This window comes from Serinus canaria, chromosome 1A (assembly GCF_022539315.1).
Source record: "Serinus canaria isolate serCan28SL12 chromosome 1A, serCan2020, whole genome shotgun sequence".
NCBI lineage: Eukaryota > Metazoa > Chordata > Aves > Passeriformes > Fringillidae > Serinus > Serinus canaria.
Window position 1 is genome coordinate 70,577,517 of NC_066314.1, and position 120,486 is coordinate 70,698,002.

At 42.1% G+C, this 120,486-nt stretch overlaps 6 protein-coding genes across 9 annotated transcripts; 1 reads left to right on the top strand and 5 right to left on the bottom strand.

Annotated features, from left to right (window-relative positions):
• Positions 1 to 9,069: 9,069 nt before the first annotated feature.
• LOC103820493 (solute carrier organic anion transporter family member 1C1-like) lies at positions 9,070 to 30,485 on the bottom strand. 3 transcript variants are annotated; one of them, XM_018919858.3, is made up of 15 exons: positions 30,148 to 30,485; positions 26,419 to 26,564; positions 25,052 to 25,193; positions 24,824 to 24,956; positions 23,745 to 23,872; positions 23,396 to 23,542; positions 21,122 to 21,220; positions 19,893 to 20,129; positions 18,614 to 18,778; positions 17,110 to 17,305; positions 14,909 to 15,074; positions 13,992 to 14,173; positions 12,583 to 12,647; positions 11,112 to 11,229; positions 9,070 to 10,018 (listed from the first exon to the last, which is right to left on the bottom strand). In XM_018919858.3, the coding sequence occupies exons 2-15, from the start codon at positions 26,527 to 26,529 to the stop codon at positions 9,796 to 9,798; spliced, it is 2,112 nt and encodes a 703-aa protein (XP_018775403.2). In that variant the 5' UTR covers positions 26,530 to 26,564; positions 30,148 to 30,485; the 3' UTR covers positions 9,070 to 9,795. The 3 variants fall into 3 exon arrangements, with proteins under 3 accessions (XP_018775403.2, XP_018775401.2, XP_030094399.2); XM_018919856.3 differs by lacking the exon at positions 30,148 to 30,485 and adding an exon at positions 28,281 to 28,848; XM_030238539.2 differs by lacking the exon at positions 30,148 to 30,485 and having other exon boundaries at positions 25,052 to 25,153; positions 26,419 to 26,536.
• An 11,896-nt stretch (positions 30,486 to 42,381) lies between these two features.
• Positions 42,382 to 62,415, bottom strand: LOC103820494 (solute carrier organic anion transporter family member 1A2). Of its 2 annotated transcripts, XM_018919860.3 has the most exons (15): positions 62,369 to 62,415; positions 58,785 to 58,883; positions 57,550 to 57,691; positions 56,056 to 56,188; positions 55,023 to 55,129; positions 52,547 to 52,693; positions 51,834 to 51,932; positions 51,165 to 51,398; positions 48,613 to 48,777; positions 47,588 to 47,783; positions 46,607 to 46,772; positions 45,793 to 45,977; positions 45,171 to 45,235; positions 43,912 to 44,029; positions 42,382 to 43,063 (listed from the first exon to the last, which is right to left on the bottom strand). In XM_018919860.3, the coding sequence occupies exons 2-15, from the start codon at positions 58,842 to 58,844 to the stop codon at positions 42,904 to 42,906; spliced, it is 1,977 nt and encodes a 658-aa protein (XP_018775405.1). In that variant the 5' UTR covers positions 58,845 to 58,883; positions 62,369 to 62,415; the 3' UTR covers positions 42,382 to 42,903. The 2 variants fall into 2 exon arrangements, with proteins under 2 accessions (XP_018775405.1, XP_050826044.1); XM_050970087.1 differs by lacking the exons at positions 56,056 to 56,188; positions 57,550 to 57,691; positions 62,369 to 62,415 and having other exon boundaries at positions 58,785 to 58,882.
• Positions 62,416 to 72,863: 10,448 nt separating this feature from the next.
• Positions 72,864 to 78,068, top strand: IAPP (islet amyloid polypeptide). Its single transcript, XM_018919713.3, has 3 exons — positions 72,864 to 72,943; positions 73,082 to 73,216; positions 77,888 to 78,068. Exons 1-3 carry the CDS (start codon positions 72,864 to 72,866, stop codon positions 78,066 to 78,068), a joined length of 396 nt encoding a protein of 131 aa, XP_018775258.1.
• A 23,546-nt stretch (positions 78,069 to 101,614) lies between these two features.
• On the bottom strand, positions 101,615 to 103,018 carry LOC103820495 (DNA/RNA-binding protein KIN17-like). The gene has a single exon (XM_050988023.1). It carries the CDS (start codon positions 102,773 to 102,775, stop codon positions 101,615 to 101,617), a length of 1,161 nt encoding a protein of 386 aa, XP_050843980.1. The 5' UTR covers positions 102,776 to 103,018.
• Positions 103,019 to 107,179: 4,161 nt separating this feature from the next.
• LOC103820496 (peptidyl-prolyl cis-trans isomerase-like 4) lies at positions 107,180 to 108,523 on the bottom strand. Its single transcript, XM_050969931.1, has one exon. It carries the CDS (start codon positions 108,521 to 108,523, stop codon positions 107,180 to 107,182), a length of 1,344 nt encoding a protein of 447 aa, XP_050825888.1.
• A 7,172-nt stretch (positions 108,524 to 115,695) lies between these two features.
• On the bottom strand, positions 115,696 to 116,652 carry LOC103820533 (E3 ubiquitin-protein ligase RNF113A-like). Its single transcript, XM_009095213.4, has one exon. It carries the CDS (start codon positions 116,650 to 116,652, stop codon positions 115,696 to 115,698), a length of 957 nt encoding a protein of 318 aa, XP_009093461.3.
• Between the last annotated feature and the right edge of the window lie 3,834 nt (positions 116,653 to 120,486).

Below are 120,486 nucleotides of genomic sequence, written 5' to 3' on the forward strand. Positions count from 1 at the left end.
TTAAGATGTACCTGGTGTCCAAAATCAATACAGAAATACTTTTTAGCAAAGCATGCTTTGCTTCTGTCAGCTTTGTTTGGGTGACAAGGGCCTCTACTGATGCAAACCCATCAGGTGTGAATAATTTCACTTTGTCCAAACTGGGAGGTGAACCATGAGTTGTCATCTAAAGCAGTGTTAAATGCTATCCTTAGTCTGGTTTTAAATTTCAAAATTTATCAAAGGAATTTTTTGGCAAAATGCCCATCTGACAAACGTTTTATATTTATGTCTATATCTATATCTATATCTATCATCTATATCTATATCTGTATCTATATCTATCTATATCATCTATATCTATCTATATCTTTATATCTATATATCCATATATCTATACCTATATCTATATATATATAGATATAGGTATAGATATATGGATATATAAGATATAAAGATATAGATAGATATATAAAGATATAAAGATATATATAGATATGTATATCTATACCTATATATATATAGGTATAGATATATATCCATATATTTATACCTATATCTATATATCCATATATCTATCTATATCTATATATAGATATATCTATATATAGATATATCTATATATATAGATATATATAGATATATATAGATATATCTATATATCTATATATAGATATATATATAGACAGATAGATATAGATATAGATTAGATATAAATACATAGATAGATATAAATGTATATATAGATATAAAGATTATAAAGATGATTTAGATATAGATATAGATATAGATATAGATATAGATATAGATATAGATAGATGATATAGATATAGATAGATGATATAGTAGATATAGATAGATATAGATATAGATATAGATTGATATATAGATATAGATATAGATATAGATATAGATATAGATATAGATATAGATTAGATATAGATATAGATATAGATATCTCCAGTGCAGCAGAACAGAATTGGCTTTGGTTTCAAACAAACATCTGCCTTTTCCTTTCTAACAAAACTCTTGGAATTTGAAAGAAAACCTCGATTCAATGCATCAGTGTGAAATATGGCAACGTGAGAGACAGCCTGGAGTTCTGTGCAGGCCCACCCTGAGTGGGATTAGGGTCACAGCCTGACCAGGGATGGATCCTGTGTTCAACTCCCTTCCAGGATAAATGTCCCACATGCAGTCAGATCTCTCAAGGCTCTCAAAATGTCCAATTGTTTGCTGCATTCACCTGAAATCCTAGCAGTTATCAATTATTTTTAAAAGGTACCTGCAGTAACAGCACTGATTTGTTTTCTTGGTGCTCCTTCCCGTGCATGCTTTCTGGAATTCCTTACTTACACTAAGTAGCTGCAAGTATTTACTTGCAAAAGCTCCTTAGTTTCCAATTATTCATACCAGTCTCTTTTTTTTTCTCCTTTCTTGAAAACAGATTTTTGAAGGAGAATTCAATAGCTGACTCACTTCTGAATCATCATTAATTTCAGCCCACCAGTCTTTTTTTAATCCTCATTTTAATACACAGGATTTAAAGTTGTTGTTTTCCTTGACTCCAGGAATGCATTGAGGTGGTTAAAAAGAAGCATTATGGAGAGCAAGAAATGCTTTTGCCATGCAGGTCTCACAAATGCCCTCATTCCTGCCCTGTTTGACAAATCCTCCAGGGATATAGGAATTCAACAGCTACTTCTGAAGGTCACCCAAGCTTTAGGAGGGCTGGAAAACCTGGGTTTGGCTCAGTTGCCATTATCTCTGTATTGATGACACCATTTGAACCTGCAAAAAATGTCAATATTGGCATGGAAAGAAAGAGCAGGCAATTTATTGAACAAACATGCTGCTGCTGATCCTTAAAAGGTTTGGGATTGGGAGGACTGAACATTTCAGCAAATGCAGAACTGCAGAAAACTGACGTGGCAGCACCCACTTAAGGAGGTATGGACGGGCCAAAAATCAAAATCCAAAAGTGTCAAGTTGATGCATTACCTAAATTATTCTGCCTCCTCAAAGAGATGAAATGGTGGGAACTGTTATCAAAACACAGTGCAGAGAGCACACGTGGCAGTCTCTGCAAGCCATCAGCTCTCAGGTGTTATTGTGAAAGGCAAATTAAGAGAGCAAAGAAAAAGGACTGGAAATACAAGGGACAGAACGGCCCTCGGCAGGGACAGCTCAGACAGCAGCAGGGACTGTTCGAGCTCTTGGAATTTGAAAGAAATTATTGAAAGAAATTCTGAAAGAAATGATTTGAAAGAAATTCTGCTCCTCAGTTTTTATCTGAGATCTCCTCTGGGAATTCTAGGAAATAAAAATTGAAATCATGGCATTTCCACCCAACTTTCCGTTTGTATCTTCAGCCCTTAGTCCCCATCAACGCTGTGGAGTCAGAGAAGAGAGAAAATCTGAGCTGGAAATAATAATTCAGAATTACATAAACATTTCTATACTACACAGACAATTGTATGTGTATATAACAATTATAAAACACATAACAATTTAACAATATAGAAATATAAGCATTATATATGATAATACAGATATCTATAAAGGAATATGGATAAAAAATCATAATATATTATAACAAAGTATTTATATATAATAATTTATAATATATAATATTATAACAATATATAAAACATAACAATTAACATATATATATAAAATATTTAACAACTATATATTACATAAACATTTACATTTTACATAAGCAATTATTGTATATATAACAATTATAAAACATATAACAATTATAATATATATAAAATTTTAAATATATAATTTATCTACTATTATACCAAAGTATTTCTAACAATTTATAATATATAATAATTGAAAAACATATAGCAATATATAAATGATTACATATATAATTTATATAATATTATAACAAAGTATTTCTCTATATAACAATTTTAAAATATAATAATATAACAATATATAACAATGCAACAATTTATAAAATATATAACAATCATCTGTTACATACCCATTTATATTTTACATAAGTAATTATGTGTATATATAAACATGATAAAACAAATAACAATTATAACAAAATATATACATTTTTAATGTAATTTCTATATTATTACAACAAAGTATTTTGTATATATAATTTCTTATATATAGTGTTATAACAACATATAAATATATAACAATGTATAACATACATGACAATTATATATATTACATAAACAGTTGTATTTTTCATAAGCAAGTATATGTATATATAACAATTATAAACTATATAACAATTAAATTAATATATAGACATTTCTCTATATAATTTATAATATATAATATTATAACACTATATAAAGATGCAATAATATAAAAATATAAATTATAGGAACAACTAGATATTACATTAACAATTGTACATAAGCAATTATATCTAACAATGATAAAACCTATAGCAATTATAACAATATATATTTATATATAACATTATACCAAAGTATTTTTAACTAAGATTTTATAGTATATACTATTATACCAATATATAAATATATAACAATATCACAAGATATAATATATATAACAATTATATAATACATAAACATTTCTACATTATAAAAACAATTACATGTATATATAACAATTAAAAAACATTTAAAAACTATAACAATATATAAATATTTGTATGTATAAAATTGATAATCGATGATATTATAACACTTTATAAATATAGAATGATAATATTATATATAATATTATATACTGCTATATACCATCCTATATATATGTTGTATATTATATATTATATATATCTTAGTAGTAGAGTTTTACTGTTTATAATAAATATATATTATTACATGATAGTACCGTACATTAAGATTATATTAATAATTTAAATATATAGTAAATGAAAAAGAAATATTTGTATTGTTATAATATTATTAATTTAGAAATAATTACTTCATATTTAAGCAGTAATTATAATAAATAATATATATAAGATAGAATTATATATTATATAAGAAATTTATAATAATTAAATAATTATAATAAATATAATATATAAGATAGTATACATTATATAAGAATTTTTATAACAATTGGAACATAAAAATATATAATAATATATAATATATAATCGACAATTTATTTTTATTTTTAATATTATATAATATATCATACTATAATATCGAACAGAATGGAATGGAATGGAATGGAATGGAATGGAATGGAATAGAACAGAACAAAACGGAATGGAATGGAATGGAATGGAATGGAATGGAATGGAATGGAATGGAATGGAATGGAATGGAATGGAATGGAATGGAAAAATAGGATAGGATAGGATAGAATAGAATAGAATAGAATAGAATAGAATAGAATAGAATAGAATAGAATAGAATAGAATAGAATAGAACAGAATGAAACAGAATGGAACGGAACATAATAGACTAGACTAGACTAGACTAGACTAGACTAGAATAGAATAGAATAGAATAGAATAGAATAGAATAGAACGAAACGGAATGGAATGGAATGGAATGGAATGGAATGGAATGAATGGAATGGAATGGAATGGAATGGAAAAAAAAAATAGAATAGAACAAAATGGAATGGAATGGAATGGAAAAATTAGAATAGAATAGAATAGAATAGAATAGAATAGAATAGAATAGAATAGAATAGAATAGAATAGAATAGAATAGATAGAATAGAATAGAATGGAAAAAAAATAGAATAGAACAAAATGGAATGGAATGGAATGGAAAAATTAGGATAGGATAGAATAGAATAGAATAGAATAGAATAGAATAGAATAGAATAGAATAGAATAGAATAGAATAGAATAGAATAGAAAAAAATGGAATGGAATGGAATGGAAAATAGAATAGAATAGAATAGAATAGATAGAATAGAATAGAATAGAATAGAATAGAATAGAATAGAATAGAATAGAATAGAATAGAATAGAAAAATGGAAGGAATGGAATGGAATGGAAAAATAGAATAGAATAGAATAGAATAGAATAGAATAGAATAGAATAGAATAGAATAGAATAGAATAGAATAGAATAGAATAGAATAGAATAGAATAGAACAAAATGGAATGGAATGGAAAAAATAGAATAGAATAGAATAGAATAGAATAGAATAGAATAGAATAGAATAGAATAGAATAGAATAGAATAGAATAGAATAGAATAGAAAGAATGGAATGGAATGGAATGGAAAAATAGAATAGAATAGAATAGAATAGAATAGAATAGAATAGAATAGAATAGAATAGAATAGAATAGAATAGAATAGAGCGGAACGGAACTTAACTGAACAGAACGGAACGAAACATAACACAAGAATAGAATAGAATAGAATAGAATAGAATAGAATAGAATAGAATAGAATAGAATAGAACGAAACAGAATGGAACGGAACACGAATAGAATAGAATAGAATAGAATAGAATAGAATAGAATAGAATAGAATAGAATAGAATAGAATAGAATAGAATAGAATAGAATAGAATAGAATAGAATAGAATAGAAAAAAAATGGAATGGAATGGAAAAATAGAATAGAATAGAATAGAATAGAATAGAATAGAATAGAATAGAATAGAATAGAATAGAATAGATAGAATAGAATAGAATGGAAAGAACAAATGCAATGGAATGGAAAAATAGAATAGAATGGAATAGAATAGAATAGAATAGAATAGAATAGAATAGAATAGAATAGAATAGAATAGAATAGAATAGAATAGATAGAATAGAAAAAAATGGAATGGAATGAATGAAAAATAGAATAGAATAGACTAGAATAGAATAGAATAGAATAGAATAGAATAGAATAGAATAGAATAGAATAGAATAGAATAGAATGAAAAGAACAAAATGGAATGGAATGGAAAAATAGAATAGAATAGAATAGAATAGAATAGAATAGAATAGAATAGAATAGAATAGAATAGAATAGATAGAATAGAATAGAATAGAATAGAATAGAATAGAATAGAAAAAAATGGAATGGAATGGAATGGAAAAAATAGAATAGAATAGAATAGAATAGAATAGAATAGAATAGAATAGACTAGAATAGAATAGAATAGAATAGAATAGAATAGAATAGAATAGAATAGAATAGAAAGAAAATGGAATGGAATGGAAAATAGAATAGATAGAATAGAATAGAATAGAATAGAATAGAATAGAATAGAATAGAATAGCATAGAATAGAATAGAATAGAATAGAATAGAATAGAAAAATGGAATGGAAGAAAATGAATAGAATAGAATAGAATAGAATAGAATAGAATAGAATAGAATAGAATAGATAGAATAGAATAGAATAGAATAGAATAGAATAGAATAGAACAAAATGGAATGAAATGGAAAGAATAGAATAGAATAGAATAGAATAGAATAGAATAGAATAGAATAGAATAGAATAGAGCGGAACGGAACTAACTGAACAGAACAGAACGAAACATACAATAGAATAGAATAGAATAGAATAGAATAGAATAGAATAGAATAGAATAGAATAGAACGAACAGAATGAACGGAATCGAACGGAAACGAACGGAACGAACGGAATAGAATAGAATAGAATAGAATAGAATAGAATAGAATAGAATAGAATAGAATAGAATAGAATAGAATAGAATAGAATAGAATAGAACAGAAAAAATGGAATGGAATGGAATGGAAAAATAGAATAGAATAGAATAGAATAGAATAGAATAGAATAGAATAGAATAGAATAGAATAGAATAGAATGGAAAAATAGAATAGAAAATAGAATAGAATAGAATAGAATAGAATAGAATAGAATAGAATAGAATAGAATAGAATAGAATAGAATAGAATAGATAGAATAGAATGGAAAGAACAAAATGGAATGGAATGGAAAAAAAATAGAATAGAATAGAATAGAATAGAATAGAATAGAAATAGAATAGAATAGAATAGAATAGAATAGAATAGAATAGAATATAATAGAATAGAATAGAATAGAACAGAATGGAAAAGAACAAATGGAATGGAATTGAAAAATAGAATAGAATAGAATTAGAATAGAATAGAATAGAATAGAATAGAATAGAATAGAATAGAATAGAATAGAATAGATAGAATAGAAAAAATGGAATGGAATGAATGGAAAAATAGAATAGAATAGAATAGAATAGAATAGAATAGAATAGAATAGAATAGAATAGAATAGAATAGAATAGAATGAAGAATAATAGAATAGAATAGAAAAAAATGGAATGGAATGGAATGGAAAAATAGAATAGAATAGAATAGAATAGAATAGAATAGAATAGAATAGAATAGAATAGAGCGGAACGGAACTAACTGAACAGAACGGAACGAAACATAACAAGAGAATAGAATAGAATAGAATAGAATAGAATAGAATAGAATAGAATAGAATAGAATAGAATAGAATAGAATAGAATAGAACGAAACAGAATGGAACGGAACCGAACGAACAGAATAGAATAGAATAGAATAGAATAGAATAGAATAGAATAGAATAGAATAGAATAGAATAGAATAGAATAGAATAGAATAGAATAGAATAGAATAGAATAGAAGGGATCAGAACAGAATGGAACAGAATGGAATGGAATGGAATGGAATGGAATAGAATAGAATAGAATAGAATAGAATAGAATAGAATAGAATAGAATAGAATAGAATAGAATAGAATAGAATAGAATAGAGCGGAACGGAACTTAACTGAACAGAACCGAACGAAATATAGCACAACAGAATAGAATAGAATAGAATAGAATAGAATAGAATAGAATAGAATAGAATAGAATAGAATAGAATAGAATAGAATTTAAATTTCCTGCCTTGTGCTACTGTCAATTCAGGACTGGAGTGAAGAATAGTGATAATTCTTATTTGTTTGAAAAACCTCACTTTACTAAGTTTCATCTGGGGTAAATATCTGGGCATGAATCATCACATCTGACCAGAATTTCATTCCCAGTCTGACATCAGTAATCAAAGCACCTTTGATAAAATATTACCTCCTGGGAAAATCAAGATGCTCCCATCACAAAGCACCCTATAACTTAAAAAAACCCCAAAACTCAGGGTACAGAAATAAATACCCAAAGAACAGAAGTAGAAGGGAAATGATGTTAGCATGAGTCACCTGACTGATTCTGTGTCTGGCGTAGATCAGGAGTGTTTCTAGAGCTGCCTGGGCATTTATTCAATGTTAAAATTCTCTTTACAAAAGGAGAATGACACACCATTATTTTCCCTGTGTACACTGCCTGAGGTTTCTGGAACCTGGATTTTTCTTCAATAATTTCCAGACCCAGATGCACTACTGATATCTTCTGTATTAGAGAAGTTTATAATCAGAGTTTATAATCAGAGCTGTGAATGGAAAACACAATGTCTACATGTGCTGCTCATTGTCTTCAGGCAATAAACTGCAATCAACTCCATCCCCAAAGGCCAGATGTGAGGAACTTCCTTTCCCTGAGTATCCAACCCTGTTCCCATCCCATCTGGGGCAGATGGTCGAAGAAAGGCCAGAAAAATCATTTAATACAGAGAATTTCTCTCTTTAGCCCTCTGAGCTGCTCCTTTCTCAGGTAAAGTGGGGTAGATTTTCTTTATGTCCATTATCTCTATTCCATAGCCTAAGGAAGTTTAAAATTAGGAAAGGAATTTTGTTCCCCAGTTTTAGGTTTCTGGACAGCACTGCTAGAAGAAGAAAATAAAGCAAAATTGTCAGCACCACCACAAAATGTGAGTGGTGATGGAGACAAAATCTGCTGTGATCTTCCTAAGTAGGTTTGGTCCTATTGCAAAGGTGCTTCCTGAGAGCTGTCAACAAAATATCACCCTTATAATATTTTTAGAGATTTCTTTCCCTTTTGAATCCCTGTTGGGATCTTCCTTTAATAAAGCTTTAATCTGGACAAGGCTGCCTGTGGAAAGCTGTGAATTTCCAAGTACTCAGTACTGTGTTTCATGGTTGACTGAAGGTTCCTTAAACAAGGAAGGAAATTTAGATATATGTGGTACAAATACAGTGGTCCTTTGGATGAAAATGCCCTCCCTTCCCTCCACACAAACAGCAAAAAGAATTAATCAAAGAAACTTAAACACCTCTCACTTTATTGCATCAGTTCAGAGTCATCTTTCTCAAACCCATTACTGAGATGTGCTGCAAAAATTAACACACCATTTCTTCATTTGCTTTCCACTTTGCCTGTTGAACACACTTTGCTTCAAAACTCCCTTTGCAAACTTCATTTGCCCTGCACTGTGACAGTTTTTCAAGCCAAACCCCAGAGTTGTGGGGCAGTTTGAGTTCTGAGGGTGCTCAGTGACAGCCCTGGGGTCTCACCTGGCCATGAACAAGGAGCTCAGCTCATCAAAGGCCTTCAGAGAAGCCAGGTGAGATTTGATTGTCCATGTAGAGCTGCAGGACTAAATACAGAGCAAGAGGACTTGAAATAAAGTCAGTGAAAAATGTCAAAGCAGCTTATTGAGGATTTCCTCTTCTTAATTTTTCAATCATAATCAAATTTATGGCAAAATTGCAAAATTTTGGCTTGTCCTACTGTTGGTCTAGAAAGAGAGCAAGAGGATGGGAGAGTTCCCCAAAATATTGAACACCTTTTCCCCTCCTTGTTGTTTCTGGTGAGGAAAGGAAGAAGAGAGGGTAAAGCAAATAAAAAGCCAATGTTCAAAGATACTTTTTGAACTCCCAAAATGCAAACAAGTTGTTAAAGTCTGTAATTAGACCCCTTTTGTGCTCAGAAAAACTGGAGCACAGGCAAAGTTACAAAAGACCTTGGGTTGTTTTTTTACATAAAGGTTTCCTCGTTTTCCTCTGAGGTTCTTGAACCAGGAAGAATTTCTCTTTTGTTGGCAGTTTCTGGTTCTTTGCTGGTTGATCTTTCTGCATTTTTAACATCTTTCATCTCTTTGCCATCAGGCTTGAAGCGTTTGATAATTAAAGCAGAGAGCACAATGTACAGCAGACAGCATCCTGCCCGTAGTCCTGCAATGAGGCCAAGATAGACATTCCTAGGGGGGAAAAAGGGACAAAATGCATTTATATTAATAAAACTTTCCAATTCTGTATGGAACCAAGCAGGATATAAAGAGCAGCTTGACAAAACCATCTATTCTCAGCCAGGTATTGCTTCACATTTGAAAATAAGAAATAGCAGGCAGAAAGCAAATGACCTGGTGATATTTAGCCCCAGACAGGCTCGAATCAGGTCTTAGGAGTGTGCTGCCATCCAGCAGACTCTGGCTTAGGGCTGACAAAAGAGGAGCTGCACCAGCTGGGCCTTTTTGCCTGCTGTCCCTGTCCCTCCCTGGCACACTCAGTGCTCCTGGGCACAGCTCCAGCCACTCGTGTCCTCCCTCCAAGGGGAGTTTGGGAGATTTCTTATACAACAGGAAGCAAATAAATGAGAGATGAGGGGGAGAATCTGCAGAGCTACACGTGCTCCACAGTTTTTCAGCACCCCTCAAAGCCAAAGTGTCACTCAGTGCATTCATTTCATTATTTAATGCAAACTACAACCAAAGAACTGATTCTCATGAGTTCAGGCAGTACCCTGCAATTTTAGATGTCAGACTGAATAAAAGTTATTTGGTTTATTTACATATTAAGGTCCAGTAAGGAAGAGTGGTATTGTTAGACCCCAATCAGAGAGCTGGCATGAGGAGAGCCCCCCTTGGTCCCTGCTCCCAGAGCCCAAACCCCAGTGAGGATTTGTGGTATTGTCTACAAGGGTCCCAGGATGAGGGAAGAGATGAAAAAGTTGACTCTATGTATCAGAAAGCTTGATTTGTTATTTTATGATATATAATATATTAAAACTATACTAAAAGAATAGAAGAAAGGATTTCAGCAGAAGGAAGCTAAGAATAGCAAAGGAATGAATAACAAAGGCTTGTCTCTGACCCAGACAGTCTGGACAGCTGGGCTGGGATTGGCCCTTAATTGGAAACAACCAGATGAGACCAATCCCAGATTCCCCCCGTTGCATCCCACAGCAGCAGATAAGAATTGTTTACAGTTTGTTCCTGAGGCCTCTCAGTTTCTCAAGAGGGAAAAATCCTAAAGAAAGAATTTTTCATAAAACATGTCAGTGACAAGGATTACCTGAACTCTTCTGTGTCGTACACTCTGCAGGACCCTGATCCCCCACAGCTTTTTGTCCCCCATTTCAAGCAGGTCTCATCTATCAAGGCACCAAAATAAATAGGGGCTGGGAGTCCTCCTGCAAAGAAAAATCTCATTACATGATCTCAGACACGGAGATCTCATCATTTCATGTCATGTAGAGAAATGGGGAAGTCAGTCTCCAGGTTTTTGAATTATGCCTGCATAGAATGGGACTAAACATCCAGTTCCAGCTTTGAGATGACAAGATTTCCTTCAGTCAAAGCACTTAAAGGGAGTTGAAACAATGGACTTAAAACAATAGCTTAATAATATCCAGCAAGGTAAATATTATCAAATATTTAATACAGAGAATCCCTCTGTATTAATAATATCCAGCAAGGTAAATATTATCAAAATATTTAATACAGAGAATCCCTCTGTATTAATAATATCCAGCAAGGTAAATGTTAGCAATTCCCTTTAATGGTATTTTTATTAGAAGTTTTACTTCCTTTGTTTAAAGAAATAATATAACCCACATTTCTTTTGCAATCCCTGATGTGGAATCACATGCCATGACATATGAATATTCATGTATATTGATGTATATATTAATAGGTATATTGATGTATATATATTGCCATTAAAAGGTGATTAGTGCAGTGCAAAGGGATGAAATTAAGCACTTGCTCCACAGAAACTGGGTAATAAATTCACTATTTATGTAGTACTGAAAGACCTTATTTTAGACAGACAATAATGTTTTAACATGATCAGTATGGGGAGAGTGTGCAGTTTTCTGAAGTGAACTGTCCTATCAAAGTAGAAAATTGATTCTCTGCAATCTTCAGCTAAAATGTGGAGATTGGGAAAGAGATCCAAATGATCACTTGGGCTTTTCTGCAAGGCAGAGATTGCAAAATCAGCAAACAAGGGAAGATGAGGCAAGGTTTGTTTGAGGCAGGGCAGACTATGTGTCTGAGTAATTAAATGATTGTTTATTGCAGATAAACTCAAGAAACAGAATAATAGGCAAAGTACACGGGAGCTTTAAGTGAATTATGGTCAGCAAAAGGGAGGATGGGTGTTAGGGATATGCAGACTGATCAATCTCAGCTAGTTGTGCCCACAATTAAAAAAAAAGAGAAACTCAGAATTAAAATGAAATTTCCTTCCTTTGCCTCATTTATGTTCAGTGTAGAGGAAAAATCTGAAGAGATAATCATAATATGCAAACACGTAACAATAATAATATATAAAGACCAGGTAATCATAATATGTAAATACCAGGAAACATGAAGAAAGCTCTTCCAAACATTTTGAAATGTATAGTCTCCTTACAAAGAACAATTTTGGGAAATTTCTTTTGTTCTTCTCTGGAGCAAGGGCATTGCAATGGCTACCTCTCCTCTACCTCTTTGGCTTCTTTGATTACCCACTTGAAAACCCCAAAGAAATCCAATCTTACCTAGCACTCTACCACCCAGAGCTTCTATCCCAACAGCAAAGGATTTCAGGTCTGGTGAAACAGATCTGGAAAGGAAACAAGGAGAGGGTTGAGGAGCAGAGGAAGGGATCTGCAGCCGTGCTGAGAGCACCTGCCCACTCCCCACTGCAGGAGAGCTGTGCCTTGCCCAGCACAGCCCCCTGGCCCCCTGACTGCATCCCCCACCAGGTTAAAGCTCAGGTGCAGAGCCTCCTTCCACAGAACAACACCCACTGAAATGAGCACCAGAATCCACAGGAACTCATCTTGAACCAAAGGAAAACAGGTTGTGAGTACTTCTGGGAGATGAGGCACAGGGACAGGAAAGTGAACCCCCCAGGGAAGGCAGGCCAGGCCCATAAGTTAAGCTCAAGCCTGGCTTAATGAAGCTGCACTGTGCAGTGATGACCAGAGGGAAGGAGGCTGTGCAGCCCTTGCTGATTTAACCAGCTCTGCCTCCAGCATTTTACAGAGGGACAGTGAATGGGAGTGACCTGGCTGCAAAAACACCTCATTGCTACCAGTGGAAAGCAGCCTGTGTCCACCAGGTGAGCTGGAGAGTTGACAACACCCAGAGGGGAGCACTGAGCTGGGGCAGAGGGAGCCTGGCTGTGCCCAGCCTGCCCTGCCCTGCAGTTTATACACCACCATGCTGCCTCTTCAGCATCACCCCCAAAGGCTCCTCATCACACCATCTAGGGCTCTGAAAACTGGCCCCAACCCAGTGTGCTCTGCACTTGGAAATCCTGCAGGAAAGCAGCAGCTTAGCCAAGTTATTTAGTCATGTACAGTGACCACTGTGCTTCACCCATGAGCAGGAGGATAAAGACAATTCCACGTGCCAGGCACAAAACATTGTCTTTTCCTCTGAATGTAAAATAGCGGTGCTGCTTTCCAACTGAAGGAATGAAAATTTAAAAAAATATTCCTGCTATAATTCTGTGCCTATCAGCTGACCAAAAAATGGGAGTATCAGACTTCTCCCAACACAGAGGATATTGTGAGGCCACAAGGCTTGACAAAGGTACCTGTTTTTCTCTGAATAATGTGAACAGCACTGGCTGTGGCTTAGCAATGCATCTCATTTCAAGTCCAATGCTCTGGTAAAAACATCCCTGTCATTGGAACTGAAACCCAGCCTTCAGGATCAGCATTATGCCCTCCCTTTCATCACCAAAGTATCCACTCAGCATCAAATTAGAATTAAATTTCTGGACAGATATTTTGCCCTGCCTCTGAAAAGAGCTGGATTTCACAGTACAGGCAAATCAATCCTCAGGGGCAGGATTTGACCCACATGCCATTCCTCACAGCAGGAATGAAACAGTGGATATAATTTTCTGTTTCTCTTTCCCCAAGCTCTATGGTCAAGGTAAGGTAAAGTGTTTCACCTAAACATAATCATGTATGTAGGAGTGCCTCCTAAGGCTAAAAGAAATGCACATGCAGTCTGTAGGGCTAAAAAATAAGGAAAGGCTTTGGCACAGCTTTCTCTTTGGCATTGTCCCAAAACTGCAGAGGAATTGCCAAGCCCGAGCCCTTGTCCTTCCACACAGCTGCAGTTGTGAAACACCTGAAAGGAGAAGGTGAAAAAGAGAATTTATTTCTTCAGAATTCAGCATCAATAAACAACCATTTCATCAGCTAGATTTTTCACTCCCCATAGCAGCCAGGCTGTGGTTGATGCTGAAAAGCCCTCTGTAATCATCTCTGCAGACTGATCTGCTCCAGCCTCTCTGAGCTGCTCCAGGGACACAGGGCAGCTGGAGTTCTAGTTTCAGCCATGCCACTGCAAGAACACGAGGTGCTCTCTGTGCGTTTAAAGAGGGTCAAAGCTAAAACAATCAGGTGTGAACTGCTCTCCAGCCATCCCATGAAGAAGATGTGCAACAACAACAGCAAGAAAAAACAGAAGTGTGGACCAAATATGCATCATGCATACAGGTCATGAAGTGCTTAAACAGCATTTGGATTGGTCATGGGCTTTGAAGTTAGCAGGACACATGGGTTTGGAGGCAAATTTTCCTGAAGTGAAGCCAGACAACATTTATGGGATGTTTAAACACAAGCCTGATAACAAAGCTTGTCTTTTCCAGCATTGTCAGTGAAGACAATTCTGCTCCTGCCAGAAGAGCTGAGCATTCGCCCACTCTTCTGCAAACACAGAGTTTTTAACAGTCTTGCTCAGGCAAGATTATTTGAAATTCCAGAAATGGCTTTGTTGCTGATAAAAATATCTTCCCTGGTTTTAACCTAAAACCATTGCTCCCTGTCCTATTGCAGAGTCATCCATGCCCTGGATAGTTACCATATTTTTCCCTGTCCCAGCTGATGATTTGCAGCCTGCAAAGCAGGCTGTCATGTATGTGATGCCATTGTCCCCACAGACAGGGTCCCACTGGTCCAGCTTGCAGCTGCACTCAGCATTGCAGCTGGCTGTGTAGGTGTGCTTGCTGGAGGAGAGGGGCTTCACTCTGGAGGACAACAGGGAGAAATTCAGGAATTATTTAGCAGAATTTTATATTAAAATATATTCTTATATAATATATATTAAAATATATTAAAAATTAAAATTATTATTTTTAATTATATTAAAAATATATTATTATACATAATATATTATATATATTAAGGAGTAGGCAGGAAAAGCATGGAGAAAGTGAAGTAACCAAAATGGACAGATATCTGCACTGTGATATTGTCATATGGACACTGAGATGATTTCAGCTGAAACAAAGTTCTCTTGGGATTTTAACCAAGCAATAACATTTCTATGGATTGCCACTGAAAAGGCATGGAAATGAAAAGGCTGGGTGGGAATGTGTGGGATTAATTTTGCATTTGAAAGCTCACCCCAAGAAAAAGAAAATCCTACCTAGAACAGAGATTCTGCATGGCCCAAGGAAAAACCATAATTTCCTCCTACCATACCCAGGTGATAGAGGCAGGGTGTGAAAGTAAAAAAAGTACATAAAACCAAAAGAGCAATTGACATTTTTCCCATTGGACCCAGGTCACTGTGCCAGGACACTGAAAGTGTCAGGAGCCCAGCAGCTACAAATCATCCTCGCTGTGAGGTCAAAAGTCAGGTAAAAATGTTCAAAATTTGCCTTTTCTTCCTCCTTCTCCCTTCCCTCAGCCAAAAGCACACATTGTGGGGGCTACATTTCCCCTAACTCTCCTAGAAGAGAGGTAAGTGAGGGATTTAGCCCTCATTAGGCTGTTGTTGTCTTCAAAATATAAATTGTTAAATAGGTAAAACACTAAATGGGTCACTTAACCAGAAACAGCCCTGGCACGTGCCAAATTCTCCACTCAGTTCTCCTGGAGAAACTGTAAATGCTCTTTGTATATATTCTCTCATGCTGTAGATGCTCATATATATATATATATAATATTTTATATAATATTTAATATATTTATATATAAATGTAAACAATGAACAACTTCTACTTATTCATATGAGTCAGTTATACAAGAGTCCTACATTTCCCACAATACCTTAAATTAAAGCTTTGAAAGAGAATGTAGCAATTCAATTTGCCTGTAATAAATGCCATTTTTTTTTAGCAAATTGCCAGCATATATAGGTGTGTTGTCAGAAACAGAATTTAGGAAAAAGAAAATTTAGCAAAAAGAGAATTTAGGAAAAAGAAATGCCCAGCTTAAACAAATTTGGAAAATAAAATTGATGTATTTTCCCCATCCCCAGCTTTAGGCACGACTTCAGGCTGACAATTCTGTCTCAAAACTTGGATTTTTTTCTGTGCAACACCCCAAAACAGCAGCTGTGAGAAATGACTCTGGCACCCTGTAGAAATGTGTCTGAAGAGCTCAGGCCTCAGAGTGCACCAGCTGTACCACTTGTTACTGTTCTTATCAGAGTTTTCTCAGGGCACCATAGATTCCATCCAAGTTACTAAAATATAAACTATGCTAAAATAAAAATGAAGAAGCTGAGAAACCAAATATCAAAATCACAAGACCCAAATAACAGAAAACTATGAAACACCTAGACTGTAACCAATCACAAATGCTGAGAAATGGAAACAAAAAGAATGAAAAAATAATCAAAAAGTATATACTTAATAGTCTATAAATTCTATAAAATATAAATTATGTAAAGAATAAATGACTTCTACCTAATCACATTAGTCAATTATGCAAGAGTCCTACATTTCCCACAATACCTTAAATTAAAGCTTTGAAAGAGAATGTAGACATTCAATTTGCCTGTAATAAATGCTATTTTTTTAGCAATTTGCCAGCATGTATAGGTATGTTGTCAGAAACAGAATTTAGGAAAAAAGAAATAGAGATTTTAGAAAAAAAGAAATGTCCAGTTTAAACAAATTGGGAAAATAAAATGGATATATTTTCCCCATCCCCAGCTTTAGGCATGACTTCAGGCTGCCAGTTGTGTCTCAAGCCTTGGATTTTTTTCTGTGCATGCCCCCCAAGCAGCAGCTGTGCCAAGTGGCCCTGGCAGCCCGGGGTGAGGGTACAAACCCAGAGTAGGGCACTGTCAGCCCAGCCACCTGCAGCACCTCACAGCTGCAGGTGAAGTACAGCAGGTTCACCACGAACGCCAGCAGGAAGGTGATGCAGGCAAACTTGGCCATCTCAGTTATCTGCAGCTTGAATTTCTTGATCAGGAAACCTCCCAGAAACATGCCCAGGATTGTGACAGGCAGCAGTATCACACCTGCAAAGAGACATAAAAAAAAAGTCAACTGCTCTCGCTCTAAAAGTCACATTGACTCTTTTAGAATAAATTTCTAAAACAAACAGATATATTTAATTAGAATAAATAGGTATCAGATACCTATTTTTGGACTGATTCTTTGAGGTTCTAAGTATTACCTTCTATTAATCTCACATCCCCATTTTCTTTTCTAAACCATGCCTTTAGAAAGCTCAACTCCTCAATATTCATTTTTACTGTATTGTGGTTTGTATGTAGATACAACAAAACCTGTACAGGTGCCTGTAAGGAACTGGAGTAAATGATGATGCCTTAGCTCATACACACTTTGTATAAAATAAAACTGAAAACTTTGTGAAAGCTCCAAAGTGGAAGAGAAAAGGAAGCTGCATCTGGTTCTGCACTGGATTCCATTTTGACCTGAGAGTGAATAATGAGATTATTTCCATTCAGATTTCATCTGTTCAGTGTTTCACAAACACCAGCCCTTGCTAAACAGAGAGGTTTGACAAGGTGTTCCTGGCAGGGGTTGGCCTTTCTCTGCTTTTACTCTTGGTTGGTTTGCTTGGTCGTTTCTGTAAAATTTTCTCAGCATTCAAGAAAAAAAGACAGGAAAAGGAAAGTTCTTCCCACACTTGTAGCTGACTAAGGCATTGTGTCTTCAGATTAAAGTAATTCAGTATCAGTTCTGCAATGACCTCACAGAGCCTGGTTTTCCTTCCAGATCATGAGACCATCTCAATCACAAGATTAATGTAATTTCAGCATTCCTTTTTTGCAGAACACTATAAAGTGCTTATTTCTGAAGGAACTGGTAAATAGAAAAACAGCTTTGAAATTAATGAAATTCCTCATACTTTTATATTTTGGTTTCTTATTGCTTATAAAATTTGGATTTGTAATCAAAAGGAAAAAAGACTTATACCAATATGTTACTCTGAAAAGAAAAAAAATAATGACACATTTCATTAAACATTTTAAAATTCCTTTTCTATTGGTTTTTACTTAGCTGCAGCTGATGTCTGATGTGTGGTTTTTACTCATGAAAACAAACACAGCCCAAATCTCACCACCAAAACTCATACCCAGTTTTAATAATCCTCTAGCTCAGTGAATTAGGAGCACTAGGAGAATTAACACTGAAATGAACATCCATTTTCAAAATACAGTAAGAAAATTAGGAAACCACAACATGCTTTCTTTTTAACCAAAAAAAGTTCACATAAGCTCCTTCTAAAACAGAAGGCAAGATAACAAATAAAAGCTCCCTTTTTGACCCTGGAATTGGAAGAGAAGTCAGGTACCTACCAATTAAAAAGATGGCTTTTGCCACTGACACATTAAACTGCTGCTCCATAAACTTTGTCTCGTAGGTTATTATCCCAACAAGGGAATTGTACTGCAGAACAGTGAGGAAGATGAACACCACATAAATTGGATTTCCAAACAGCTTCCTGAGTGCTGGCAAGAAATCTGCAACAGAGAGGAAACACTGAACAGCCTGCTAAGCACAGAGAGGAGCTGCTTTGGCATCCTTTAGACAGTGAAATGAGCTTGGATTTAATTGCTGGCTGCCTTGCAGGTTATAATTGTGTGCTCATCACAGCACCTGATTGCTCAGGTGAGAGCTCTCATTGCCAACACATTCCTGGTGTGAAAGGAGGAGCAGCACAGAGGATGCTGAGCTGGGAATCAGGATCCTGGATTGTTCTGTGTGGGGCACAGGGCTCCTCACTCACAGCACCTCCTCAATGCCTGCACAGAGCATCAGCACCCTCCACCAAGAGGGGTTCCTAAAGCAGGAGCCCTCTCCAACCACACAAGGAGCCCACAAGAGGGTGATGGTTAGAGAACAGAAGCACCTGGCCCCAAAAAGGGCTGGAATCACTGCTGGGACCCTTGGTTAGAAAATTAAAAACCTTTAAAATAAAGTGGACATCAACACCTGCACCTAGACTGCAGTCTGGCTCTTGGCACGGCTGCCTAAAAGGTGAGAGTTCAAAACACATCTACTGCAGGTGTGCACATATTTGCAAACAAAACCTTGGCTCTAATAATAAAAATATAAAAATAAAAGCAAAGGCTGGTTGGATCTGGTGTTTCCTATACGAGATGGATTCAGCATCCCTGAGATGAAACACAGGAGCTACAAACCCAGGGAGTCTCCAACATCTAAGGCAGCCTTAATGAGCTCCACGTTTCCTTCCCAAACATTTGCCTCAGTTTCTTTGCCAAACCCTGCCCATCTTGCCTGGCCTGCCCACCATGGATTGGTCATCAGCGAGGGATGGATGTTCTCCCCACATAACCATGGGATTGCAGCTGTAATGCATCACCTCACAACTCCCAGCTGAGCATCTCTGGGGCTCAGAGAAACAGCACAGGTATTTCCCAGCTGTCTGACATCAGGAGAGGACTGAAACTCGCCCTTAGCATGTAATTATAATAGCACAAATTAAGGACATTTTTGTCCATAGTTTACACTGCAGAAATGTGCATTTTGCTGAAGGTTGTGTGAGTCCATGCTCAGCTCACAGTGAATCCATGACAGAATTCATATGCAAATATCTGGGCAATAATCATTCACCTTTTACTGCCTCTGAGAACTGTAACTGTGGCTGAGCTGGGGGTTCTATTTTACAGGGATCTCCTTGAACAGACAAGTGACTGATCTTCAAGTCTTCATTCTCTCCTTCCTTTGGTAAGGAATAGGGCAAAAACCAGAAAGGCAAGGAAGCAATGAAGTTGACAGCTCCACAGATAAGCAATCCAAGCCACCAGGCACCAACCCAACGAGTGTCCTTGGGGTTTATGCTGATGGCATCTATAAAATACAGAAAGACAGGAAAATAGGGTAACTATTGTGCAGAGCAATTATAATAGATTATTATACATTACTGTATATCCTCATATATACAATTTAAAAAATAGAGCAGAGGTCATCTGTGTCCCATAAGAAGAATTTAAATGCATTTTGTTTCAAATCACAGCATCATGGAATAGTTTATATTGGAAGGGACCTTTAAGATCATCTTGTCCCACCCCCTGCCTTGGGCAGGGACACCTTCCACTGTCCCAGGTGGCTCAGAGCCCCATCCAGCCTGGCCTTGGGCACTGCCAGGGATCCAGGGGCAGCCACAGCTGCTCTGGGTAAATTGTGAATGACCCATCCCCAGAAGGGAATCAGCTCCATGCAGGCAAAAATAGCTGTGTCCCTTCAGGCCCATGGTGGCATTTTCTGGCCACAATCGTCCAATACTCTCTGGGGGAATGAGCAAAAGGATCTTTACCACATAAAAAAAAAAGCCCTTCCCATTCTCAATATCCCAGAGTGCCCTCCTTCTCCATCCCCAAACTCTACAGTTTTTCCTCAAATTTCCTCAGTTTTTCCCTGGGATTAGAGACTTTTAAGTGATTTGAACCACAGCATGAATTTTGAGATGAATCTTTGCTGCGTGCTTTTTAGAGAACATACTTTTTTGCTGGGTGTTGAAAGTGTCCTTGAGCCTTTCCCTGTTCCCTCAACATGGGGATGGGCCTTTTATTCAATCAATTTGTTCTCAGCTGCACAGCAAGGGTGCAACAAGTGTGTGTGCAAGCATTAAAAAAAAAACAGTGAGGGTTTTTCAAGGGCTGTTCCAACCGCGCTACGACGCCTGATTTTAAAACCTCAATTTTTGAGCAGGAAAATCTCCCCAAAAAAACCCTGGTTTTGGGGCAGTGAGCTGGGAAGGTGCTTCTTGGTGAGGAGGCTCCTACACCCAGACACCTTCTGGCTTGATGTGCCACCCCACGGTGGTGGCCACGGTCCCTCACCGATGTCCACGACGCCGACGTCAACCCAGAGGCTGGCACAGAAGGAGCCCAGCAGGAAGCCCAGCGTTGGCCCAAACATGCCTGAGGATCTCACCAGGCCTGCAGGAGAAGGGAGACAGCAAAAAACCGCATGGGCAAGGCAAGCCTTCCTCTCTGAGGGCAGGGAGATGAGAGAGGAAGGAGCAGGCCATTGTGGAACGTCCCGAGGTGCCCTGACCGCAGCTGGGGTGGAGATCAGAAGCTGGGATGCCCCCAGGAGCAAATGAAGGCTGCCAGAAACCCACACTGCCTTTTGCTGACCTGATGTGTAAATAAAGCACAGTTTGATTTTGGCTGCCACTAGTGGCAATCAATATAAAATAAAATAAAAGATCTTCTCAATAAGTCAAGCATAGGTTCTCACACTCCCTCGCCGCTTTGTGTGTTCTGTTGAAATTTAGTTGTGAGCAGGTAACGGGACCAAACCACAGCTCAGTAATTTGGATTCCTGAATTCCAGTGCAGAACTGACACCTTGAATTTGCAGAAGGTTTCATTCCATTGGAAAAGAAGGAATTCTTTACCAAACACCTGTAAGTTCTTGCCCACATCCAGCACTGTGCTCTGTAAATCCTTTTGTGTCCTACTGCAGAGATTTTCCTCCTGAGAGAGGGCTGGTTTTGCCAACTCTCTTCTGACTGTAGTGATTGTTCAGTTTATCACCCAGAACTTCTGTAATAAATTGTTACATCTTAACAAATATGCTAAATGTTCTGCTCCTTCCCATGGCAAGTGTTATTGCTGTCACCAAAACTCTACCAAAATTATTTTAGTTCATTCTGGTAGGAAAATGCTGTCTCTGCCTCAAAATAATTTATGTTCTTACTCAAGAAAACATTAAAGGACAAAGGAAAGAAGAGAGACAAAGCTGAGACTTCTTGTTCAGGGTAAAACAATGAGATTAGTGCTCAAAATTCACCAGCAAGGCTTGACTGACCTTTTTATTATAGGACGGGGTTTTTTTATGTTTGTGCTTTAAAAGAACACTGATTATAAATTGATTCAGCCTTTCAGATGATGAAAAAGAAGATACAGAAAATAATTAAAGTTAGCCAAGAAAATAAAGTCTTGTTCTATAGAAAAGACTGTTTTAACTTCCACTTTTTTTACAAAGTGGTTCAGTCCACCAAAATGGAAAAAGTGACTGAAAACTGCTATTCTGAATGTAAAAATGAAATATTTTAATAAACTGTTAGCTAAATACTTTATTTCTCTGGCATAAATGAATTTCCATTTTGGTGAATCCATGTTTACTTTATTTTTTTGATCCCACTTGCCCAGTAGTCCCCAACCTGTCTCAATCTTTCCCACATTAAATTCTGACAAGAAAAAAATTCAGCTAAACTTTTTAAGATACCTTTAATCAGAAGCTCAGAGGTGATTACAGATGTCTTGGATAACTGCTGAGTGCAATGCTTGTTTTTTGGACACAATACTTCCATTTCCTTCAGCCTGCAGGTTTCCTCATTCCCACATGAAGACATTGGCCTTACCCTGAACATCACATGCTGAGCTCTTCCTGAAACTGTGTCTCACTGTCCTTCTGAGCAGCTCAGTTTCACCCAACTGACTTCAGGCCACACAAACACCCCGTGCTGCCAAATCAGTTTGCCAAGAAATTAATTAGCTGGGGTGTAGGTCTCTGTCTTGGGCAATAGGATACGCGCCGTCAAAACAAGATCAAAACCCCAATTAGACAGGATTTGTTACAACACCCTGGCAAGGTGGTGTTTTCCTTCAGCAGAGAGTGACTTTGAAATGCTTTCACCTGGAAGTGTGCTGAATGTGAAATTCAAGAAGTCAGGTAAGAGCTCCTGAAGCACACTCACGTTGCTGTAATTAATTGGGACTTCATTAGAGATCCTCAATTAAGGATCATTCCCTGCTCTGTGAAAGAGTGGTTAGGGAGAATTTGGTTCTCTGAAGATGTGGTACTGAAGTGGATATGCCAGATAAGACAGATATGACTTTGCACTTTGGGGAAATGAGTATTTGGTTTTGCTTCTCTTCACCACAGCAGCTCCTCTGAGAAAGCAAAAATGCCATCCTGGAGTTATCCCTAGAAAATAAATATGACACCCCTTTTGCACTGCTTGGGGTGGTTTTTTTTGTCTCTGTTTTTGTACAGCTCAAAGTTACCCAGATAATTTCTTTTGTTGAGTTTTTTTTGTTGCTTGACTATAGATATGTTAAAGAACAGAATGTCTAGCATAAAAATGGCTCATTTGTACATTACCTATGTAAAATGCTGAGTTTTCTTCTTTAGAAAAATCATCAATATATGAAACTCCCAGAGGCATAACTGGTGCTTCCCCAATTCCACGTAGAAGGTTCCCCACCAGCACAAAGAGCCACAGATAGGAATTTGTTGTTTTCTCACATCCTGCAGGCCATAAACATTTATACTTCTGTGAACATAATTCTGTCAGTGCTCTACAGCAGCAGTAAAATAAGATAAAATATGGGGATTACCAATCATTATAGGGTGGGTTTGTATAGGTCATGGTTTCTAGCAGGGGTTTTAAAACAAAGGGTGTCCAACAGGGACAGGCAGAAGAGAATCCAGCATCAGAGCTGTATCTTACCAGCATTTATCACCGTGCTGAGAGTTTCTGGAGCATCTGTGGCTGGAGGGCCCTCAGCCCCCGGGGAGCAAGCTGACACACTCGAGGAGGAGTTGTCCACACTAACAGTTATCCTTTCATAATTGTAACTGGAAAACAACTGTGTGAAATACAGCTGGCACATGGGGGACCTTGCTCTGCAGGAGGCAGCTCTGAGCCCTGTTCAAATGTTCAATCCTGTCTCACACACACAGAGGGCAGGGGAGGCCCATTCCCAGGGCTTTGCTTAAAAAAAAATGGGTATCTCCATACCATTTCCAAATGCTGGGATGATTCTAACCCCAATATTTTCCTGAGATAAAGAGCAACAAATCTGCTCCCAGAGATCATTCTTTAGACTGCAGGACAGAGGCAGAGCTCATCCACATCTGTGTTTTTCCATAATGGCACCTCTTGCTTACCTTTGTGGCAGATGCAAGCATCCCAAAGGATTGGAAAGGTAGGACCTGCATCTGACAACTATAGCTTAAATGTGAATGGGGTATTTAGATATTTAACTCTCCCCAAGTTTAGATTAAAACCTTCAGCATTTTAAAGAGCTTATCATGAGTAGCCACCATGGAGATAGAAACCTTTTCCATCAAGATCTAATTACAGTTAACTTGAACATTAAAAAGGAAACATTTTTTAAAATTATATTTATATTAGTTTCATTATTTATATTATTTCTATTGTGTATATTTCTATTCTATTCTATTTCTATTATTTATATTTATATTTATATTATATTTATATTTATATTTATATTTATATTTATATTTATATTTATATTATATCCATCCCAGGGGAAAATTCAACCCACTTTATCTCAGTTATGCATAAGTTCTGTAGAAATCTGAGGTTTCTCTCCTGCTGATCTGTAGCAACAGGTAAGCTTTCAGAGAGGAAATCAGCCAATATTTAAAAATCCACCCATTTTCCTGTTGGAATAGCTGTAGGAAACTAGTACTGTCAAGCTTTTAACTCAGCTGTGTGCTTTAAAAACCACTTTGTATGATCCAGTTCCATTGGTGCACAAGAGGAAAAGTCTCCATATTTACCGTCCCATTAGGAACTGAGGCATCACTGACAAAAAGGCTCCCACAGACATGATGAGACACCCAACAGCAATGATCTTTGGCCTATGAACTCTTGGTCCAAGGTAGCTCACCAACACCATCACCATCAGGTTACCTGCATCAACAGGAGAGAGAGCAAGCACCAAAAATCGGTTTTTTGGGAGTGAAAGGGTGCTAAGAAGCACGGATCCACTTTGGGAGTACATGTACCTATCTCAAAGCTGCCATCAATAATGCCAACAATCGATGATGAGATCTCAAATCTCCTTTCAATTTGACTGGACATGCTCTTCATGTAGCTCCCAGAAAATCCTTTGGCAAAAAAGGAAAAAGCTAGAGCTCCAAGAAATATCTGAAGAGAGAAAATAATTGAGTTTGCAAAGTGACAGTTTTTGCTTTTCGCCTGGATGCCTGAGCAAGCCACTCAAGAAACACAAAAATCCCATGCTTTGCTTTCTAGTTCTCTGTGAGGAGAATCTTCCTATTGTTAACATTAAAACAGATTTTACTTTCTCTTTTAGGGGGGCCTCCAAAACCTCTGCTACTTCAAAGAGAAGGAAAATTGACATTGATGGTATGCACCTTCTAACTTTCTAGAACATATTGGTCCAGGAAAAACTTGCAGTTTTTCCATAGGAAAAACTTCTTCCTTAGGAAAAACTTGTTCTTTATTTCTGGTACTTATATCATGTACTCATATCTGGCACTTATATCTTATTACCCTCCTTCTCCTGTTCTAAAATCAGGAATAAAAAGATATATCTGCAACTACCACTGTGACTACAGCACACCTCTAAATGAATTGTTAGGAAAACATGACCTCATTTTCCAACTTCTGAGCACATTTATTGACTTCTGTGTGCTTGGAATCACAACCACAGAACAAGAATGGTTTGGCTTGGAAGGGACATTAAAGATCATCTTTAGATCATCTTTAGATCATCTTTAAGATCATCTTTAGATCATCTTTAGACCTTTAGATCACCTTAAAGATCACCCCCTGCCCTGGGCAGGGACACCTTCCACCAGACCAGGTAGCTCAGAGCCCCATCCAACCTGGCCTTGGACTCTTCCAGGGATTCAGGGGCACCCCCAGATTCTGTGGGCAGCCTGTGCCAGGGCATCACCACCCTCACAGGGAAGGATTTCTCCCTAATATCTCATCCAAACCCACTCTCTATCAGTTTGAAGTCATTCTCCCTTGTCAATATTCTGTTTTCATTTTTCTTGTTAGCTCCTTCAGGTACAAGGATGTCACCCCTGAGCCTCCTCTTCTCCAGCCCCCATTCTCCCAGCAGAGCTGCTCCATCCCTCTGGATCCCTGCAGCTCCATGTCCTGTGCTGGGACCCCAGGGCTGGAGGCAGCTCTGCAGGTGGAGTTTCAGCAGAGCAGGGCAGAATCCTCTCCCTCCCCTGCTGCCCAAATCCCTTCCATCCCCCTGTGGATGCAGCCCAGATCATTTTTCCCAACACACAGAGCACCCATCAGTGCCATTCATAACTGACTGAACTTTGACAGGACTTCAAATGAAAATTCAGTGTTCCAGAGAAATTGTGTGGTGGGGGCTCTTCCATACCTTTAGCTTTGAGCAATTATGGCACAGAGTCCTGGCAGGAGCTGCACTGCCACCACTGTCCTGGAACAGGGATTTTTCTTTAAGCTGGCCAGCAGTGGTTGGTCTGTCCATGGTGTTCCTTCTCCAGGTCTGAAATGGAGGTCTTCCTGTTTGAAAAACATTGCTGTGTTTAACTTTTATTGGGAGAAGAATGGCATGTTCCAATGCTTTTCAGACATACTCAGTGGTGAGACATTGCTGGAGATTTCTGCACATGGAATCTTTTCTCATCTTTGGAAAAAACCCATTAAAGAGTGCTCAAAGTAACTACTGCAGCTAATTAAGGACTGGTGCACCTGATCTGTGACATCTGCTTTCTAAAAGGCTCCAGGACTTTCTTGGACAGATGGAAAAGTTATAGATAACTCACTGAAGATCTGTAGAAATCTCTGTGGAAAAGGAAAGTCCCCAGGCAGCTGGAGGCTGGGACAGTTTGTCAGAAAAACATCTTCACCACCCTTGAGCCAATTCTTTCTGAGATATCCATTTTTGATCAGGGTTCCAGAATAAATGGATCTTTGGTGTGATCCAGTAGGCTTCTGCTATTATATTTCTGAGGAATTTCTTAGTGAACACTACAATTCTGTCAGCATTTGAATGAGTAACGTTTTTAGTTGGATAAATCTTTGTAGATCAGACCACAAATGACAGAGGAGAAAATAGGCTGAGCATTATGGCAGGTAAAGATGTATTAAGGGGAAACAGAGCACTGATCAAAAGAAACAAATAATGACTATCTGTAAGCCCACAAGCCTTCAGAAGTTCCTGCAGGACAGATGATAAATGCAGATATTTTAATAAGATTGATAAAGTTTTAAGCAAGATGCCCAGGGCTACCTGGGTTTCCTGGGAAATGCCCACCTATGCCAGAAAGGACAACACACTTAGAAACCCAACAATCCCCCAGAACCTACTCCTAACCACTGAAAACAGGCACTAATGTCTCATAGAGAGATATAAAGCCTCATTAGGACTCTAACTTTATTTTTGTTTTAGTTTCAAATCTTAGGTCCAAATTTTAGTTCCAAATCCTACTCCAGTAGGAGGGGACTGTGAAAAGCAAGCATGTATATTTCAGAGTAAGCCCCATATGAAATTTCCAAAGGGGCTTAATCTCCCTTAGACCATCTTCAGCAGCTTCTAAATCAAAAAACTTTCAAAAGTAAGCTATAGATAATTAAATTATGGTGAAGTCACACTTCCCCCAGTCTTTATAGGATAGGAGCTGAAAGACAGAGTTCTCTAAAGCAAATACATTCTTTATTGGTTTGTATTTTGCTGGTGATTAACTTTGTGAAACAACTGACTCTGGTAAATAAGCAGTATCTAAATCAGTGACGTGGTTTTCTTTTCAATATATCAAATTTGAAATATAAAATTTTATTTGTGGTGCCAGACTGATAATCTACCTGAAACTCATAGAAAATGTTAAATTGTAGACCAATCGAATTGTACCTAATTGAGCAATCACATTTTCCATAACCACTCTATGAGAATCTGAACTTTGGCAAACCAGTGAATCATTGACACCAGTGGCATTTAAAATTAAATGAAGCAACAAAAATGATAAAAGATTTCATTATTGAATTAGGGTAATGGATAGTTTTGCCACAGAGGGATAAAACACTCTGCTCCCGACGGGAGTGACAGCACTTATCCTTTAAAAAACAAAAAATTGAATTGGCAGAATTGTACCTTAAAGCCTTTCAAGTTTAGTGACAAGGAGATGTGCAGAAAGGCTGCGCTGGGAGCTCAGACTGAACAAACAAACGGGGTCACCAGGGAAGGAAGGGAGCAGGAGGAGGGACAGAGCAGTCACTTACTTCGTGTCACAGCGGTGCCAGGCTGGTTCTCTCCCGTGCCCGGGCTCCAGGCTCGGAGCCAGCGCAGCGTCACGGCCAAAGCTGGGACACAGCCTGCTCCCACAAGTGCAGCACCTCACCACATGGCTCTTAAACCTTGGATTTCCTTCTTATGGTGATTGCAAAACTTTCCGCCGGCCAGCCGTGCGGGAGCTGTGCAGGAGGAGGCAGGTCTGCTGCTGCCACTGCTCTGGCAGCCTACCTGCAGCAGTGCCAGCCTCTCCCGCCTGGAACAACTTGTTTCCTTCACTCTTGCTTTCTTTTTTTTTTTTTTTTCCTTTTCTTTTTTTTTTTTTTTTCTTCCCTGATGCCCAAACATTGGAGCTGCATCAAGCACCTCTCAAAGGGAGCTCCCTGCCATCCACCCAAGGAGCACAGAGTGGTTCAGCTCGGGCACAGCAGCCCTGGGAGGGCAGGCTCAGCTTCTCCAAGCACCTGGAGCCTCCCAGCTCTCACTCCTTGGTGCCTTGGAGGAGGGTCACAGAAACACCAAGGGATGGTTGAGCTCCTGGAAGGGCAGGAGCAGCTCATGGCCATCTGCCAGTTTTGGTGTGAGCCCTCTGTGTCACGACCCCAATGCAGTGACACGCAATTCACCCCAGTCCAGTGGTTGGCATGCAGAGCCTTGCTTATCTTCTTCTGTACAAAATTACACTAAGGGATTTGCTAAAGACTGAATGAACTCAATTATTGATGAGTTATGGAATCATGGAATCAGAACCTTTAGTCAGAACTAAAAAATAACAATTATGAAAGCTAAAAGAAGTTATAAACTTGCTGAGTACATAAATATGCAAGCTCTCTCTCATTGCCCCCTGAAGCTGGCAGGTTAACTGCAGACATTTTATCTGCCATGTTTGCTCTTGTTATTGGATTTTGCTTGATAGAACTTCACACATTTTACTGTGATCACTATATGTGCATCAATTTATTATGGGTCTTAATTTCAAGTTTCAATTTTTCTGTTTCACCAGCACACCTATATGCCCTCTATATTTGCCCTCAATGAGCAAATGAAAACACAGCTCATTTCTACCATTTCATATTTGCAAGAGAACAAAGTGCTATTTTCTATGACCCCTTTAATGTAGTGTTCCTGCATTCCTATTTAATGCTGATTTCTTGTTTAATTAGTTCAGTTTTAATGCAAGGGAACAATGTACATGTTGAAACAGCTCTCTTAAAAGAGTTCAGAATATGGGAAATCCATCAAACCCATTCTTCAGATAAATTGATTTTCATTTGCATACTTTTACTCAGGTGAAGAACACTTGTCTTTGCCTACTTCTTAATGCCTTAATTGTTTTAACTTTTTTCAGTGTTTTAAAAGCTTAGATTCATTTAACAGAATATCATAAGAATGAATCAGATTTTGCATCATCTGGTAATGTCAAATTTATACACACTGCAATCTGTATTGGGACTGCTTTTAACTATTACAATATTGCAAAGCTAGCAGGAAAAAATGTGTGAACATTAGCAATGGATTCTCTATTTATTCTTGTCAGTCTGCAAGCAGGTGGGAAAAGTGAAGCGTGTTGGAAAGGCCCCTGCAAGCCCACTGTCTGTCAGGAGAGCAGGCTCTGAAGCACAGAGATGAGACAGCCACAAGAAAAGTGTTTTAAAGCTGAGCACACAGAAGTTTGTCTGTAGGGGACATGGCTCCTGTGACCTGGCATACAGATGGCCATGTCCACTCACAGGGCAGCCCCTCATGGATTCAGTGCAGACACCTCCAGATGAGCCACCCAGCCAGGCTCGCCTCACGGAGGAGGGAAAAGAAGCATTCCCAAAGAAATGGGTCCTTTGATCTATTCTGGATACTTACTTTGGGTAGGAGATGGGATGAGCTCCAGATATGGCTGTGGAAGGCTGGTCAGCCAAGATCAGATCAGCTTTTGGCAAGAGAAAGTCAGGAGAGATGAATCCCACTGCAAAAGCCTTCACAGAAACAGTCTTGTGCAGCTTTTGCAGGCTGAGCTGCAGTGCCTGGGGCAGCGTTTGCCATCGTGCCTTGTCCAGATCAGGTGTGATGCAGCAGCTGCTGGCAGGTGAGGAACTTCCTTCCTTGCTATGGAAGAGCAGTCCTGGAGGGACAAGGACACCTGCAGGTGCTGGCCAGCCCAGGGGAGCGTGCTGGAGGAGCACAGCACCAGAGCCAACAATTAAATTAAAAAAAAAAAAAAGAATAGCAGAAAGGAAATTATATCTGAGCATGCCACACCGTGGGCTGCTGTGTCAGCCAGCAGCCTGACAAGTGGCTGTACTGGGAACCTGTTCTGCAAGGCCCATGGCAGCCCAGAAACCCAAAATCAGGGGAGCAGGTTAGCAATGAGGAAGTGTTTGCTGCTGCTCCCAGCATGGCCAGGGCTGGCTGTGACAGGCTGTGTGTCCAGGGGGGCTGCAAGAGCCCCAGGAGCTGCCTCCTGCCAGCCTGGCTGGGCAGCACCACCTTCCTCCTTCCCAGAGCAGGGATGTGCCTGGCTGGCTGCAGGCAGCACCGAGTGCTGTGAACCACATCTAAAGGGGACAGGATGCTCTGCAGCCAGGGACACCCAGAGACAGTGCTCAGCCTCCTCCCAGAGGTTATTTTGTGTGGCAGACACCTCAGAAACGCGGAATTTCTAGCCCTGGCCTCCTGCCATGCTGAGGTGAAGCAGATGCAGCTTCCACTCTGGAGCTGCCTCTTGTTCATCAGTGGAAGAAGCTCTGCACGAGGGCACCCCCTTGTCACTGCTTTAGCTTGGCTGCACTAATGGAGCTTTCTCCTTCCTCCCAGAGGTTATTTTGTGTGGCAGACATCTCAGAAATGCAGAATTTCTAGAACATCTGCTGAGGTGAAGCAGATGCAGCTTCCACTCTGCCCCTTGTTGCTCAGCCGAGAAAGCTCTGCACGAGGGGACCCCCTTGTCACTGCTTTAGCTTGGCTGCACTGATGGAGCTTTCTCCTTCCTCCCAGAGGTTATTTTGTGTGGCAGACACCTCAGAAACACAGAATTTCTAGCCCTGGCCTCCTGCCATGCTGAGGTGAAGCAGTTGCAGCTTCCACTCTGCCCCTTGTTGCTCAGCAGAGAAAGCTCTGCACCCCCTTGTCACTGCTTGAGCTGTGCTTGGCTGCACTGATGGAGCTTTGCTGCCAAACACAGCCCCAGGCTGGAGCTGCACAAGCCCAAGGGCCAGGCTGGCAGCCAGAACACCCTGTGTGCTGATGGGGCTGCAAGGGCCAGGCTCAGGGAGCTCGCTCTGCAGGGCACACCACGAGCTCTCAGTCAGGCAGGGAGGAGGAACAGGAATTCTGACAGACTGTACCCTGCTCCTGCTGAAACACTGAAGGACAACACGTGCAAACAGAGGGGGTAAAACCAGTGAATCCTGTGCTTCAATACAAAAAGAGTTCTTAGAGGAATGGTTTGCACGTCAGTTGTTCAGACTTTTTCCTGACAGCAATTTTTCACCTCTGGAAAAGTGCATAGAGGATTTGGGGTTGCTAAGCCAAGCAATCATTTGATCTTATTTCACTAATTCCAGCCTCTTTAGGTCCCAAAGAAAACTCACAGAAGACAAAGACACAAGTGGCAAAAATAATTTCAAAGTGCTCTTCTATGAGAATATTTGCGAAACTTAATTTGGCAACTCTCCACAGGCATCCTGAAAAATTGATGCCATCTAACTTTGCACTGAGGGAATTTCTCCCCAAGGACAGGACCCTACTGAGTATTCCTGTGTAAAAACCTCCAGCAATAACAGCAGTAGATGAGAAGAGTTATGATCTCTTCAAACTGTAAGACAGCTATTACATGCATGCTTATATGGGAAAAAGTACTACAAACCTTGGAGAAATAGACATGAAAAATTATTCCAACCCATTCCATTTCTTACAAAGTTGTGCCTTTGCATTTAGGTATAATTTGAGCTTGAATGAATTAGGCTTCTGAAAAAGAAAAGGATAACTGGGAAAAAAAATCAATTTTTTGTCAGAATTAATGGAAAAATTCCAGTCTGAATGTCCAGCACATGCTGGAGCAATAAATAAAGGAATTGTTAACCTTTATAACTTTAACCTGAATAAAGGAATTATTGTAGAAAGCAGCCCAAAGAGGGGATGCTTTCAAAGCTGAAAAGGAGAAGTTAAACTGCCACTGACAACCTTTGGAAAAGGGATGCCCACTTTGATGTATGCCTTTGGAAATCAACTTTTTTTACAAGCCTTATGTGCAAGCTGAATTAAAAATGAAACTTATGAGTTGATGGAGAAATTTGGCTTCTAAAACTCACAGCTCTTTTTTGCCACAGAAAGTTTGTATCCAAAGAAAATAAAGCTGTGGTTCATCAAGGTGCTGGATGTGTAAGGGCTGGCCAGCTCTTGTATTCAAAAGTGCAATTATTCAATAATTCTCAAAAGGTTTTCATCATGTCCTTGGTGGGAAACATAGAAAGAACATCTCAATACCAATTTGTTTGTAAGTTTGGATATTATAGACTTATCTGACTTACCTTTGCTTTATTTTTTAAATATGAAGAAATCTTAAAGTACTTTTATATGTAAGACTATTATTACCTGTGCAACTCAGAGCTGTTTTTGTACCAAATGGTGTTTCAAAAGTCATTAAAGAAAACTTCAAACTTTGTGCTTTCACTTAAAAGGAGATGGATGTGAGAAGTTTCAAGAAAACATTTCCTAAATTATTCTCAGATCAGAACTTCCCTTTGCAGTCCCAAAGAAGGCTGCTTTTCTTACAGTCACTCTTAAAAAAACAAAAAAACTACTTAGAGTTTTGTTTTTCAATAAAACTATGCATTAGGAATTTTTTAAGCATTAGTTTCAGTAATTGGCTTTGAGCAAGCTGGGGTTTTACATGAGAAATATCTGAAACAAACATATTAGAGCTATCATTAACATTGCTGAGCAGCATAAACTTGGGCAAACACCCCATGAGAATGTTTTTCTCCGGCTGAGGAATGGAAACAGATCACCCTCTATGATCTGGAAGAAAAGTCAGAGGTATCACTGATCCAGCTGAGCTGTTCCACTCATGGGGAAGGAAGCAGCATGGCTCTTTTCCCCTCATGTCTCCCTGTTACAGAGGTTCTGCAAAGCAAAGAAAACTCCCTGAGACAAGTTTCTGACACTCTGCCACACAGGAGCAGTGACAACCCAATTTGCTAAAAATACTTCTTTTCTTTTTGTTTTGGTAATGCCCCAAATTCTTGAAAAATAATCAATAAAATAATCAATAAAAATGATCACAAAGGTAAAAAATGCACACAGTATCAAAATGTTAAAGCAATATACAGTGTATACAGACATCTTTCCAGGAAGCAAAACAAAATGCCACCAAGAGCATTTTCAGAGCAATAGGATGCTGAGCATGACACAAATTTCAATCATTCCTGAGATAAATCATAAGGGAAGGCACAACCTTACTTTAGGGAGATTCCCACCAGCAAATACCTGAAGAATGTAAAAATATCAAAGAGAAAAAATAATGTTAAATTGGATGAGAAACTTTGCATTAAAATTTAAAAAAATGAACTCAACAGGGTGCCTGTGACACACTGGGAAAGGTTCCAAGAGAGCAAAATTAACAGAGTATAAAACCATCTCCAGAGAAGCAACAGAAGCCATGCCACCTATATTTTTAAATTTGACTTGGCAAACATCAATAAAGATGCCAAGAAATAATCCTTTCCTGATGGTAAGGAATGGAATTTATTTACTGTGCTGTAATTAATAAAGTCAAAAGTGTTAAACCAACTCAGTCAGGACTAGAATTAGAGGCCTGGGACATGGAATTGTTCCCATCTGCTCACCACCATCCCTGCCTGCATTCTCCTGCACGAGCTCCATATAAAGGGACTTTTAAAGGGATTTTTGAATCCCCTCTGGCAGTCCCTGAGCTCCCATTTGCAGCTCTCAGTGCAATTGCTGGACCCCAGGTGTTTTTCCTGCTGCTGTGGTGCCAGTGCCAGGGGTGTCAGGCACAGCACCCTCTGCTATTGCCCTCCCAGGCACCACAGGCACCATCTCTTACCCCAGAGCATTTCCTGCCAGCCTCTGGTTGTGCTGGGTCCCCAGGACGAGGTGAGAGATGAGAGTTTGACTCCATATTCTTAGAAGGCTGAATTATTATTTTATGATACTATATTAAAAGAAAATGATGCACTAAAACTATACTAAACTGTAGAGAAAGGATACAGACAGAAGGCTAGACAAGAATGACAATAAACACCTGTGACAGACTCAGAGAGTCCAACCAAACTGGCTGGGATTGGCCATTAAATTAAACAGTTCACATCTGGGTAAACAAGTGATTGGTCATTAAATTAAAACAATTCACATGCTGGGTAAACAATTCTCCAAATCACATTCCAAAGCAGCAGAACAGGGAGAAGCTGAAGCTTCCCAGGAGAGGAAGTCCTGGTAAAGGGATTTTTCTTAAAATACCACAGTGACACCAGCCCAAACTCTGGGGGAACAGTTTTTCCTGCCTGTGCATCTGGGAGTTATCCAGATCCCTTTCCATGCAAACACAAGCCAATGATCCTCTTGCTACCTCTTCTCCCACCTGATTACCTTTGTTTTGCACTAAAGGCATAGCAGACTAACCTCAGCCTTGGTGTACTCTCTTCCTGTCTCTTTATTGAAATCTGTTCTTGTGAGTTTGTGATGAAATGATGCAAATGAGCACTGAGAGCTCTGCTCAGCTATTTAGGGCTGAGGGAATTTCACAGAGGGATTCCCTGGAAGACTGAACTGCAGCCCTGTCCTGGCTCCTCTCATCAGGAAAGGGGGGCAGGTACCAATTACACCTACACTGACAGAGGGCAATGGCTCACCCTCAGAACCAGAAAGGTTTCTGTGTGAAATGGGTTTCTTTGGGATTTATCAGCCTGCAGTACTGAAGGAAAGCAGCTTTCCCACACCCACCACTCTTTATGTCTCCAGGTGTTTACTGAAGTCATAATTCTCTTTTTTAACAATACCACTGGCTGACTCTGTGTGTGTATAATGACAAGTTCATTGTGTTCATACAGAAATAAGATTTGGAGAAATACCAGCTCTTCTCTTCTCTTCTCTTCTCTTCTCTTCTCTTCTCTTCTCTTCTCTTCTCTTCTCTTCTCTTCTCTTCTCTTCTCTTCTCTTCTCTTCTCTATCTATTCTCTCTTCTCTCGTCTCTCTTCTCTCTTCTCTCTTCTCTTCTCTCTTCTCTCTTCTCTCTTCTCTCTTCTCTCTTCTCTCTTCTCTCTTCTCTCTTCTCTCTTCTCTCTTCTCCCTTCTCCCTTCTCCCTTCTCCCTTCTCCTTCTCCTTCTCTCACAAGAAAATCCCTGAGTGCTCTTAAGATCTCTGAGAACAGTGAATAAGTGAATCCAGCCTCTGCTGCTCAGGCCTCCTCACCTGAAAACCCAGCAGGATAAATTACAGAGGGACTTGGAAACAATGAATAGCTTTGTCTTTTCTGTATTTGAACTTAGAAATAACTCCTCCAGCACCCAGGATGGGATTTCAGATGCCAGGCTTCTAAAAAAGCTTCTGATTCCTTCAGGAAAGGAATCCAAATGAAAAGGGAAGTCCTTAAGTCCTTTAGTCCATCTGTTAAATGGAAGTGCAGGAAAACTGACAGAGTGCATAAAAAAGCTGTGTCTGAAACAAGTTGTCTGTTTGCACATACATATATAAATATATATATAAATAAATATATATTATATAATAAATGTAATATATTTATATTATACATGTAATGTCATGCAGGAATATTCTTTTCAAATATGTATGTGTGTAAATATATATATTTTTATATAAAAATAGATATATTTTATATATACATATATAAATATATATTTTATATCTAAATATATATAATATATATTTAGATATAATATTCATATATATGCTATATAAATATAAATAAATATATACATATAATATATATTATTTTATATGTTTAATGTATCTTTATATAAAATATATATAAATAATATAGATTTTGATATATTATTCATATATTATATGAATAATATATCAAAATATCTATTTTGATAGATATTTTGATATATTATTCTCTATTCTATATCTATAGAATAGAAAATAATGTATCAATTATCTATTCTATTCTATATATATATTTTCTATTCTATATCTATTTGTATAGGAATATATACAAATAATATATAATTTTATATGTATATCTACATATATCTATTTTTAAATATAAATATTTATACGCCCATACATATCTGAAAGGAATATTCCTGCAAGGTCCTGGTCATGGAAGAAGAACTCACAAAGCAGCAGCAGCAGCATTGCAAATGCTGTGTCCTATTATACAGACTGACCAGGGAGAACATTCACAGGTACCATGGAACTAAATCACCACCACCACCAGAAGTAAAGCAAAACAAACCAAAAATCCAACAAACAAAAAGAATAACAAAAAACCCCAACAAGTCTTGTGCTCTCCAGGGACTTTTTAAAACCCTGGAGATTCCTGCAGCACCTGCAGCTGGTTTTCCCCGAGAGTTTATGTCAGGAAGTTTCCTGGGGCAGAAGGAGCAGCCCTGGCGTGCCAGCAGCCTGCAGCTGTGCCATGCCCAGAGCTGGAACAATGGCACAGCCAAGGTACAGCATGAGCTGCCCCCTCTGGCTCTCATTAACCTCACCTGAGGAGTTGGTGTTCTCAGAGCTGCTTTGGAACCCCTTGGCCTCACAAAGCCAGGCAGCCTTTCCAAAAAACACAGGGGGGCAAGGCCTTTTTAAAAACAAAATGAATGAAGTCCCTCTTTAAAACCCCCATTTCCCAGCTGGAATGGGCAAGGCCTTTTAAAAATCAAAACCTCTGGAATGAACTGCTTCCTTAAAACCCCCATTTCCCAGCTGGAATGGGCAAGGCCTTTTAAAATCAAACCTGGAATGACTGCTTCCTTAAACCCTTCCCGCTGGGCAAGGCCTTAAATCAAACCTCGGATGAACTGCTTCCTTAAAACCCCCATTTCCCAGCTGGAATGGGCAAGGCTTTAAAACAAACTCTGGAATTCCTCCTTACCCCTGCGGGGGTTCTGCCCTTCTTGTCTCCTTTAAGGACCCAGCAAGGATCTGCCACCCAAGGTCACACACCTGGGCAAAAGCCCTGAGCACCTCTCCTGGAAATTATTAGGCACAAATGTGGTTTGCTAATTGGAGAATTTTTTGGTTAATGTACTAATGGGTGTGGTGGGGTTAGTGTTGGCTAATTACCAGTGCAATTATTGGAATGTATTTACTTATTTTTTTTGTTGTGATATAGGATTAGGAGAAAGGTTTAAAACTTTAAAAGGGTATGAAGAAAAAATTATTAACAGTAACTAAGAGAGTAATAAGAATTAGAATAAAATTTTTAGGATAGTTCTCTTTTTCTTACCATTTTTTCTTTCTTAATGATAATGAAAAGAAACAAAACAAAATTTTAGTTAGTTTACTGCTTTAAGAATAGTCACACTTCTGGCCTGGAGCTACAGCATGGCATTGCAATACCTTAAATTTCATCTTCCAAAGGGATCCTGTGGTTTTAGCCTGCAGTGATTTAAGAAATGTATGCCCTTGATTCCCTGGACAAAGCAGGAGAGGAGCAATTACCAGGTAATTTTCTACATTCTTAGAGAAAGCTCTAAACAAAGAAAGTTCAAAATCCCAAGCATCATAACTGGGAACACTTCATGCCTTGTTAAGAAAAGAAAAAAAGACTAAAACAAATTCTGTGTGGAAAAAAAAAAAAAAGAGCAGCAGTATCCAGCCAAGAAGTGATTGCTGGATCGATCCAGTTTTTGTCACATGACCAGATTTACATAAACTAAAAGGTGATTTGGCTTCTTTGCATGCCAGATCCCATCCCAGGTATTCCCAGGGCTCCTCCCCACAGCCACAGGCTGAGCCAGCTCCTGCTGCCATGGTTTGCTGGGAAGAGTCAGCTGAAACTCCACTTGACACAGAAAGGTTACAAACCCTGAAAAACACTGTTCTCCACAGATGAAATTACAGAAAAAGGAAGTAAACTTAAGCTGCCAGAAATGCTTACCCAAAACTGTTAATGTTAATTGGAGAGGTTTGTATCACAAACACAAAGCCAGCATCACATCACAACCAGACATGACCTCAACCAAATTACAGGGCAAGGATGCAGCTTTGGTCATCACACCTCCCTTCTGCCCACCAATTCAAATCAGCCTGTCAGGTAACATAGTTGCCTCCCAAATGAGTCATTTTTTCTCAAGAAAAAAAACAAACCAACATGATCATAGCTTGGGCAATGTGCATAATCAGAAATGTTTATCACGTGCATCAAGAAGAGGTTTCAATTCTTTAAAGTTGGAAGCAGCAGGGAGACAATGAAGTTTATAACAGACACAGGATTTTTTAGGATACAGATAAGACTGTAAAATAATGAGAGACCTGGCAATTAAGTAGCTGATGAAATTAAAAATTAATGAACAAACAAAAAAACCACATACCCTGGTCATGCACAGAGATTTGCATTTTACAAAGCAGTGACATCTTTCAGTAGATTTGGTATTTGAAAATGAGGGCTCAACAGGTGGTCATAGTCAAAAAATGCCCAGTGGAACATCAAAAATCATTACCAAAGACCTTGAGTACAGAATGTTAGATGAATACATCTCAGAAATGCTAGATAAACCCTTGTGTGCACAGTTTGTGTATTGCACACAGTTTGTGTGCACAGTTTGTGTGCACTGCCTTTAAAATACCTCCAAGTTCATCACATTGCCTGAAAAGCTTCAAGTGTTTGTTTCTTGGTGTTTGATAGCACCCACATCCAGGCACCAACACCCAGCCCTCAGCCTGGGGGGCTCAAGGATCAAAATTCAGCTCCTGGGCACTCCTCCCTGGGTTGAAACTCCAGTGGCAGAGAGGTTGGTGGTGAAAGCCACCTGCTGGGCTCTCAGGCACTCAGAAAATAAACCCACCACCCATTCTGATAATGCAGTATTGGGCTTTATCAGCTCAGGCACTCATCTGCTGCTGCTTTATAAACCTTACCCTCTGTTACTCCTGCTGCCATTGCTGCCCTCTGTGCTGCCCACAGTGCTGGCACAGGTCTTGGTGCTTGAAACATCAGAGCAGGACCAGGGCAAACATTCAAGCACAATGAAAGCCCTTCTGCACCCCAAACCTCTGTTCAGATGGGGCTCACAACAGTGTCAGCTTGGGGTCACTCTGGCAATGTCCAGTGTCACCTATAAACAATAAACATCAGCAAGGCTGCTCATTTTTAGCACATGTTTAAAAGGTTTGCCATGTCCAGTGTCACCTATAAACAATAAACATCAATAAGGCTGCTCATTTTTAGCACATGTTTAAAGGGTTTGCAATGTCCAGTGTCACCTATAAACAATAAATACCAATAAGGCTGCTCATTTTAGCACATGTTTAAAAGGTTTGCAATGTCCAGTGTCACCTAGTTAAACAATAAACATCAACAAGGCCACTCATTTTTAAGCCTGTGTTTAAATGGTTTGCAATGTCCAGCGTCACCTATAAACAATAAACACCAATAAGGCCACTTTTAGCACATGTTTAAAAGGTTTGCAATGTTCAGTGTCACCTATTTAAACAATAAACATCAACAAGGCCACTCGTTTTTAAGCCTGTGTTTAAATGGTTTGCAATGTCCAGTGTCATCTATAAACAATAAATATTGATAAGGCCACTTTTTGCACATGTTTAAAAGGTTTGCAATGTCCAGTGTCACCTATAAACAATAAACATCAATAAGGCTGCTCATTTTTAGCACATATTTAAAGGGTTTGCAATGTCCAGTGTCACCTATAAACAATAAACATCAATAAGGCTGCTCATTTTTAGCACATGTTTAAATGGTTTGCCATGTCCAGTGTCACCTATAAACAATAAACATCAACAAGGCCACTCATTTTTAAGCCTGTGTTTAAATGGTTTGCAATGTCCAGTGTCACCTATAGACAATAAATATCAGTAAGGCTGCTCATTTTTAAGCCTGTGTTTAAATGGTTTGTTAAATCAAGGTCAGCATGCTAAACCTTGAATTAATCCAGTCCAAAGCCTGGCTTTACATTTGAAGGACTGGCTTTAGGAGCAATTTTTAAGCTCCCAAGCCAGCCCTAGGAATGCCTGTGGTACCAGGATTCCTGAGGATCACCTTGGCACAACCAGCACTCTGTTTCCTGGATTTGCTCTGGACAAGCCACGTTCCCACCACAGGTTTGTGCCCAGGATCTTTCTAAGGAGGCATTCCCCACCCAGCCTGCCCACCTGGGGCTTTTTCACTGCTCCCTTCTCAGGCAGGTGAAGCAGAACAATTAAACACAACATTAAAATACCCACTGAAATGCTAAATTTAAGACTTTCCTGCAGAAATGCTAATTTTAACACTTGGAAACGTTCCTATCTGCTTCCTTGCACTTCAGCCCACAGGGAGTTACCCAGGCCTGACCCTTTGGCAGGGCTCCCTGGAAGTGGCACAGATTTGCCTCCTTAACAAAGCCCTTTTGTTTCTCCCAGCTGTGAAATCCTGCTGCTCTGTAACTTCTCCAGTTTCCCAGGTTACCCTGGCACCAGGCTGTGACCAAATGTTTCTAACTCCAGCTTTGGAGGAGTATGACCAGCAGGAAGAAGGATGGCTCCCAGGGAGTGCCCCATGCTAGCAAGAACAACCCTCAAAAATCAACTTTCACAAAGCTTCTGGGATATCTGTGTGTTGCTTTGATTTTTTAAAAGTTTTTTAAAGTTTTTTGTTGTTTACATTTCTGTGACAAACTTTCTCACACACTTTATGTAAATCACTTATTGCTTTGCATATTTTTATGGAGGAAGAGAAATTTGATGGACTGTTGGGTTTGTCCAGTGTCATTGGAGGGGTGGCACTGTCACCCTCCAATCCACTGTCACTTTTGGAAATCTAGAAATGTTAGAGTCAGAATTAAACTTCCCTCTTTTTTACCTTAAAAAATCCAGTGTCCACATCTTTCTGTTTCATGTCCTAGAGTGACAATCTGTGGTTTAACAGGGAGCTGAATTCTCTGCTCTGCTTCTGGCTACATCATATTTGTATTTCTTCCATTCCCCTTCCTCATGTTCAGCTCCATCATCCAATACAAAAGGAGACAGGGGCTAGGACAGATCTTTTCAAAAGAATCAGCTTCAAGGAGCACTTGTATTTGAAGAAATTTTAAATTTCTGGGCTGATTTCCTGCTCTGGGGGAGGAAATGGATCTTTTCTCACTGGCCCCACAAGGACAAGAAGCAATCCCAAGCACACACACTCATGATGTCAATAAGACACCTTAAAGAAATCAGATTATAACTGAGCTAATGAACTTCTGTGGCAAAATATCCTTCCCACTTCTTGGTGGCTGCAGAAGGTCCCAGATGGTTTAAATGGGAGCAGGTCTGTGCCAGGTAGAATAAATTAGTAGGAAATATTTGCAGGTCTGTGGTAGCTCCACAAACTCCCTCCATGCCTTATGCAGTAGGGAATAATAACCAGGACCTAAAATAAAATAAAATAAATAAAATAAAATAAAATAAAATAAAATAAAATAAATAAAATAAAATAAAATAAAATAAAATAAATAAAATAAAATAAAATAAAATAAAATAAAATAAAATAAAATAAAATAAAATAAAATAAAATAAAATAAAATAATAAAATAAAATATAAAATAACCAGGACCTGTAATAAAAAGCCTCAAGAAGTTATTGCATGGGCACTGGCAGACAGAGCTAAGGGTGCTCTGCACTGGGGCCAAACATGAGGCAGGGCCAGATTAGAAGCTAAGCATGGATGCATTAAACCACAGAGACACCTTGTATGACTCATATCAGCAGGGTTTTCTTTAATTGTTGTTACCTGAGACATTTAGGGTTTTATTTCCCTAGACATTTAAGATGTCCTGGGGCAGCAGGTAACTGAAGCAATCATTCCTGATGACCTTTCCTTGTCAATCTCAATTCAAATCTTAAAACATCACCATTACACAGCATTTTTTAAAAATGGATTTTTTAAAATTTATTGTTATTACCACAACACCCAGACCATGTCATAAACCACTATATTGACCCCCTATACTCTGCAGAATAACAAATAATCCCTGCCTGAAAGGACTAATAATGTCATTAAATACATTTATGGAAAACTGGGGCCTGAAGAAGCCACAAATGCTGTCTACAGTCAGTGACACTCTGACAGAAACCATGTGAGAAATCCTAGGTGAAATCTGGCATCACTTGGAGTCAAATGCAAAATTCTCCCTATTTTCAGTGGAACAGGACTGCACACATATTATCCTCCTTCAGAGCCCTTTGCTCAGACCACTCACACCTGGCATTTCTTCAGTTTCCTTATTTCTAGTCCTTGTTCTTTTGCACCAAATGTGTTTTTCCCTTGCCTTGTGTTTATACACTGATACTTTTATAATGTGAGTAGGATACAACTATGTGTAATTCTATTGATCTCTGTCCAAGTGCTCCTCATTTAAAGTACAAAATTTTTACAGGGATATATCCAATATTTACACTGCAATGGTTTTTTTCCCAACATGTCCTTCTGTGAAATGCTATTTCACTGCTTCTTGTCCTTTATCCTGCATTTCTATTGGCTCATTTAATAAGACTGGCTTTTCAGATTTCAGTTTCTTCTTTAAAATGAGGAGAACAAGTGTGCTTGGGATGTAGGACACTCCCCGTAACACTGCTGGCAGGCCAAGGTAGAGCCACCTGAAACAAACAATGAGTTCCATTAAAGAGATGCATTTGTAAAAAAAGGGCAAATCTGTTCAGCAAGCATTGTTTTGGGAAGGTCACACAGCCACCCTGATGCTTTTGGGTCTCACAGAAGATGGGACTGTGAGAACAGAGAATAGGAAAAGGTAAATTGGCCTTTTACCTCTCCCAGTGTCAGGGAAATGATTTAGCCAGTCAAGGCAGGCACCTGGTACTGGCTTTATCCACAGGGAAAAGAGAGTCCTGAAAGGGCTCAGCCTACCTGGTTAACATTTCTTATTCACAAGAATATCCTTCCAAACCAACCTCAGCACAGTACTACAAGGAATTGGTATGAGGCCACAAATTCAACAAGATTTTTCTTTAAAATCACACATTGATCCTTGAAGGACTCCAAAAACATGGAGTGCAGTATTCTGGAAATAAGAATTCTGCAAATTTCCAACTTAAGAAGCTGTATCATCTTCTCCATGAAATTCTTCTCTTTTAAACCCAAGTACTGTTTCAATCATTTCCTGGTCAAAGATATTGCAGTCACCCATTGAACCTTTTTCCCACATAAGCTGTTTCTCAGTATTTTTATGATAATTCAGTGTTTTCAAAGCTTGTTCTCATGAAAGGTTATTGGTGAATATTCTGGCACCAGAACATTTTTGCCCAAAGGTTTTCCCAGTGTCTGTGTCAAAGGTTGCACTTTGCCAATAAAGGCAAATAAAATTGTGTCATATCTCTAACCCAGGAGCAGTTTGTCTGCTAGGGAGACATAAAGTGCATAAAATTACATCTCTGTGCATGCAATAATAGAGCAAGAAGGAGAAATTAAAATAAAGTAGAAGACATACCTGTAGGTGACAATATCATACATCCTACACGCTCCTTCTCCACCACAAGTCATGGTGCCCCACTTCAGGCAAGTGGTGTCTATCAAAGCTCCAAAATAAATGGGAGATGGAATTCCAGCTAAAAAGAACATGAGGAACATTTCTGTGATTTCCTTCTGGTTATCAGATCCTCCACAGAGCCTCAGCTGTTTGTCACCTGCTCCATCTGTCCTGTCCCCTTGCAGCTCATGGCCTCATTCTCTATTTACCTTGTGTTCCCTCTTATTCCTGCCCTCAGCCAAACATTTTCTCCCCTGCTGCCTGTTAAACAACACCCAAATGCAGCAGCATGGACAGTGTCTCCTACTCAGAACTCAAGGTTTTCTCTCATCAGTGAGAGGCAATGCTGCCTTCAATAAACAAAACCAATAAGAGTGAAGAAATGCCAAATGCCTTTCCAGATGCAGTCCTGTCTCCTGCTTTCTGCAATACACAGTTAATACAGGTAGTTTTCTCCTGAGCAGCTGGAACAGTGCTGTGGTTTGGATTTAATATCAGAATAATGCTGTTATTCTGATATTTAATTGAACTGATGTTTCAGTTGCTGCTAAGGAGAGCTGACATCCAGGAGTTCTCTGTGCCTCATGCTCTGTTTGTGAGGAGCTGCACAGGAAACCAGGGGGAGCATGGCCAGGGCAGCTGGCCCAAACTGGCCCAAATTCCACAGCCTGCAGTGTCATGCTTAGTGCACAGAGGGGAGAGAAGTGGCAGGGAGGGACCAAGTGCTGCTTGGGGGTGGGATGGGTGTTGGGCAACAGCTCACAGACAATTTTATTCTGCATCACTTTTCTTTCTTTTGTTTTATTCCTCTATTTTTCCTACTATTATTATTATTATTATTATTATTATTATTATTATTATTATTATTATTATTATTTTACTTTCTTTCATTGCTAAACTATTCTTCACTCAACCTGCACGCTCTGCTTTTCCAGCTCTCCTCCCTATTCCACGTGGGAGGAGAATAAGTGGATGCATGGTACTTAGATCCTGACTGGGGTTGAACCAAGCCTATTACCAGTACAAAAAAAGATGCAAACTGCAAGCAGCTCCACTTTGCCATGCTCTGAGAGCTGTAAAAAGAATCCTAAATGCTTCCTGACCAAAGGCACTGCTCAGAAGCAGTGACTCCTGTGCCATGCCCATAGCCCTGAGGGATCCTTCTCTAGCTCCAGGTCAGCCCTAACTGCTCTTCTGAAGTGTGTGAGATGTTTTCTTACCAAATACTCTTGAAGCCAGCCCATGGATGCCCACTCCAAAGGACTTCTCTTCAGGCTTCAGAGACCTGGAGGATAATTGCAATGTACACTTATTGGCAGAGGTGACATTAATAAGAGATGTTTAACCTTTTTTTTTAATTAAGTTCTTCATCACATTAGGGCCAAACCATTCTAATAATGGTTTATTATGCTCATTAGGTGATGTTTGCTAAAAATTTCCTTATCCAGGACTGCCAAATCACCAAAGGAAAAGCTGCTGACAGGGTATGGTATCAGGGCCAACACAAAGTGCAGGGTAGTTGTGCCTTAATCAAGATCTTAAATTATGATTTGATTAAAATGATTGGTAAATTCACAGGTGTCACACACCACTCAATATCCAAGTGCCCTGACTCAGGGCTCCTGCATTCACTCAGGACAAAGCTGAAGCTTTATCTGGATTACATCAGATTACAAAGGTGATTTGACACACACTGAACCTTAACAGCACAGAAATGACATCAGATTTTTCTGCTCTTCCTCCTTCCATATGCAAACTAAACACCTTTTAATTCCCTGGAGAATTAAAATCTCAGAATAAAAAGTCTGGTAGGTTTCAGAAGACAAGGAAATTTTCCTGTACCTTATCAAGACCATGTATCCAGGCATGGCTGCTAAGGAAAAAATGAAGCTGCAGACTAATGTCAGGATTAAAAAATAATGGAGCATCTTGTCACAGCTTTCATGCCCATCACAGTGGCCCAGAGTTGCAGAGAAGTTTTGAGACGAAAACCCTGAGGCTGCAACACAGGTGCAGTTTTCAAAGACCTATCAAAAGAGTATTTCAATCACACAGATTGTCCAAACTCACACTCTGATGGCAAAGCCACACTGCTGGCACCCATCTCGCTGTGTCCTGCACTCATGAGCAGCACTGCACTCAGCCTCCCTCCCAGTCTGCCAGGCACAGGCCCAGCCACCCCCTGAATTTGGGGATAAAAGTTCTGTAATGCCTGGTTACCTGTTTAAATCTACAGGGTAAAAGAGATTGTTAAGTCCATGCTATAGACTTTTCATTTTGGCTGAAATGTTCTTGGGCACTCAGGTTTCCAATTGGCACCACTTTCAGAATAACTTTTCACTCTGTGTCAAGCACTTGAGATTCCTTAGTTCTCAGTAGAGAACAATTCTTCTTCATTCTACTTTATAATTTAAACTGATTTTCATTATGCAGTTTGAAATTTCTGGTGCTACTCAGTGAATTTGTTCAAATCTTTTACCTTATATATTCAATTTACGTGCATATGTAAGATATAAGGTAAAAATATATTAATATATATTAAAGGCACATGAATTATGTACATTATTCCCCACCCTATATTGGTATAAATCTTTGTCACCTACTATATTTCATAGTTATAAATTTGGTATAAAATAAAATAAAATGCATGCCTTACCAAACTCCTTCCAGTTCCTCTTGAGGATTTACAGCCAGCAAGACAAGGTGACACATAAGTGATCCCATTGCTCCCACAAACTGGGTCCCAGATTTTAAGTGGGCAATCACAATCCATGTTGCAGCCAGCCAGCAGGGTATTTTCTGCATATGAAACTTGCTCTATTCTGAAACACATTGAGAAGATGAATAAATACTTCAGTCATGAGATCCCCACAGTGACCCTGTGCAATGCTTAAATTCTGTTCTAGCTCAAGTGTTGAATCAGGACCCAATCCTACATGCTCCTGCCCTGAACTCATGCCTTTCTATCTCTCTACAGGACACTAAATTGGATTATATGGCATTCATAATGTGAATTAGGTATGAATACCCCACAGCTTTTTTCTCATCTATGGCATGTACGTTCTTGATTGTCCTTGGGTGTTGAATCTACACCTCCATGTCCATTTACAGACACACAGCACAACCTGGCCCAGTGGAAGTGCCCCTGCCCATGGCAGGGAGGTTGGAAATAGAGGCTCCCAAAGATCCCTTCAACCCAAACCATTCTGTGATTCCCAATGATCAACGGCAGGCTTCAAATCAAGAAACTGCAGATAAAATATCCTCTGATAACTTGACAGTCGTCAAATTTGAGTAAACCAGTGTAAGATCAAGAAGGGGATGTTTTCCTCTCTCATTCTGAAATTGCACTCAGCTATGCCTGATTTGAGCAACAATTTTTATTTTCACCTGCAGTTACATCACTTTAGTAATTGTATTAGTGAAAGAATTAATATGGACATGCAACTGCATGGATATCTGTTTAAATACACTTTTGTTGTTTGAAACAGGCATAACAGACCTAATGTCTAATGCAAGCAAAAAGCTTTGAGCATTTAGAACAGGGAACTGCAATGGAGCTCCTGGCTGATTCCTGACAAGAAAAATCATCCTGGTGTCTTAAGGCTGAAGTCCTCCTGAGTCCCAAAGAACATACCCTTGATAGGAAACTGTTAGACCAGCAACTGGTGAGGTATCACAGACAGTCCAATAGGCAGCAAAGTAGAGAAGGTATTCCAGTAAAGATACCCAAAATGCTATGTTCGCAGCCTGATAGAGATTTATCTTGAATTTCTTCATGAACAAGCCGCCAGAAAAATACCCAACGCATAGAACTGGCAAGTTGTAAACACCTAGTTAAACAAGTGAAACTTCCATGTTAAAACAAAGGAGACCAGCAGAGCTACTCTACTACAGGGCAGCTAGAGAGGGAGCTACTGGAGCTGCTGTGAGGGTAAAGACTCAGAGAGTGCCTGGGGCTGAATCGTTTAGCTACAATCAGAAATGGGTCCCTGCTAATTTCCTTTCAAAACCTCTGCCAAAGTCAACAGCAGGTGAGAACTGCTTGGGGAGGGAGCTACAGGGTAGGGTTAAAATTAATTCTTGGAATAATTATTAATTGGAAAATGGCAATCTAGAGTTGCACTCTAGGTCCAACTCAACGACAACAACAAAAAGAGGAAGAAAAAAAATGATATGGTTTCAATCCAGCCTCTCCAGCTGACTGAGAAACTCAACAGAAAGATCTGTGCACGTCTTAATTAAGTGCACATCTCAATTAAGGTACATCTTAATGCACTCTAAGCATGACAGAAAGGAGGAACAGGCTTTTCAGTTTTGAGAAGGTGCTCTCACATCATTCTTTGATGATTGATGCTTAAAAAGCAAATTCTGACTGAAAGACACGTTGGAAGTGGTTTTACACAAACATCACAGGGCTTGGTTTCATATCAGCTGAGTTTTCTGAGCCAGTTGAAAAGATGGGAATTAGATTAGAAAATTGTGCACAAAAAATTAGATGTTTAGCAGAAAATGCATTGGCATTGAGAAATGCTTTGTAATGTGATATCCCTCACCTGTAGAAGCATTTAACCTCAGTATGTAGATATAAATACAGATTAACATATGTATATATGTGAAAATATGGATTATTTGAATAAAGACATCAAAATGCAAACATACCAATCAAAAAGATGGCATCTGATGCAGATTTCCCAAACTGCTGTTCCAGATACTTGGGCATGAAGGATATCATGCCATCAAAGGCACTGAACTGGAGCACAGTGATGCATATAAATAACATATACACAGGGTTGTGAAACAGAGCCTTGAGGAAGGGGATGAAATCTGCAAGGAAAAAATGCCTTGAGTTAGTGTGGTGCTTTAGGAAAAGACTGACCCATTGCTCAGCATGTCTGTAGGGAAAAGGGGGGAACAGAAATGGTCCTGAACTGGATCAGGATAAACCTGGTGCTTTGCCAGACACCACAGACCAAAGATTTCCTGCTTAGCCCAGGGTCTCCTCTCCCCAGAGATACCTCACACACACACATGCACACCAGTGCTGCTGCTCCTATTCAAAAATAATAAATCACAGCAGCAGCAGCAGCAGCTGGTGCCCCATCTTCCCTCCCTTTTCTCTCACCTCATGCCCCCAGAGCACTCAGCAAAGCCCTGTCCTGCATCATCCAGAGGGTGCAGAAAAAGAGCTGTGACAAGCTGCCCCAGAGAGCTGAGCTCTGATCCTGGGGTTTGCTGCTGGGCAGAAGAGGCCTGAAGAGAGCTCTGAGCACAGTTACTCCCTCCATCCTCTCAAAATCTGCACCAGCCAGTTTTCAGCCAAGTAAGCATCTGAGAAACTGATTTACACAGGTCTTTCCTCTGAGTAATGCCCATTAAGTCAGGATTTGGACCATAAAAAAAGCCCCACAATTCCCCTTTGTCTAATGTTCTCTGTTAATCAAAGTGCTGAGCTATTGTCAAGAAACTCTGCAGATAAATTTAAGCATCTACAAAACAATAAAAGTGGGCACCCCTTAGGATGGGTGTATATCTTCCAGAGCTAAGGAAGTACCTTATTAGAAGTGGATCTGTATGCAAATCTTTCAAAAATCAGTCAAATATTAGAAACACTATAAATAAGCTGCATTATTTACACATGCAGTGGTATTTTGAATCAGAGCTTCTTAAGGAAATTTTATTGTTATTAAAGTAATTTTATTTTAGGTTATTTTTAACTATAAAAACATCAACTTTTGACTTGAAATCCCTTAAAAAGTTGTCTGAGTATGCCCTGGTCAATAGGCTGTGAGTGGTTGAACAGGGGTTGGGCCAGGTGAGCTCCACAAGTCCCTCACAACCACAACTATGTTGTGGAAGGAAATGCTTCTGCATTCAGGACATTCAGGGACAGTGAAGATTCCCACCAACACAGGCAGGGAATGACCACAAAAACATCAGCTCTGAAGGGACCCTGGGAAACTGGAGTTTCCTTGAGCTCTTGGAGATCTATTTCACACCCCAGATAGCTCAGCTACCTCAGAAGGCATCAAATCAGCAGGATGGCTTCTGTGGCATTGCTGGAAACAAAAAGGTTTTAATAAAAGCAAAATAACAAAGCTCTTTACAGAGAAAAACTGATCTAGGTGCAAGAGGCCCTCCTGCCCCTGGTAAATTGACTAAGCAAGACTTTTTAGCTCTCAGCCAATTACCTCTCTTTAAGTTTGAAGTCTTCTAAGTCCTAGGAGATGCCTTTTTTACTTGATTGAGAAACTTCTAGACTTATTTCCTTTTTAAGGAGGCAAAAGATAGTTTTGTCACTTTGTCAGCAAAGAGCACATTCCTGTAGCCCTGGAGCACAAAGGAGCCACAGCTGAGCTGGGAGAGCAGTATTTCAGTCATGGATTCATTTCAGGCTAGGTGACAGCAGAAAGAGAGGCTCTGCTTATCAAAATGAAGCTGCAAGATCAGCCAGGACCTAAGGACTCACTCTGGCTGGGGTCAATCTGCAGGACCCAGCTGGAAACAGCACAGAGAGGCAGCTGCCACTTGGAATTTACTTGCTGAAAATTTCTGAGCTCCTGTCAGAGGGCCCTGAGCAGGACAGGGCTCTTCTGCTCTGAAAATCCTAGCTTTTGACATAGTTTATTCACTTACATTCCCAGGAAGTGTAGGAAGGATGTTTCCTTCAAATAAAGAAGGAAAAAACCATCCTCCTGCAGATACATGGGTTTGAAAGCCCATGGATGTGAAAGCTGCCAGTGGTGACATGGATGAATGTGAATCAAATACATCTGTTGAGCAGTAATTAAATGTTTATGAGACACTTAAGGACCTGTCAATTCCCTTTTGGGGCTTTCAGCTGGACTCAAGAAGTGCACAAGATTTATGTTGGGTTTCTGCCTTTCTGCCCAGTGAATGTGGGGTACAAGCAATCAATATCTGCACCTCATGCCCAGATTCCTACCCAAATTTCAGAGCTTCAGCCCTCTCTTGGGAAGAGAAGATTTACATACACCTGAATTGCAGGAGAGAAAAGGAAGGATCCAGATCCCAGATCTATGAAATCAGCTTTCCTCCTCTGCAAGGAGCCATTCTAAACTCCTCACAAATCCCTTGAGCTGCAGAGACATCACAACAGAGCAGGCACTGCACATCTTGGACCCACCTTTAATTACACAGAGTTCCCACCTTGGTTCTAAATTCAGAAGGAAATAAAATGCAACACAACTTGCCTTTAGCAATCTCATACATGGTCTGTTTGCTCTCATTCTTATCGTTTTCTTGCAGTGGGGTTGCACTTTTTTCACTTGTCTCCTCAGGCTCATTGGCTTCACCTTCCTTCACCAGGGACTTGGGCAAGAACCAGAAGGGAATTGCCACCAGGAGATTGAGCAGTGCACAGATCAGAATGCCCAGCCACCATGCCCCAACCCAGCGGGCATCAGTGGCTGCTATGGTTATCTCATCTGCAAGAAAACACAAAAGCAGACCCCTTGATCACTTCAGGAACATTCTTTGGAAAGCCCAATCTTGGGCTTTCCCAGTCATCTCTGGCACAGAAGCATTTTCATGATTCTTAAAATGAGGCTCATGAGGGAGAATATTCTCCAGTTTTCTTTGCTACTGTTGCTAATTTTCTGGCAAATTTCAGTGGCTTGCATTCAATTAATTCTAATCCTTTCCTCTGTTAAGCCAGATGACACAATTTTTCATCAAATAGTTTACAAGCACATTGATTAGTGCATATATGAGTTTAATATTATAGCCAGATCTTCCATTCTAAAATGATCACCAATGAACTCAGGTAGAGCTAACTGACATTACCAAGGAAACATCTTTTAGCTCTGAAAAATACACCAACTGCAGACTTTAAAATAAGGTTTTATGTGTTCACCCATTACCTGCACCTACTGATCCAATGTCAACAAACAGCTCTGCACAGAACGAAGCCAACAACAATCCAAGGAAGGGGCCAATGACAGTTGCTGTATGTAGACATGCTAGAGTAGGAAAAAGAGAAAATATTCTGAATTAGAACCCAGTCACAATTATCTTGGAATTGTTACATGTGGCTAGGACAGCTCTAGTGGAAAAGCATTTACACCTAAAAATGGCCTCATTCCAACAGGTTTCTCTCTGGTTAAATTACAAGTTCTAAAATATTATTGTTTTGATAATTACTGTTTTCTGCCTTCCTGTATTGGGCTGAAGGACATCACAATAATCCTTTCTTTTGCTTTTGTTTGTGTGAGTGTGTTTGGAGAAGGGGAATCATCCCAACAGGGTGGATTTACCCAGGTAGAAAGGGGAATTAACCCAACAGGGTGGATTTACCCAGGTAGAAAGGGGAATCATCCCAACAGGGTGGATTTACCCAGGTAGAAAGGGGAATCATCCCAACAGGGTGGATTTACCCAGGTAGAAAGGAGAATTATCCCAATAGGGTGGATTTACCCAGGTAGAAAGGGGAATTACCCCAACAGGGTGGATTTACCCAGGTAGAAAAGTGAATTAACCCAACAGGGTGGATTTACCCAGGTAGAAAGGGGAATTATCCCAACAGGGTGGATTTACCCAGGTAGAAAGGGGAATTATCCCAACAGGGTGGATTTACCCAGGTAGAAAGGTGAATTCTCTGCTTTGGCAAAATCCTCCAAATAGGAAATGCCTAAAGGCATGATGGGAGTTTCCCCCATCCCTCTCACGATGTTTCCAACCATCACAAAAATCCACAGCAGGGACCCAGGCTCTTGTTCGCATTCTGAGGATGAAACAAAAAGTCAGAATGAATGTTTTAGTTCCAAATATTAATGCAAATCTGGAGACAAAGAACTGACCAATAGCTTAAGCTTTGGTGGGTAAGCCTGTCCTATAAAAAGAAAAGATGAATAACAGGTCACAATAATTTTTCCTTCCTCTCTCTCTCCTTGAACTGAGATTTCTTCATCCCACAGTCTGCTTCAGATTCCACTGCTCTTTGTCATGCTGAGATTTCTCGGTGCAAATCCATTAACCAAAAAGAACCAGCTCTGTTAGCAGCAGCTGCTGCCTTTCTGGGTGCCTGGCCACAGATGAAACCCAGATCTCCTGTTCCAATGGTAAAGGTGAAGCAATCCACCTGCAGGTGTGGTCACATTCAGTCCAGTTTTCCCTTCACAGAGGAAATGGACTCAGATATGTGAATATCACAGCCTGGCTGGTCCATAAACCAATACAGAAACAATCATCCTACCCAAGTGTAGTCATAGGCAGGAGAATTTTTGGGTTCTATGTGCATATTGAGTGGCTGTACATCATTTAAATGAAAATTATTTCATAAACAATGATCTTACCCAAGTATGTTAATAGGCATGAGGATTTTTGGGTTCTATGTGCATATTGAGTGGCTGTACATAATTTAAATGAAAATTATTTCATAAAGAAACAATCATGTTACCCAAGTATATTCAAAGACATGAGGATCTGTGGGATCTATGTGCATACTGAGTGGTTGTACATCATTTAGAAGAAAATTATTTCATAAAAAAAATCACCATTATTTATTAAACAATCACCTTACCCAAGTATATCCATAGGCATGAGGATCTAAGTGCATATTGAGTAGCTGTACATAATTTAGATGAAAATTATTTAATAAACAATCACCTTACCCAAATACATTCACAGGCATAAGGATCTATGGGATCTATGTGCAAATTGAGTAGCTGTACATCATTTAGATGAAATTATTTAATTAACAAATTATTTAATAATTATTTAATAAATTATTTAATAAACAATCACCTTACCTAAGTAAATTCATAGGCATGAGGAACTATGTGCATATTGAGTGGATGTGCATCATTTAGAGGAAAATTATTTGCCTTTCTATGCCTTTATTTTTGCATTTATAAAATGGGAAAAAGATCAGAAAGTATCTAAAATCTTCAACTGAAAGGTTAATGCCAAGTGCTGTTAGATGTGCAGATTTCACTTCCTTTTGCAAAGATGCAAAAATTACCATCTGGACTGATGTGTGGGGCCTTGGAGAGCTTGGCAGCTGCCCTCATCACTGAGAGGAGAGCCAGGGAAGCCCAGCATGAGGCCAGGGTTGGATGCCCCCATCACTGAGTGGAGAGCCAGGGAAGCCCATCAGGAGGCCAGGTTGGATGCCCCCACATCCAGGTGTTACAGCAGTGGGACCCAGCTCAGCACACCCTGATGGAGCTGAGCTCTGGGGCTCAGCTCACCTCTCTTCTCCCATCCAGCAATCACCAAAGTTCCAGCAGCCAGAGCCCACCCAAGAGGCCACCTGGTCCATCCTGAGTACAGAGCATGTCTGTCTGTCTGTCCTGGGGGGCTTTATGATGCTGCTGCCCCCTTTGTCAGCTCTCTTGCCCCTTACAGCAAGCTCTGCAGGAGCCCTGTGGTCTCCTTGCCCAGCAGCCAAGGGGGTCTGAAGGATGGCTCAGGCTGAGAGCTTTCCCTGGGCTAGCTAAAGCCCAGGAGGTTAATGCCACCCTCAGCATGAGGATTTTGTGTGTGCTCATGGAATGCTTTCCTCTGAGCCCTCTGACTTCCCAGCAGTTCCTTCACAGGCACATTCCTAGTGCACATCCATGTTTCAGTCTCACAGATGAGTTTTAGCCTAGTTTTATCTATTTTCTCTAAAGGGAAATGAGATCTATATTTTAGTTCTAGCTCTGTTTCTTTCTTTTATTTCCCACATGGTACAACAATAAAAACATCCTTATGCCTCTTACCCATTGCTGAAATATGCTTCCCACCTCCTCCTGCTATCATAGAATTTCAAGTTAAAAAGAGGAATATTTGTGAGAACAGCCTGGTGCTCTACTATCCCAAAGTGGACTGCCAGGGATGTTAACTGAACTGCCTGGATCAGGTGAAAACTGCATGAAAGAAATGTTTTAGCTCTGGAGTCACAGACCAAAGAAACACAGGAAATTTCCTGACCTCTAGTTTCTAGGCCTTCAAAAAGCACTGATCAAAAGCAGAACCCTGAAGGGATTGCCAATAAAAGCAAAAATCCATTTATTTAGACACCATAGACACAGAAAAAACCCCGTTAACAGACATAGGAAAAGTCAGACCTGTTGATGGCTCCTCTGTAGGCAAAGAGGACAAGTTTGGATTCACAAGGCACAGAGGCATCACTGAAACATTCTCCCATTGTGAAATGCTGCTTTCAATGTGATACCTGGTGGAAAGAAAGGAAAGGAGGCACGTACAGGTCCAGAAGATATTCATGAGAACCCTCTCATTTGTCTGTGCTGGAGTCAGGGAGTTACCTATAAGAGTAGGCAGCCAGAGCCTTTCCACTCTGGACACAAGACTGAAGGATCAAAAACACCTTGCTGATTCAAGCCTACCCAAACTTACATTACTATTTATTTTAAAGCCAAGCAAAAACTAATTTCAAAGGAGTTGAAGGATCATTATGTATAAAATGGTCAGTACTAAATTTGCTTTTAGCTTTCCTTTTAGTCAGATCAGGTAGACAGCATCTCTGCACTGTGGATACACCAAATTAATTTGGCAGTGCAAATAGCTTGAGAAACATCTACTCCTTATCATCTGGGAGGTCTCTTTCTCTGAATAAATTCCTAGAAGTGTGGAGAAGACAAAGTCCCAGTTTTCACTCTGCATTGTTCAGGTTAAAAGAGATTTACATAACACTGTCATTTTGTTGTGCCAGTTTGTGATGACTGATAATACACAATTTAGATAATTTCATTCTTGCCAGCACAGTGACCAGGTTTGATCTCTCATCCAGCTTCCAGACCAAGAGATCTTCAAACACCCCAGTTTCCATTGCCCATCCAAGCAGGTAAGAGCTAAAAGTGAGAGTATCACAGCTGTCACCTGGGAGAGCCCATGCAAGGGGGAGCAAAAGGAGGAAGGCAAAGGCAAAGGCAGGTGCCCAGCAGAGGGGTGACTGCCCTCAGGAGGTGGTGACTGACTTTGGGAGCCATCTCAGCAGCAAACCCAAAGAATCTGCCATGATCAGGCTGAATCCATGCTCAGCAATGTCTCTCCCCAAGAGCAGCACCCTCAGTGGAAGCATGAAAGGGTTAATGCCAGCAAGCACCCCAGAAGCTGCTGTGGGTGAAGCACCACACTCACCTCCCAAACAGAAAATGAGGAAGGGATATCAAAAGACATCCAAAGGACAGAACTGTGCAGCCCAAAGCAATTATTCTGGGTCTGTGAAGCTTTGCTCCAAAGTAGCTCACAAATGCTATCAGCAGCAAGTTACCTGCAAAGAGAACCTGGGTCACCATCTGCCAGCCAAGGCATCCCATAATAGTTACAAACTTGAGCATGTCTTGTGAGCTCAGCTTCTGCTTCTTTTTCTGTCTTTAGAAAGTGCCACTAGACAGGAACTGCCTACACGGTGCAGTAATTCCCTGCTGGGCTCTTTTTTGGGAGAGTTACATCACATGAAGAGAACATGAGAATTAAAGGCAGGATGGAAAAGAGATCACAGTGAGAGAGATTTCTGAGTGCACCTTTATAGAGGAGAAATCTCCCACTAATGGCACAGAGATCAGGCCCAGGGACTGCAGAAGGACATAGGAATGTTATTAGGAATATTCCCCTAGGATACTTTATTTGGTAACATGTAGGGAAATACAGAAGTGTATATCATAGTATTTTTGTACTGGAAATAATTAACACCAGAGGACCATCTTACAAAAAAAAAAAAAAAAAAAAAAGGAATAATAATTTAATATTAATTTTATTAATTGCTTAATAATAAAAAACCCACAGGTTTTTATACCTAGTACCATTTAAAAACAAAAATGGACTAAAAATCTTCATTTTCCTCTCCTCCACTTTCACTCAGAAGCAGTTGATTTTCTCCATTTATTGCTATGCAACTAAGAAAAGAATCAAGCTTCATGTTATGAATCAGGCCCTATAAAAATAGCAATTTAATCATTTTACACCTACTAATTTTATGATCTTTTTGTCAGAAGAACAAAATCCTGTCTCTGAGTGACGAGCTCTGAAAGAAAACAATGCCTTTTTTATGCAGCATTTCTAAACAGGCTGTGCTGAATCAGTGCCTTGAATGACACTTAAATATGCACATTTAAGTTTATCCCTGGACAATAAAACTTACTGACAGGCCAGGTAAGGGACACTACAAGTAGAACTGGAAACTCTTTGCAAGGACAGTTGTACAGGTAAAAAAATTTAAAATATTATTGAGTTTAGGAAAGGATTCACAGTGCACTCCCACCAAGTTCAATTAAAGGAACTGCAAAATGCTAAATATGATCTTCAATTCAGACAAAGTTTACACAGTTGGGGGTTTTTTGTGTATTGAATATTTCTGAAGAAAACATCTCATAAACTAGTTCTGTTTTTTTAGTTGCTCTGTCATATCCTATGAGAGTGCAGAAATCAGCTGAAGCAGTTTTTAAACCTCAGTTTGCCCATTCACGTGGTCCTACTCATTTCCAAGACATGAAATGATACCAGCTCAGAAGAATGACAGAGTTGGCCACTCTTGTCACACAGAGTGACTGAGAGCAGATGAGAGTCACTAAGACATGCTCAGACCACAAATTACATTTTCAAAGAAGCAGAAATATCAAAAGGAGAGATTACCAATTTCAAAGCTTCCATTGATGATGCCCACTAGAGAAGCTGGGATGTTAAATTGTTTCTCTATCTGGGTGTACATGCTGTTCATGTAAGCACCAGACATGGTTTTCCCCAGGAAGGCAAGTGACAGTGCCAGCAGAAATACCTAGGAACGGGAAGAATGCATAAAAAATTACATATTTATGAATATTCTTTGGTTGTTTCCTCCAGTGAAGGTGTGCTTCCAGTTAGAAAAGTGAGCAGTTCTGTTCCACTGGGGTGTGTGTGTAAATCCCATCACCTATTCCTGTCTAGAGTTATGGCTTGGCTGAACAAAAAAAAACAATAAAAAAACAAAACAAAACACACACACACAAAAAAAAAAAAAAAAACCAAAACCAAACAAACAAACAGAAAAACCATCTTCTCTAACTTCTTGGGCAGCTAGAGAAGATGTTCTTCATCTTCTCTAAGGGCCCAAGACTGCCTCCAGAAACCCCAGCCAAGGCAGCAGTGCAAGGTTGCCACCTGCAGGACCTTCCCTGTTCACCCAAGTGACAAATGGCTTGCAGACCTGAGATCCTCTCCTCCAGAGGAATTGCTCCTCCCAGGATCTGCTCTCCCACCTCAGCAGAGCTCACGAGGCCAGAACAAGGAATTTCAACCAAAAGGAGAAATAACATGTCATTTTTACAAGACAGGTAGTTGCAAATGACAGCTGAAAAGTTAAAATTAGTGAGGGCAGCAGTATCCAAACCCTTTTAACTTCAGGCTTCTTTATAAACAGCATTTATGAAAGGAAATCAATATTATTTTTACACACATCTGCTACAAAAGCTAAAAAGCAAAATAAATGCATTTGGGCTTTTAATTACTATTTTTTAAAGTTATTTTACAAGATTTTCCAGCATTCATTAACAACTTGAATTACCAGTCAAGATCAACAGGCAGTTTTTCCTGCCACATCCCAGCTCATTTCAGAGCTCTAAGGAAGGGTAAATGTGTTGGAGTGGAGGGATTGTACAAAGGCAGTGGTGGAGCTTCAAAGCAGCAATCAAACCTCCAACATATCCCAGAGTGGAAGGTTCAGGGAGAGCAAAAACCAGCAGAGCTGTTTCCAAACTTTTGTAAGGGCATTAAGGGTAAAAAAGAACAGCTTACCCATTCCTTTCATCTAGGCTGTAACTTCTACCAAAATACTGTAAATGCAAGTAATTACAGTTGTGTGCTCCTTCCAAATCACCAAAATATTTCTGTACCTTCAGCTTGGAAATGCAGCAGAATTTGTCCTCTGCATGTGGCTTCTCAGGCTCCTTCATGTTGCCTTTTTTAATTGACACTGGTGTCTGTTTCTGAGTCTGCCAGCCATCCCATTACAGTGTTGGAAAAAAAAAATGAGAGAAAAGAAAAATTGGTTTTGTCCCATGTTTGCAGAGAGATGATATTCCTTCTAAGAGATTTGATATTTTAGCATTTTTAATAATAAATAATAATTGCTAACTGGATTGCAACGAAGCCTACCAGCTGATGGATTTTATTCTAAATGAAATAACTTGGTTAGAGTAGAGACATTAATCTCTTGGCATTAAAATTAGAGGAAAACAAAATAAAACCAAAAGCACCAAGCTCTAAATGGAAACAAAACAGACTCCTTTCTCCTTCCCCTCCCAAGATTGTCAAAAACATTCCTCTTTATTCATCTGCCTGCTTTTGCTTATCTCCATCTCAACTTGGAGTGTCTCCCAGATTCTAGGCTGCAAGCTTCTTAACATTTTACATAAATTCCAAAAGTGTGTTCAAAGAAGGAGAAGGGATTGGATATAGGGACCTGTAAAAGCCCCAACACATCTGAGGGTTTGCACAATGAATCCAAATTTGGTTCTGTTCATTCCAAGGGCTCCTACAGAGACTCCATTAAATTAAAGTATGCAATACAGTTCCCTGAGGCCTGATGGAGCAAGCTGCTGAAGAAAACCAGGGCAAGGCAGAGCCCTACCTGATAGGCAGGATGGGTCCAGGTGAATTCCCTCTTTGGTCTGGGCTACACTTCCCAAGGGATCCTGCAGCACCTGCTCTGCCCTGAGCTTTCCACCTCATGGGTCCAGGGATGGGGAGAAGCTTGACCAGCCCACCAGCAGGACTCAGCTGCCTTTGAAATTCTTCACCTCAGCACCCTCCTGGCCAATCTCTCCAAACATTCATTTCTACAACAATGTTAATCCTCTCAAATGTGTTTCCTAACTAACTTGATTCCTAGCAGCCCACAGGCGTTAACTCCTTCTCACTTGCAGTTTTTAAAAGCATAATTACAGCCTTCCTGGAAATACCTTCCAATTAACTGGAGGTGCTCAGCACTCAGACAATGAGTGTGATAGATACAGAGATTTTATCTCTGCTTTGCTCACAGATACTTCTACAAACTGTGTACAATGAGTGTGATAGATACAGAGATTTTATCTCTGCTTTGCTCACAGATACTTCTACAAACTGTGTACAATGAGTGTGACAGATACAGAGATTTTATCTCTGCTTTGCTCACAGATACTTCTACAAACTGTGTTCAATGAGTGTGACAGATACAGAGATTTTATCTCTGCTTTGCTCACAGATACTTCTACAAACTGTGTTCAATCACAGGACTAAACTGTGCTAGTACAGCTATTTTTTTTTTAATTTGAAATAAAATTTATATCTCAGGGAACCATTTATGCTCTATCTAAATACTGCTTTTCTCTGAAGCCCACCAGCAATACCAAAACATGACAGTGCTCTATATCTGTCCTCTTCCAGGAGCTGGCAAAGGGGTTCTTTCCCTTTCTGTACAGTTTCACTGCATTTCCCTGCATTTCACTATCACACACATCATCTGGCCAATTGCAAGTTTTCCCCCCTGGTGCTACAGGATACCAGACAGCAAGCTGTTACCTGGCTGGGGGAGTCAGACACATCACACTGCTCCTCATGCAATTACAGCAGTCAAAGCAGCTTTGTTTGCCTTTAATTATTCATACCTTTCCTCAGAGCATAAATTATGATCCAGGAAAAAAAGCATTTCGACCAATTTCTTTACTGGGAAGATTATTAAGATTATTAATTGCATAACCAAGTAGACAGAATCATTATTTCCAGCTCTGTTTCTGAAATTGCTTTCCCCAGCTTTATATAATTTTGGGGTCACACTTCATCAAATGCTACTGATGCCAACGCAGACTAACAGCCTGAATTATCAGAAAGACACAGGTGCATAACTCACTCAGCTCAGGTGCACTCACACCCCATTTAAGTCCAGGTTAGAATTTAAATTACCATTTCTGTGCCTATGAACACACATTTCTTGGTCCCATGAACCAGGTGTGCTCCCACTCCCTTCTCCATCTACCTGCTCTCCATTGTGCATTCCTCTTGGGTGCCTTGGTTACACTCTTGGGCTCTTCAGACTCACCTGCAAACCTCTGTAGCTCATTAAACAGCCCAAAATATAGCTCTGTTAAAATGCTGTTATATTAAAATGGGTATGCAAAGTTTGCTCTCGGGTTGTTACTGACCTACCAGCTGTCACGTGAGCACCTGCACCTGAATCCCTCTCCTCAGCCTGCAATGCCACTGAAATTTCAGGGAACAGGGCAGTAAAAATCCTCCCTCCACTTCTGCACTGAGCTGGTGACAAATCTGTGGCAGGCCAGGAAGCTGGCAATGGCCCAGGACTGCCTCTTGCAGTCCTCTGCACTGAGTGAACCTGCAGGGACAGCCAGAAGGACAGACAGGGGATCAGAAGACACCCACCCTGCACAGGCACAGAGATTTCTCACTGTGGGGCAGCTCAGAGCACCTGGGGTGACCTGGGCTGAACAAGGCTGGCTTAAAACCAAAGCTGAGCCTTCCAGTGAGCACCAAGAGAGGCTGGTTTGGGGCAGCTGACAGCAGCAGGCAGGCAAGCTCTGAGACATCACTTTGGACCCACTTGTCCCACACAAACCATCCCATTAAATCACATTTACTGATGCCTCAGGCTTAGCTTTGATATTTTTCAGGTTCTGTGCTGCTTTGGTGTGCAGGTCTGAGCTTCACATCAGGGGATGGTGAGCTCTGTGCACAGAGCAGGGAGACAAAACAATTCCTGCTCCAGCTGGGCACCAAGGACAAATGATCCCAATCCCAGCCCAGGAGCACAAACCCCGTGGGCTGGAGAGAGAAAAACAAGCAGGGTGGGAGTGCCTGGGCTAAAGCTGGGCTGGGACAATGAACTGCAAGGTGGGAATGGAGCAGAGCTGATCCCAGGGAGAGACCCCGTGCCCGGCCGGGCATTTTGGGGCCATTTTGGGTCATCTTGGGGGCAGCCCTGGCTGGGCTCTGGTGCTGCCCAAGGTGGGTCCATGGAGGAGATCCTTGGAATCAATCCCTGCTTTATTCTGGGACTCTGCCCAGCCTCTGCTCCAGCTCAGCCTGCACAAGGCATCATCACTCTAGCTAACTATTAAAAAGGAAGAAACCACCCCAATATCTGGATTTAAAGTCGATGATGCAATGTTTTGCAAGTTGCCTAAATCCCAAGAGGATTTGCTACTTTCAAAGTAAAATTCATCTTCCATTTAGCTCAGCTTAGTCATACAGACAAACTGCCACATCTTTGTTTTGTTTACAGGGTTAAAAATCACAAAACATAACGATTCAGAAAGCAATTATGGTGGCAGAATTTTTAACTAATTTATTTTTCTGGTTGCAAAAAGCTTTTTGAAATCTTGTTTTACTAAGTACAGTTCAAACTGTTACTCAAATGCAATTACACTAATGCTAGACTGAGACAAAGGAAAATATCCTCATGGCAAAACAGTGAGGTACTTACAGTTTTGAAAAGTTTTCTGCAAGAAATCACTGATATGGGGCACTTGAACTTTGACTTTAAATCTACATTGTTGAAAATTAACCAAGTATGGGGCAACTTGTGGTTTTGCCAAATTGTGTCAGCTGTGCATTTTGGAGTGCTCAGATGTGACAGACATGCACTGAGTTCTCAGAAGGAAAATTAAGCCCATCTCATTCTCTTCCCTGGAAAATAAAAAAGGCCAAGGGCTACATCTCTGTCAGATCTCTGAGAGTGAGGTGCTGACACTCCTGCCCACTGAAGGCATCCAGAGAGCACCCACAAGCAAGAGAAGAGCTTTAGGAGTGCACCTATGTGTGCAAATTTCCAGGCTGGGTGGACTTTAGGAAAGGGTGGCACAGGGTCAGAAAGGGAGAGGGGAATGACATTAGCTTGCTGATTACTGAACACTGCAAAACTTGACCAAGCACAAATAGTTCTGGTTAAAACAACAAGAGGAGACCATTTGAATTCAATTAAGGCCATTAGACAGCTCATCTCAGAATCAGTAGATACTCCTTCAAGTCCTCAGTGAAAAATGCAGAGAACAATCCATTATTGGTCTTGTATCAATGTTATGTGTCATGATGATTTACCTGCCAAAAAAGGACAATTCTGACCTCACTCCAAACACAACACCTTATTTTGAAACCTCTAGGGTCCAATAGCCCTTTGCAGCTGTAAGCAGCCACTTCCAATCCATGAAAAGCTGGGAATGTGAGCTGCATCTGCACAGAGCCACAGCTGGGAATGTGAGCTGCATCTGCACAGAACCACAGCTGGGAATGTGAGCTGCATCTGCACAGAGCCACAGCTGGGAATGTGAGCTGCACAGAACCACAGCTGGGAATGTGAGCTGCATCTGCACAGAGCCACAGCTGGGAATGTGAGCTGCACAGAACCACAGCTGGGAATGTGAGCTGCACAGAACCACAGCTGGGAATGTGAGCTGCATCTGTACAGAACCACAGCTGGGAATGTGAGCTGCACAGAGCCACAGCTGGGAATGTGAGCTGCATCTGCACAGAACCACAGCTGGGAATGTGAGCTGCATCTGCACAGAGCCACAGCTGGGAATGTGAGCTGCATCTGCACAGAACCACAGCTGGGAATGGGAGCTGCATCTGCACAGAGCCACAGCTGGGAATGTGAGCTGCACAGAGCCACAGCTGGGAATGTGAGCTGCATCTGCACAGAACCACAGCTGGGAATGTGAGCTGCATCTGCACAGAGCCACAGCTGGGAATGTGAGCTGCATCTGCACAGAACCACAGCTGGGAATGTGAGCTGCATCTGCACAGAGCCACAGCTGGGAATGTGAGCTGCACAGAGCCACAGCTGGGAATGTGAGCTGCATCTGTACAGAACCACAGCTGGGAATGTGAGCTGCACAGAGCCACAGCTGGGAATGTGAGCTGCATCTGCACAGAACCCCAGCTGGGAATGTGAGCTGCATCTGCACAGAACCACAGCTGGGAATGTGAGCTGCATCTGCACAGAGCCACAGCTGGGAATGTGAGCTGCACAGAACCACAGCTGGGAATGTGAGCTGCATCTGCACAGAGCCACAGCTGGGAATGGATACTGGATACTGCCATAACAATTTCTGCCTTAAGGAAGCAGTTTAGTACATTGATTTGCACTGGCACAGATTTGGGGGCTTTGCTTTTGTTTTGGCAAAGCATATTCATGCCCTCTAGACTCAAAACCAAATTTATGGGACATAAAATTCCTTGTTCTTCATAAAATTTGTTGCAAGTCTGGAAGATATTCTGTTGTACAAACCTCTGGTTTTAAATGTTAGGAAACATAAATTCTTCAATTGTCAAAACAGCTTTTCAGAACACTGAAAACCCAATTATATCCTTTTGGGCAGTGCTTCCTAGTTGAAGAACAAAGGGATTTGTTGGGTGATCAGCTCAGAGGCAAATTGTCTCAGGAACATGCTCAGAAAAGCTGAAGGAACAAACTGCAGGTTGACTGGCATTTCAAAGCCTCAAAGTCTCTCTGGAGCCTTTTCCTCTGGAAAAAATGACATTACCTGTGATTCATCCATCCATCCATCAGTGGTTTATGTAACCTGATGGCATTTCACTTCACTCTCCATCCCTCCAGGAGGATCTGGGGTGTGACAAGGAGCTTTGTGGGCAGAGATGCCACCAGGCTGAGGCTAAAGGTGACACTCCTGGCCTTTCTGGGCACTCTGGACTCAGCTCAGTCCTAAGGGGTGTGAAACATCTGAGAGGAAGATCCAGGATCTTTTGGGAATCAGGCACCTGTGAGCACGGCTTTGCTACAAACATCTCATTTTTAAAGCATGGGAAGTTTTCCTAGGATCCCCTGGAACAGTTACTCTTTAAGGTTAAAGTGGCATGGAATAGACATCCTCTTCTGGCAGGGAAAATTCAAGTGCTGCCTTCAATAACAGTGCAGCTTTAAGAGTTTCTGATAAAAAACACCTCACCTCTATGGAGATAATTTCTACAGTTCCTTCAACAGTGGCTTTTTTAACTTCCACAAATTGTTATGAGCATGACAAAAGGCAGCAGGATGAGGTATGACTTGAAGCAGTGGGCTGTAGTGATCCACAGCACCATGAAGATTATGCCTGCTTATGACAACATCCTAAAAAAGGTTTAAGAATGTGTTAACCCCTCGTCTACATGAAGCATGAAATGTACTGTTGACATGAAATTATATATGACATTACTCATTTTTATCTATTATTATTATTTTTATATATGTCTTTGCTCAATTTTAAACAAAGTATCCTAAGCATGAACACAAGTCCAGTAAGCATGTGGGGATGTGAAAGCTCTCTAAAATGAAAAGAGCCATTTGCAGCCCACAGGAACTCTGTGAAAACTAAAAATAAAAAAAGCCTACAGTCACTAGAATCACGGCCACTAGCCAGAGTGGAAATGTGTAGGAATCCTGCAAATCAAGAAAAATAATAATAATAAAATGATAAAAAAGACTACCTGTGCAGGCAGTAGTTGATGGGACAGAAAATCCTCAGAAATGAAAAGCAGAATTCAAGATAGCCACTCTAAATGCAGGGTAGGAATCCAACACCTGTGGATTTTACAGACACTTCTCCTGAGGTTTGTGCCTCTCTGCTGCCCTGCACAAGGCTCTTTTCTCAATCAAATGCTTTCCTAAGGTGACTTTTCAGCTTCTTTCCCATTGAAATGTGATCACTCATTGGCACCATTGTGTCAATATGAAATTATTTCAACATCTTAATGGCTGAAAGGTGCCAGAGCCTCATTGTCACCCTCCCCACAATAATGCCATGCTTTCAATTTTCCACTGGCTGTTTGGCTCATTAACCATTTACTGCAAAAAAAACCCCACCACCTTTTGGCCTGGCCATGCCACTTGCAGCTCCTAAATCATTTGTGAGGACTTTCAGGACTGACTTTTAGGAATCAGGACTGACTTTTCACACCATGCCTGAATTCTGTTATCAGGGATGAGCTCAGCCAAAAGTGGATTTGCTGCTAAATGGAAGGAAACAGCAATGTGTGGTGTAAAAAGAAATTCCCAAAACAGACCCAAAATCCACTGCATGCTTTCAGATGCACGTGCTAAACTTCTAATGAATTTTTAGGGACTTCTTACAGTGGAAAGACAGTTCCATGTTCCTTTGCTTATCAAAGGCTTTCCTCATCTCCAGCAGAAAGAAAAGGTCAGGTCACAATGATTCAGGCATGCTGTACCTCCAGCCCTGCTGCACTTCTTGAGGAAGGGCTGTGTTATTTTGCAGCTAGGTGTGCTGAGTGCCATAAATAATTTCATTAATGTTTCATGGTATTGGCAACGTAAATTCTCCTACGTCAGCTCACAGACTGCATCCACCCTTGGTGAAAGATTATTCTGAACATGACTGATTCCCAGTTCAGCACCAGCCTCCTTTTTAAACAGCAGGGAGGAAAATGCCACTATTAATAGCAGAGCTGTCAAGACAGCATCATCTAAAAGACTCAGAGTGTTTCAAGACAAAGCCAGATTGTCATTCTCTTGCAGCAGTTTGCAGAGAAGAAAAAAAAAAATCGGATTTTTTTAAAAGTGGGATAGTTTAAAAGAAAACTTAGGTAAAAACTTAGGCACTGCCTCAGGTGTGGAGGGCTGGCAGGAATCTGTGTGGAATTCTTTTGGAAACCAGCAGTTTCTCTAAGAGGTGACTGATTTCCTTTGCTTTGCACTTCCCAGTGATTCACCTGCAGTGGGATCAATCTGGGCAGCACAGAGGGTGGCTCCTGGGCCCTCTGCACCTTCTGCAGATGTCTGTGCTCCTTACCCAGGAGGCTGGGCTGGGGAGGAAGGGGTGGAGAGCTCTCACAGTTACTAAATCAGAAGCAGCACTTCCACACATGCCTAATCCCTCTCTTTTTTCCCCTAACAGGAGCATTTAGGGAGACTTCATGCTGTCATTCAATAGCTATGGGGTGGCCTAATTGAGGCCTTCCAGGACCTGAAGGGAACTCACAAGAAAGATGGAGAGAGACTAGTGACAAAAGGATGGAATGACAGGACATGGGGGAATGGCTTCACACTGACAGAGAGTGGGTTTAGGTGGGATACTGGGGAGAAATTCTTCCCTGGGAGGGTGGTGATGCCCTGGCACAGGCTGCCCAGAGAAATCATGGATGCTCCATCCCTGGAAGTGTCCAAAACCTGGTTGGATGGGGCTCTGAGCACCCTGGGATAGTGGAAGATGCTCCTGCCCATGGTAGGGGGTTGGAATTGGATGATTTTTATTGTCTCTTCCAACCCAGGCCATTCTATGATTCTATAATCCAATATACTCCCCCTGCCCCTCCTTTCAGCAGGGCTTTTTGCTCTGCTTTGAAAAACACGTGAATCCAGCAGGTTGGAGAGCTCCCTGTACTATGGCAGAAGTGGCAGGTGCACATTGCAGCAAGATCCTGGACACCTGAACACCTTCTCCTGCATTAATTGCTACAGAAAGGGACTGAGGAGAATTAGCAGAGCAGGAAGCAATGGGTGACATGGTTTACCAGAAAGGAAGAAGAGTATTTCCATTCCATATTCATATTTACCATCAGCACTGTTTAGAGCCCTCAGGAGTGACACTGGTAACCAAAGGGGAGTCCTGCTTTTGCTTTTAACTTCAGAAGAGACGGGGGAAATGAAAATCCAAAAGTTAAACCCTTTGTTGTATTCAAGTGGAAATTGTTGGAAGCAATTAAAGCTCTATAAACTGTAAGAATGGCATAGGAACTACAGCTCCCCAAGCACTGGGCTCTCATTCTGCCTTTTCTGATCCAAACATGGGGTTCATCTCCCCTGTTTGAGGGATTCCCAGCTGCAGGCACTGATTCAGCACAGGCTGCTGAGCTCATTCCCACAGCAATCATCAGCCAGAGCCTTGCAGGCTCCGTCATTGCCCTGTCACTGGCGTGAGCTGAGTAACAAAAGACATCACAAAAGCTGGTTTAAAATGCTCCTGACTCCCCAAATTACTCTTTTGCATTTGCTCATCAATCCCATGGATGGACACTGTTTATTTCTGAATCATCTTTTTTTCCTCTGGGGGAGAAATGAGTAACTTTCCACCTCTTACCTCTCAGCTGCTTCTTACATGTTTCTTCCTCAGGTTTAACATCACTTTTGGGATCAACAGGAACAGCTCTTTGTATTTTTATCAGCACTGGAATGGGCCACGTGCAACAGGGGTAACAAAGAAAGTTGTGCTAAAAGCATATTTAATAAAACACTATTTGCACAAAGCAGTTACACACAGCTTAAGTGCTAACAGCAGAAAATTACAGCTCCACACACACCAGAAAGTGCAAACATTGTGGTGTTCAACAACACAGCACCAAGCAAGAGACACTGGGAAGAGAGCATTATGGCCAGAATGTTCAGACTTTGCCATCCAAATGTAGAAATTTGGGAGCAACCAAGGTTCCTATCATTATCACTTGCCTGGGGTGATTTTACACTCCCTCTGATGTTCCACTTAGTTTTTAGTTCATAGAATTCACAGTGACTAGGTTGGAAGAGACCAACCAGTTACAATAGTGCTGCAGCAGTGTCCTGATAGCCAGGACAGTCCTGGATATTTTAGGACATATGACAGCAGAAAACCTGATTTACTCTTCCAGTTTCAGATTTGGCCATAAAGGGTACTTTGACTTTTTCAGAGGTGCTGACACTGTCAATGAAACCTCCTTTTCATGCTTTACTTTGGGTTTGGTTCTTTTTTCCCCTTTACTTTTGCAGCTTAATTAAAAAAGATTGAAAGGCTGCTGAAATTGCTATGAACAGTTGCATTAACCATTGTGCCCAGCTCACGTAGCAGCTCCAAGCTGTGACACAGGCACAGCTCTGTGTCACTCCTGGGAGTGTTTACACTGATGGATGGCAATGCTGCTGCTGCTCTGACTGCTGGTTTATTCCAAAAACTCCAATAAGTATTGAAATCATGGAAACTGAAATTGCAAGTGAATGACTAAACCTTTCCTTTTGCCATTCTGGTCCAACAGGCCAACTAATCCACGAGTTATTCCCACACTTCCAGCTCCTGGTAACTGAGCAGCAGGGTGATTTCCTGGAGACATCTGCCTCACACAGCTGTGCAGCAGCTGGGGAAGTGCCTGCACCAGGGAGGGTGGCTCTGACACCCCAAATGGGGGAGACACACCCACTACCAACAGTCTTAATGTGGCTTATTAATGTCACTAAGGAAATGTGGGACTCAGCCATGGAAAGTGGGAACCAGGTGCCCAGCAGGTGCCAAGAGCAGCCTGAGAAAAAGGGAAATGGGAGAAAGAGGGAGACAGCCTTCAATCTCTGTCAATAAGAGAGTTGAATTAATTCCTGGTGGAATTCATTTCATCTGTATTTAGGCACCCACAGTGCAAACACCTGCACCTGAGGAGTCACCCCAGGCTGCTTTGTAGGCAGGAGGGACAAACAGGCACAGACCATCCAGGCTGGCTTCGACTCCTGCATGGAAACAGGCACTGGGATGGTCTCTGCTCACCTGGCACTGGGTGACACAGGTGCCACATGTCCTGGGGGGACATGAGAGCAGCAGACCCTTGGGACAAGGCTGCTCCTCTGCTGGCACTGGGGGACACAGGTGCCACATGTCCTGGGGGACATGAGAGCAGCAGACCCTTGGGACAAGGCTGCTCCCAGCATGGGCAGCAGTTTGCAGTTCCAGACACTGTGTAGGCAGCTTCCAGAAGGAATCAGGGGACTGGGAAAACATGCCTGAACCTCAGCTCTGGTGTCACCTAACCCTCTTATAGGCACAATTCTTTAGACAAATCTTTGCATAAAGACTTAAACACTTCACTATTTACACTAAAATCTCTAAAATTACCATTGCTACTCAGAATAGAAGTGATCCCAGATTTCTTTCATAAGAACACCTGATTTTCTTTTTCCTTAGGCTGATACCACACATGTCAGAGAGCTCTATGCTGTCAACAGGTGAATGTTGTCATGCACAGGGATAAAGGGTTTTTTTCTAAGATGAAGGTTAAGGAACTTTGTCAGTGGTTAAAATAGTTTTCCAAAGCACTCATTGAATGGCACTGACTGTAAATTATTTTGTGCCAGCATCTTGAAATTTGAGTCATGAACTGTTCTGCTGTCAAAGAGATTCCACAATCTAATATTCCCTTCCTGTTTGTGCAGGAAAACACTACTCCTGCTTAAGACAACTTGCAGCAGGAGCTGCAAAACCTCGCTCTGGTTAACTTTACATGTGACTGATTGCTGGAGAGACTTCTTGCTGACCCTGCCAAGATGCTGTGCAGCCCAGGAGGCTGGCAATGCTCCTGGGACATCATGAGCCCACTTTCACTTCCACAATGCACTCAAGAAGCAGCCCTTCTGTTCTTCTCTCAAAGCACTGGTGGCTCCCCCCCAGACTACTTTGCAGGACAGCTGCAAGTAGAATTTGGGATCAATATCTATTTGAAAATTGGTGTTTCATTTTATTTCTCTCAAGCCATAGCTTGATTCAAGTTTGATACAGAAACCATTCCCTTAGATGCCTTAAAACAGAAGGGATTCTGAGGATTGAGTGAAGTCTTTTAAAATCTTTAACACAAACTTATCTATCCATTGTTTTTCAGGATCTGAAACAACATCTCTCACATGGGCTAAGCATAAAGGCCTCTGCTGAGTGTCAGTGGCACACAGATCTCTTTCCACCCAGGAAAAAGCACAATAAGGCATTTTCAAGTTCAACATCCAAGCAGGGAAGATTGGCTGATGTCAATCCCCAGGCAGAGTACCTGGATCATTGTTTTTCAGCACAATTCAATCTCTGTAAAAGGGGTTTAATCATGCCTTCATTTCAGAGGAGTGAAACTGCCTCAGTGAAATTAACACCAGATTGTTATTTCATCATAGTCAAATTCTACAGTGAGTCTTTGGAGAGATAAACTTGTTTCAGATGTTGCACAGAACTTACTGTCTTGGTGAAGATAAAATACTGCACTTACTTCTCTTACACTGGGACTGTCCATCCAGAGAGGGAATATCAGGAACCTGGTGAAAAGAAGTACATGATCACATAAAAACAGAGAAAAAATAGAAAAAAATATCCAGCAGTGGCACCCTTTAAAAAAAAAAAAAAAAAAAAAAAAAAAAGAAAAAAAACCAACCACAACACACACACAAAAAAAAAAAAAAACCCAAAGCAACATCTACAAAAATCAACAAAATATTTTGTCACTTTCTAGAGCCTCTTTTGCAGACTGTTGGAATCAAGTGGAGAAGTGACTATCCCAGCTAAATATTCCTTCTGTATTCACCTCGGGTAGCCTGAAGGGAGCCAGCCCTGGACCTTGAGCCATGGCAAGGAAAAGCTGCTACTACAGACTAAACCAAAAAAGAAGGGGGTTCCCAGCTCAGACAGGGCTCCTGGCACTGAAGCACTTCTGAACTCTGAATTTGTGTTCCTGGGGGTAGGAAAGATGCACGTGGTAACTTCTCATCACACAGAACTTTTGATCTGCTTTTGTGCCAGAACCTTATAAATAATTCAAAGATTGTTCTCCAAAGGCATTGGGGTACCTAGCAGAAACTAAAGAGACAGAGGGGGAAAAAAATTGATTTGTCTAATTTCCACTGAAATCAGAAGGAAATGGTTCTAATCTGTATCCTTGGAAATCTGCAATTAGGAAATCCATTGGCACTGGATTTAGTCTGTTAAAAGCTGTACATGTTTCCCTGAGCCACACTCAATACATACTAGAGAAATGAATTTCCACAGGTAGTTTTATTCTGACATTTCCTGGCTTTTCAATCCTAGTCTTTGCCTTCTGAAAAGTAGTAATTGACTCAATTTTCACTCACGACAAAGAACCCACCTGTGCTAGTAAAACATGAGATTTTACATTCATAGTGACAGAATTTTCATTCACATTTAGACTTGACTGTAAAATGTACATGATTTCTACCATCTTACCCTGAATGAGAACTCCAGCTGTCAATTTAAACAACTTTCACTCTTTCCTAATTCGTCACACAGCTTTTCTCCCTTCAGACACCTTTTCCTCCTGATCTATATTCCACAGCAAACCTCCACACTTTTACCTCTTCCACCTTTCCTGAGCTATGTTTTCCTGCATTTCAATCACCAGTGGCCTGGAGTTTCGTTTGCTCTGTAACTTTTGTTCCCTTATTTAGCCCTTACACCCACAGGGAATATTACCTCAGCAGCTGCTCAGAGCTGTAAAAGTGAGGCTGCACTCCTGATGTGCAGGATGCTGCTGCAGCACCTTCAGCAGGGCACTCTGCACAGCCCAGCTGAATATTTCCTGCTGCACGAGTGCAAGAATGACCCACCTGCCTCTGCTCCTCTCTGGGCCACTCTCTGTCTATAGGCACTAACGACAGGCTCTCTGTGCTGCCTGATGTCAGAGCTGAGAAAGGTGGCAAGGATATATAAGAGCCAGAAGGGAAGAGGGAAAAGGATCCTCCAGAGCTAGGTGCAAGCCTGGAATTGTTGCATGCACACCTCTTGCTAACCCAGAGGGCTGGCTGGCTCCTCCAGTTGGATCTGTGGCCACAAAAAGGTAAATCATTTCCCTTTTCCTTGTTTCACCTGCAGTGCAACAGATGTGCTTTAAAAAGCACAATATTCTTAATCAAGAGCGTTTTTCAGGAAAAGGCTAAGACAACTTTAAAGTAAACTGCACTGGGGACCAGGATTTGAGACTGGGATGGGTCAGGAAATGCAAACCAGAGGTAAGGGATAGGATTGAAACTATGGGATGGAAAATGAGCATTTATTCCTGTATTTCTGAAACTGAGCTGTGTCACTAAACTGGAGGGGATCATTTTTCTCACTCCAGCCCGTGAAAGAGACTGGCTGCTCTTGATTTAGGACAGAATGGGCATCGAGACCAGGACATGCTGAGGAGTATTTGGGTCAGCTTTCAGTTTTGAATCATTGTTCTTTGCAGAAAGTTTGGCAGGAAAGATGTGCAACCTGAAGCTGTCAGTTTTCTTCATTGCACTTTCTGTCACTCTGAGCTGTTTGGAAGCTACACCTATTGAGAGGTGAGTAACAAATACTCAAGTTTATTTCTCTTTAGAAAAAAGGCTGCTCACATCATTGCATCAGCTGCTTTTGCTTTCATGTCTCAAATATTACAAAAATAGAGTTACTCAAGCTCACTGTTTTGTTGTTGCTCACAGATTACTGTCTGTGGCTGATGATCTGTCTGATGGCACTTCCAAGAGACAAGGATGGATGTTGCCTGTAATGTCACAGAAAACACTCCCAGGACTCAGTGAGGAGATGCCAGAACAGCCAGCAGCAAAGACAAAAAGGTAATTGATTTTCCCTTGTTTCTTCCAGCCAAATCAGATTGATGGAGCAAACTTTGTCCCAGTGATACCCTGTTGCTTGAGAGACCTCAGCTGGTTTTATTTAAAATATATTTTTATTATAAATATGTTATTATTATCTATTTTATGTATTATTATTTATTGGTTTTATTTCATTTACTATTATTTATTTAATATTATTTATTATTTTTTAATTTAAAAACTAAATATTTCTAATCATATAGATTTTACTAATACTAAAATACTTCTACTTGTCCCAGTGATACCCTGCTGCTTGAGAGACTTCAGCTGGTTTTATTTGAAATATATTTTTATTATAAATATGTTATTATTATCTATTTTATGTATTATTATTTATTGGTTTTATTTAATTTACTATTATTTATTTAATATTATTTATTATTTTTAATTTAAAAACTAAATATTTCTAATCATTTAGATTTTACTAAAACTAAAATACTTCTACTAAGTAGAGGTTGCCTGCCAGCATAAAAATCAGCTTTTCTGTAAGATAAAGATCAAAGCATTCAGGGTAGAAAGTGAAATCCAGGGAAAAAGTTACAAATCATCTAACCACTTTGCAATTATAACATTTTCATAAATTACAAAGGCTGTAAATACTACATTACCTTGAGAAGAAGGGGATATTTTGCAAGTGCCTTCCTTTTTAAGAAATTTGTCTGATTTCCAAGCCTGAAGAGGAAAAAAACAAAGAAAACATTCCCTTCTTAATAATACTACTGCTCTGCTAGAATGGAATGATTTTATAGTATAAAAGCTTTCAGTAATTTTTAAATCACAGAATTAAATATTAATTTAAACACAGGAAGAAGGAAAAAAAGAAATTGGTTCTGATAGAATTTCACTGGTCTGAAACACATTTAAAAATTCATAAATTCAATTTCAGGCAACTTTTTAACAAAAAAAAAAAAAAACATTTTAAGGTTTATTTGCAATTTGTGCCAAAAGATAAGCAGCCCTGAACTATTCCACTTTTCACAGAACCATCAGGGTGGGAAGAGAGCTTTAAGCTGATCTGGTTTTGTCAGGGTTTTGGGTGAATTTCTTTCAATGCCAATTATAGATGAATTCAGTAAATACATATGTGTACATAGTTTCCTGTTCCTCTCTCCTTGAATATATATTTACAAAATACTATTAGATGACAAATTTTATCCCTTCAGAAGTATTTTTATAAGAGAGATGAAGTCCTCACATTTTTATGGCTATCACTTAAAAAACAAATACTCAGCCCCACAATAAGTGTAATATTCAAACACAAGGAGTGTGGTGTCCCCCAGCTGCTCTCCTGGGGCCCAGAACCACCTCCCCCTGGGTGAAATGGCTCCTGGCAGCAAATATTCAATTTAAAGCTAAAGAGGTGATGGGTTCAGCCAGGCTGGACCTGAGATGGAAACCCAGCAGCTCCAGGAAGGGCTGGAGTTTCCAGCTGGATTTTGTAGCTTTAGTAGAAAAGAGAATTGTGCCTCCCCAAAGAAAGCAGGATTTCTGGGAGAACCAGCTGCAGTTTGTATGAAGCCCTGTCCAACAGTTTTCTTTTAATGCAATTACACACTTAAAACATTAATTGCTTAAAAATTGCTGCATGTCTGCTAAGGAAGAACCAGTACAACACAGACATTCCTTTCACAGCTGCTATTCCACTTGGATTCTCAGACCAACACAAAACTTCAAAGGTTATATGACATTTTAGATGATAGATTTAATAATCAGTAAGCTAAGGAACATATTGGTAACTGCTCACAGTTTGAAACTGGGATATTGTTGCTCTGCACAGTAAATTTGAGCCACAAACTGGTGTCCAACTGGTGCCACATCAGCATGAAGAAACCCAAGAAAATAAGCAATAGCTCAGGAGGCAATCTCAGCAAGCAAGTATTTCTGTCTGGAGGAGCAACACAGCAGTCTAAGGAACACATTTCAAAACCCAAGCTCTCTCAAGATAACAATTTTATCACAATTTTTAAAAAAAACCCCTCATGGTACATAAATGTCACATGGAGTTCTGTAAATGGTCTGTTGGTTCAGATCATAAAATGTCATTTTTAGATACAGATTCCTCCTTGGACACTCTTTTAAAGGATCATTCAGCAAAGGATTCTCTCTCACCTCAACAGAATTCCAAGTTGCTTTTTTGTTCCAAAAAAGATGTGGCAGTTTAGTCAGAGACAGTGCTAGAGACAGAGACCATCCTAAGTGGTACTGTGCCTGTCACCATGACCTTTTCTGAAAAATCCCTTCACCAGGATTCCTTCTCCTGGGAAGCTTCAGCTTCTCCCTGTTCTGCTGCTTTGGAATGTGATTTGGAGGTTGTTTATCCAGCACCTGAATTGCTTTAATTTAATGACCAATCCTGGTCCAGCTGTGTTGAGGCTCTGAGGAGTCACAGGTTTTTATTATTCATTCCTGTGAAGCCTTCTGATGTGTCCTCTCTCTTTCTTTAGTACACTTTTAGTATAGCATTCTTTAATATAATATAATATATTATAAATATATAAATATTCTAAAAATATTCTAAATATTCTAAAATATTCTAAAATAATAAATCAGCCTTCTAAGAACTTGGAGTCAGATCCTCATCTCTCACCTCGTCCTGGGGACCCTCACAAACCCCACAGCTCCCTCTCATGAGATGTGGTGCAGAGGGGAGAAAACCTTTGGGTTCAGCCCACTGGTGTGGACTGGAACATTCCCAGTCCCTTCAGAGAGAGCAGGATGTGATTCTGTGGAAACAAGAGCCAGGTGAATGTCAGTGATCACCATGATGTTAGTAATGCTCACGATGCCAGCAAGAGCTCTAAATAGCTGTAGAAGTTCAGCTGCAAGTTAAACATTTAGTCATTGCTGTCACTTGGTGGCTTACCTATACTATCATTACAGGTTTTCTGGGTGTCACAAGCTGCTCTGCAGGATGTCAATAAAAACCACAGATGACTGTTCAGGTCTCTGCATTTGAATAACCCCCACCATTAACACTGATAATAGCACCCAGCACAAGGATTTTTTTTCAGGCACAAAGTAGGTGGTGGGAAGATTCTACTGTTCTGTATTTGTGCACACATTAAAAGAACTCCCACATTAGCAGAGCTGAAGTGGCTGTGAGAAGCAGCACACTTGATTGTCACATTCAAATCTTCTGAAAAATCCTTTAATCCAGGATTTTCTCATGGAAAGCTGAGAAGCCTCAGAAAAAAAGGAAAACAAATTCTTTTCTCATTTGCTTCTCCTGTGTTGTGCTCACATGTGGAATGTTTTTGGAGATTGTTTACCCACAGGTGATTGTTCCATTGGTTTCGTGTGAGTTGTTTTGGCTCTTTGGCCAGTCAGGGCCAGGCTGTGTCAGGGCTCTAGAAAGAGTCAGGAGTTTTCATTATTATCTTTTTAGCCTTCTGTAAGTATCCTTCCTGTATTCTTTAGTATAGTTTAGTATAGCATTCTTTAATATAATATAGTATCATAAAATAATAAATTAGCCTTCTGAGAGCATGGAGTCATGTGGGAATCCATAAAATCAGAGGGTTTGGGGAGCTGCAGAAGGCCTCAGAGACAGCAGAACTGTGATCAAATCTTAGCAGTAGCCATGAGATTGGTCAGCAGAAAAATTATGTAAAATGTAGAAAAGTAAAGACAAATAGAACAATGGTCTGTGTATTAATGCTTGTCTAGAATAACTCCCTAAGCTGCAGAAAAGTTTATCTAGTGAGATATTGGAAAGTTCTAAGCTCAATAATGGAGCTCTGTGCACTGTGTTTAAGGCTCACAAGCAGGTGTTGGATTTGAAATCAGCATTGTTTAACCAAAGGTACCTGTGCTTAGAGTGGTTGGATGGAACCACTGTCAATGTGCTTTGGCTTTGTGTGATTGGTCAAAACACTTATAAAGTGAGTTGTAAATAAAGGAATTGTAACATTAACAACATGTTCTGCTGCCTGGGATGTGAGCTGCTGGCACCTTCCCATTGCCATAGCCAGGGAATGAGGCTGATGCTGGACAATGAAACAGCTCAGGGTGCTGCCCCTATCCAAAGAGAGTGAAACACAAAACAACAAAGTTGTTTTATGCGGTGCTTTATTGAGGGCCCTGGGGGTCTCTGCAGACTAGCGTCCCAAAATCAGAGTCCCGAGCTCCAGAGAGAATTACAAGATTTATATACTTTTTGTTTATGCGATTACTTCATCTTTTGATCTTTTTGCTTTATTTGTTCTAGGTGACATCTCTAAGGTTTCCTTGACTAACGGTTACATTGTATCTCTAACAGAACATTCTTTATGGACATACATCATGTAGATGACAATTTCTTCCTCTACTGCACATTCTTTAGATAATCATGCTCTACTGATTTCTAGCAACACTGCTCTTTTGTTCTCATATATCGTGCTAAGAGCTTACTTAGGTTACAATTTTTAGCATAACTACGTCTAATACATAATTTTGCTATTCTTATTTGAATATTAGAATAACTCACTGCAACAAGGGCACGTTCCCAGCAGTCCCATCCCATTTGTGATTGGCACACGGCCCTGGCTGGCCATAGAGATTCATCATTCCTCCCTTCATCTGGGGGGCAACAGAAATCCAACCCTCCACTGCTCATGGCTGGCCTAACCTTGGCTCTCTGTGCCCCCTTGGCAGCCACCAGCTGGAGAAGAGGAAGTGCAACACGGCCACCTGTGTGACCCAGCGCCTGGCTGATTTCCTGGTGCGCTCCAGCGGCAGCGTGGGCGCCCTGTACCCCCCCACCAACGTGGGCTCCCACACCTACGGCAAGAGGGACACGCCAGGCACGCAGCCCCACAGCCACCCACTGCTCTGAAGGGTTCACTTTTTAATGTGGCAGCGACCTCCTGGTGGTTTGTTACTTGTACAGTCTGGGCAGTGCCTTGTTTCCTCTGTGTGTGTGTGATTTTTGTTCACCTTTCTGCTGTGCAGGTGCCATGACGTGCATAGGCTGCTCTTCCAACTCCATTAGAGCTCCAGAAATCTGCTTGGGAAATCCCTTTGTAAAGATCCACCATGATAATAAATGGAAAAGTAATTGCAACGAGGTTTTTTTAAATCATTATTGTTATTATTATTATTATTATTAAAAGGATGAAAAAATAAACCGTGATGTGTACGTCTTTATAAAGTTCCTAATTAAAGAACGACAAATGCTCTTAATTAAACAAGAACAAAATAATCAACAAGAACAAATATCTTCTTAATAAAGACCAACAAGTATCAGAATGCTGGCAAAAGTGATGAACTAATGAAGGTAAAACAGAGGAATCTTCTGGTTCTGAAACATCTACAGCATCCTGTGTGGTACAGCTGCAGGAACAGCTGGGTGAGAAAAGATGCTGCATTGTGCACCAAGATCATGCAATTAAGCAGTTCCCTGAGTGCTCTGTGCTCACTAAAACAAACAAGCAAAGGAACTGATCTTGCAGCACAGCCTGCTTTAAGGATCTGCAGTCCTTAAGAAAAGATGGTGTCAGTAAAATGTAAGCATATCAGGTGCTTTTAAATATGACTAAGATAAAGCTCTGATAACAATCTAGCAGAAATTCCAGTCCCTGGGTATTCCTTTCCTTGAACCAGAGTAACAAAGGGAAGAGAAAAAAAACAATGAGTAGCTCAAGAACCAAAATGCTTCATAGAAACTCAGCAATTTTTTCCACTGGCATACTTACATTGCTACCAAAATCCAGGAAAATATTTCACAGATGGGCAGACCTTAACGAGAATCTGACAGTGTTTTTTTCTCCTATCTCAGCCCAGCAGCACTGCAGGCTCAAAAACATTTAAAATCCTTTAAATTGTTAAGCAAATTTTCTTAGAGGTGACATCCTATATCCCAAAAATGCCTGGTTTGCCCACACTTTTTCATTGTCATCTGAAAAAACATTATTGTCCAAGTATGAAAAACATTCAGCAGAACCTTAGTTCTGGAGAGGCAAACTAAAGCTTAATTGCTGCCTTCAGCTGGTTTGTTTCTGTTATAAAGTATAGCTCCAAATGGAAACAGTTTTGCTAAATTTAATGTTAAATGGCATATTCACTTCATTTCGCAAAAAAAAACACATGAGAAAAAAAATTACTGCACAGGATTCCTACTGTAAAAGTATTACTAATTACTCCCTTTATTGAGGAAAGTTTCAACCTTCATTAATGTTCTAATTAATGATATCAATCCTGAATTTTATTGAGAAAACCATTCATGTGGTATTAAAGTTGTCTCATATTTCTGCCAGCTTGAAGTGCTTTCCATGCCAGTTACTTCTGAGTTATGTTGCACACACTGTGTGCTTCATTTGTGCTTCAGTCAGAACATTTATGTTTCAGAGCACAAACCAAGGGAGAGCAGGGCTCTGAAGTGTCACTGTGACACTGTTTGTGCAGAGGAGCCACCAAGTGGAGCCTTCCCTGGGCGTGGATGCTGATCCCAGCCTGGAATATTTGCAAAGCTTTTGTATTTTCAGCCCCCATTTGTCAAACCCAGCAAAGCTCAGGCTGCCCATGCACAGGGCCAGTGCACCTGGGGACATCAATTTCTGCCTTCTGCACCCCTGAATCTGCTGGGTTTGAGAGCAGCATCTGTTTCACATGGCCAAACTCTTCCAGAGACACAGAGATGGAACTCCATTCCAAATTGAGTGAAAGCACAGAGAGAGAAGAGGGGATCTCACCTGTCCCCAGCTCCTGTGTCTAACCTGCTCTCAGTGCTCCCCAGTTCATCCCAGGAGCTTCCTCCAGTTCACCCCAGCTTAGACATCTATTTTAGGATGGGATTACTCACTCCTGAATAGGATAGAGAGTGTCTTGGTGATAGAGAGTGTCTAGACAATTAGCTGAGAACGAGCCCTTAACTTTCAGAGGGCTGGGGTTAGGTGACAGCAATCTCGTCTGCATTTGGCATCAACTGCTCAAACTAAAATCAAAGAGAAAAAACGTGGTAAAAACAACCCACAGCACCAGCACCTCAGACTCCAAATCACCTTTTACTCTGAGCTAAGTTAGTTAATTCAGCAGCCAGAGCAGCTTGAGAGACTCCCCCAAATTCCCTGGAGAACTCAGCTCTGCTCCCTCTCCTCAGAGAAGAAGGATCTAGCCAAACAAGCCTGGATACAAGCACAATCCTGAGCAAATGAGCCAGGAAAAGAATGGATTGAAAAGGGGGAAAAAAATAAATTAATAATGAATTAATAGTAAATACTCAAATATTGCTTCATCAGCTCTGCAAACAGCAGAACCAGAATATTCAGAATATCTAAGTAAAAAAATAAGTGTCTCTGTGCATTTCTTTCAATCTCAGCATGTATTTCTCAGCTTCTTCAGCAATGTAAATATTACCTGAGAATCCAGCCTTACACAGCTTGGGTTCTTTTCCAATTCATCTTTCAGAGAACATTCAAGCAAACAAAAAATGCAAAAGAGGAAAATTAAGAATACAGACAATGTGATAAACGTGGCTATATTCCCTTCAAAAAACACAAAACCTCTTCTTTTAGTATGTTCTACTAAGCTGTGTTGAAAAAAAAACAGGATAAGGACATAATATTGAGTTTCATTAAATGAGAAGGGGAAGAGTAAAAGTCATCAAACAAGCAAAAGGATTGTTAAAAAAAAACCAGATTGTAGGAAGGGTTGAAGAATGTTTTAAATGGAGTGGTGGGCCCTAGGGTCTAATATTTCTTAGGAACTCTGACAGCTTCACAAAAGACAGGATTTATATTTTCTCATGATGAATAGAACTGAGGAAAGAAATTGATTTCACTTGTGAAAGCTTAGGCTAAAACTGAGAAAGCACACAATATTCATGGAACATAAAATGTATTTTCCTGAACAGCAAATTTGGAATTAATAGTTTCAATTGCTCTTAAAGAACTTGGCTATTTTTCAAATAAATAAGTCTCTTGATGAGAGTTTTAAACACCAGGCTGACAAAGCTTGCATTTACTGGGAAGTTTTAATTTAATGGGATTAGTTATTAGAAAGTCTGGATTTTGCTGAATGGCTTTCCCTATTTGAAAGGCAATCTATTGATACCCTGAAAAAAATCCTTCTCCTGTACTGAATATCTTCAGCCTCCAGATTTATGCTGGCTTTGAGCCAAGGAGCTCATTTACAAATCCAGTCTGGCAGGTGGGGTGGACTCCTTGATCCCAGTTACAAGGGGGTTTTTACAATTTTACAATTTTTACCATTTTACATTTACAATTTTTACAGTTTTACAATTTGAACTGTTACAGTTTTGTAGTCTGAGTTGGCTATGCCACAGCAAAGGGACAGCTCTGCATCCTCCTGCAGTGCAAAGAGCAAAGAGCAGGCTCAGGAATGGCACATCTCCCTGCCCTGCACAGAATAAGGGCTGAGGTCACCCCAAACTGAATCTCTCTTGGGGATGTGACAGCTCTGTCCCAATCACACTGCTCTGTTTTTCTGTTATCTCTGTTTTCCCACACTCAGAAAAAAATCCCACACTGAAAAACAAAATATTTTCGTGGAGCTGTGTCAGGCTCCAGAGCCAGACCCAAGCTCAGAGCTGAAATCCACCTTTTAAACTCAGCCTCAGTGTAGGAACACAAATCTGGATCCTCTAGTTCTCCTGAAAACTTCAGACAAATTGGTTTCCAGCTGCAATTGCCATGAAAACTATTTATCCTTTACTAGATTCTGTTAAGAGTTCTTTCTCTAACTAAAATCTATCTTAAAATCTTAACAACAACAAAAAATATCCTCAAATGTTAACAAAAAAGTCTCCAAGTAGGAATCATGCATGCCATGAATGTTAAAAGTCATGTCATCAAGAGCTCACTAAAGAACAAGACAGTGATGATAAAACAATAGTTAAAATTGCTCTTCATTGTGCAAAAAATTGTCTCCTTGAATGCTAAAACATCTGAATAAAAAGAAAAAAACTCAACTGCATTTTACTCCTAACAATAGGGCTGACTTGAGTAACAATCATGCCATGAAGTCACTATTTCCTAGAAATGCTTTTAAAAATACAAAATAGGTTTAATTATTCAAATTAAGAATCTTAGATCTTCCCCTACTATAGTAACTTTTTTCCTCTCCACCTTAAAATGCTCTTTTTGATCCTGCATTAGAGACAATTAAACTGTTTCTTGTAGGCTCTTTAACAATATCCTTAATAAAATAATTATAGCACAGGTCTGAGATCTGCTGCAGAACAGCTTGGGACATTTATTATGTTGCTTTTCAAAAGGGATTAATATACTGGAATGCATCAAAATAATTGGAGTTTTAATAAATAAATCATTACCCAGGTGAATTTAAATAGCTGGAATCAATTTAAATGAAGTGTTCCCCAACTGGATAACAACAGCATTAAACCCAGAACGTGTTTATTGTTATTTACACTCCCAACAGAGGCAGATCAGGTTTTTTCAACAGAATCAGTCCTTTTTCACTGAGCAGCCCCTTTGGAAGGAGCCAAAGTGGGATTTGCTTCCCCTGGGGGAACAGTGCTGAAATTTCAGCAGCCTGTGACTGTCAGTGCAGCCCTGAGGAGGAGCTGAGCTGGCAGCTCTCAGAATAGGGGGCATTTTTAGACATCATTCCTTTTAAATAGCATTCTGCTCTGCATGTCAAACCAGCCATATGACAGAGAAAAGGAATTTTGGTAAATTGTGCATTTGTTTGTTTTACAGAAGGAAGAAAGGGGTCATAAAACTGGAGGGGGGGATAAACAATGCTGAAGTTGCACCACACATAAATTCTTTGTCCATGATCAGTAGGCAACTGGCAGAAATTTTCTTATTTCTAAATTGCCTGCTGTGCTGTGGTACAGGAAGGAGAGAGGGAAAACCAAGATTTGGGGCAGAGTGTTCTTTGTCTCAGAGAAAATACAAATCTCAAGAGGCCTGAGACAGCAGGGGATGGCCAGGAGGACCTTCAGAGGAAAGATTTTTTCCTTTTTTTCCTCTCCCCTTCTTGTTTTGGGAAAGTTTGAAGGGAGGAGAGAATCAGTGAGCTAAACATTGCTGTGAAAAGAGCAGAGCACAGAGAGGAAAAGATAACAGAATGTTTTCCAAAGCTGCACACAGAGCCAGGCTCACACAGACTCAGTCACAAAAACAGCCTGAGCTGGGTGTACAGCTCAGCACCCACAAACAACACGGATTCATCTCCTGAGCACGAGGCAACGTGGCACAAAATTCCATTTTCCAACACTGAGCCCAGAACCAAACTTTTGAAAAAGAGGGTGGACACAATTTTGTTGCTTAAAAACCTTTTTTGGCCAAAAGTCACAAAGACTCTCAGGCTTGTATCAGTTCTCAGCCTCCAGGAATTTGTGCTCTCATTCAAAAGCATTCTACCACACGTTCAGGCAGGGATTTCATCATTCCTTTAGCAAACTGGAGGGCAGATGATTCTGGTGTGATTTCTCAGAAAAGTAATAATTCTGTTAGGATCACTCTCAAGCCATGCAGCACAAATCAGAACCATGGGCTGCCCTGAGCTGGAAGGGACCCACAAGGATCACTGGAGTCCCACCATGTGCCCCAGAGCATTTTCCAAATGCTTCTCTCTCCAAAACCTGGCTAGAATAAAACATTTGTAAACCAGGAAAGAACTTGAGTCCCTTTAACACCCCAAAGCAGTTATTTCAGCTCTCTTGCATCACTAATAAAAGCAAAGCTGCCATTTGTGGGAGCTCTGCAGCAGAAGGGCCCTGGCACTCAGGCATTTCAGCCCCCCTGTGTCCATCTGTGTGCACAGGGTTAAACCCTGCAGCTTCAGGCAAACAGGAATTCCCTCTTTGCCTTTCCTTCGTGGGAAAACACACTCAAGTTCCCAGGTTCTGCTGGGCCTCAGCTGGCTAACCCAACCTTTTATTATTTATAATTGCCCTGCCAGAACTAACTTTAACATTTATTTTTATCTCTTTGACAAATTCTTTTTGTCGGATGTCTCTGTGATGAGTGCCAATAAAATAAGAATATCAAAAGAGTTTTCAACCAGGACACATGTCCTTTCCTGCTTTGGGAGATGGGGAAGAGTGAGAAAAGAACCATAATTTTATTAATATAGGGATCCCTGGCCTTGCAGGTAAAGTAGGAAAAAATGGAGCTCAGGAGGCACCTGATCAGCAGCCTGGGAAATATGCCAGAGATGTAAGTGAAAACAAAGAAGAGCCAAGGTAAAGGGATGTCTATAGGTGGTAGAGCTAACTTCTGCATTTTTGAGACCAAAATGCCTCTCAGGGACTCACCAGGCCAAGCAATAACCCTTGGGTCTGACTCTCAGGACTCAAAGAAGATCACATGCTTTGCACAGGAACTGGCTTCATTCTGGAGGTGGAAATCTCACTTTCTTCATTTAATCATCAAATTGGGGAACAAGTCTGAGTGAAGGCTGCAGGATTTAGCCCACTGCTGCTAAACAGTTGCAGAAAGAATCAAGGCTGTGCATGTTTAAAGAAATTGTTTTCTTCACCCTCAATTCAGCATGGCAAGAAAGAGACACGAGTGACATCAGCCAATGGCCATAAATGTCACTGCTTTATATCAGACCAGATGGATTTCCCTGTCCTGGAAGGGACTGGAGATTGGGTGGGTGACTAATGCTGAGGGCATCAATTGCTGAGAGGAGAAAACTGACCATAACTGTGAACTTGCTCCTCATACAAACACATCTGTCACATTCTGATAACTTGAACTGCAGTTCTAATCAAAACTGAGCTGAACAATGCTTTTTAATCCAGATATCTGCACTTGAGCTGCAGTTCTAATCAAAACTGAGCTGAACAATGCTTTTCAATCCAGATATCTGCACCCAATGCTTACTCACTCACCAAGGAAGGCTCCTGAGTTTGCTGGGTTGTATTTCCACAGAATTTAAGAACTAGCATAAATCTCCATGGCATCAGCTTTTCTTGTGTCTTCCAGATCCCACAAAATCTCTTTTTTCCCCCCTCAAAGTTTACATAATATCTGATCACTGGAATCAAACTATCCATCAAAGGAGTTGCCACAGAACTTGGTGTTTTACGTGCTGGGTGCCACTCTGTGCCTCCCAATCTCTCTCTGAAATATCTGCTTGAAAAAGGCCTGGTGCTTCAAACTGATAAAAGATAAACTGGAGAAAAGAGCTGAAGAAATTGTGTACCTGCCCCGTTGTTTTCCATGGTGTTTCATTCTCAAACCTATTAAACACTGCTAAACAAACACTGCTAATAAATAGTAAATAATAAAGAAGCAAACCCTGTTAACTATTTCCCTGTGGCTGTAAGCAGGCAAGGATGCAGGCATGAAGGTCACAATGCTGCTGTGACTGTGCTTATGAAGCCATTTGCTTTGGCTAACAGGTTTTGGTATCCAGCTTGGATTTTTAGAGCACTGTGGAATTCTTCTCTGCAAAACAGCAACTTGGACAGAGAAATTCACATCAATCTCCAGACTCCTCAAGGCAAAGCTGAGTACCAAAGTCCCACACACCACAAATCACATACTGAAAACAAAGCCAGTCCCAGCAAAGCCTGAGTGCACCAGCAAAAGATAAAGCAGGATTGTTTTCTCTAAGGATTTATCACTGAATATCCCCCACCATCATTCTCTGTTTAACCCTTTATTGCATCTGCTTGTGTCAGTCACTTAAACACTCTTTAAACCTCTGTTGTTTCCCCCAATTTCTTTCATAATATAATGAATATAATAAATATAATATAATAAATATAATATAATTAATATAATTAATAAAATATAATGAATATGATATAATATAATTAATATAATATCATATAATAGGAGAACTTTCACTTATATGCATTATATAAGTAAAATGCTTTTACTTTTTAATGCATTATTATTCTGCACTTTTCAATGCTACTGCTGCAGCCACAGAACATTCCCATTGCACTTAACTGTGCTGTGCCAAACATGCAATAAATAGATGTAAGAGAGCTTTTCCTGCTGGGATGTTCCCTGCTCTCCTGGCCTGATGGGTTCTTTTGGAGCTCTTCTCACACCCCAGACAGCCCAGCTACTCTGAATGGCATCAAATCAGTAGGATGGTTTTTGAGGCAGTGTAGGAAACAGAAAAAGATTTAATAAAAGGTAAAACAATAAAGTTCTTATGGAGAAAAACTGAGTTAGGGGCAAGAGGTTTTTGCTCCTGCTAAAACACACCACAAAATTATTTCTTTTTCTTTTCTCTTTCTAGTGAATTACCTAGGTGAGACTTCCTGGCCTCTGTCTAATTGGTCTGAGGAGAAGTCTAAAAGGTCCCATGAGGTGTTTTTGCACTGAATTTGGAGAGAAACTTTTGTTCTTTTTGCCTTTTTAAGCAGACATAGAATAATTCAGTTACTCTATTAACAGAGAGCACATTCCCACACTGACCCTGCAGCCTCTTGCCCCAAACCCTTCTGGAGAGCCACTGTCCTGCTCTGCTGCATCCCAGCACAACCCTGTCACCTGAAATCCATAAATCAGGATAAAACCTGATTAAAAAATAAACCTGGGACAGCATCCTGCAGCTGCTGCTGCCCAGGGGATCACAGAGCTGGCCAGGCTGGCTGCACACCTGAATACAGTCCCACAGCTGGGTTCCCACTCCAGGGAAACACAACCAGAGGAAAGGGAAAAGTGCAGGTTCCCAGTGGAGCCCAGAGCAGTGCTGATTTCCACATGAGCCTGAGCTGCCCAGGGGACGACTGCCCTGAGCCTGTGCTGTGACAGAACAGCAAAGTCCCTTCTGCTGGGGACCCAGTGCCCTCCTCAGCTCCCCCCCCACCCAAACTGACCCTTCCCCCTTCCCCTGCACCTGCACACTCCTCAGTGCAGCCATGGTCACCCACACTCACCCTCGCTGCAGCTGGCCCAGAACTGGCTGAGGCAGAGCTGCAGCCCCTCACTGCCCCAGTCCCTCCCTCCCTCCCTCCACACCCAGGTCCCCTCTCTCCAGCAGAGCAGCTCAGTGCTCCAGCTGCTCATCTCTCTTTCAAAGAAAACTTAGGAATAAAAGCAGCTGGGAGGCAGGAAGACAGCCAAGTTTGTTTGCCCTTGAAAGGAGGTGGTCACACACAGAGAAAGGCAAAATGCACAGAGAGCTCCTGAGGAAATGAATCCACCCTGAGATCTCCTAATGAATCCACCCTGAGATCATCTCCTAATGAATCCACCCTGAGATCTCCTAATGAATCCACCCTGCTATCATCTCCTAATGAATCCACCCTGAGATCTCCTAATGAACCCACCCTGAGATCTCCTATGAATCCACCCTGAGATCTCCTAATGAATCCACCCTGAGATCATCTCCTAATGAATCCACCCTGAGATCATCTCCTAATGAATCCACCCTGCTATCATCTCCTAATGAATCCACCCTGAGATCTCCTAATGAATCCACCCTGAGATCTCCTCTGCATCAGTCATGAGCTGGGCAGCAAGAGACCACGGTGACAATCCTGAGGTCCATGGCGACAGTCCTGAGGTGCCATCCTCAGCCCCATGGTGACAATCCTGAGGTGCCATCCTGAGGCCCATGGTGGCAATCCTGAGGTCCATGGTGACAGTCCTGAGGTGCCATCCTCAGCCCCATGGTGACAATTCTGAGGTGCCATCCTCAGCCCCATGGTGACAATTCTGAGGTGCCATCCTGAGGCCCATGGTGGCAATCCTGAGGTGCCATCCTGAGGCCCATGGTGGCAATCCTGAGGCCCATGGTGGCAATCCTGAGGTGCCATCCTGAGGCCCATGGTGGCAATCCTGAGGTGCCATCCTGAGGTCCATGGTGACAATTCTGAGGTGCCATCCTCAGCCCCATGGTGACAGTCCTGAGGTCCATGGTGACAATTCTGAGGTGCCATCCTCAGCCCCATGGTGACAGTCCTGAGGTGCCATCCTGAGGTCCATGGTGACAGTCCTGAGGTGCCATCCTCAGCCCCATGGTGACAATTCTGAGGTGCCATCCTGAGGCCCATGGTGGCAATCCTGAGGCCCATGGTGACAATCCTGAGGTGCCATCCTCAGCCCCATGGTGACAGTCCTGAGGTGCCATCCTGAGGCCCATGGTGACAATTCTGAGGTGCCATCCTGAGGTCCATGGTGACAATCCTGAGGTACCATCCTCAGCCCCATGGTGACAGTCCTGAGGTGCCATCCTGAGGCCCATGGTGACAATCCTGAGGTGCCATCCTGAGGCCCATGGTGACAATCCTGAGGTGCCATCCTCAGCCCCATGGTGACAATCCTGAGGTGCCATCCTCAGCCCCATGGTGACAACCCTGAGGTGCCATCCTGAGGCCCATGGTGACAATCCTGAGGTCCATGGTGACAATCCTGAGGTGCCATCCTGAGGTCCATGGTGACAATCCTGAGGCCCATGGTGACAATCCTGAGGTGCCATCCTGAGGTCCATGGTGACAATCCTGAGGTGCCATCCTCAGCCCCATGGTGACAATCCTGAGGCCCATGGTGACAATCCTGAGGTGCCACCTGAGGCCCATGGTGACAATCCTGAGGTGCCATCCTGAGGTCCATGGTGACAATCCTGAGGCCCATGGTGACAATCCTGAGGTGCCATCCTGAGGCCCATGGTGACAATCCTGAGGCCCATGGTGACAATCCTGAGGTGCCACCCTGGGGTCCATGGAAAAGAAGAAAGAAGGGAAAAGAAATGAAGAGAGAAGGGAAAAGAAGGGAAGACAAAGAAAAAATTTTACAAAAGAAGAAAAAAACTAAAAAAAGAAAAATGAAAAATTTAAGAAAAAATAAAATATCAAAAGAAAAGAAAAGACAGCAGCTACTCAGCCCAGCAAGGATCTCCTGAAGTGCCTTTGAGATCAAACAGGAGGAAGGGCTGAAGGGTTCTCAGTACTGTGATGTGCAGCATTTCTGGGGCATGTGAAGAATTAAAATACCTCCTAATATTATTTAGAAGTTCAGAGCTTACATTAGGCATAGGAAAAGAAGGCAAAGAAGAAGAAAAATCACAGGGCAATGAAATGTTAACAGAAGTCATATATAGCTCCTAATAAAAAGAAAACAATCATATGAAAAGTAGGTGAGCTAGAGAAAGGAGAAATCAATGTAGGGAGAAAAAAAAGAAAAAGGAGAGGACAGCAATTTAATTCTTCAGCACACGATGTGGAGCACAGAAAGATACCCCAGAGGCTGTTTTTGTACCCTGAATACTCACAGGAAGGGCAAGAAATTTAACCTGGACAAGAATAAAATGGATGAAGAAAGTGCTAATCAGAAAACTCATGAGCAATTAACTAAGGCAAAAAAAAAAAATAATCCATTCCCACTGAGCTCTGGAAACAAACAAAGAAATGGTGCAGGCAGCACTCCAGTGAGTCAGGGCTTGGAAATAATTCCCACCAAGGCCCAGCAAAGACATTCCTCTGCCTTTCCTCACAGGAGCATCCATCCCTGATTCCCCTGGTGCCTCCTCTGGACCTGCTCCTGCTTCAGCAGGTGCTGCTTCCTCTCTCTACCCCAAAACCATGAAAAATCCACATGATGCACCAGCACTCCTGCAACCCATCACTGACAGCCTGCAGCCCCTTGCTGCAACAAATACTGCAGCCCCTTGCTGCAACAAATACTGCAGCCCCTTGCTGCAACAAATACTGCAGCCCCTTGCTGCAAATAATCAATAAATAAACAAACTCTTTCCAAATTATAAATAAATAAACTCTTTCCTGCCTGAGATTTGGAGCAGGATTCAGGCACCAAATGGGCTGCAGGACAATAAGAAAAATTTTATCACTGAATTTATTATAATAATAATATCCTTTATTGTTTATTAGATGTTTGATCTTCAGTTCCCTCTGTGTAACCTTTTTTCACCAGAGGCACACCTGGAACTGTAAGCCTCCAATCCATACAGTCAAAAATAAACAATCATTTGATATATATATATATATTTTTTTAATACATTTCAAATGTTCAGAAACAGTATCAGCATATTTCATTTATCAGCAGTACTCTGGCTATACACCTTACTGCTATACAATATGCTATATGCTTATTTTCTAACACAAACTAATTCAAAAATACTGCTATGGATGTATGCTGTGGTAAATCACATTTCTAAACTGACCTGTGCTTAAACTGTGATGAAACTTTTATAAAATGTGAATACTTCCTCCTCTGAAAAATGTGATTATTAAGCAAGGGCCTTAGGGTGCCCAACAAAGTCAACAAGTGTTTTGCTTTTGCTTTAAGCCACACAATTCTCTTATTATTCTCTGCACTGAAAAGAACACTGTTTGCTGTGTCAACACAGCAAATGTCCAACAGTAAACACTGGAGCATATGAAATAGCACATTTATTTGTCAAAACACTTTTGAGGAGAAAGGCTTGTTTGTGGATGGGAGAAGACCAAGGGAGCCTTCCCAGCTTCTGCTTTTTGGTGTTAATTTTGAAGAGTGATTACCTAAATGAGGCAAGCACTCTTAGAATCAGGTTGCAAAAGATGTGCTATTGAACACCCTTGTATTTTTTTAATCATATATTGAAAAGAAAGGAAAATTACAGAGCATTTCAAAGCAGAAATCTGCTCCTTGACTGTGCAAAGGTGGCTTGCAGCCAGCAGAGCTGTGATGCTGACATTCCTGACTCACTCCCTCTTTTTGCCACCAGTAAATCCACAGGCATTCCGTGTTTGCTTTAGAATATTTCCCAAAAATGAGAAAAAACAAATGCAAAAGTTGTCTGTAACTTGAAAGAGGTTTTCTAAATGTGGATTTTTCAAAGTTGATGCCCATATTGTTCATACTTACGTAAGCCCCATTTCCAGATCCCAACAAGGGGATTGTTAAGGTCATGTTTTTTTCTGTCAAACAAGATTTTAACTTTAAAACTAGAAGAACATATTTATAATTTCATGAATTCTGCCCAGAAGACAGGGCCATGCTGACCTTTTCAGAGAAATTATATGACAATGGAGAAAGTGATCCTGAGAGCATCGTGCTGCTAGAAAAAAAAATCATGTTCCAAAAACTTCATCAAGTTCAACCTCTGATGCACCAGCAGAGTTAAATGATAGGAAAATGAATCATCAAAAGGGACTGATAAAAAACATTGCAGAAGAGTTTTTCCCTCTGCAAATGGGAGAGGAAGAGAAGAGAAGAGAAGAGAAGAGAAGAGAAGAGAAGAGAAGAGAAGAGAAGAGAAGAGAAGAGAAGCAGAAGAGAAGAGAAGAAAGACGAGAAGAGAAGAAGAAAGAGAAGAAGTCCGCCGCGACTCTCCTCGCCGAGACGAGACTCGCATCCCTCGCAGCTCCGCTCCTCTACGCGTCCTCGCACGCGACGAGCAACCGCAGTACTCGCACAGAAGCGCACGAGTGCTTTTCTTTACATGCAGCATTTTGATGGGTAGATGTACACTAGCCACACTTCCTCAGAAAAGGAAAATTTGTTGACTTTGTTGGTTATTGCAATGCTTTACGATAAATTCATTTAATTGGCAACATTCTTTCTTCCACTTCAATTCTGTTTACAGATCAGCCTAAGCAGAACTCATCTTAAAATGCCTCACCTCAAAATGTGTTTCCTACAAACATCCTGTAAATTCATTTCCTACAAACACCAGAGAAACATTTGCCATTTTGCTGTACATCAGGCTGGTCAGAGGCTCAAGGCAGGCAGGTCTCAGCCCTCACTGTGTCAGAATTACAGTCCCTGTCCCTCTGCTGATATTGACATGGGAATTGGTAAGGCACTCCTACAAGAGCAGGTTTAGATGAGATAAAAGCAGGAAATTCTTTTCTGTGAGGGGGTGAGGCCCTGGCACAGGCTGCCCAGAGCAGCTGTGGCTGCCCCTGGATCCCTGGCAGTGCCCAAGGCCAGGTGGGATGGGGCTCTGAGATGTGGTCTAGCAAAAAGGTGACCCTGACCATGGCAGGGGGTTGGAACAAGATTAATTCTAAGGTCCCTTCTAACCCAAATTATTTTATCACTCTAAATTTTTTTATGAAGCTGCTAAGTGCAAATTTCCTTCCAGCCTGTCCTGTGCTATTGGAATTATGATTTGTCAGATATTCAATTTATTTTTTTTTTAATAAGAGCCTTAAAATGTTGTGGAGGTTTTGTGTCTGTTTCATTCTGTGAGTGGGAGCACACAGTTTTTCTAATGGGATGTCTATGCCAGAGACAGAGATGCCACAGGTGATTTCAAGCCCATCCATGTAAATAAGTCACCAGGTATTTCCAATAAATAAGAGTTAAATCACTAGGTTTTCTAAGCCCCTTGCTCTGACAAGTCATGGTGGTACCTGAATTCACCCCCAGCTCTCTTGGTCAGCATTCCTCCTGAGCAAACTCTGGGTCTGCATGTGTTAAAAACCACCAATCATTAGACCTTTTACTCAGTTTTTATCCACAAGGGAAAAAAACTCTCTCTGGGGCTATTCTGTTCTGCCAGAATCAGAGCTGAGTTGCACAGGACACTTGCAGAAGTCTCATATCCATGATATTTCTCCATTAAGTAGTATTCAAACTGTTATTGCTGTAAGAAATCAAGGTCAGGGGAGAAGGATCAACCTCCAGGTAGGAAGAACAAATAATTGAAGTTTTGGATTTTAGAATAAATTTCTGTGTATCTCCTTAGCAGTGGAGCAGCACTTTCCCCTTGCTAGCAGCCTTTGTTCAGCTTGCTCTGAATTCCACAGTGCTGCTTTTTCAGGTGCAAGCATTCTGTTTATGCAGAGACACATGTTGGCAAACAGGGATGTTTGCTGGGAAAACATGCAGAACCATCAACCCATGCAAAACTTGGGAGCATTCCAGGAAAAATTTTCTTTTGTGGAGTGCAAGAGATGACCCCACAAAGGAAAGAATAAATTTGTCAAAAATTTTATTTGTCAAAAGGAAAGAAGAATGTGGCCTACAAAGATCTTGAAAAAATACTGCAGTCACAATATATCCTTATGATCTCTGCAAATAATAGCATTTGCACTAATTTCATTAGTTGGAGCAACCTGAGATGGGCTCACCACTTCTGTGCAGTTAAAATAAAGTCACACAGAAAAACAGAGGATTATCTTGGTGCCATTCCTCACTCAGAATGATCAAGCTCCATTTCCAGAGCTACAAATCACAGCCTTTCTGCCATCACTTGCTTACCTGTGAAACATGGAAAGCATTTGGAGATCCTGAGATGAAAGTGGTCTTAGCACACCATAAAAAAACCCCAAAAAACAAAACTAACATTCAAAAAACAAAAAAAAAAACACAGAAAAATAAATCATTTAAGCAAATGCGTTTAAAGTAAATCTAGTTTATAGTCACAATTCTACTAAATCCCCTGGTTTAGAATACAACTTCTTACTTATGGAAAAGCTACAGCCAGAGTTTTAGAAGTGTCCATACATAGAATTATCTGTGTAATTCCCATGGTGTGTCACATCACAGATCCCACCACAGAGCATGGTGTTCTCTGCTGCAGCAAGAAGCTACATAAAATAACACCATGAGGAGTTTTAAAACACTGCATAGAAACCAGGTACTGAATGAAATTCTCAATGGCAAGGCACCTGGGGCAGAAAAGCAGGAAATCACCCAGTGTACAATGAGCACGACAATTGTTCTGTCATTTCTTCAGGGGCTTGGGATGAAAGATAAATCAGTTCACAGGAGAAGTCTCTGTCTCACTTCTGAGAGTTTTATTTATCAACAAACAAGTTGAGCTCTGTGACAAGACTACATTAAGGGAGCTATCAAGCTAAATGTGCCCAAATGTTATTTGTTTTACCTATCAAAAGTTATTAGTGTCAGAACCACTGCCAACAGGCAGGCTTGGAAAGACAGACACAAAAGCTGGTTGGTTTAGGCTGTTCTTTTAAAGCACAGTTAAGACTCTGCATGGATAGGAGCTTTTTCCCTAAAAGCTAACACAGCAAGTCAGGAGACAGCACAAAACCTCAAAAAACTAAAGGTTAAATGTTTATCTTAGATGAAAATCACCCTGGGGAGAATTACATGTTTATACCTAAATAACCAGTGAACATTACACATATATATATATATAAAATATGTGGATACCCTGGGCTGCCTGGCCACGCCAAGACAGGGACATTGCTGGACCCAGCTGGCCAGAATGGATACCCAAAAATGTTCTTGCAGACACAAGGTGTTTGAAGCACCTGCTTTAGAATTATCCACAATATCAACTTACATGTTATTCCTTCCAGAGGTAGATGATTCAAACCTTGGCCCACAAGCAGAGGAACAAGGGGCATCTCTGACCACATCCAAACCACCAGCTCCCTCCTGCTCTGATGGGGTGTTGAAACTTTGCAGTGAGAGGCAGCAAAACCATTTGAAGGGTGGCTCCTACCAACTTCTGGCAGCAGCCCCCCTGAATCAAAACACACCCAGCACTGCACAGGGATTGACCTCAGCTGGAACTTGTTGCCCAAATCCAAGAGGCAGCCCCGGGGCAATCTTATACACAATGAGCATGAGCACAGCACCAGGAGGTGGAGAAGAGGTGCGAAGAACTGGTGATGTACAAAACCTGTAGATAAGGACATTTCTGACAGGCTGGAATTCCCTGGCAGTCCCTCCCTCACCTGGGAGCTCCAATGCTGTCAGCCTGGGAGCCCTGGCTGTCCCTGTCCCTGTCCCTGTGGGTCTGTGCCCTTCCCTGGAGCTATGGGAGCCCTGGCTGTCCCTGTCCCTGTGGGTCTGTGCCCTTCCCTGGAGCTCTGGCTGTCCCTGTGGGTCTGTGCCCTTCCCTGGAGCTGTGGGAGCTCTGCCTGTCCCTGTCCCTGTCCCTGTCCCTGTGGGTCTGTGCCCTTCCCTGGAGCTGTGGGAGCTCTGGCTGTCCCTGTCCCTGTGGGTCTGTGCCCTTCCCTGGAGCTGTGCCTCCTGGTGAGATTCCCTGGATGCACCTGGCTCACCAGGAGCAGTACCTGGGGCTGCTGACCAGCCCCTTAGCCAGGACCCACAGGAGAGGCACAGACTGCAGGGGGGTCACCCCAGCTCCAGGCTTGTTCCCCCCCCGAGGGCAGCTCTGCTTCCACGGCCCCCTCAAGCAAGACTGCTCTCCTCACTTGCTCCTGCTCTGCCAAAAAAGTGTTGCTATCACCTTAGAAAATCCAGACCCTTTTATTAATAGTGCAGAGGAAGCACTGCTCTGGGAACAGCATCTGTGAGTGGTCAGGGCAGCAGGAAACAAGCAGATGAAGTGACACTGGTGTCACAAGGACAGAGGAGAGGAGAGGAGGGAGGGGAGAACACACAAATATAAAGCTACATGGGGAAAAACAAATGTTCTATCCTGAAAGCTCATCACTTCCCAAAGCTGAGTCACCAGCCAGATGCTGTGCTGGACCTACTGGAGCCAGGCTTCTCTTCAGTGTGCCCATCTGTCCAGGGGCAGTGCAGGTGACAAGGGAAGAGGGTGCTGCAAAGGGAGCAGTGCCATGACCCCTCATACTGTAAATGTCCCTGGCAGAACTAATCCAGGCAGTGACAATTAATGGGAAGTGGCACAAATGAGGTCTGAAAATGAGGCAGCAGAATAGAAGTGTCACTGTGCTTCCCAGGGCAATGACAAATGATGTCACCTCTGCTTCAGGGTGTTCAGGGTGAGAAGCAAGCTTTAGCCACGCAAATTAGAGAGGGAGAATGAAAAGGTATTACACCCAAGAATAAAATGATTGGGTTGCTGTGATATTGCTGGCATTCTTGCTGTGCACACTGAGGATCTCTGTTCTCCTCTCCCCACGCAAACAGGCCTTGCTCCACATCTAAGGACATATCCATGCCAGCTATTATTTTGCTCTCCACATGGCTGGCTCACAATGGGTGGGCTTCAGAATCCTTAAATGTTATTCATAGGATTTTCCATTTCTGGGGAAACTATATTGGCTTCCCTCAGCAGTCCAGTTATACTTTTCATGTGTCTTTTATCTTCTCTCTAAATTCTGAGCTTGTTTAGGTATTTGCTTTTGTCCAGACAATCTTAAAGAAATGGGGAGCTCTCCAGATTTCATTTTGAAAAGCTAGCACTAACACAAGCCACACAAAGGGTGTTACATTAATATTTTATTTGGCAAATCCACCCATCCCAGAACAAACCATACTGTTCATAAAGTAAAATAGTCTCCATGCAGATTAGCAGTCCCTTCACACCAGGAGGTTAAAAAATGAGTACATTGTCTGCTTCCAAGGAAAAAGGCCTGCAAAATGGTGTGAGAATTGAAACATGCAAAATTTGCATTTTCCTCCCAGTCAGTTACTCACATACAGGTGCCTTACAAAAAACAATTAGAATGGCTTCAGAGGGCATGCACAGGTGTGCACAGGACAATACTGATTTCTCCTGTTTTAACAGAAGCACTTTCTGGCTGTGAATTAACTAAAGAGACCATCAGAATCACAGGTCATCTCAGACACGTGAAGTCTCATGAAAAGGGCTGATGAATGAGGTGCTCTTTAGAGCCTCACATCTTTTCTGCTTTCCCCTAACAAAGGCAAGCTTAAAGAATAATGTTCCAGTAAGAGCCAAAGCAAAATAAACTTCTCACAGATCCATGGTAATAATGTTTACTCACACTCACAGAAATGAAAGCAGAACCCACTCAACATATTTTCACTGGCAAACTCCTGAAAGTTTTTGCTAACTGCTGTAGTTTCAACTAACAAAAATATTATGACAGCACAAATCATTCATTTAGCTGGTATTTAACTAGGCATTAATTTATTTTCAAGTCCAATGTGTCAAAATTACAATGCTTGGCACACAAATGTTTCTGGAGGGAAAAGCCTAGTAATCATTGCAGAAATAAAGAAAACATAATAATCTCTGGACATCAGTGCATTCAAAAGCAGCTAAACTCTGCTTTTGAATGCACTGAAATGACAATAGAATGCACAAGCACATTGTAGGGGCATTTCCAAGCAGCCTAGTGAACATTTAGGAGTCAGCATTGCACAGAGCAGCTGTCCTGGCTCGGCAGGTTCAGGAGTGTGCTGCAGAGTGGGTACAGCCTGGTCTTCTCCATCCTGCACACATCCCTTGGCCTCGGGATGAATTGTAGCTCGAAAATGTAGAAAATGCGGTGAGGAGTCTGTGGTGAGCTCCCACTCAGCACAGGCGATTACACCACCTGCACGGCCTTGCCTTTATCTCACCCTGCAGCCAGTTCCCATGAGAACATCTCTTTGTTTGGCAGTAGAAATGATTAACAGAAATGTTTTCAGCTAGGAGAGCCCTATAAGAGCCCCAAAGGCCGCGGCGCCGGGTAACCCTTGCACCGAGCAGAGCAGCACAGCCCAGCATGCTGCGCCCCGGCGGGACGGCACCGGCACCGGCACCGTGCCCGCTCCGCCCGGCGCTCCCAGCTCCGCAGAGCCGTACGATCGATCACCCGTAAGATGAACCTGCTGGCTCTGCCCGTGGGGGTTTGCTCGGCGCTGCAGCTCCTGGGGGGGGCCAGGGCTCCAGGCATCCCTCCCGGCCCGCTGCAGGCTGGGTTCCCTGGGGACAGCGCTCCGGAGCGGGACAGGGAGGGATCCTCTGGGAACAGCGCTCCGGAGCAGGACAGGGCACAGGGATCCCCTGGGAACAGCGCTCCGGAGCGGGACAGGGAGGGATCCTCTGGGAACAGCGCTCCGGAGCGGGACAGAGCACAGGGATCCCCTGGGACAGCGCTCCGGAGCGGGACAGGGCACAGGGATCCCCTGGGAACAGCGCTCCGGAGCGGGACAGGGCACAGGGATCCCCTGGGAACAGCGCTCCGGAGCGGGACAGGGCACAGGGATCCCCTGGGAACAGCGCTCCGGAGCGGGACAGGGCACAGGGATCCCCTGGGAACAGCGCTCCGGAGCGGGATAGAGAGGGATCCTCTGGGAACAGCGCTCTGGAGCGGGCACAGGGAGGGATCCCCTGGGGACAGCGCTCCGGAGCGGGACAGGGCACAGGGATCCCCTGGGAACAGCGCTCCGGAGCGGGATAGAGAGGGATCCTCTGGGAACAGCGCTCCGGAGCGGGACAGGGCACAGGGATCCCCTGGGAACAGCGCTCCGGAGCGGGACAGGGCACAGGGATTCCCTGGAAAGAGCGCTCCGGAGCAGGCACGGGGAGGGATCCCCCCTCAATCGCCCCTCCGGAGCGGGCACGGGGCCCCGGGCGGGCCGGGACTTTGGTGCGGAGCTGTCCTCGGGCTGTCCCCGTGGTTGGGGACAGTGGCACTGCAGCCCCGGCTCAGCGCAGCCCTGGCGGCCGGGGCCAGCGGCGCTGACCCGAACTGGGCCCGGCTTCATCCCCCCCGGCCAGGAGCCGCTCCCGTGGCCGGGGAAGCCCCGGGCCCGCCGGTGTCCCCCCTCCATGGGGGCTGCCGGGGGGAGCGGGCGGGACGCGCCCATCGCCCCGGGCCGCTCGCAGAGGCGCTGCTGGGGGACTGGGGGGATGCGCCAGCGGGAAGGACACGGCGGTCCTTCGGGAAAGGGATGGGGAAAGGGGGTGGGTTGGGGTGTGGGGAGGTGCCTCTTTAGCCGCCCGGCTTCTCCCGGCTGCGCGCAGTGGGAAGGGGATGAGCGGCCCCTTCCCGGGATGGCTGGGGCTGGAATATCGGCAGCGGGCTGTGCCTCTCCTGCAGCTCCTGTCTCGAGTGTATCCAGACCCTGAGGGATGGAAATACGTGGCTATTGCACCAAGAATGAACGGATGAATATTAACCTGCGGGGGACGGGGGCAGCAGAAAAATCGGATTAAGTAGTTTCTCGCAGCCTAAAGGCTGCCCAATTTACCGTGGGTGATGATCACCGCTGGTGAGAAATGCCTGATTTAGTGCTTAATAGTATTTAACTAGGCCTAGGAAAATAGCCCTTCAAGGTGTCAGGAAAAATCAGGAAAATCCACAAACTCCAGAGATTTATGTCCAAAAAAGGGACAGAGCAGTCCTGCAACTTTATTTGAATAAGGGAGCGAGGTTTTGGAGGGCACAGCCTCCTTTAATCCCAAAGTCCCGGCTGCATGTTGCCCTCTTCCTTTTCTCACTGGCTGAGGTGTAAGGGAGGTACAGCCTAACACAAACCCCCTGCCACATATCCCCCCTTGAACCTGTCATTTCACCCCAAAATTTGTAAATTGAGGCTTGTGCACACCCTCATCTGCTTCAGGAGCCAAGCTGTGCCACAAACCTGCTGCAGCAGAGACATTCAGACCCATTTCAAAGCTGTTAACACCCACACCTTCCCCCATGGAATTGTTTGTAAAGACATTAGCTTTCCTCTCAAGGGCATCTCCCACTCCACCCCAGTGCTGGCTGTGGGAGACATGAGGGTGCTAAATTGGAAAATCCCAGCTCTACAGAGACTGAGAGGCATTTTAAAAGATTTTATTCCACTATCAGTCTTGTAGAAGGGTGAGATATAAGAGATGTAAAACTCATCACCATTCTATTAGAAGCCACACTATTGTTGTCTTAGCTAGCACAAGTTCTAATGTCATTATAGTGCAAGGATTTCATATCACCAGAGCTCCATACCTCCTCAATGTTTCTCTAAGCACTGACTGTTCCTGGTCCTTGCAGCAGCCATCTGACTCTAGATCCCACCAATCCACTCTTTTATACAACTTGTTCTTATCGGCCTGTTGAGATCAGGCCTGCTTCTAATCTTTAGGAATTGGTCCAGCTGCACCTGGGGATAAGATTACCTTCTACACCACCTTCATTGACCCATACTGTATCCCCCTACACCCTATTTCCTGAAAACATTTATAAATGTTTTTCAGCCTATTCACTTTTGCCACACAATGCTGCTAATACTCCTTACACCAATCACCTATTATTTTACACCTATTATTTTACCCCACGTGGTCCTGCTACAATGCATCGTTCACAGTCCTAATTCTCCAAAATATCTGGTGTTTTTGCAAGGCCATCTTTTGAAGGTGGTTTCTAGTTCAATCTCTCCCTCAGCAATGTCATCTCTATTCCATGGCACAGCCCTGCTAGGCCTGTGAGAAATGGGGTGGGCTGTGGCATGCCAGAGAGTAAAGTCTGGGAGTGAACCTGCAGCAGGACAGGGGCTGGCAGCTGAAGCAAAACTTTTAAACAGTTTAAAACAAAAATGTAAAAAGTCTGTCAGCCTGCCAGGCCATGCCCAGGCTGCAGATGAGCAGCACCTGGTGTTGGGGATGTGTACAAGCTCCCTGTGATGGCTAATGCAGGAGTGTACATGTGTCCTGAGCTGGGTGTGACTGCTGCTTCCTCCTGACAGGTGTCCTTCATGTCTGTTTCATCAGGGCACATTTTATCACGTGCAATTAACCCTAATTAATTGTGAGAACAAAGCTCTCTCTTTGAAACTTGTAGAAGTTGAATAAGGGATAGAAGGTATAATATCCAGTGCTGGGGTGCTGCCAAAAGCACACTGGTAGCTCAAAACAATTTTCTTATATACTTTTCATTGCATGGGTTAAATGCATATGAATGAGGTCTGTAGGTATTCAAACATTCCTGTGTTTTACATATTCTGGGAATGCTGCTGCTTGGTTTTAACTTTGACTTGTCTGCAGGCCATCCTCTGGACTAAATCAATGTATTTTATTTCTTCTTGAGGATCCATTGTGTTGTTCTGAAAGTTCCTGATAACTGGAGAGTCAGTAATGAATCTTCTCTTGGTGTCCTGATTCTTGTCACTGTTATCTCCTCCTTCAGATAAGATATTCCACAAATCCATCGCATCAACATAGCCATTCACACCTATTTCACAACTTTGAGTTAGTTACACAAATAAAAGTATTTAACAGTTCAGAGTTTCTATTTTCATATTATGCAAAGGTCTAAGCTATAATATATTTATCACAGTACTATTCATAAACAACACATGGCAAAAGCTGACAGAAAAAACTGTCAAAAACTGCTTTTTATACCATGTTAAAGCAGTAAAAATGGGTTACAGATAGTATTGTATTAAATAATTTGGATCAATAATAACTTGCAAAAACAAATACATAAATGTGAAAGCCAATACTTATATTGCCATTTATAACATTAATCCTTTGCAAGGTTCACTCTGCTATTTATTAGATGAAGGCACACCAAGGAAAAGCAAGAAACAAAAATGCAGAGTCCATCAATCCAAACCAAAATGAACTAAAATCTATTTACATGCAGGTAGGGTTTGTGGGGGGTGTGACAAGAGGAGAAAGGGGTAAGGATAAAAAGGAGTCTGACCTAAAGGTTCAATAACACTTTGCACCACTTAAACTTAACAGCACCTCAAACTTAACAGCATTTAGCTTAACTTTTAACTTAAATGTAACAATTTAGCAAAGGACTCATTTAGGATTTACTGTACCACAGAGTCTTGTGTCTGCCTGAAAGATGTCAGGGAGAAGGTTTTGAGAGCTCAAATGTTCTCTGATGCATGATTTAGCACCTCAGGCGAGTTTGGAAACGTCTTCATACAGGATATCTTCCACTCTGCGCCCTTTAAAAGGTCCTGAGTTGATGGTTATTGTCACTGAAAACCTCTTCTCGTTGATGGACTCCAAAATGCCTTCATTTCCCCTGTACCCACCATTTAATACCAGGACTTTCTTGCCTGGTGCTGGTATTACAGTTTCTAGATGTGTCTGATCAAGCTTCAGTTTGTCCCCAGAGTCAATCACCCTCACAATTGCTGTGTATTTGTCGATCACTTCCTTAACTACTGCCTTCCTCTTGTGGTACTTCTCTTCAAGCTTTTTTGTCACAATCCTTACAATGATGTCAGGCTGTAGCCAGTAGTCATTTCGAGATGTTCTTCTCTTCTCCTCTTCAAGCTCCATGATCTCATCAAGTGCAGATTTCTTCTTTTTCTTTTTGGGCTGACCAGAGCAATGAGCTGCTCCTGATCTTTTAACTGCACCCTCCACCATCTTCAGTGCAAGGACACTTGTTTTGGAAGATGCTGCACCTGAAGTGCTTGCTCCTCTGTTTAATTTAAATGTAACTTTTTCTTCTTTGTTTTCTCTGTTCAATTCAGTATAGACTGGCATTTCCAGTTCTCTTCCCTCCAAACCTCTCCTAACTTGTTGTTCAATTAATTTAGCAGCTCTTTCTTCATCGTCCAGGTCCTGTTTCTTCTTCCTCTCTTGTTCCTGCTGCCTGCGAATGGTCTCGGGGTCCCTGTCAATGTACTGGATGTACCAGCCCTTGGGGGTCTCATCAACCCTGCAAAGCCCCTCTCTGCCCAGCCACTTGGTGAAGTCACTCAGGGTCTCCCACCGGGTGGCATTCATGTGGACGTGCCCCCGATGGCTGACGTACTCATTGTACACCACGTTATTGTGCACCCTCCTGGTCCCAAACCGCCTCCTCAGCAATTCCAGGAAATCCCTTCGGAACTCCTCAGAGAAGTAATCCATGAATTGCTGAGGGTTCTCAGCAGCCAGCAGCAGCTGCCTCTGGTGGGACTGGGACATGCAGTGACACTTGAAGCCGTTCTCGTCGCGGCACTGCTTCTGGCACATCTGGCAGTACCAGCGCAGCTTCTGCAGCCCCTTGCTCTTGATGCGGGTGGAGATGGCCTTGGGGCTGAGGAAATCTGACTTCCCCATGGCACCAGTCCTTTCCTGATCCTGCTCCCAACCCTGGGCCTGTCTGGATTACTCAATAATGATTTACCTACAGCCCAGTCTCACTTCAGAATATTGAAGTGCCTAAGAATGCTGGAACCACAACTGCAGGAAAAACAAAAAACCCTCTGTGCTGGTTTGAAATCAAACCAGTAGGAGATCCCAAGTCAGAACTACAATTTAACAGGAAAATTAAAACAAAATGCAGTAGTACAGAAAGACTGACAGAGTCAGAATACAACCTGGCACGCTGTGGGTCAGGGTGGTGGCAGGAGTCCCGTTCAGTGGTGGCTCAGCCCTCCTGCAGTGCCAGCTGTGGTTCTGGTGGAGCAGGGATCCTGTAGAAAGGTGGAGATTCACTCTGGAAGTCCAGTGGTGCTGTAGATGGGCCTGGTCTTCCTCTGGAAATTCAGCAGAGAAGAAAGCTGCTCCTCTGGGAATCCAGTGGAAAAGGCTGCCCCTGGAGCTCCACAGCTCAGGTTATATCCAGTTTGGAATGCTGGGCTCCTCCCTCTGGGTGGAGCATCTCACAATGGGATTGATGGAATTTGATAAGCCATGCAGGGAGGCTCAATGGCCCATTAGCAGCAGATAACCCCCCAGAGGGAGGATGAGTTATAGAAGAGATAAAGAACACTGCCCCACCCGGTTTTCACAGATGGTAACAGCACACATGCTTTTGGCACCCTTCAACAACATTTTTTAAGGTAGAGAGTCAAGGCATCATTTTATCATCTGGCCAGCATGTTGTTCTGGCCAGGATGTACCACAGAAAGCATCTCATCCACACACATAGCCCAGGTGTGCAGAGAGAATCAATCCATCACACACTGCTTTTACGAGATTTTTCAGATGTTTTATATAGTCAAAAGTCATAGAAATTAATTCAGTCACCATTCTTTGGTCCCAGGTTGCAAAGTTCTTATATTCGGTGTCCTATTGGATCTGGATTTCTTTGCTTCTGATGTTAATTAGATTTTCATTTTTTGATTTTCTTATCAGGCTTTTCAGGAGGTGTCTCCAGCTGTGCCAGAGGCGAGTCTGGGGTAGCTGTTCCTAAATGGCTGCTGATGTTCTGTCGATGGCCTTTATCTCTTTGGGGTATTCCCAGTCTGCTGATTTGCTAGGTTCAGCCTCACATGGATAAACAGTGCCCTGGAAAGAAGCTTCAATTCTCTTCCCCCAGGGCAAAGGTGAACAACCCTGGCTGAAGTTATATAAAACAATTTTAAACTGAGATATTTTCCAGCAGGAGAACCTATCATTGCCTCACCTGGGGGCTTGTTTACAAACTAGGCTAGCCAAACAGGGCTTCTGTTATGGCCAAATTTACCTGTGCAGCTTCTTCAGAGCAGCTGTGGCTGTGACAGGCATTTCTCCCACACTTACTGTGGCATAGGCACACTTGCATGCACACAGACATAAAGAGTCTGTACAAGGTACCTGCAAATAATTCCCCTCAAAGGCAGTGAAATACTCACCTCAGATGCCTTGGCATCCTCTCCACAAGCCAAAGGTTGAGCCTTTAGGAGTGGGGGTCTCAGCCAAGGATTCATCGTTGTTCAGGAATTCTCTGAGTGAAGTCAACTTGAGAGTTCACTCGCTGGGAGGCCCCACTCGGAGGGAGGTTGGTGGTCACAACCTCTGCAGTCCAGAAGGGCTCAAAAGGTCCCATTTTGGATCACTGTTTAGAGGACAACAAGACAGTGGACATATACGCGTGCATATGTCACAGCTGAGACAGCCACAACACACAGAGTGTCACTTTCAGAAGGTTCAACCCACTCAGAGTAACATCATCCCACCTCAGAAGGTTCAACCCACACACAGTAACACCATCCCACCTCAGAAGGTTCAACCCACACAGAGTAACACCATCCCACCTCAGAAGGTTCAACCCACACACAGTAACACCATCCCACCTCAGAAGGTTCAACCCACTCACAGTAACACCATCCCACCTCAGAAGGTTCAACCCACACACAGTAACACCATCCCACCTCAGAAGGTTCAACCCACAAGAGTAACACCATCCCACCTCAGAAGGTTCAACCCACACACAGTAACACCATCCCACCTCAGAAGGTTCAACCCACACACAGTAACACCATCCCACCTCAGAAGGCTTCAAGCACCTGCCTTTCTTGTTCTTTAGCCCAACCTTTTATACCCCTCATGTTTGTGCATTGCACCTGTGTGCCCTCTGTTCCCTTCGGTGGCTGGTCAGTGCACCTGGGCACAACTGTATCTTGTACATGTATTTTAGTTATGCCTAGATACACTTTATATTTACTTTTTTTTTTAATAGAAAAATTGCTTAAGGCAATTTACCCTTGTTCTGTCAGTACATGCCCTGACAAAAAATCCTTCTCCAGCCTCCTTGTTGGTTCCCTTAACGCACTGGAAGGCTGCTGCAAGCTCTCCCCAGAGCACCCCCAACTCTCTCAGCCTGTCTGTGTCACCTGTATGGAGACAGGGCCACCTCGCCAGAGCAAGGTCTGACCCACCCCCTACCACACATTCCAAGCTCCCAAGATGTCTCAAAAGAGATCACCTTTCCCAGTCCCTGACACAGGTAATTCCAGCCTGAAATCTCTCTCCATGTGATTGAATGGGGCTTATTGTCCCACCAGTTCACCTGGAAACCAGCATATCTTTGGCACCCAGTGTGGGGCCAGAGAGAGAAGCTGGAATTAGAATTTTTTCTAAAGCATTTGTGAATTGGGGTACAGAAAGTCCCTGATCATCACGATGCCTGATGTATTCACATGGATGCTGTACTTCACTCTGTATCCATTTCCACACACAGGGAACTATTTGCTCATTGTGATGGCCTTTTTAAGGCCACAGAGAGGAATCAAAATTGCTTTGTTACTATGCTGTGTTTATTGCATGATAACTTCAGAGGCAATGGATTTCATTTGGAATATACATTCAGTCCTGTTTGCCTGTGCTGACCAGCTCTCACCTCTGCCAGGTCTGGAATAAGCACTTCTGTCACAAATTTCTCTCTTTGTACTTATCTCAGGTTCCCACTGTGGTTCATCCTATGGCAAGTTCCTTCCACTGGGATCTTGACAGTGTTTGGGACAGCCAACTGTGCTCTCTAAGTCCTCACAGACCTCTGGAGATCCCTTCCAACCTCAGCCATTCTGTGACTTTGGGAATATCCCTTTGGTCAGTTAGGGTCAGCTGTCCTGGATGTGTTTCCCACCAACCTCTTCCCCACCCCCTGTTCATTCTGGCCTTTGGAGGGAAATTATTCACATTGAAGCAGCTCCCTTTGGCTTGGAGCCAAGGCCACCACACTCTCTCTGCTGTGCTTATCTGAGCAGAAGGGACCCCTTGTCCTCCTTCCCTCTGCCAATGCTGTAAGGGGAGAGAGAATAACCCCTGGGTCCTGGCCCATGGCATGGATCATGCTGCTGCAAAAACTACCCATCCTGGCTGGAAGCAGGGCAGATGGACCATCTGCAGCCTCTCTGGGTAACCTGTTCCAGGGTTTCACCACCCTCAGTCTAAAAAACATCTTCCTTGTATCTAAGTCTGTGTGTACACACCACAGAGGCCCAACAGCCCTTAGAGAAGGTGTCCACAGAAACAGGTACACATTTAAGGAGACCAAGGAATGGACTCAGACCTGCAGTGATGCTGAGACATTTATTGAGAGAAACCAGACATTTTTGTACACTTATTCAAGACAGGGTATTTCTGATATGGTGTTTAAGGGACCTGTCACACACTGCCAGGTCAGCAACATGCTTTCTGTATCTGCTTATGTGGGGTGATCACACATTGTTCAGGGTCTGGAAGCTTCCAGCAGGACCCTCTCCAGAGGGGGAGAGGATCCTCCCCACTCACAGGGAGGATCTGCAGAACCTTTCCCAGGAAAGGTTTCCAACTTTACTCCAAAAGTGGGTCCAGCTTTTATAAGACAAAATCAGCAAGTCAAAGTGACTTGGGTACATTTTTAGTACAATCCCCTGGGTCTGATGGCATAATTCCCAACCAGCCAGGGCCAGGCCTTAGCCTTGACTGGGAGCTTTCCCTAAATACCTACAAGCAAACCTTTATTAATATCAGCGAGGAACATGACTTCACAAGAGCTATTCTTCCCCATGAACAGGGGACAGATCAAAACACACTGCAACTGGTAACAACACACATCTCCTTGCCATGAATAGAGACAGTGATTTAACAGACAGAACCTTAGGAAACAACTTAAAATTACAAGAGAAAGTTTCTGCCTGCAGACTGAGACTTGGCCACTGCAGCTCAGTTCAGGGTTTGGGTTTTTTTTGTTTTTTTTTTTTTTTTTTGGGTTTTTTGGGGTTTTTTTAAGAAAAAAGTTAAATTTATCATTTTAGCTCCCCTCTGCTTTTTCCTTCATCTGTACTTGTCTTTTTGTCTACTGTAAGAGTAATCTCTCTCCTTGTAACGGCTGTGGCTCCAATGCCTGTCTCTCTTCTCACCCTTGCTCCTCTCCCTGCAGCGTTCTTCATGCTTTTGGTCAGACTCCTTAAATTTTTTGGTCCTCTTATCATCATCTTCAGAGTGGTGGTGCTTTTTCTTCTTCTGTTTTTTAGCCAGGTGTGACAGACTTGTGTGAGACTCCTCTCTATCCTCATCCAGCACAAGGTCATACTTGGCATCTCGCTTTGGTTTTACTTTCTCTTTCAGAGCAAATCTCAAAGGTTTGTCACATTCCTTCTCGTAGCCCTTGAAATCTTCCTTGGTACAGTGCCCACCTTTTCCCTTCCATTTCACCTTTGCAACAGACTGGCTAAAATCCACGTGTATCCGTCTGTCATCAATCAGCACATTGTCCATTTTGAAGTAGGCTTTCTCACAGTCTTCCTCCTTTTCAAACTCAATGAAAGCATAACAAAGAGATTCACCAGTCTTCCAGTCTCGGATCACTTCACAGCTTTTAATGGGACCAAATCGTGAAAATATTATCTCCAGGTCCTCCCCTGTGGTCACAGGATTCAGCTTACAAACAAACAGCACATTTTCTGGTGGCTTGATGTCTGCATCTGGTAAGTCTCCCACCATTTCCAGAAGAATAGCACGAGTTTTTGCTTCTTTTTCAGCCTGGATTTCTTCTATTTCATCTGCAGGCCGTCCTTTCATGTCATCAATTTCTTCATCTGCTCCTATTCTGCCACTGTCGAGCTGTCCCTTTGTAGGTTCTGGTGAGCAACCAGGAACACACAGGCCAGGTGGATCATCAAAGGGATCATCTAAAATTACTGCATGGTTTATCCTGATATCCTGATATGGGATAAAATCCTTATCTACAAAGGTTTCATTGATTGTCTTCAATATATCCAGGCCTTCTGTCACTTCTCCAAACACTGTATGCACACCATCCAGGTAATCCAGGTTTTCCCCTGTGGTAATGAGGAACTGTGATCCATGCTGATCACTTCCATTGTTCACCATTGACACAGTTCCCTTCTTCTTGTGCCTGATTCTGGGCACCTTTTCTGCCTCAAAATATCTGGCTTGGTCACCATACAGCTGACGAAATATGGATTCCCCTCCACGGCCAGTCCCCGTGGGGTCTCCAGTTTGTATAATGAAATCCTGCTGGACATGATGAATAAGACAATAGTTGTAGTACTTGACCTTGCAGAGCTTCAGGAAATTCAGGCACGCCTGGGGCCGCTCCTCCGTGTACAGGTCGATGACCAGGTCACCCGCCGTGGTCTCCAGCAGCACTGCCATGCTCTCAGGAAGAGATGGGAGAACAGGAATAACAGGTCTTTCCTGGGAAAATTGAAATAAAATGCAGCAGTGCAAAAAGCACTGACAGAGTCAGAATACAACCTGGCACTCTGGGTCAGGGTGGTGGCTGCAGTCCAGTTAAATGGTGGCTGCAGCCCTCCTGCAGTGCCAGCTGTGGTTCTGTCCTGGAGAAGGGTGGAACTTTACCCTGGAGCTGTAGATGGGCCTGGTATTCCTCTGGGAATCCAGTGGAAAAGGCTGCTTGGGGTGCTCCACAGCTCAGGTTATATCCAGTTTGGAATGCTGGGCTCCTCCCCCTGGGCGGAGCATCTCACAATGGGATTGATGGAATTTTATCGGCTGTGCAGGGAGGCTCAATGGCCCATTGACAGGAGATAACCCCCTGGAGGGAGTTATCAGGGAGGAGTCCAGGAAGAGATAAAGAACACTGCCCCACCCAGTTTTAACAGAAGGTAACAGCATACATGCTTTGGGTTACATCTTGAATTGCAACCTAAGAAAAACAATTTTTCAACTAAAGACATTTTATATAACAGGCTGTTCCAGTTTTATATACTGGTGAGACTAAACACACACAACCTATTCCTATTCACACATAGACACAGAGGCACCTGAGAAACAAACTCACAGTATACCCTGCAGTACTCAAACATGCAATTCCTTTTTTTTTTTCTCTTTTACCCACAGTTGAGACTTAAACAGCACAGAGGGACTGAATCCCACGAGGCAAGAGCTGCAGAATTGGCTTCAGGACTCAGAGCTGCCAGTTCTGGCAGGTCCACACAAACCACGCAAAAAGGCACAAGGGGGGACTTCAACCCCACAAAACCACAGCGTCAAAATTCAGTATTCACCCAGGCAATTACAAGATTTGGTATAGCCCTTATGACAAATCAAATTTAGAAGGAACCCTAATCCCCACACCAAAACCCTTGTTCCAGCTTTTGCGACTAAAACCAAACGGCTGTGTGACCAAAGACTTGAGAATTCACCATTGCATTTTATGTGGATGTGACAGCCTGGGCAGAGAGAGAGAAAACTAGGGAAGTTTTCCTGCTGGTGACTCCTGTCTTTTTTTGTCAGGGAGCAGGGGGACAGCCTTGTACTGCCCCAAAAGCCACTTGGCCCTGATGGCCAGCCTCACCTTCTCCTCCCCTGCACTCCGGGGACCGACTCTCTCACAGCCAGCAGGAGCTGCAGTTCCTGACTCAAGATCCCCCCCAACACCGTGGGTGAGAGCAGAGCCATCCCCACCATCAGCAGTTGTCACAGCCACGCTGGCCACTCCATCAGCTCCCGTGTCCTCAGCCCCAGAGCCTGCACAGATGTACCAGCCTTGCCCATCCTCAGCACCTGCCCACAGGTGTTTGGTCCAGCCAACGTCACAGCCCCCGCCAGCTGCCCCCTCCTGCTCCTCTAAAGCTGTCTCAAATTCAGGACACGCTGTCAGGCACAATTGGATTGGCTGGGAGGTGGCCCTAGGTTTGCAACATAAAGTTGAAGAGTATGGCCTTGGCTCCATGCAGGTTTTGCAGGCTCTCAGAGTGCTAAACTCAGGCCTGCTTTTTCCATCTGATATTAGATATATAGCTCTGGCACTGTTCCAGCCCGTGCTATTTGATGTTTTTTTGAAGTACTGGAGGGAGGCTGCTGAAAGGGCTGCGGCAGGCAACAGGCTTTTGCCTCAGGGAGATCCTAGGTTTCAGGTGGGGGTGGACGTTCTCCTCGGAGAACAAGCCTCTTCCAAACCTGATTTTGAGGCTACCCGGGACTCTGCAGTTCTTGAGCAGAGCCAAAGGGTAGGATTTCGTGCATTATTGAGAACTATTGAATTGGCCTCCCCCGGGCAACCGTTCGCGACAATAACTCAGGGAGAAGATGAACCTTTTCTGGCATTTGTCCAGAAGCTTGCTGATGCCCTTGAGAAGCAGGTTGAGGATGATGCTGTCAGGCAGAATCTATGCAAGCTGTTACCCCAGTGCAACGCCAACAGGGAGTGCCAGATGATCATAGCTACTCTTCCAGGCAGCCGGTCACTCGTGGACATGGTCACTGCATGTGCCAGGGCAGATCCTGTAGGACACACAGTGCCAGCTCTGACGGCTCCCTTACAGCCAGGCCAGGTCCCCACAGGGGGTGGACAACAGAAGAGAAAAAACAAGGGCAAGAGAAGGCAAGGAACGTGCAAACCAACACGGCCAGGTGCCTCCTTGTGCACTAGATGCCTGAGGGCAGGTCATTTTGCTGAGCAGTGCACAGCTGAATTTCATAGCAATGGCCAGCCTTTGGCAGGCCTGGGAATGGGACAGTGAGCACAGGGGAATTGTGCCCTGACACAAGTGATTCCTCAGGGCATGGCACTGTTTCAGACCTGCCCAGCCAGCTCAGAGGCATCACCCAGGGCTCCACCAGTGCAGATGTATGAACTGCCAACACAGTTATCTTAGAATCCTGTAATGAATATAAGGTTACTTTGGACATGTTCGGACCTTTGGGACAAGGACTGGCCATGCTGCTTGTGGGAAAATCAAGTATCACCAACCAAGGAATCTTTGTTCATCCAGGAGTTATTGACTCTGATTTTCAGGTCAAATTTGTGCCATGGCTTCCACACACCTCCCCCGTCACTACTCCAGCAGGGACTCGGATTGCTCAGCTTGGGCCTTTTCAGTCGTGTGTCCCCAGGAGTGGCCAGCAGACTCGTGGGAATGGTGGCTTTGAATCCACGGGACTGCCACAAGTCTCCTGGTCTGCAGACTGGAGTATGATGGGCACCTGCGAGGTGTGTCCACCCTGATTTGCGACACCAAAGACAGAATGTGGCCAACAGGCAACCTCTGAGTGACAATCAAGATGTCAACCACCCATCAGACGGCCCCTCCACGAGTGGGGAGTGAACATTCCATCCTTTCTTTGTTTCTGAAAAGGACTGTTGACAGCCTAAGACTGTCTGTTCTTTGAACAAATTAATGAGAGTTTATTATCTTAGATAGCAAAGGTTATATCACCATCATAGTATAAGGATTTCATATTATCTGAGCTTCATACCTTCTTGATTCAGGCAGCTCCTCTACACACTGACTTCTCCAGGTCCTCACAGCAATCAGACTCGCCTCGCTCCTCTTTCCTTACTCTTATATAGCACTCGTTCTTATTGATTGCAGGTGTGGCCTGTTAAGATCAGGCCCACCTCCAATCTTCAGCAACTGACCCAGCTGCAACTTACTGGGCTTGCAAGATCACCCTCTACAATAGTTAATGTAGACGTTAATGATAGTTAATATAGATAGTTAATATAGTCTCACTACATTAGACTTAGTATTGATGTTGTATTAGAATGAGTAATTTAGGAGCTGCCACCTCCTGCCCCTCTGCTGTATAAGCTATGTATTAGGGACAATGCTAGAGCTATTTCTGGATAAGAAAATAAACCAAGGGACCACAGAGGTATTAAGATCTCACAAAACCCCAGGGACCAGAAATGCATGCAAGCCTTCACCCCAATAGACATTATGAATTCAAAAAGCATGGCTATTAACTGCTTTATACTAACACAGAGTAATGGCAACCAAAATGCACTCAAAACAGGGTTTTTCCACTCTCTCTCGAGCCCCACATGCTGGGAGCCAAATTTTGTCCTGGTTTAGGGCAAATTTGGGAGAGAATCCACAAAAAGGGGCCCCCTCCAGAAAACAAACCCACACAGCCCCTCCCTAAAACTGGTTCAGGAAGAATTCCTCGGAGAGAAGTGAAAAGAACCTGTTTATTTGACAAGAACAGCACCCCCAGCACACAAAATGAACAATACCAGATGACACCACTCTTTCACTGCTCTGAAAAAGATGACAAATTCAGAAAGTCTCTCCTGGGGTGGTTGCTCTGTTATCAGTCCCTCCAGCACGGGGGCAGCTGCTGCAGCCTCAAGGTGCAAACTCTCTCTCGGTGTTTCCCAGGTCCCAGTCCTGAGCAGGCTCGTGTGGGTCCAAAAAGGAAAGGAGAAACAGTCCAGGAAGGAATTTGGACTGTTTAGCTAAACTAACTCATGAGAAGAAGCAGAAAGCAAGAGCAAGCAGAAGCAAAGCAGAAGCAAGAGCAGAGCGAAAAGCAGAGCAAAAAGCAAAAACAGCACTATGTACTGTCCTGTCTGTATGTCCCACCGAGTGGCTGATAAGAGGCCCAAAACAAAACTCTCACTCTGCAGAGCCAGTCTTCAAGGCACAGAACATAATATCCAGCATAAATTACACACACAAATGGGGATAGCAGCATCTTAACGTCACCCTAGGACATTAGTGTATATCTTGTAAGAGGGAATCACAAGATCTGATCTCTCTGAGCATTTTAAATCAGCATCCCATTGAGGTTCTGGTTGATAACAAGCCACTGATACAGGAACCTCTGCAGCCCTGTTTGCTCTCCTTGCTGCAAAGGCCCCCACAGAGGGTTACAAACACTGCCTCCTCCTTTATACAAAAGGGATGTGGCTGTCACAACCTGGTCAGAGAGGGAGAAAACCAGACAAGAGTTAAACAAGACAAGTTTTCCCAGAATCAGCCTGAGAGACTTTAGGCAGTAGAAGATAAACGATGACAGCTTGTGGGAACCCAGCACATCACTCCTGATGTCCAGAGCTACCGAGAGAACCCTTGGGGGGCTCGGGGGCCTTGGAATGTTGCCAGGAGCACTTGGTGGATGGATTTTGATCCATCTGGGGATGTGCCACCGATGTATGAGGGGATGGAACCTGTGGGAATCACTCGGGTGTGAATGGTGAAGGGAAAATGTAGTTATAGGGTAAATTACAGATTTTGGGGTGTTGTACAGGGGGGTTATGGAGACAAGATGGAGGAAACAAAGCATGTCACAAGGCTCTTCTTTCTTCTTCTTGTCATCCATCTTCTGCTGTGGTGTTGGCACTTGGGGATTGGTCTGGGGTGAGAGTGTATCCGGTGACGAGGGTGATAGGTATTTGGGGTAAAAAGTAAATATGATATACGTAGTTTTTGATATAAAAGATGTGCCCGCCTTGGGGGTGGTCAGAGTGCCTTTGGCTGCCGTGCTGGTCAGATCCCAGTCGGGCAGAGAAGGGACTTTACAGATAAGATATAATAAACAATTCTGAAGACCGAAAAACCCTGGAGTCCAGACCCATCTTTTGAGACACAGCCTGCCAGAACCATCCTAGGGGTGTGTGGGGACAGAGACAAACAGCCCAACCCCACAACAGCTTATTGGCATAAACAACCTGCAGGTGGTGTTTTCCTAACCTCTGTTTTCTTTTTTTTTTTTCTCAAAGATGGTTTATTAGAAAGGCATCTTATTAATTAGCCAATTGGAATGTACTGCTTAATTGACCAGCCAGGTCTATCTGTACTGGAACAATGAATAAAAGAGGATCTGAAGTAAAGGCACACCCTTCATGCACACCAACCCTCTGGTGACTCTGGGTCATTTCTTACTCAATGATGACAATTTTATACTTTTAACCTGGCAGCAAGACTCAAACCCACTTTGGATATTCACCTATATAACTTCAGACCTATATTTAATAGAAGGTAGCAAATTATACCATCATTAGTATTTTTTTCAATATCCAATTTTATCATTGTTGCCAAAAGATTTTTGCTTTTTATAAATTTTTCATATATTTGTAGCTCTGTAGACTATTACTGTATAGTTATATAGTTTCTGCAGCTAATTCCAATATTTTGTTAGACAAAGGCATTCCTGGAATCCTATTCCAATCTTGCTTCTTCAGTGAACCAAAGCCATTCCACTTTCCCATGTATTTGGATGTAAAAAATGTGGAGCTAGAAGCAAAGGGGAGGCTTCAGAAGGGGGCCAAACCAAGAGGGGGGAATTACTTCAGAAATTGTACTTCTAACTGGGGATTCTGGTCAATTATGTTAATTTGCTAAGCTTACAAATAATATCAATAAATTCTCAATGATTCTTTTATAGGGTGTCACGGTTTGAGTTTGGTGTAATGCTAGTGCTTTCATGAAAATGCTTTTTCTTTGGTTTTTGTTGTGAGATGTGATTAGAAATAGAGCAAAGCAGGCTCTAGCTTGGGAATAAAAGGGAAAAAAACTTTATTAATTTACAATTATAAAAGAAAACACACAGAACTCGGGATGAAAACCTTTTAAAAACATTCTTCTCTTTTTACTAAATTTTTAATGCATTCACTTCCCAGATCACAAACTCTCATTTTATTACTACTTTTTAGATTATTAATTCTTAGTTCATCAAGGAGAGAGGAGTTTCTCTTGTACTATAGGTTTTTCTAGGAAACACAGTTGAAACTTGTGTTTTTATGTTACATGTGGCACTGTTTGGAGATTATTTTGCATTGTGACTTTTTTTTTTTTATGTTCTTGTGCTTTTATTACTGTTCACCCAGGGATTTGTTTTCTTCTAGGCTGGTTGGGTTTGGGAGGCAGGTTCAGATCAGGTGCAATGTGACAGACAGGGTGACAAAGGCAGCATGATGTCACAGAAGATAAGCCCAGTTCAAATAAGGCTTTGCACCCAACTGGACAAGCCCAGCCTCCCTAGGCAGGGATGTATCCCCTGTATCATCCAGGAGCTGTCAAACCTCCACCAGTACAATCTGCCAGGACACACAAACCTCCACCAGTACAATCTGCCAGGACACATTGCTGCAGGCTCACTACTTAGAAATAACAAAACTTAACACTATAAACAAGAAACAATTCAACTTTGGAACTGTCAGAGAAAAAACAACTAACAGAAGAAACAGTTTGTCTTAGTTTGTCCTTAAATAGATAAAATATTTAAGTCCCCATATCCCAAATATATCTACAAATTACAACTCAACACTACAAACGAGAAACTGTTCAACTCAAAACCATCTCCATTAAAAACACACATCCTTCTGCTATGGATGTTCGTCAAATGTTTGAGTCTTGGGGTTCAAGGAGGGTGATGGGCAGATTGTCCTGCCATTGTTGACAACATTCTGCATCTGACAAACTGTCAGCATGCTGGCTCATGTTGGATGCAATGGAAACACATGAAAACACCCCAAGATTTACATGGGGGGTATATACACCCACCCCACACTCCATTTTTGGGGTTTTTTTCCTCTGAAAAAAAGCTTTATTCAGTTATGAACAGAATGTGTTCTGCTACTGCTGATCCTCTTCATGGTCTGACTGTTGCTCCTCTTCCTCCTGCCCTTGGTGCTTTTCCAGTTTTGCCATGAGCTCTCTGGCAGGGTTGAAGACCCCACTGGTTTGCTTCCCGCAGACGTAGCAGCGCTGGGATTTGCGGTAGTGCTGCAGGGCACAGCTCTCACAGAAGTAGTGCCCACACCTGGTGATCACGGGGTTCTGGAAGGAACCCCTGCAGATGAAGCACTTGAAGGGCACGTCCTCCTCACCACTGCTCACCTCGTAGTTCTCATTATTGTCACTGGTGCCCAGCTCCCGCTCCATCTGCCAGCCGTGCTTGTAGTCGGAGCGGTCGTGCAGGAACTTGCAGCTGTCCCCAAAGCCACAGAACCCGGTCTCTTTGTAGTCCTTGCAGATGTCAGGCTGGTAGTCCCAGCGCACCGTGGCCCGCAGGTGCTCTGGAGCACGGATGGGCCCTTTCCTGGCCATTCCTGAGGAGGCATTTCCCATCGATGTGCCCTTGGGCTTCACATACTTCACATAGTTGTTAATGCCACGGTAAATTTTATCGTCTTCCTTTCCTCTCAGCTCCTCCTGGATTTTTTGGCTGCGCTCAAAGATGGCCTGGGCATCCTTGTCCTTCTCCGTGTCCAGTTCATACCTTGCTGTGGCCCCCATGTCCTCTGGGCCAGCAGGTTTGGCTGACCTGGTGGATTTGTAGGTGACCCCGACCTCCTTGGCAGGATCCTCATCCTCGCTGCTGCTCCGGGCATACTCCAGCCTCTGCCTCAGGCAGCGCCTGGTGCTCTGGACCATGGGGTTGGGGGTGTCCCTGGGCAGCCTCCTCCTCAGCAGGGTGCTGCCCTCCTCCCCACTGCTGTCCTGCTCGCTGCTGCGCCGTGTCCGCCGGCCGCCCGCGCCTCGGAGCCGCTTCTGGAACACAGAGCTGCACACAGGTCTCTCCTCTGCCATCTGGTTAGAATGGACCCGCTTCTTGAACACAGAGCTGCACACAGGGCTCTCCTCTGCCATCTGGTTAGAATGGACCCGCTTCTTGAACACAGAGCTGCACACAGGGCTCTCCTCTGCCATCTGGTTAGAATGGAGCCTCTTCTGGAACACAGAGCTGCACACAGGGCTCTCCTCTGCCATCTGGTTAGAATGGAGCCGCTTCTGGAACACAGAGCTGCACACAGGGCTCTCCTCTGCCATCTGGTTAGAATGGACTCGCTTCTGGAACACAGAGCTGCACACAGGGCTCTCCTCTGCCATCTGGTTAGAATGGACCAGCTTCTTGAACACAGAGCTGCACACAGGGCTCTCCTCTGCCATCTGGTTAGAATGGACCCGCTTCTGGAACACAGAGCTGCACACAGGGCTCTCCTCTGCCATCGGGCTGCTGGTTACAAAATAAAGGCAGAGAACACTTAAACTGAGTCAGGATGCAACCTGACAGCCTGTGAATCAGGGTGGTGGCAGCAGTCCCATTAAATGGGGGCTGCAGCCCTCCTGCAGTGAGAGGTGTGGTTCTGATGGAGCCAGAACCACAGATCTGGCTCCAGGGATCCTGGAGGAGGGTCTGCTCTGCCTCTGAAGGTCCAGTGGTGGATTCGTGGATCCTGTCCTCTGGGAATCCAGCAGGTAAAGCTGCCCCTGGTGCTCCACAGCTCAGGTTATATCCAGTTTGGAATGCTTGGCTCCTCCCCCTGGGTGGAGCATCTCACAATGGGATGATGGAATTTTATCAGTCCTGCAGGGACACTCAATGGCCCATTAACACGAGATAACCCCCCGGAGGGAGTTATCAGGAGGAGTCCAGGAAGAGATAAAGAACACTGCCCCACCCAGTTTTAACAGTTTCTGAAGATGGTGATATAATGCATACTTTGGTTACATCTTACATTGTAACCTGGACACTCAGGATAACAATCTTCTTTGGTGAGGTTCAGCATTCTTGAATGTTTGACAATTTTACAAAATTATTTTTCATACATGTTGGACTCATAAGCTTGGCTTGAAGACAGGTTTGTGAGTTCAGCTGAGGCTGCCTTGCCTTTCAGAGCCATACCCTTGCAGGTCCAGCTACCACCACAACCCAACTAAATTTAAATATTCCAGATTACCACCTTCATCCCTCCCACCAACCAGGCTTCAGGGAGATCCCCAGGGAAAAAGGAAAAGGTCAGTGGGGAACAACATTCAGTAAAAATTGCTGGCAACAAACTTATATCAATCTGTCAAAAGAAACTTATAAAAATCAAAAATGCAGCAATCACTAATGAAACTGAAGATAATTTGTACCCCAACAATGGTGATCAGCACCATGTAGGCAACAAGCTGGAGTAGCCAGCCATCCTTTTGAGAACTTTTCTGGAACTGCAGTCCAAATATTCCCCAACTACAGCTGCACATTCCTTTCCATTTACAGGGTTAAGCTTTTCTAGCTTGATTTCTGCTGAGCCAGTGAATCCCATTTTGTCTGGAGTAGGCCACCAATGCATGTTCAAAATGCCAATACCACTTACATCCAAATATGAGCAACACTTGCAAAAAACCCATTTATTCCTTCACTCAAGTAACTTCATTTTTTGGTGCTGTGCTGGTTGGAGAGGAAACGGGTGTCTTGGGTGGTTTTATGATTATAATCTATTCCCTGATAGATTATAATCATAAAACCACCATTATCATCTGTTTTATGCCCAAAATGGTTGCTGTACCTCTAAGGTGGGTCTGGGGAGGGGGTGGGAGGGTGAGCTCCTCTTCCTTGGGCTTTTCCAAAGCATCACCCCCCAGGCACCCGTGGTGCCGTGCAGACTGTGTTCATTTTTTCCTTTTTTTCCCTTTTTTTGCTTAGCCAGCTTGGTTTCTGTTAGCTCAGGCAAGAAGCTTTTCTCCCTTTCCCTGGCCTTGGAGAGGCTGTGATCACTTGGTAGCTTTCTCCAAAGTGAACTGTACAGTTTGGTTTTGGTCTGAGGTCAGAGGGAATGACCAGTGGGAGAAGAACTGGCCAGAGGAGGCTGCTCCATCTCAGCCCCTGACCTCAGAAGAGCTGAGCCAGGACACCAAACCCCCCTGCTTCATCTGCTGTGAAGAGGGACCAACAGCAGGCATTCACCAGGTTCACATCTGCTTTTGGTCAAGCTTGGTTTTTTAAGTTTTTTTTCCCTTGAGACAGGAAAAAAACCCTGAAAATATTTTCCTTCCACTTACTCAGCTTCTGTGGGGTTTTTTCTTTCTGTGTAATTTTGGGTGTTTTGTTCCTTTGAGGGGGGTGGAGTGACTAAGGTCTGACAGTTCAATATCCAGCATATTTTTCAGTGCCATGTGGGCACTCCATTTGTCAGTGAAGGGGTTTGAGTCCCCCAGGACGAGGGGGACTGAAGCTGAATTAATGTGCAGATTGTAGATGGTTTGGGAAACAGGAGTGCCCCAGAAGTAGACAGGGACAGAGGGAACAGACCTACCCCTACTCCAGGAATGAAGGGGACCAGGGACAGAATCCACAGCTGAATGCCTGGTTACAACAGCCAGGGAAGAGAAAAATTGACTTTTTAATACACACTCTGCCCACTGACTTGGTATTAAATACAAACCAGGGAAAAATAAGCCAAGAAACTGCAAATGTTGTTGGTGCAGCAGGAAAAGTGGGAAAATGGACATTCTTTAACCCCATTAAATTCAGAAAAGAGTGGATAATTCACCAATTTTTATATATGCCTGAGTGTCTGGTTCCTCTTTTAGGAAGAGACCTGTGAAGTAAATTGGAGGCTCAGATTGTATTTAAAGATGGATAAATACAATTATTGGTACCTGAGACTAAAGCCATCAAGGGAAGGACTTTTATGTTGCAGGGAACACCAGAACCAGACAATTCTGGAGGAATACCCAGAAGCAGGAAGAAATGCAGTAACATCCCTGGCTTGAGCCAGTGGAACTCCAGGCTATTCCCAACAAGCTCAGCCTGTAAGGTCACCCTAAAAACTGGATCAAGACTGGTAAGGCAGAAATTGGATCTTTTAAAATTAGGGAAATCAAGAGCCTAATAGAAAATTTCAGGGAAGATCACTAGTGGTTTAAAGTGATAGATTTGAAGGATGCCTTCTTTTGCACACCTCTTGATAAGCAAAGTCAGAGCATTTTTGCCTTTGACTGGGAAAATCCCCAAACTGGTTGGAAGACTCAAATTACCTGGACTGTGTTACTGCAGAGATTTAAAACAGTCCAATGGTTTTTGGGAACCAACTGGCAGAAGAATTAGAGGTCTGGAAAAAAGAGAACCCAGAAAGGTTGGTCCTGCAGTATGCTGATGGTATCTTCCTAGAAACTGAGCCTAATGAAACATGTATGGAATTGAGTGTGAGTGCTCTACATTTCCTAGGCCAAGGAGGTTACCAAGTATCTCAGGAAAAAACTTAAATCAAGAGGCAGCAAGTTACCTGCCTAGGATCTGAATCAGTGCCAGAACAGTGGAGGTTGGGAGTGGACAGAGAGGAAGCCATCTGCCACACACTCCAGCCTGTGACTGCCCAGGATTTAACAGCATCCTCAGGTGTGGCTGCATGATGCAGACTGTGGGTCTCAAATTGCAGACTTTTGGTCTCAAACCATCATATGAGCTTTTAAAGGAGGCCTTGGAAGGACCTTGGATTTGGACTCCTGAGGGTGACCGTGCATTCTGTAACCTAAAGCTGGCCCTGGTGTCTGCACCTGCCTTAGGACTTCCAGACTTGTCAAACCCTGTGAGCTTTCTGTGCATAACCACCAGCCCCTCACCCTTGGAGCTCTGGCTCAGAAGGTAGGAGACTC

Coding starts and splice junctions, on each gene's coding strand:
- LOC103820493 (XM_018919858.3), bottom strand. CDS start 26,529: ATGGACAGACCAACCACTGCTGGCCAGCTTAAAGAAAAATCCCTGTTC. Junction 18,779..19,892: donor GTTCTCAGAGGCAGTAAAAG/GTGAATGATTAT, acceptor TCTCTGTTGCAG/ATTTCTTGCCAGCACTCAGG. Junction 14,174..14,908: donor CTGGGACAGGGAAAAATATG/GTAACTATCCAG, acceptor TTCTCCTTTCAG/GTGTTTCACAACTGCAGCTG.
- LOC103820494 (XM_018919860.3), bottom strand. CDS start 58,844: ATGAAGGAGCCTGAGAAGCCACATGCAGAGGACAAATTCTGCTGCATT. Junction 48,778..51,164: donor CATGTATGAGATTGCTAAAG/GCAAGTTGTGTT, acceptor TTTTCCTTGCAG/ATTTCATCCCCTTCCTCAAG. Junction 43,064..43,911: donor TATGATATTGTCACCTACAG/GTATGTCTTCTA, acceptor TGTTTGTTTCAG/GTGGCTCTACCTTGGCCTGC.
- IAPP (XM_018919713.3), top strand. CDS start 72,864: ATGTGCAACCTGAAGCTGTCAGTTTTCTTCATTGCACTTTCTGTCACT. Junction 72,944..73,081: donor GAAGCTACACCTATTGAGAG/GTGAGTAACAAA, acceptor TGTTGCTCACAG/ATTACTGTCTGTGGCTGATG. Junction 73,217..77,887: donor CCAGCAGCAAAGACAAAAAG/GTAATTGATTTT, acceptor CCCCCTTGGCAG/CCACCAGCTGGAGAAGAGGA.
- LOC103820495 (XM_050988023.1), bottom strand. CDS start 102,775: ATGGGGAAGTCAGATTTCCTCAGCCCCAAGGCCATCTCCACCCGCATC.
- LOC103820496 (XM_050969931.1), bottom strand. CDS start 108,523: ATGGCAGTGCTGCTGGAGACCACGGCGGGTGACCTGGTCATCGACCTG.
- LOC103820533 (XM_009095213.4), bottom strand. CDS start 116,652: ATGGCAGAGGAGAGACCTGTGTGCAGCTCTGTGTTCCAGAAGCGGCTC.